Source organism: Alnus glutinosa, chromosome 5, assembly GCF_958979055.1.
Source record: "Alnus glutinosa chromosome 5, dhAlnGlut1.1, whole genome shotgun sequence".
Lineage (NCBI taxonomy): Eukaryota > Viridiplantae > Streptophyta > Magnoliopsida > Fagales > Betulaceae > Alnus > Alnus glutinosa.
Genome location: NC_084890.1, coordinates 28,655,164 through 28,799,342, shown reverse-complemented (window position 1 = coordinate 28,799,342; position 144,179 = coordinate 28,655,164). Strand labels below are relative to the sequence as shown.

Here is a 144,179-nt window from a genome sequence, read left to right as displayed (position 1 = left end):
ACAGTAATATCTCTTATGCCATCTTAAATTAAATATGAAAAATAAAATTGAAAAATAAGGCAGAAGATAAGTTGGAAAAATAGGAAGAAGATAAAAAGGAAATATGAGGTGGTATAACAATATATATATATAAGAATGATGAGAGAAAATATATTTTGCACCATGTTTAAGAGTTAATCAGAGGAGAGCTCTCCCCAATCTATGGCATATATGTTTTGTGTTGGCAATTCTCGTTGCAATAGTGTGGGTTTGGGCATGTAAACATGGACACTGATCATCACATCTTATAGCAGAAGAAGTCTTGTAGTAGTAAGATTCTCTTAATTTAAAATATGTATAATTTCATTAGGAGTTTAAGACTAGAATAACTAAAAGATAATAAGTTATCTTTATTGATAACATTAGAATTATGATTTAAATGTTATATATAATATTTTATCATTATTGATAACATTAGAAGTGGTTTATTCTAGTTAGACTTTTACTTATACTTTGCATTGTAAGTGTTTATTTAAAGACACCATAAATTCTTTAATATAAATTTAAACAATGATTAATATTATTCGGCTCTAAAGTTGATTTGGGAAGTGTTAGGTTTTCTAATTACCCTCATTCTATCCGTTATGTACTTTTGAAATTAAGCCCATAATAATCTTCATTTCATTTAAAATGGATAGTATTTATTTCATAGTCTAAATTTAAATTTGATACATGTAAGATTGTACATAACGTTAATGTTAATATGTCTTTTAAAAAATTTTAAAAATATTATAATATATTTTATATACCGTTAGATATATCAACTATAAATTCTTACCATAAAATAGATGTTATCAAACCATTTGAAATTAACAGGATCCTCTTTCCTCTTAACAGGTAATTTAGAAATTGTCAAAAAAAAAAAAAAAAAAAAAAAAAACAGGTAATTTAGAAGTATATATATAACCTTCTAGTCTTAATATTATTATTATTAATTTTTATTTTGATGGGTGGGTGCATAGAAGTACCATTCATCACACCCCCATGTTAGCATATCCTCCTACACTGTGAGCTATCTAACTAGATTTTGGAAAGTCACATCTGGCTTTAGAAAAGCACGGATTACGGCTTTTTGTGCTCCGGTTTGTCGGCGGTGCAGCAGCTTAAAACTATATATATCTAGATTAGTGGCGGCTCTACAAAGGTTAAAATGAGATATATTTAATTTTAAAATATTAATATAATAAACTTAACAACTTTTTTTTTTTGAAATTGCAAATTAAATGAACTTTAAGAAGAGGAAAGGAAAAATGACACTTATCTCTCTCAAATTACTATTTAATTTATAATGTCTATCATCAAACTTTCAAAAGTTGCAATGTACTATATTGTTAATTTAATTTAATTTATTTTTAAAAAACTTAGGCCACTAATGTATCTTGTGATATAAAATGTTCTTTATATCCCACAAAATTTTAAAAATACAACTATACCCTTAGATTAAAAAAAATCAATAATAAAAAAAAAAAGAAGAAAAAAAAAAAATCGTTGGCGTGACCCACGGCCAGGCTGAATTATAACTACTTTTGGCAGGGTGTTCTTTAGCCGGGCTGAACCATCTAGTGGTAATTTTTTTTTTTTTATTTTTTTTTTTTATTTTTTTTTTTATTTTTTTTTAATTTGTCTTTCGTAGTTTTGGAGAAAATACACTTTAACCATTGAATTATAACTACTTGGGCATTTATGCCATCAAACCTTAAAAAGTGACATATAGGCCCATCAAACTAGGGCTGAAAATGAGGTTGCGATTATTGGCCAAAATCGTTATCCGCAACCGTTGAGGCGATTATTCAAAGTTAAATAACCACCTCCGCGGTTAGTGGTTACTTAATAACCGCCAGTTAGTGGTTATTTTTAATCGCTAACAGCTTCTTTTTTTTTTTTTGTTATTTATTTATTATTTTTTAAAATGAGCTTGCTAGGGCGAAAAAAAAAAGAATATGAGAAGGTTGTAGAAGAAGTAGATGAGCTTCTGAAAATACTAGAAAATGAACTGAAGGAAACGATTAAGGTTCTTTGGAGGAGAGAATATTGAATGAAGTATTTATCTGACGGGATGGGAATCGATAAAAAGAATGGCAAAAATATATTTATTTTAGATGTTGAAAGATTCATTAAAAAAAAAAAATACTTTAGGGAATAGGGAATCTTTTGAGCGGGAAGGTAGAATCCCTCAACAGATAAGGACGACGAGAACATCATGAAGTTGCAGTTCTCGCATATGACTTCTACAATGGTTAAAGGTGCAGATCTTAAGGAACGAAGAAGATGACCATTGCATAGCATAGGAAAGGAAAGGCATGAAGGAAGCTATAGGAAGGATGAAGATGTGTGGTAGTAGTCTAGCAGATGAATCATAAGAGGATTAGTGTGAGAGAGCTGTGGGAAACGAGCAGTCCAGGCATGTGTGGGAAATGTGATTACAGTTGGCTCTAGCTAGAAGAGCTTGAAGATAGGAATGGGCTATGTGTTTTGTTAATTAATACTATGTCGTTTTATGTAAAAATATACAATATATATAAAGGAACGGCTAACCGCCCAAGCAGGGTGGTTTGCGATTGGCAGTTAGTGGTTTTTAAAGCGGTTCTAACGGTTTTACGATTGTACGGTTAGCGGTTATAAGCGGTTAGCGGACGGTTATTAGAGGACGGTTATTTCATCCCTACATCAAACTACCACCCATGTCAAATTGATATATAAAATTGAGTGGTAGTTTTAGAAGAATAAGTGCAGTTTTTCCAAGAGTAAAAATACCCACTCTTCTTCCTCTTTTTTAGAAAATTATATTAACCCCTCTCAAATTGTCACTCTATTTGTAAACACTCCCTAAACTTTAAAATTGATGTACTTAAATTCCATAATACATTTGAGTTATCCCATTTGATAGCATTTTCTGTTTAGTTGGACGGAAATCACCCCATGTGACCTACAAGTGACAATTTTGACATTTTCCGACTATTATAACCTCGCATAAGGTGTATGGAAAATACAATTGCAATTTTTAGATAAAATAAAAAATAAAAATTCCACCATAGTCTGGTCGTGATGGAGGGTATGAAGGACTCGCCTCAATGGCCAAAGACCCACAACCTTTCCTGGTCATGTAGGCCCATTACCTCCCTTGGCTACGGAGACCCGTGCCTTGGTCATGGGTGTCTTTAGCCATGGTACTGACCCACAATTTGGCTGTAGGCCTTTGGTGATAGAGATTGATGGCTTTTTCCTTTCATGACCGGTCACTCCATGGCTATGGAGGTTGATTTGTAATGGATGTATTTGTTTTTGTTTTGTTTTTTGGCCAAAATTGGTCACGTGTAAGTTACGTTGGGTGCATTCTCTTCAACTTAATAGAAAATGTGCTAACGAAGGGGGGTAACATGAAAATGATAGTGCACAATTTTTCTTCTAGACAATTGTGATAGTGCAATTTTTTTATTTTTGCAATCGCCTCTAGCACAGGGCCATATATATATATATATCCCTATGGATGTTGAGTTGAAACCCTAGGTCATGACTCTGACTGTAGTTTTAAATTAGTGTTGTTTGGCCTCTAACTTGTGGGTATATCGGCCGCTTGAGCATTTCATCAAACATGGACAAGATTTCTCTACCTAGCTTGAAATCGACATCGGTGCCTTTTGGGTTAGGCAAGCAATATTTGAGGAGGTTGCCAATGGTGGGTCCACTCCCCCTCAAGGGGTGAATGATTTCATCATTTCTTATCCATACCTTCTTGACCTTAGGAGCAAGGTTATATGCATTGTCCAATTTGTCTAATCTGCTTAGAACACTCTGCATTATGCTCAATAACCCTTTATAGAAATGGTTATTGTTGGGCTCATGTGGCTTCGTCTTGAAGTACTTGGATTTGTTGTATCCAGTCTTGCCATATTGTCTGCCTGCAAGAACAAATCTATGTTATTGCCGTTGATGCTGAGGAGCTTGATGTGCCCTAGGAGGTCGAATGCTTGATTTAGCTTTCTTGGACTCTTCCTTCTTGACCTTCGGCTTCTGAGCATGAAGTTGTGAACAATTGGGTCGGATGTGACCACTAATGCTACAATGATGGTATGTGGGTAGGCTTCTCTTGTTGGGAGGCTTTTTGACAAGTTCTTCAGAGATTTTAGCCTCTCTCCTAATTATACCCTACCCTCATCCATATAAGCAATTTGAGGCTCTGTAATTGTAGGCTTCACAAATACAGTTTTTGAAGTAGAGGTGATATAAGAACTAGAGGCTACATACCCGAGACCAGTTTTGTCAGATGAGCACTTCTGTACTAATAGCATCTGGGTTAGCTTGTTATTAGTGATTCTCTCTAACTTCAACTATGCTTCTATCAATTCATCCTCAAAGTTCTTGATTTTCTTGAGCAACATGTTTTTTTCAGTCTTCAAATCATCTAGCTCCAACATTTTTTGTTGACTTGTCTCTCTCAGTTTCATGAACTTGATGTATAAGATTTTGTAAGCCTCCTTGAGTTCTTCCTCATCACTAATCTCAGAGTAATAAGAATAAGACTCCTCAGGATCAGTATGGGGAGCAATAAATGCCAGAAATATTTGCTCTTTACCTGAAGTCTCTTCTTTCTTTGAATCATCGCTAAGAGTATTGTTGATAGCCTTCCCCTTTGCCTGCTTGAGATTCCCACAATCTGCCCATATGTGACCGAAGCCTGAACACTCATAGCATCTGGGACCTCTGGGATCCTTCTTGTCAACTTCATCTTGTTCAGCTTCCTTGGGGTCATTCTTGAATTTCTCATAGAACTTATTTTTGAATTTTTGATTCTTCATCAATTTTCTAAAATTGATTGCAAGCATGGCGATACCTTCATCTTCATCTGAAGAAACTCTGCTTTTCTCCTTAGCAGCCTTAAGTGCATGCAATTGACTTCGCCTTCTTGACGGAAGGCAGGGAAAACTCATAGGTTTGAAGAGATCCTATGAGCTCTTTAATCTTCATGGCATCAAGATCATTGCTTTCTTCAATAGTAGTTACTTTAATTCTAAAACGCTCAGACAAAGATCTTAGTATCTTTTTAATGAGCTTTGCATCCGAAATCTTTTTCCCGAGACTCACAATGGAATTTCTTAGGTCCCTGATCTTAGTGTAAAACTCATTAAAAGTTTCATCCTCTTGCATCTTAATTCCATCAAATTGGGAAACCAACATTTGAAGTTTGGCACATTTTACAATTTTTGTGCCTTCATATGTGGTTTCCAAAATTTGCTATGCTTCTTGAGCAAATTCACAGTGTGAAATTCGTGAGAATTTTGAAGGTGAAAGAGATTGACAAAGAGCATGTAAGGCTTTGTCATTGGAAAGACAAGCACTAGTTTCAACAATAGTCCATTCGGCAATTGCTATACTTGGGTGGGGACCACTCAGTCTCAACAATTTGCCAAACATTTATAGATTTTAAATAGAAGCACATCATTGCTTTTCAATAGCTATAATTCGTGCCATCTAAGGCAGGAACGAAATTAAGCGATTGTGACATGATATATATATATATATATAATACGGATCACACTCAGGAATTTAATCCAAAAAGAGTGTACCAAGCTTTGATACCAATTGAAAAATAAATATGAGTCCTAATATGCGAGTGTGTAATAACAACCAAACATGCAACAAAAATATATATAAAGCAGTAAAGAGATAGACACATATATTTTGGTTACGTAATGGAAACTCTTTAAACAAAGAGAAAAACCACTTCGGGGCAACCAAACCCAGGAAATCCACTATTTATAAGAGAAAGCTAGTTACAAGACAGTCGTACTCACAAATCCCATTGTAGTAGTCGTACCTTGAATTCTGACACCTACCTAGCCTATACGTAAACACCTCCCAACCAGACCGCCTGTCTAAAGGGTTTTTCAATGACTCATTTAACTTAGAACTCCTCCCTAAGTTAGACTTTAATGGTTGATCAAATCACACACAATAACTCTAAGAAAGCTAGCAAATATTACAATTTTTGCCTAAACAACCTCTCTTAGCACACTTAAAATTATACACTGAATTCCTTTCAAATAATCAGCCTAGAAGCCCCTTTAAATAGGGTTCAGAAAACCTAGTTTTACTCAAACTCGGATTTCATAGGCGGCGTCCGGACCTGCAACTTAAAACTTCAAGTAATCACTAAAGCACGTCTGGACTTCCAACCCTAGCATCCGGACGGTTGCATAAAGTACTTCCAACGTCTGCAGTCAACACATTTGCATCTGGACCTTCATGCAGACTTTTGCTCTCTATGGCTTGCGTTTGCTGGGCCGTCCGGACTTCTTTCGGACTTTTGCTTTTGGATTTCAGTGTCTGCTGAAATGTTCGGACCATCATAGGACTTTTGCTTTCGGTGTTGAGCGTCTGGACTCTAGCATTTGGGAGTCCGGACGGACTGTAAGGAAAACCGACTTTTTGAGCTGTAATGTCTCCAGAATATTTCCTTTAACAGGAAATTGTCTTCTTAGGGATATTCTGTACAAATATAATGTCTTGATCAGTCCATTCCATATTTGAATTAATATTCTGCAATATTATTTTGAAAGACTCTGAATTACGGTGTCCCTATTATAGCAATCTTTGAAATGGAAGCGTTTTTGCCAACCATAATATAGCCAATAAAAAGAAACCAACAACATTTTTAGAGAGACATAAATATGACGTCTAGAATATTACTCTAGTATATATATATATATATAGCCGCTATTATGTTTTCTACATATATATATATTTAGATTCAAATTAGGATACCAAGTTTTGGAATATGCCGTTAGGTCACATAATTAGTAAGAAAGGGATACTGGCCTTAAGAAAGATGGCCGCGTATCATATGGTTATAATATATATATATATATATATATATATATGTTTTTTTGAAAAAAAACTAACAGAAAGTTGCGATTTTTGTGAATATCATATGTTAATTTGGAAGCAATTCGTCGTTAAGTTAAACAATAATTCAATGTCAAGTTAAGCAATGTTATATATTCACAGGCTAGGATCGATAATAAAAAGGTAATGAAAAATAAATTAACTCGATCATATTTAATATTTTGATTAATTTATGGGTTCTTTCTGCTCCCTCTAAGGATGGTAGCCAGCTAGTGGGTATTTATTGACACCGGACTATTGATGGTTTTTCCAGGAAAATTTGCGATTATCTTTTGAAGTATAAAAAAAAATTTATTTGTTACCTCTAAGATCAATAAATTAGGGTCTTGATTAAACGACATGCCAAGATTGGTCGGCTACATAATCTCAATCTCTTCCTTCTCTTTGGTAGGACGTCGCAAACGTGCTGCATTTGTAGACGGTGCAGTTTCTGAGACAAGGCACTTCAATTCCTCTCGAGGACGTACAGCAAGAAAGTAAACATTCATGTCACAGAGCAATCACAATTTAGTTATTTATGCATGATTTATTTTTCATTTCTACAAAGCATTAATACAACACAACACAACATGACCTCAAACAAACCATTAAGCAAACCAATTTATTTATTTATTGCATCGCCACCTATAAGCTAGCTGGCTTTGCCCGGCCATAGTACTTTAGACTCATTCAAGCTGTAGCCAAATGGGAAACATGTACACTATAGTCATATGTAGGACTTAATTTATTGCCATACCACAACATAATATTGCACCAAATCTTTTCTGTCATCAGGCAGTAGTGCTATCTTTCTGATCACTTCTGATTCTCATTTTCTCCAAGTATGATTTCCCATTTAGGTTTTGGGAAAAGAAATCTTTCACATATTCTTCCATTCCAACCCTCTTAAACAATGGTGGGTTTTGTGGGTTTAAAATACTAGTTGCAGGCCCAATCTCTGCTTCAAATTTGGGGTTGAAGAACATAGCTATTGAGATCCTTTCTTTCTCCGAATTTACAGTTGCCCTGTGCTCGATGCTTTTATAGGCCCCATTGCTCAAGATCTGCAAAACCACACATTAATACCATGCATGCATGTTTTAATTTAGATCTTTGTTTATAGACTCAAGTTTATTTGTGCATGCATATATACGTTTAAGTTACGTTGCTGTTATGTATGAATCGTAGGTGGTGAATATGTACCCTAAGTATTACAAGTTATGTTCCGTTTGTCTCGACGTAAAATGATTTTTAAAAAATAATTTCGGCATTTTATAGTATTTGGTAAGGGCAAAAATAATGGTTAACGAAAATTATTTTCAGTTTGACTGTAATAGCCTCTTTAATTTTTAGAAAATGATTTACAGTTTTGAATCATAAATCATTTTCCGAATTTAAACTCTTTATCCTTGCACACACGTATGTGGGAATCTACTACCGCCGGGCATTAGAGTTTATTGGTTACTCGAATCTACTGCCGAAAGTCCCAAATTTTGATATTCGATTGCTGGAATCCGGCGAAATCCGGCCGCCGTCGCTGGATTCCAGTGGACTAGATGCCGCCGGATTTGGCCAAAGTGGACAGAAACTGGCTAGATTTGGCCAAAATGGTTGGAATCCGGCTGGATCTGACCGGATCCGGCCATTGATCTGGCCAAAATGGCAGGATATGGCCATTGATCCGGCCAGATCTGGCCAAAATGGCGGGAACCCGGCTAGATCTTACCGGATCCGGCCATTGATCTGGCGGAGCCAGGCCAGAATCTGGCCAAATTGGCTTGCCAGAATCCGGATGTTGCCGGATTCTATTTTTCGCAATTCGTATTTTTTTAGGATGAGCCAAAAGTCAAAAAATATTTTCGAAAAAATCATTTCTTTTGAAAAATGATTTCGCCGAAAATATTTTACGACAAAAATTATTTTACGTTGAAACAAACAGATCATTAATTAATTATGGTAGGATGATGTTTGTGATTTAGTTGGGATAGCTGGCTAGGCGAGGCATTAAAGCAAAAGAAATCAGGATATATTCCTAAATTTTCTGCTCCCAATATATATTGACTCTCCAGTACCTACTTGCCGGCCGCCAAGACACATCTAAGCTAACAATTAAGTGAAATTTTAGGATAAAAAAGATGAAGGTTCCACATAGAAGATGCATTTGGTTTTATCTAGGATAAAATACATTTTACTCTAAAAAAGTATCATCATTTTGGCATTTTTATCTTCAAGGTTTAAAAAGTGACATTGGACCTCACAAACTACTTAACCTGGACACTTAATACCCTCTGTTAGTATTTTCTATCCTTTTGGATGGAACTGACATTTTTGCCTCTAATTGCCCCAAAATGCCCCTAGGGTAAGGGTAAGTTTTATTTCCTCTAAACTTAATTTGTAGGGGTGCTAATGCAACTCAATTTTTACACTTACTAAAAAAAAATTAAAAAAAGCAAAAAAAAAAAAAAGAACCAAAATAGAAAAATCTCATAAACTTTGAAGACGTTTATAGAATGGCTGAACCACTCCAAAATATCTTGGGGGTGGCCCGACCACCCTCCAAAGGTTAGAGGTAGCTTGAGCCACCCCCGAAAACTCTTAAGGAGGTGGCCGAGCCAACCCCTAAAACATCTTTAGGGGTGGCTGGACCCCCACCCTTAGGTTAGGGGGCGGTCCAACCTCTCGTAGGTGGCAAGGAGGAGAGACTTTCTACTATTTTATTTATTTATTTATTTTAATTCTTTTTATAGTTTATATATATAGTTTTTTGGTTATTTTTTTTTTTTTTTAATTTTTTAGTATGGGTGTAAAAGTTGAGTTACATTAGTTTGTCCACAAAGTATAGGAGAAAAATACACTTAACCCCAATACATTTGGGGCGACTTGGAGCTAAAATGAAACATGCGACATGTGACGTAATTTCCGTCCAAAAAAATGAAAAAACTTAACAGAAGGTGCAAAGTGTCATATTTCATTTGGTAGTTTCTTATGTTCAAGTGTCATTTTTTTAACTTTGGAGATAAAAATAACATACCGGTGATAATTTGGGAAGCAAAGTGTATTTTTCTCATGTACCATGTCTGAAAATGATATTAGACCAATAAAAATTTGAGTTCGGTATCTAGGGCTAGCTTCAAAAAATCTAGACAGATTTAACACACCACTTGTTTACATCTATGAAGATTGGCTACTTTGTTAAAAATAAAAAATAGAGTAAAATTTCTTTCTAAAAATTTGGGGGAGAGAGAAAAGGATTAAGCATGACAGACCTCCATAACATCTCCTACATTCACAACAAAGGCATCTGGGAGGAAGTTCACTGGCATCCAAACCCCATCTTTCTTTATCTGGAGACCTCCCACTCCATTAACTTGGTGAAGGATGGTAATACCGGTAGCGTCCGAGTGAGGGGAAAGTCCCATAACAAGTTCTGGTTGAGGGCATGGAGGATAGTAACTCATCCTTATTGATCGGAACCCATCTTCAAATAACTCCATCTCTCTCCTGTCCATCTTCAGGGCTTTTCCCATCAACACCATAATTGTCATGGCAAGTTCTTGCAACTCCGACAAGTATAACTCTAAGGTATTCCTGCATGAGATAAAAAAATAGGAATACGTTCTTTTGAGAGAGAGAGAGAGAGAGAGAGAGAGAGAGAGAGAACCTTAAGGATGAAGGGAGCTCTGGGAATAAATATGGCTTTCTTCTGTGAATAGGGTTGATTATCGTGTAGAACCTGTCACCCCAATCAAGCTTCTGATTTTTGGATCGAACAACCGTTCCATAGCCTTCAAAATCACCTGGTCTTACCTTGTATTTCATTTTCTCTTCCGAGGGAAGCTTGAAGAATCCTTCAATCTCATGTTTCAGCTTCTCTAAAAGTGAAAAGCTAACTCCATGATTCACCAGCTGTAAAACAAGAAGATAACATTATTAACCCTTCATAGGATGTTGTTCAAGTTTTTATTTTGGTTAAGGAAATATATATATATATATATATATATATATATATATATATAATCGTGTTAAGAACCTGAAATATGCCCCAATCTTTACAAGTAAAGTGCAACTTCTCTAGTTCTAAGTCTGTGGCGTCACCCAAGACCAATTTTTTCATGTCAATCGTGGGGACAGTCGGCAAGGTCCCGCCATGAGAGAGAGCAATAGGTTCTTGATCAGGATGAATGTATTTTTGAGGGACTGCAGTCAATGGCTCTTTGGTGATGAGCTCAATAACGCTGGGAGTTGGGTACTTTAGTGATGCCATCGCTTTATTAACCTAGGTGTGCACCATACCAGCATGGTGCAGTGGGTATATATAGCCTGAAAATAGAATTTTTCACCGAAAAAACTATTTTCCTTGACAAGCAATTCATTACGGTGATGAATAGATATAACATAATGAGTAGTATTATATATATCATACATTTATTTCACTTAATTTATTGATGCGGCACTTTCAAATAATAATAGAACTTTTATTTTTTTTTTATAACAAGGACTGATTAGGGTGTATAACATTGCTGTAAAAAAATTAATTGGTTTACCCCTTCTTTCTGGTTATTAAGTTCATCTTACCTATCGGATTCACAAAATAGGCTTGCAGTGCTTTTCGGCATACTATAGCCGATAATGGTTATTAATGTGACAGAAAGTTCCTAGGTTTGTGTCGCTATATGCCAAGGAAATCGACTTTAAAATATCTTTTCACCTTGTAGACATATACATGCATGTGGCCGATTTTTGGCGACCCATTAGTCCCGGTTGATAAATAATTATTAGCGGCGATATTTTAAAAGTTGAGGGCATTAACATATTATGTATATGATATTGTTTTGTTACTTGCTGCTTTGGTTAAACCATGCGCAACACACTTTAAGCAATTCTACTTTTTTTTTTTTTTGGATTATATACGAAACCGAATCATTTATTTTAAAAAAAAAAAACACGAAAAGACACATGATCGATATTACTAGCATGTGTAACACATGCAAGTTATGGAATTCGGCGATTTACAGAAATGCTTTTAAAAGACATTTGTCATATGCATGTTTGTTTTTGGAGCACAGTAAATATTCATGAATTGGCCTCCTACTTTTATGACATCTCACATCGCCTGGGAATGGAGATGCACTTATATGTATAAACACATTCTTCTTGACATAACGCGTTTTAAAACGGTGATGGCGATGAAGCTATCAGAACTTCGCAGTTAAGCGTGCTTCTGCGAGAGTAGTACCAGGATGCGTAACCTCGTGGGAAGTTTGGTTTGGAGAAGCGAAAGCGAACAATATTGTGTTATTGGGGATGGGCCATTACAAATGGTATCAGAGCCTTTGCCCAGCCTAAAATGGTGGGAGTGTGCACAAGCCCATGAGGGTTGCCAGCGGGCACTCAGGGGGACGCCAAGAATGGGGTGATCCCATGAGGGTCGCCAGCGGGGACGCTGGGTCCCAAGATGGGGTGATTGTGATATCCCACATCGCCTGGGAATGTATATGTGCTTATATGTATAAACACATCATTCTTGACACAATGCGTTTTAAAGCCGTGATGGCGATGAACCTATTAGAACTTCGTAGTTAAGCGTGCTTCTGCGAGAGTAGTACCAGGATGGGTGACGTGAAGTCTGGTTTGGGAGAGCAAAAAACGAATAATATTGTGTTATTGGGGATGGGTCGTTACAACTTTGAGGAGGTAGATATATAAAATCGTTAATTACTAAGAATTGAAAAGCAAGAAAATTTAGAAATTAAAGCAAAGAATAGAGATTGGGAAGGAGAATATGGGAAGGTGCATGAAAAGTCATAAACACGTTTGGGTATAGCCGTATAAGAGTCTCTCCTACTTTAGAGTGTCGAGATAAAAACCATTAAACTATTATGATATTCTAAACAAGTTTAAAATTTCAGTTTAAACTATTATAGCTAGAAGACAGCACAAGGTGCATGCATGTGTGAATACACACACTACAAAAATTTTAAGAATTTTGGACGGTTTGAAACTGTCCAAAAAAAGGTCCAGATGGTTTTTTTTTGGACAGTTTCAAACCATCCAATAAAATGTGTCGCTAATCCGGGTTATGGATGGTTTGGGCCAAACCGTTTGGAATTGCGGATGGTTTGGCCCAAAACCGTCTAGAAATTTTTTTTTTTTTTTTTTTTTTTAAATTATAATCATTATTATTATTATTATTTGTCCAGCGGTCAAAGCTTCATTGCCTTTTCTTCCATAGCCATCTCATCGGCTAAAGGTTGTCACAATCGCTTATCTCCACCATGAAGCTATAATGATTGTGAAAGAATACCTGATCAACTTGGATCCTGCCTTCCTTTACCATCACCCGCACGTATGCGATCTCCATCTCCATTAGCTTCTTCTCCACCGCACCCATGCTCTTGCACTATCCATTAAACGTTAATTACAAACCCAAAACAAACACAAAATCTAAAACAAACACAATCTAAACCCAAAATAAAATAAAATAAAATAAAGATCCGCCCGGTGGTTTGGAAGAGAGTGGTGACGAGGAAGCCGGAGGGGGGAGAAAAAGAGAGAGGAAGAAAGAACTGGTTGTAAATCCACGTATTCTGGCTAGATCTCTCTTTGTATTCCAGCCACAGATCTGGTTAAGTGTGGGTTTCAGCTAGATTTGTCAAACCCACGCACGTACACCGGTGTAGGTTTGACAGATCCAACAGGATCCGGCAGAAAACCAACTCTCTACAGTTGTGAGACCCCATCGCTCGTCCCGTTCCCGCCGATCGCCTAGATCCCGTCGCCCGTCTTCAATCCTTGGCTGGAGAGAGGAAGAAGAACGAGAGAGAGAGAGAGAGAGAGAGAGAGAGAGAGAGAGAGAGAGAGAGAGAGAGAGAGAGAGAGAGAGAGAGAGAGAGAGAGCTCTAAGAGAGATAAAACCGTTTCTAAAAAATGTTACAGATTTCAAAAGAAACCATTTCTAAATTTATTTGAATATTAATTTCTAGACGGTTTTAATAAAACCGTCTGTAAAATTATAATTCTAGACGGTTTTTAAAACTGACTAGAAAAAAACCGTCAAGAAAATGTGATTTTTTTTTTTTTTTTTTTTTTTTTTTTTTTTTTTTGTAGTGAAAGACGGACAAAGTTTTCCTAATCCAAATGGGTTGGAGGGATTAGTATTAAATTGATTTTTAATAATTAATACATGTGAGAATTATATTTTCTTTTTTAATGAATGGAATTTTTTTTTTATGGAGTTGCTCCAGTGAAAACTAGATAGTGACTAGATACTAACCAAGAACTACAACCTCACTTATATATATAGAACAACATCTGCAGTAATTGTAAAAGTTTATGGGCCTTATTCATTTTGAAAAGATGCATTGAGAGAGGAGAGGACACTAAAACTTATAAAGTTCTCAGGTCATGTATCTATTGGCGATATGAGACACTTTAACAGACTCACTTACGTGTGACAACTTTTGGCCAAACACGTAAATTCAACATCGAGAAAGAAAAACCCATCATCGTCAAAGGAACTTGCTCTGATACTATGTAAAAGTCATGGGTTTTACTCACTAGCTCTCAAAAGACGCATTGAGAGAGGAGAGACGTCCATGACTTATAAAGTGGCCTGGTCATGTGTCTCTTGGCGATGTGGGACACTTCAACACACTTCCTCACGTGTGGCAACTTTTGGCCAAATACGTAAATTCAACATCGAGAAAGAAAAACTCATCATCGTCAAAGGAACTTGCTCTGATACCATGTAAAAGTTATGGGCTTTACTCATTAGCTCTCAAAAGACGTATTGAGATAGGAGAAGTGTTAATGACTTATAAAGTGCACAGGTCATGTATCTTTTGGTGATGTGGGACACTTTAACACGGTCCTTCACGTGTGTCGACTTTTGGCCAAACACGTGTTCAACATCGGGAGGGAAAAACCCATCATCGTCAAAGGAACTAGCTCTGATACTAAGTAAAAGTCCATGGGCCTTATTCTCAAAAGACGCGTTGAGAGAGGAGGTGTGTCTATGACTTATAAAGTGCCTAGGTCATATGTCTCTTAAAGATGTGGAACTCTTTAACACGCCTCCTCACGCGTGGCAACTTTGGCCAAACACATATTCAACATCGAGAGAGAAATGCTCATCATCGTCCAAGGAACCAACTCTGATACGTACCATATAAAAGTTCATGGGTCTTACTCACTCTCAAAAGACGCATTGAGAGAGGAGGGAACACCAATGCTTATAAAGTTCCTAAATTATGTATTTCTTGACGATGTGGTCTATGGGACACTTTAACAAACAACTTAAAATCTCTACAACTATTATTAGTAATCAACTTTACAAGCCTATGAACACAATTAGAAAAGAAAAAAAAAAAAAAAATCTATACTTTACAAGGCTAAAGCCTAAACCCTAATTTTTTTTTTAATTATAATAATCTGTGTCCTAACCTCCCACTGAATTCTTCGAATACAGTATGCAAGATTAGCTCGTGGAAGAGAAAGAAGAAAATAGGGTCTTATCAGCTTTTACATTTACGTTTTATTGGTCAAATGGTCTCTTTGTCACGCTAGCTAGCATGAATATTATTCATCATCGTGAATAAGTTGCAGCATTTGAAAACAATATTGGACTTCATAAAAACCCATGTGCCAGGTTTTTTTATACAAACTAATGAACCCATTAACTTCAAAGTCGTCATTCATGGAAATTATTTGGAAACATGGGCTTTAAGGCAAGGAATTAAGATAGTATAATATGTATAATAATTGGTGTACTTGCCTAGCTAGCTAAAGAAAGGTTGAGATTAACCACATTAATTTTGATTGCCTAACATGTCCAATCATGATTTTATTTTGTTATATTTAGTGATATTAACGAGGTTACATTATTTAAATTTTTTAAATAGAGTGATAACAAATTAATTTATTACACAACATTAATATTTATACAGTTAAATATAATAAAATAAAATTTTGATCATGAAATATATAACTCCTATATCCAATTCCATTTAATTGGCGATCAATTAAGTGGAGATCGAATTAATTACTTCAGCTTTTAGCAACAACTCTTTGGCGGCTATCAATCAGTATTGCCGCTAAAAAGTTTTATAGGTGGCCGGAGAAGGCGCAAAGCTTCGGTGAAATAACATCAATTTGTTAAATGCTATGAATCTATGGAAAGTTTCGCTAGACCTCCTTATTCCATTATTAAAAATAAAAAATAATAATAATAAAAAATCTTAGAAAAGATTTGTATCATTGATATTCTTTCAAATGCCCTTACAATCGTCTCATGCATCATTATTATAGTGTCCCTAGCTTGAACCCGTCTAAGCTGCGTCATGCCTGACGGTCGGCCACAACATGTCGTTTCTCATGATCAAAGTGATGTATTTTTCTAATGTATAACAATTAATTAAACGTGTTTCAATTCTGGATTTTCTTTTGTAAAGTTGATGCTTGAGCACCGCCTTAAATTTGTAGGACAAGTTCAATGTCGACGATCATTTGGATCATGCATTCGTCATCAGTGATGCATATGTTGTACATGCAAGTCAGGCCGAGACATGCCATGCTTGGGATAGTGTCCCTTGAACCCGTCTAAGCTGCGTCATGCCTGACGGTCGGCCACAACATGTTGTTTCTCATGATCAAAGTGATGTATTTTTCTAATGTATAACAATTAATTAAACGTGTTTCAATTCTGGATTTTCTTTTGTAAAGTTGATGCTTGAGCACCGCCTTAAATTTGTAGGACAAGTTCAATGTCGACGATCATTTGGATCATGCATTCGTCGTCAGTGATGCATATGTTGTACATGCAAGTCAGGCCGAGACATGCCATGCTTGGGATAGTGTCCCTTGAACCCGTCTAAGCTGCGTCATGCCTGACGGTCGGCCACAACATGTTGTTTCTCATGGTCAAAGTGATGTATTTTTCTAATGTATAACAATTAATTAAACGTGTTTCAATTCTGGATTTTCTTTTGTAAAGTTGATGCTTGAGCACCGCCTTAAATTTGTAGGACAAGTTCAATGTCGACGATCATTTGGATCATGCGCGCATTCGTCATCAGTGATGCATATGTTGTACATGCAAGTCAGGCCGAGACATGCCATGCTTGGGATATCGATAGCTCATGGAGGTTGATAAACAGCATATTCTGCTTTATCTTGATGCATTTGATTAATGCCATCATATCATTTTTCTATATATACATATATCCAACATATATAGGCACATGTCATGATTCAGTCGTTTTGAACATATTTAATTGGTTCATAGCTGCTTACGCGTAATTGTTCTTAAATTAATCTAATCCAAATAATTGGTTATAGGTTATGATTGATGTTTATGCTAGCTCCAAAAACGGGGTACATTGACTTGTCATGTCCCTATAATTACGTTATTTGTACATATAAAGAGATCGAAGAAGTTTTGACTGATGGATTTAGAATCTTTCTAAATGCTAATTAAGTGATGAATTCTTATTTCTATACAGTTGAATATCATATGATCATACGGTTAATTACTTAACAAATATTTTTCCTTACAAATACTAACAAGGATATTCTTCAGATCGACTATTCAAGGCATATATATATATATATAAGATTTGACTTCTGAATTCTTGTGTCCAGAACCAGAAGTATCGATATGGACTATATATCTATATACATAATTGCTCATTCATTCCGCACATGGGATTTGAGATAAAAAGATTAAATTTTCGATTTGAATATCGATCTGATTCATTTTTTAATTATATTTCATTGTTTTAACGTGAGAGTGCAATACAAGGACTTGGCAGCGTGTACAGGCAAGTAATGGCGAGGCGCAAACAATCGTAAAGTCTTCAGATGATCGATACTTGGCGAATTCAGAAGATGAAAAGCTAAAGAGTAAAAAAAAATTTGGGAGATAACATGAATCTTAACGAAGATAAAGACTCCGAAGCCAGTTTAACCGTGTACGTAAAAATGATAAGATAATTAAAGAAGAGTACAAGAAAACTAGAGCATGAGTAATTCTGCCTGCAGAAAGTTCACAATCAGGAAATTAAACTTGAGACTTAAGACTTCACTTTAGTTGCAGGCACTCCTGCATATAAAACTGCATTCATGCCATGCGCGCATGGTAAAAACAACTCCTTTACTGCGGTAATTAATGTGGGTCATATATGTTCTTAAAATTAAATCAACATTGTTTATTCACTTCAGGTCAATATCAAATCTGGTTATTAAAGTCTAATCATTAATTAATTAATTAACCATTGTAAAAATATAGTGGGAACCTTCTTTGAAGCTATAGAAGGCCAATCAGAAAAACTGATTCAAGAAATATTATTGGAGCACTAAGTATTACGTTTTATGTTGGCATATTCAGTGTCATAATTAGTTTTATATAAATCTAGATTTATTTGTTAAGTTGGGGACTTCAATTTGTGTTCAAATAGGCAAGTATTCAAGAATAACCAAGAATCTTGATTGCAAGCTCTGTTGATGGCCGATCGAATGCGATCTTCAAAGAATTTTAAGAACTGAGATTTGAGAGTTTCGGTCGCATAAAGTTTTTGAACAGATGTCTTCAAGATTGATATTGAAACTAAAGTTCTCGAGAGGCCTAGTCATAGTGGTGATTGCACTATCTTTGAATGAAGTTTAAGCTTTAATTGTATGGAAATAGTTACCATCGGGAGCCTAGCTAGGTTGTAGCAACGGCTGCAAAAAGATCGAACAGAGGTGTTTCACAAGAGCCATAGAGGCGTTCGGTCGCAAGCCCGTTCATAGAGGTTTCAAACTCGAAGGCAATTGAGCTAGGTCCTAGACGCTCGATCACAACGCAAGTTGTACCACGTTCGAATGCCACTAGTGAGAAAACAATGAAACCCTAACTTGCGTTTAAACGTACGTGTCACTAACCCGTTTAAAAAATATATATATATTTTTTTAAAAAAAAGAACTGAAGCCATTGTTTTGTGCTTTTGGAGTTACCTCTATTTTTGAAAAATAAAAAAGCAAAGAAAAATTTAAATGAAACTTGACACGTGGCCAAGGTGGCCATGGGTATCGCTAGACCCAAAGCTACGAGTTGTTTTTTTATTTTTATTTTTTTTGTACATTTTGTTTTTTTTAAAAAAATAATAATAATTTATGGATAATTTTTATATTTATTAGTTTTCTAGGAGTATAAGAGACATTTCACCATTTACTATTTTATTTAAACCTAAACCTTAACAATAGGAGTAACATTGCACTTTGCAACCCGATATTACAAAGTTTAAAAACTTTAAAAGTATGATTGTAGAAATGCAGAAACATAAGGGGGCAACAAAAAAATTTTCTACAGGAAAAAAAGAAAAAAGAAAAAGAAAACGAAAAACTTCAGATAAATGAAAAATGACAAAAAAGAAATCCACTACAAAAAAAATAGCATTTACGGACAGTTTTTTTTTTTTTTTTTTTTCCTATACGGTTTTAGAAACCGTCTAGAAGACAAAATTTGCATATGGGTTTTTCAAAACCATCTATAATTTTTTTTTTTTTTTTTTTTTTTTTTTTTTTTTAAATCGTATGTAAATGTTATTTCCAGAGAATTTTATAAACGGTTTTTACCAAATCATCGATAAAGTTTTAGTTCCAGACGGTTTCAAAAGAAACCGTTTGGAAATATTTTTTTCCACGCCATGTCACCAATCCGCATGATGCCCCCAGATTTCACCACATCCATCCCATTTTTTTCTTAGCCAAAATCACAACCGTCCGTTTCTTTTGAAAGCCAAAAAATTTTCTAGCCAAAATCACACCCCCAATATTCAGCACATTGTAAACAAACAAATACAAAACCCTAACCCTCCAGCCCCTGAATCGAGCCGATCTGATTCCCAAACAAACACAGACTGCCCGGAGGAAGTTGATGGGGGAACGACTTCTTCTTCATCGGTCTTCTCCCACTACGACAGCACCCTCCAGCTCCTCTACTTAGGCTCCCAAGTCGGTGTCATGTTCATCCCCATTGGAAAGATCGACCCCGGTCAGACCCAGTCCTTCTCCTTGACGGCCCTGAAAACCATCGAAGCCATGGGGCCCCAGCTTGCCAGCGGTGGGTTCCACGTGAACCTCTGGGGCTTTTTCTGCGTAAACCATGCCTCTAGGGTTTTGATTGGATTTGAGTGGCTGGATTTGATTTGGGTGTTGATCTTGCATGGTGTTGATTTGGGTGTTTTCGGATAGATTTGGTCGTCTTCTCCCTTGTCGATCGACCCGGCGGCATTTTTGGGCTTGATTTGGCCAGAAAAATAAATCCAGATAGATAAACAAATCCCGACAGAAAAAAAGAAAAAGAAAAAGAAATAAATAAATCCCTACAGAAAAAATAAATAAATCCAGACAAAAGGAAAAAAAAATACAAAATTTGGACAGTTTGGTCTTAAACCGTCTAGAAATAATTTTGGACGGTTTTCCCAAACTGTCCAAAATTAGTTCTGGATAGTTTGGGCCAAATCATCCATAACCTGGATTAGAGACCTATTTTTTTGGACAGTTTGAAACCGTCTAGAAAAAACAGCCTGAGTTTTTTTGCAGACGGTTTTTTGCAAAAGCAGAGAGAGCCAATTAAGAAAAAACCAGAAAAAATGAAAAATGAAAAATGAAAAATGAAAAATAAAAAAGAAAAAGTGCAAACAATTCAGGAAAAGAAACAAAAAGTGCAAAAGATTTTTTTAAAAAAAAAAGAAAAAAAAAAAAAAAGCAAAGCAAAAAAAATTGACAGCTGGGTCGCTGTAGACCATGCATGTCCAGGCCTTGGGTCGCAGCAAACCCACGCGCTAGCCGTGGGAGAAGGTTATTTTTTTAATTAAGGATTTTTTAAAAGCAAGGGTATATATATATATAGTTGTATTTTTATAAACTTTATGGGGGTATAATGGTCAATCAGCATAAAAAAAATAGTAGATGAAGCTGTGTAGGCACATATAATTAATGAACTTCTACTATGATTTAACAGAAAATCATAATGAAAAAAGACATTATAACCCTTTTGATAATTAATTAATGTTGCAAAAATAAAAGGAAAACATTATAATCGATCATTCAGAAGCTTGCATAATCGTGTATGGTCGGTCTGGTACAATATCAAGAGAAGCAATAAGGATATGGTTTGGCATGTATAATCGTTATTTCATTAAAAAAAAATAAAAAATAGCTTTTACTAAAAATTGAAGAAATTAGGATAAAATAGTCCCTTAAATTCAGATATAGTCATTTGATGAGAATAACTATTATAATTGATTTCTTCGTACTATACACGTATGATAGAGATTTTTGTTATATATTCTAACAATAATGTTTTTCTATTCACATTTTTTCATTCTTAATAAAAATTATTTATTTATTTTTAATTAAATAGTCATTTCAAGTACTAAATATTGTATCCTAAAGGTTGTCCCTACCTCCCTGGCCTATAACCATGCACGTATGCAACAGCAGCAACCACTCTTTTTGATGGGTTAGTGATAATTAATTAGTTGCTGTGATTGTCTATACTAAAAAGCAATGGTTCAAGGATGGTGACGAAAAGAGAAGATAGCAAGAGCCACAAACAGAATTGGACCGACAAATACAGCTTTGTACCTTTGCATTTGCCGTTATTAGTTTAGTTGCCGACACAGAAGTCCCTCCCGGCCCCCCATGAATGAGTTCTTTATACTTAAACTTTCGCATGCAACTTCCTCTCAGACTAAAGAAAAGCTTTGCATTAATGTGTAAACGTTTCTTTTTTAATAACTTTGCAAAAGCTAACTTTAAAGTTATGGATCTAGTCGGATAACACTTATAAACAAAAGAATAAATCAGAATGAGAGGAGGAAGATAGAAGCGGGAAATAGAAAGGAAAATGGAAAGGAAGAGGGACAGATTTATTTTCTAAGGAGTATTGAAGTTTAGGGCCGGCTTCTCACATTTCTTTTCTAGTAACTTTGCAAAAGCTAACTTTAAAGTTGTGATGCTACATATTTCAAAAGAGAAAACATGCACGACACCAATGATCTTTGAAATCATTCCATAACCCATTTTGAAAGCGTAATGGGATCATTTCAACTTTTGGCAATGATGCCTACCGTACGAACACATCATCATGGACATAATAAGACTTTAATTTATTGCCACACCACACCACACCATAATATTACATAATATTATACATCTGTTATGTTTTCAAGCAGTGTTGCCTTCCCCGATTTTAATCCTCAGTTGCTCCAGCGACTTTCCATTGATATTACGGGAGAAGTAATGTTTGACGTATTCTTCCATTCCGATCCTTTTAAACAACGGCGGGGTTTCTGTGGTTAACAGACTTGTTGCAGGCCCAATCTCTGCCTCCAATTTAGGGTTGAAGAACGTAGCGATAGATATCCTTTCTTTCTCTGAATTCACTGTTGCCCTGTGCTCGATGCTGGTATAGGCCCCATTGCTCAAGATCTGCAAAATGACACCATGATAGATATATTCATAATTGACATGATCCTAAGTGTTCATCCCAAATGGCTTATATATATATAAGTTCTTGAAAAACCTCTCTTTTGACGAGTTAGTTGATCAATGATGAATTCTACCTTAAGTTTTCTTTCGCTCTAAATATTTTTGCATGCTAATTACGTAAGAACATGTTGCACTTGAGAACGAAATTAGCTTAATAATCAAAAGTTTACAACTAAGTTATTGCATGTTCAATATTTAATGTTTGCTGTTCAGCCGAGATAACTTATCCACTTGAGAACGAAAGCTTAATAATCAAAAGTTGTTGCAGTCAAGTCAAGGGTATATATATATATATATATATATATAGCAGTCAGTGTGGATAATTTCCCCAAGTGATGTGTTTTTCACCCCACGCTTGACTTGACTGCTGTACATATAAAATTAGGGTTCAAGTTTTTAGAAAAGGAGAAAAACTTCACCTACACCCATAAAAATATAAGCAATTTTACAATTATTAATTCAAAGTTTTAAAATTTATAATGTCGGTATCCATGTTTTAATCTCTTTTAATTTCACCATTTTTTTTAAATACCCAAAAAGCCCATTTTTTTTTTAAATGAAAATTCAAAATTCTGGTGACCCATGGCCGTGGGTCAGTCCAATTTTTTTCTTTTTTCATTTTTGAATTTTCACTTGGTTTTCTTCTTTTAAAATAAAAAACTGTGTGGCCCTGGGTCAGTCTAGTCCCTTGTGCATAGAATTTAAATTCAGTGGGCATGTCTTCTGAGATAGAAGTGTTATATTCGAGATTCATGAACAACGCCGTCTTATCTTGTGGCACACGCACATACAAGAATGAAAAAGAAAGAAAAATGTACTAGATTTTTTATCAAGTGAGGTATACCAAAATAATGTGAAGCTTATTGATTAATGGAGACTAGCTAAAGAGGATCAAAACAATCAATCAAGAGAAATTAAATGCTATGAATACTAATGAATAAGCTAGCTTCACATAATTTTGATACCTATCTTTTAATAAAATATTTGTACCCCTAGCATTTCTCAAAATGAAAAAAAAAAAGAAAAAAAAAAGACTTTTTTAACATGGAATAGGGAATACGTAAAATATTTCTAGTGCATTCGAATCGGTAGTATGTTATATTGATTAGCAAAACAAAGAAAAAGGAGTTAGTTATGTTCATGATTTACAAAAAGCATGTCAGTATCACGTATCAACTTGTCTACCATCTTTGGATATGATTGCTAAAGTTTAATTAAAAAGTTAGAATATGATTAGTAAAGTTTGAAAAATTATAGACTAGATTCAATACATATATACCACGTGTTTTTCTTTAAAAAATGAATAATAATAAAAAAAAAAAGAGCGAGAGGAGATAGATATTAGAGTATATTTGAATTACTCTCTAAATAAAACATTTTGAATTATAAACTCATCAAGAGAAATAAGAGTATAATTTAGTCATTTAGGTTTTATCGTATGAACGTAGATCATAGATTAAACCACGTAAAATCTCTTGTCTATATTTTATTAGTCCACACTTTATCTTTAATTTCTTTTAGGATTTTGTTTACTGTCAATATATAGAGACAGAGAAGTCTGACAAACCTCCATAATGTCTCCTACGTTCACAACGAAGGCATCTGGGAGGAAGTTCACCGGAATCCAAACCCCATCTTTCTTTATCTGGAGACCATCTACTCCGTTAACTTGGTGGAGGATGGTGATTCCAGTGAGGTCCGAGTGAGGGCTCAGGCCGACAACAAGTTCTGGTTGTGAGCATGGAGGGTAGAAAGTCATCCTCATCGATTGCAACCCATCTTCAAATAACTCCATCTCTCTCATCTCCATCTTCACGGCTTTTCCCATCAACACCATAAGTGTCATGGCAAGTTTTTGCAACTCTGACAAGTATGACTCTAAGTTATGCCTACCAGATGTGAGAAAATATCATAAAAGTTATTGTTAAATCACAATTTATTTTAAAAGTTTAAGGTAATAAGAATAAATAAATTTAATCGTTTAATTAGTATGATAACCTTGCTTTCGTGTGGGCTCAAGCTTTACATTAATAGGTGAGGTGAACACGTAGAATATTTAATTGAAACGTGGGGTATTGAATTTGTGGAGTGAGGTTGCCTCTGATACCATATTAAATCATCACTTAGGGTTCATTTGTGTTTACGATTTAAAAAAATACGATTTTAAAAAGTGATTTTTAAAAACGCAGTTAAGCGTTTGGCAAAATCACAGTTTGGTCTTTAAAATCGCAGTTTAGCTTTTTAAAATACTGCGTTTTCAAAAAAGCACCACATTGCCTGCGATTTGAATAAACAATTTTTTGCGTTTTCAAATCGCAACTTTTTAAAAACCCAGTTTCCAAACGGTTCATTTTTTACGATTTGGTTTAAAATCGCATTTTTTCTCAACGAAATTGCAATCCCAAACACACCCTTATTTTACAAACTTAATCAGATAAGAAAAAGTAAATTTAATCAATATTCTAACCATTATATTAATTGATAGGATTGTGTACGTGTCAACTAAGGAATATCGAAGGAGAGAGAGAACCGTACCTCAAGGATGTGGGGAGCTCTGGGAATAAATATGGCTTTCTTCTGTGAGTAGGGTTGACTGTCATGTAGAACCTATCACCCCAGTCAAGTTTTTGACCTTTGGATCGGACAATTGTTCCATAGCCTTCAACATCACCTGGCCTTACCTTGTATTTTATTTTCTCTTCCAATGGAAGCTTGAAGAATTCTTCAATATCATGCTTCAACTTCTTTAGCAGTGAAGAACTAACCCCATGGTTCACCAACTGTACAAAACAATATATGTGATTAACTTTTGTCTAAACTAATCCTAATTATACATATTCAAGGGCAATCATATATATATAAATAAACGAAGGGTTAAAGAAAATTGAGAAGAGAACCTGAAAGAAGCCCCAGTCTTTGCAAGTTGAATGCAACTTGTCTAGTTCCAAGTCTGTGGCCTCCCCGAAGACCAATTTTTTCATGTCAATTGTGGTGATTGTTGGCAAGGTAGTGCAATCTGTAGAGAGAGCAAGAGGCTCTTGATCTGGACAAATATAGCTCTTTGGGATGGCTATCATTTGCTCTTTGGCAAGCTCCATGACGCTGAGAACTGAATTTGAACTCCAATAGTCAACTGGCTCCAGTGATGCCATTGCTTTGCCTCGATCGGTGCACCTCCAGCCTCCAGGCTACTATCATTTGCTTGCAATGAGTATATTATATAGCGTGCCTGAAAAAGCTTGGAAAAGCAAATTATTTTATGTATTAAAACAAAGAATGTAAGAAAGTAATAGTTTGTGGATATGAAAAATTGAACGGTTCAAGGCCATAAAAAGTTAACAGTAATGATTGCTGTACATTATAAAGTATATACACTTTGTATACAACTCCTTTGTATATTTTTCTTTTTTCTTTTTTTTTTTTTTTAAAGAAAAAAACACAAAGTGCACACACTTTGTGTACAACAAACATTTTATGACGAAGTATTTGTAGGGTTTTTTAAAAAAAATTATGAGACCAGTTGGTTCTGGGGCCCTATATACAAACGGAATCGGGGCCATCAATGGATCGAGCCTTGGTTTGAAATTTTTACTTAAATGTATTTATGTATGTGGACCTAAAAATTAAGTTTAGAGCCTGCTTGAAATTGCGTTAAGAAATTTAAAAAGTACTTTTTAGTATATAGAAAACTGTAGAAAGTAAAAATAGGCATGTTTGGTAAAATTTTCAAAAAAAAGGCCAACACACTTTTAGGAAAAGCTTTAAAATAAAGCTATTTTTTCAAAAGCTCTTTCTGGATATAAAAATTCTATTTTCCAACACAATTTCAAACAAACTCTTATTCCTTATCAAAATAAAAAATCATCTTCGTTTGGCCCAAACCTCATATAAAAAAAGAAATTAAGTCAATAGCCCAAAATTAAAATTCCTAATATATAGCCATTCCCAAGATATAAGAGAGTCAGAGAGTGAATGTTGCCACGTGGAGAAGAGTACCTTTAGGCGCCTTTTGGGTCCGATAGGGTGAGATTTAAAAATACTTATTTGAAAATGTGAGATTTAAAAATGTGATTTTTAAAAATGCAGTTATCATTTGACAAAATTAAAGTTTGGTCTTTAAAATCACAATTTAACTTTTAAATTTGTGTGTTTTTTAAAAAGCACACCCTTGCTTGCTATTTGAAATCGCAATCTCAAACGAGTTATTTTTTTTTATCTGATTTAAAATCACACATTTTATCTATGAAATCGTAATACCACATGCATCGCAAGAATATTAAGAGTAATGCTACACATCATCCCCTTGTCCTCCTTTTGTCCTCCCAAATTTGATGTGGCTCTTAAAATCACCATTGAATTTATGATAGATCATTATTGAATTTTGATCCAATGGTGATTTTAAGAGCTACATCAATTTTGGGAGGATGAAAGGTGGACAAAAGGATGATGTGTAGCATTACTCGAATATTAATGTTAATTCTGGTTTTGGTAGATGGAATAATGTCGTAGCTTGCAGCTACAAATCAATGTCTCGCACGCATACAAACTTGCTGAGGTAAAACAATAAACTTATACGATCGATCGGCCTCTTGTAGTTTATTGAATTTTATTTATTTATTTATTTTGCTTCCTTCAGATACTGACAGTGAGTGAAACTTGAGGAGGAATTTTATGATCGAGGGGGCTTATTTTATAATATATATATATATATATATATATAAAAGTGAAAAAAAGAAAAAAAAGAAAAAAAAGAGAATAAAAGTCAAGTCAAGACCATTTTTTGTATCCAAATTATTGGCCCTTGAATCCGTCCTAGTTGCGTGATAGTTTATATTATATTTTCGATCATCCACTACATTTTCTAAGCCGGCCTATGGATAACAAAACGTGCTTAAATTCGGGCTTTCTTTTGGAAAGTTGATGCACACATATCGTTTGCGATTGTTGAGTTGACCCTCTGAACGTACAAATTTATAAACAATTTACTTTTTTTAAAAAAAAAAAAGAAAAAAAGAAGAGAATATCTTTATTAACTGATTATACAATTAAAACTGTAGAAATTAATGACCATATATGTCATTAAATAAGTCATTACAATTATCCTCTAAAGATGCAATAGAAAAATATAAACAAAAATATTCATTTTAATTTACATATTGGACTTGTTCAATTGTAGCTAACTGTTAAGTTAAGCATTTAACAAATCAATGATTAAATAGATATTAGTGTTTTATTATAATTTTCAAGATTCGCTAATGCAAATGATTGAATCAAATTTCTATATATGAAGGATCAATTTACTTTAACGCGTACCAATCAGATTGTTTATCATTATTTGATCCAAATATTTTATATGCTCTATTATTAAATGTTAAAACAAATGGCTATAATATTATGCAATTAAGGATGTCAACCATTAACAACAGTTTACCGAATTTATTGTAAGTGGATGAAGACGTACTACATTAGAACTACGTGCATGAATTTTTCCAAATGATTTTAATTATTTAATTATTAAACTGATAGAAAATTGTGAATTTAATTATTTAATTAATATTCTAATAAAAAAATTAGGAATACTTCACCAAACTCCCCTGAACTTTCACAAAATTTGAACTAACACCCCAAAGTTAAAAAATTCTCAATTTAAACCATCGAATTTCTAAATTTTTACAATGCCCCCATTCTTTTAGGTTTTAATAGAAAAAATCCTAATGCATGCCTTTCCTCAATTTTTTTTTGTTCATTCAATAATAATAATAATAATAAAAAATGGTAGGTCTCTGGCTCGTGGGTTACTTTTTTTTTTTAAAAAAAAAATTAATTTAAAATTGATGGTAAATTTGAAATTTCATAAAAATTTCGAGGGCATAAAGGTCATTTCACCCCCTTTTGCCGTCTGATTTAATGCCAAAACTTAACGGAATGGAGACACTGCAAAAAGTTAAAAATTCGATAGTTTAAATTGAAATTTTTTGAATTTCTTAAATTCTATTTTAAAACATTATATTTTATATCTTAAAATATGAAGCGTTATAAACTTTGACAATTAGTTCAAATCAACTGGAAGTTAAGAAAGTTTTGTAAAGTTTCTCCAAAATAATTTGTACAAAAAGGATAAGTTGATATAAAATATGACGATACAAATCTACACAGGATCCATAGAGAGGAGCATCGTAATATATATATATATATATATATATATATATATATATATATATATATATATATATATATATATATATATGAGAGCCCCTTCTATAAGGATGGGCTGTAAAAGTGATGTTTTACGGCTTCCAATAAAGAGTTTACACATCATCTTACAAGACTAAATATAATAGATATGAGAACACCAAATCTTATAAAAAAAAAAACAATTTCCAGTTTTTACTTCCTAAGAGACCAAACGGCTCTAAAAAAACCATAACCTCATCTCACCCCACGCTACTGTGCCGCCGGCACCCAAACTCACCACCATGTCACAACCAATAACACAAAACAATGGATAGTCCTTCGCACGGCCTAAAGAACGACCACCCAAACACTCACACACCCAACTGATAACCACCACACAAATCCATCCCGAAGGCCTTCAACAACAATGTCGCCTACGAAGAAGACCACAACAAACACCATTTTAATTTTGACTAGTCCCACCCTGAGGCGTGACCATCATAGGGAGGTTGTACTCGTCTACCAAGCTGATAGTGAAGAAGTCGAACCCACCAGCGCCGTTGAGCATGAACTTGGGCAAGGTCGTTGGCAGCGCGCTGCTATTCCCTGAGCACTCGATTTTTCTGGAGCCGCAATCACCTGTGACGCAAGAGAACTTGCCCGTGAAGTCTTGGGAGCAGTGGGTTCGGCCCCAAATGCGACCGCCCCAGGATTGGAGGTCGGTGGGGTGATGGTCTTGGGCTCGCCCTTTTTGAGCGCGAAGCCGGTTGCGGACAGTGCCGGTACACCGGCGTTGCATGGAATGCCCGGCCATACTGTGTACTCGCTGAAACCCGGCGGATTCCGGCGGTGTGGGAGAGATGCGCTGGGGATGGGAATGCGAACGAGATTGGTGGGGATCCGAAGTGGCACAAGGTGATGGGGTTCGTGGGCATTCAAGATCGGGTTTGGATCCGCGGGTCGCCGGTGCTCCCTGTGCCAGACTTGGATGCCGTCTGATCGCCAAGGCCTTCAATGGTACCTGTTCTGCTTTTCCTGCATTCACTGATAGCAACCCCATCTGAAAAGGAAGGAAGGAAGGAAGGAGCTGAAGAACGAAGAAGAGGATACAGAGAGAGAGAGAGAGAGAGAGAGAGAGAGAAAGGGGCAAGATGGGTGTTTAATTTGTTTCATAGGATCTGATGTTTTGATGTTTGTTGTATTTTTTTAAGTTTTTATGATTTGTCTAATTCTAATTGGTTGTTGTAAATTATGGGATTTACAGACCATCCTTATTAAAGGTATTCTCTCTCTCTCTCTCTATATATATGGTCATCAGCGTCGATCAACCATAAGCCATCATCATCATCACAAATCTTCACATTTACGTTCACCCGGAAGTACATTAATGTAGACATACTCTAGGCATGGCTTGCATGAACACTAAATATGGGATCAAATCTTCTTCACATTAAGGAGTGAAGACTTAATTAGTAAGGGGGAGAGCTTCTCTTTGTCTAGATTTATACCAAAAAATAATGTACATATATCCTATATTTATGGCCGGATAATTAAATTTTGATTTTTTTCATTCCACGACTCATATTTCCTCTTCCAATTTTGTATTTCAAAAATATATATACTTTAAAAGTAATTTCAGGCTTTCACTATTAATTGCAATTTTGTCAGGAAACGACGTTTGAGCGTTCCACTGATATTGAATAAATGTTTTATTCCGTTTTCTTTTCTATTATTTTCCTCGATCATTGACAACAGAATTCATTTTTAATTATGATGATTAAATTTGAAGATGTGACATGTCATGAAATTATATAATTAGTTAATCCCTTATATATATATATATATATATAGAGAGAGAGAGAGAGAGAGAGAGAGAGAGACGAGGAGTGGAAATGGGGACTGATAGTTTTATTATTTGCTTTGTAATTAAACGGGATACAAAGGTTAATTATATGGTTTAAGACCAAACTGACCTTGCATCCGCGTTGGCATAACAGCCAGGAAATCAATGATGGTAACATATAGGTAGTAATTAATTATATTTGATATCAAGCAATTTTCCACGCAAAGGTCCTATGCTTGCGTTTCACACTACAAAAAAAGAAAGCAATTGGCTGCGTGATTACTGTAGACACGTGAGTAACTAGCCACGTGTTTCGATGATAACGTGACTAATAGTATAAGCAAAACAAGTGACCGTATGTATTTTTTATTATACGAGTATTTATTTCCTGATCAGGACGGAAATGCGTGCTTGTTCATATTTCCTCACACTTTTTCCCCACTTTCTAGCGACCCCATGCATGTTGAAGTGAAGAATGAGTCATAGGATCATTAATTGCCTTTCGCCGAAATCAACGTCAACAATATTGATCGTCAAAACCATCTCACTTTTTAATTCCCATTACGTACAGTACTACTCCTAATGCATGCCTTTTACACTCATAACTAAACTTCCTGATCTTTTGAACTTCTTGTTTTTTGTTTAATGGAAGTTGAACATAAAACATCATTTATATATAGGGCGTAAAACAATATTTACAGTCATCCTAGGCTGAGCATGGACAATGATCTTTAGAGTAAGGGCCAAAGGTTTATGGCACCGACACAAATAAAGGTGCCCGGAGTAAAGATATAGGTGCAAATTAAAGTGCGAGCTTGAACAAAAACCTCTGAAGTAAAGGGCAAAAGATTCATGCATGGAACTGACACAAACGATAGCTCGTAGATTACTAGGGGCAAATGTCACTTTTGGTTTTTCTATCCTGACAAACAGACTGAAATTACTCACTTCCCACTAGGTTTTGTCATGACCATCATCTTTATCCAGCAAAATATATATTCTTTCCTATCTCATTCGCACTTATAACAGGTGTCCAGTAATGTTTGATACTGTCCCTTGAATCCGTCCTAGTTGCGTGATGGTTTATATTTTCATCCACTACATGTTATTCAAAGTGATATTTTTCTAACCCTATGGATAACAAAACGTGCTTAAATTGGGACTTTCTTTTGTAAAGTTGATGTGCATGATTTGACGAATCTCCAAACTACTCAACAAATCAGGCACGTTTCTGATTAAGACAAACTCAAACTCATTTCTCCTTCATCGTCATGAATGATGCAAGATAAATCTCCCTGCAGCTGTTCAGGGCCGGCTCAATATATATATTGTGGGGCTTAAGACAACAATTTTAAACAAGGCCTTTTTTTTTATATTTAATTTATATATATATAATATTTATTTGATAATTATTTTCGTTGCCTTTTAGCTAAACAATCTATTTTTGTTATTTTGTCTATCACTTTTAAAAAGCTTCCTAAATCAAACTTTCTAAATATTTATCTATTTTAACTAGATATTATTTTTTATTGGTTTTAAGAGCAATCACTTTAACAATTTTAACTTAAAAAAAAAAAAAAAAAAATTGCACCAAGTGTTAAAACAAACAACCCATCGATCACACACACTAGATCAAGCACAATCATCCGTTTAAAAAAATAAAAATAAAAATCCAGCACAAACACAGTAAACATATTCCGGAGTTTCCTACCTTTCAGCATTCAAAAACAACCAAAAATTTTCAAATAACAATCAAAGAATAAGATAAGTAACTGAAAAATAATGAAATTCAGAGCTATTGAAGAAGAAAAAGAAGGCGTATGGAGGTCTTGGATTGGTGGAAGAAATTGGAGGCGAGAGAGCGGCGAGCGAGCCAGTAGACGAGCCTCACACCATTGGAGCGAACCATTTTGTATGTTAGAGATCGAGTAAAATGAGGGAGAGAACCAGAAGGATTAGAGCTTTGGGGATTTGGGTTTATTTTGACAAACTCCGGGTGGATTCAGACAGAGAGAGAGAGAGAGGGTATATTTTTTGTTTTCTTTTTGTTTTTAATTATTTATTCTATGTGGGAGTTTTAGAGTTTCCTTGTTTTTTTTTTTTTTTTTTGACACGAGTTCTAGAGTTTCCTAATAGGAGAGAAAATGTACTGTTATTTTGTTAGTATTTTTTTTTTTTTTTTGAATGGGTTATTTTGTTAGTATTAATTGTTGTTTTGGGGCCTCTAATTATTTATTTTTCTATTAAAATTAAAGAGTCATAAAAAAAAAGAGATCGTACTTCTTTTATTTTTTCAAAACCAATCCAAATTATAATTTGGCCTTTTTTTTTTTTAAAAAAAACAAACTTGTCTTTGGGAACTTATTGGAAAAAACTGTTTCAGATAATGATTAGGCTTTTTTTTTTTTTTTTTTAAACAAATTTGTCTTTGAAGGCCTTATTCCACTTTGGGGTTTTAGGCGACCACTTATCTTGCCTAAGGGATAAGCTAGCTAGCACTGCAGTTGTTTGCCAAGTGGATGTGTAGTGGAGGTTGGCGCTTGCCCAATATTCCATCCATCTAAATTTAAATATTTTGACTTCAAAATGAAAAAAAAATTAAAAATTAAAAATTAAAAATTTTCACAACTAATCACCTGTTTGTTTGTGTTTTCTAAACATAAGTACTTCTAAAAACTACTTTTTAGATAACAGGATGATTCTTCCAAATTAATATGATAAATTTAATGGTTTAGAATTTACGCACTACATCTTATATATCTTTCTGTCCCTTCTCTATCTGTTTATATCTGGCATTTTCTTTGTAAGAAATGCAATATATATATACAACCTACCTGCATCGAATGACTATGATCAGATTCTGACGAAATTCTCTGCTTAGCCTAATTAGTACCGAATTTTTCAAGGCAGAAATATATACTATATCGATCAACTTTGTTCTTAACTAATGAGATTATGTTCTGGATTAGGTTTATGCATGGTTAGTAGCCTTCACGGGATTCAGTCCTCTCGAGAGAACAGGCCATGGGTGACTTTGTAGCCAGCTAGGTCCTCTGAATGTCTTTTTCTTGCATGTGTGATGGCCTGATGGGTTGGGGGTGTCCTTGCAAGCCCCAATGGCTGCCCTAGTATTGATGTAATTCTTCCCATGGGTATGCCCTTGTTTTGTATTAATAAGGCAAGCTAATTTATATTAAGTCTTTGAGGCTAGCTAATTTATTCAATTTATTGTTTTGGATGTTTCAATTTGTTTTTAGCTTTTTAATTAGGGATAATTGCATCACTAGTTCTTGGGGTATGCCCTAGCTTGTTTTGTATTAAGTCTTTGAGGCTAGCTAATTTATTCAATTTATTGTTTTGGATGTTTCAATTTATTCTTAGCTTTTTAATTAGGGATAATTGCACCACTAGTTTCTGGGGTATGCCCTTGTTTTGTATTAAGTCTTTGAGGCTAGCTAATTTATTCAATTTATTGTTTTGGATGTTTCAATTTATTGTTAGCTTTTTAATTAGGGATAATTGCACTACTGGTCCTTGGGGTATGTCAAAATTACGAATCACTCCTTATGGTTTAAAAAGTTCATGAGAAGTCCTTGTGGTAAACTATAATTACAAATCAATCCCTGGAGTCAAATTCTGTTAAAAAATTTGACAGATTCTGTCAAATGTCATGTTAGCGCCACATCAAACCAATAAGATGGCGACACGTGTCCATCTGAATAAAAAAAATATAAATTTATTAAAAAATAAATAAATAAACTTATTATAATTTTTTTTTTTTTTTTAAAAAAAAAAAAAAAAAAAAAGGGAAAGGGTGGCTGGGCCACCCTTGGACCTTCTAGGGGTGGCCCAACCATCCATTCCTTTTTTGTTTATTTGTTTTTTTTTTTTTTTTATGTTTTTTTAAAAAATAAGTTTATTTATTTATTTTTTAATAAATTTATATTTTTTTTATTCAGATGGACACGTGTTGTCATCTTATGGGTTTGATGTAGCGTTGATGTGACATTTAAAAGAATTTGTCAAATTTTTTAACAGAATTTGACTCTTTGTAATTTTGGTTTACCACAATGACCTCCCATAAACTTTTTAAATCATAGAGAGTGATTCTTAATTATGGCATACCCTAGGAACAAGTGGTGCAATTATCCATTTTAATTAATATACTTGAAATGTACCATCTATGATTTAAGTATTTTAAGAACTTTCGATCCTTACTTTAATTTTTTGTGCTATGTGCTTATGCCTTTGTAACAATATTCCAACCTTAGCCCTAGATTACCTTAGGCAAGCCCAAGTTGATGGGCTCAGAAATAGTAATGCCTATGCTAACTTAGTTAAATGAATCAAAGCCCACTAAATTAGTTTTTTGGTATTTTTATTTAGAAAAATACTAGAAGTACTAAATCTTTTACCAGAAGATTAGTACCAAAATTATGTGAAACTTATTTATTGGTACCAATAGCATTTATATTGATTAATTGTTTTGATTCCATCCAATAGATAAATTCTACAATCACTTTGGTACCCATCTCTTAGTAAAAGATTTGGTACCCCTATCATTTCTTTTTTATTTAGTAAAAATTGTTGCAAAATAAACCCTAATACTAAAACCCCAGCTAGCAGCCTATATTGGAGCGTTTATATAGGGTTATGTTTCATTAAGTGTTTTCATTCAAAACAAGGACCATTGAGGAAAGGTGTTTGATATGGAATCAAATTTCTTAACTACCTTATCTTGAACTTAATCCTTATATATTGCATCTCTATTCAAAGAACAAAATCAAATAGGATTTCATTGAAACATATTATCATATTCTTCAACATAATTGCATGCTTGATAATTCGATTGGTTCAAGATATTCTTTTTTTTCAAAACCATACCCTAAAAGCCTAAAATTAAAACCTTGCGCGTATACAGCCATCCCATTCACTCTCTCACTTTTTTATTCAATTCACTCATTTTCTCTCAAGTATTTTTTCTCAAAAACACAAAAACCCTTGCATACAACCTATTCGACAACCCCATATTCTTCTAAAAATAAATAAATAAATAAAATCATATTTTTCTCTAAAACCATCATCGCACACCACAAGGAGGAGTTCTCAAATTCTCACATGGCATGTCTATGTTTCTTAACTCTCTTCATGTCTTCTTGCAAATAGTTCAATACTTTGCTGAAATCATGCATGCATGATGTCATTCATGTGTTTTTGCATGAGTTTATAGTATTTTAGTTTCGTATCATGCACATTAAAACAAGAAAAGCATGAAGCTAGTGGTGGAGCGAAATGTGGGGGCAAGATGGGGCGCCCACAACTACAATATATTTTCTTAAAAAAAAATTCTACAAGGTAGTTTTTTAGGCCCTAGCCCCTACTCCTCTTTCTTCGGTCTTCTTTCTTTTTCTTCTTCTTCCTTCCATTTATCGATTAATTTCCTCCTCTAGTCTTTGTCTTCTTCTTGGCTTGCCACTTTTTGAAGTGTTACTATGGTTTGTGGGATTTTAGGGTTTGTTCAGCATGAAGGTGCAAAGAAGAATTGATGCAGTGTGACGTAGTGGGATCACAAAGACAAACTGAAAAGCATATTTCCATACGGGTACAGCTCTTATTTGAACGAAGTGGCACAACAAATTCGCAACTCTTCCCAAAACTAAGAATTCCTCTTGTAACTCCTAAAAAAATCGTCAAAGCCTTCAAACATTCAAACAACTTTTTCACTGGTTACGATAACTCTCCCCTTGCTACTTTTTTACGCAACAACACAAACACCACTGTGGAGGATGGCATTTCTTTAACGAATTCCTTCATAGATAAGAGACTTTTAACTTCCCCTTTAAGGTTTTGGTTCCATCTCTTGGCTAGGTAGAAGAGTAATCTTCATGTTATCAAACATGAAGTTGTACGTGTTCTTCCTCCCATCAAGGACATCAGCTCTATCATATTATCATGGTTATCTCAAAAATAAATGACATGCATCCATGGCAACCACATCAGACCACACCATATCCTAATATTCAGCTCCAATTGAAAAATACTAGAGAACATTTAGAGATCATTACCTCGTTTCCTTTTTGGAGCCATTCTAACCGATAGGGAGTAGGATGATTTTCCGTCTCCAGATTCAACTTCCAACACTACGTTCTCGAAACTTCCCAAGCCGATGACAAGTTTGCATACCTTCCCACCCACGATACATGTAAAATGGTGGATGTTGTTGCGTCTCCAATCCTCACCCTGCGCCTTACGGGATGTAAAGCATACTCTTCTCACCACCAACAAAGGACCTTTAGTCCCTATGACAATCTCGTAATCAACTTCCTCACTGTCATCAAAGTCGGTGTCTTGCATGCTCAAACATACCCGTTGGATTGTCCATGGCTTCCCCGAACTCAATGAGTAAGATTTTACCATACTTGTCTCCCTTGCAGCAATCAACCATCTTATATATGCTCCGTCTCACCACATTTGAAACACAATGGAGCACTAGTTGAAGCCTCCTTATTAGGCTACACATTCGGCTATCCTCGAGCTTGTGTTGGAGGTTAATTAGAACTCTATGTAGAAGGTGTGACATTAGTACGATTTCTACTGCCACTCCCTCCTCCTCCAAACAACCCCAATGGTCTCTTAGAGAGTGTACCGCGACACCAATTGATCCTCGACTTTTGCCAAATCCATGCAAGTCACCAATTTATAGAATTCCGTTGTGTAATCATCCACGAATCTTTACCATTGCCTCTGAAGTTCTGTAGTTGTTGTTGCATGGTCCGCACGGACCACACATAGTTATGGGGCAGGAATGCGGAACTCACATATTTCAATAGTTTCTCTCAACTATTGATCAGCCCTTTGCCCTGTCGCACTCAAATCTACTTCAGTTGCTGCCACCACGCAACAACTTTTCCTCAATTGGTTGCTACTAATGGAAACCTTCAATCATCAGATACTTCCTTGAAGTCTAAGATCTCTCTAATAACAGCTACCTAATCAAGGAATTTTTCAGGCTGCAAGCAACCTTGAAACTCCAGGATGTTGAGCTTGAATCTCGCCTCCCACCGATTAGCATGAGCTTGAGCCGTAGTATACTCCTCCTGCTTCTTCTTACCTTGCAAAAGGGTTGACAGATTCACTCCCAATACTAGACTAGTCTTCCTCCTTTGCATGACACACATTTGGCTGTCAGCGATGACAATTTAGAACACCCGTATTGGTGAATTGATCGATGAGAGCTCTAACTTGGGCATTGATCTGGGCACCAATGTGTTCTCCAAATCACTCATCAAGTTCCTCATCCATGCGTTGCTACAAACCGCATCGTCGGTTGATCCTCATGTACTGTCTTTTCATGCTCGTACACATCATTCAAGTTTGGAAAATGATTTCCCCAATCAACCTGGACAAATTAAATATTCTATGATTTCTCCTGCGCGGTTGGATTTTTAGAGGGAATTGGGTTTGTTTGGTAAAAGTTTTTTTGGTGGATTTTTTTTTTCTTTTTAATAATAATAAGAAGTGATTGATGTGATATAGAATAGAAATAAATTTTGAATATTTTTGTTAGGAAATAAAATGAAAAAAAGTTGTTAAAAAGTAGTTAATGTGATATAAAAAGTGCAAAAAAAAAAAAAAAAAAAAAAGTTAAGAAGTGATTGACGTGAAATAAAAAGTGGAATGTTTTGAAGTTGAATTTTTTAAGGAAAAAATGAAAGTGTTTGCCAAATAGCCCAATAAATTTGGGTGGACGAAAAAAAGGGCAAGATTTAAACGATAAGCATCAAATAAATGATGGGCCATATATGCTTCATAAAGGGTAGATATTTTATATAGTGAAGACATATATTGTGTTAAAAAAATATTTTATTTTTGGGAAAAGTACACATATTCCTCTCAAACTACTAATTAAATTGTCAATATCTTCCAAAACTACCAATTGTGTCAATGTCTCCACTCAAACTACCAAAAAATGTCAATGTCCCCATACGACCAACAAAAAGACAAAAGTGATCCTAAAATTTTTTCAATCAGACAAAAATATCCTTATAAATTAAAAAATAACAAAACTTAAAAGAAAAAAACCAAAAAATAATTTTAAAAAGAAAAAAAAATTAAAAAAAAAAAGAAAAAAAACTGAAAATTATATAAAAAAAAAAACGAAAAAAAAAGAAAGAAGAAAAACCAGTTTTTATTTTTTATTTTTAATTTTTTTTATAACTTTTTGTTATTATAGAATTTTTTTTAATAATTTTTTAATAATTTTTTTAAAAAATTAATAATTTTATGAAGGGTATTTTTTTTTTTCATTATGTGGACATTGACATTTTTTGGTAATTTAGGGAAGGGGGGACATTGACACAATTTGTAGTTTAGGGGGACATTGACAATGAAATGACAATTTAAAGAGGTTATGTATACTTTTCTCTTTATTTTTAGTTTAAATTGAATTTCTTATATTTTTTTATATAATATATAAAAATATTATGTTTTATTATTTTAATTTCACCCCTACTAAAATCAATTCCTAGCTCCGTTACTGAATATCTCCACGTTACTGATCTTAAGCACATCTTAGTTTTCTCCCGTTTAAGTGTAAGAAAAAATTGAAAATGCTAGGTTTCTCAATTTGATCTATTGTTTTAGTAAATAGAGGCATAAGCCAATGAGATTGTGACACATAGAAACCAATTTGTTTTTTTTTTTTTTTTTCATTTTTTTTAGAAAACCTATCATTTCTCAAAGTTCTAAGATTCCATGCATGAGAGGATAGAGTTGGCAACTTGCAAAGCAAAGCACTCTTTATTTTTTTTCAAGAAATAATGCAGCTAGCTCACGTGTGTTCTCGTACTTCTATCCCTTTGCCCAACTCTCAAGTCATCTTGAATATTCCTTCTTTCTATAGCTTAATTAAATCAAAATTTTTCCTCTAATTAGGAAAATATAGCCAAAAAACAGCAATTATGTTGTTCATAACCTCACTTACAAAATACTTGGATATATATTGGATTAGATAAAATGATATACTATACGTACAGCTCATGCTAGCTCAGAGACATGCCAAGATTGCTATCGTTTACAAAGAGATGTCATCTTCCTTCTTTGTTGCAGGCTAAATTTTCTTTTCTTTCTTGTCCTGGTAACAGGATGTCCAAAAACTGTGTATTATATATACTAAGTTTCCATGAAACTACATGATAACTTAATACACAAAATAAATATTTCATGATAGACACTAAAATTATTGCACAAGATAATGGCATTTAATTAAATTTGTGTAACCTTGATTATGTTTGTACTCAAGCCTCTGTTAAGTTCCCGAATTTGAGGAATAAAACTCAGCATACTTATTATTAGTCTATTGGGGCTTCAATAAAATTAATACAACGGGGAGTATATAAACAGGAAATAAAAAATTAACAACTTACAAGAGATGAAACTCTTTATTTAATTCAACTTTCTAATGCACTAGAATTAGGGTTGACAATTTTTGACACGACTTGTGAACCCGACATAAACCCAACGCAAAATTAAAAGATTAGGGTTGAGTAATCTGACCGGCCCGTTTAATTAAATGTGTTGGGTTAAGGTTGGCCTATATAGTCTTATACACATGCTTATACACGATCCGAACCCAACACGCGATATAATGGTAGGTAATTTTTAAAATGACTTGCAAATCCGACACGAACCTAATACAAAATTAGAGGGTTAGGTTAGGTACGTTCAAGAATTTAACCCGTTTAATTAAACAAGTCAAATTAGAATTGACCTATATTTTTATACCTGTACCTTGATATGACCCGAACCCAACACCTGAATACCAATATCCACCCTTTTAGTCTATAATAATCCAAGGATCCTAAAAGATAACTCCAGAGGAGCTTCAATACTTCAAAAAATATATATTTTTTTATATAGATGAAGTATTAGCTTATGGGGATACTCACTAAAAGATGGCGTAGAAGATAGCGCCAGGTCATGTGGCCATGCAAAACGCAACCTCTTCAGCCACACCACTTCAGCCAAACCACTTTAGATGCCTGCACGTGTCTTGGTGGCGGAGTCCTCTTGCATGATGTCAATAGTTTATCCTCTATAAATATATCTAGAAAGCTTCAAACTGGGGAAGGTAATAACATATCAGGCACATTGGCCTATATGTTGCTCGGCTGGATATACATAATTACACCAGGCAAAGCATGCCAGCTCCATTCCCTCTGTATATTATTGGTATATGTACCCTTCAAGCCACCCTCTCTCTCTATCTCCATTACCTATAAATTCCTCCTAACACAAATATATATATATCCAGACTCCAGTCGTCATATTCCAATATTTCTGTGTCTCTAGAGATGGCAACATACATTTATCACAGAATGTCAGAGTTATTCTTGCTTTCACTATTTGTGAGTTCCTTCATGGTTGCTTCTGCTGGTACTTTTGATGAAGATTTTGACATGTCCTGGGGCGATCATCGTGGTAAGATGCTCGATAAAGGGAAGCTTCTCACACTTTCGCTTGACCGGATATCTGGCTCCGGTTTCCAATCCAAAAGAGAATATCTATTTGGGAGGATGGACATGCAGCTCAAGCTCGTCTCCGGTGACTCTGCCGGCACTGTCACGGCTTACTATGTAAATCTCTATCTCTATTTTCACATATCAAGCTTGTTAAATTACTATATTCTCTAAAAGCTTAAGCTATTAGGAAGAATTAAATTTAATTATTTAATTAATACTTTAATAATTTTTCGAACATGTAGAATATTTAATTACAATGGTAGTGTATAAATGACAGAGTCAAATTCAAACTCATAACTTTTTTTCTGATATCCTGAAAAACCACCACCTTTCTTAAAAATTTAAGTCGATAAGAAAATTAACATAAATTTAATTATTTAATCAATATTTTAACAAAACTCCCCTTTAGTAGTTTGCAATATTGGGCTTCATGGTCTTCTCCTACAGCTTGAATATTGAGAAATGAAAAATTGGTGCTGATCGAGTTTGTTATTTTCTACAGTTATCCTCAGAAGGGAATAACCACGACGAAATTGATTTTGAGTTCTTGGGGAACCTGAGCGGAGAGCCCTATATCGTCCACACAAACGTCTATACCCAAGGGAAAGGGGACAGAGAGCAACAATTCTACCTCTGGTTCGACCCAACAAAAGACTTCCACACCTATTCCTTCGTATGGAATCCACATCGAATCATGTAAGATATATATATACTTCTCTTATCAAGTAATCCATCTCACTTTGATAGTGAAGTCATATTATATGAAAAAAAATAATCATGTCCAAACTTATGGAAATATTTTTTTGCTACCCTAATATAACCTTAGGCCAATCACTGTAGCAAAATATTCCTTTATTTTATTCATTCTCAATAACATTTTTTTTGTTATTTTATTGTCTCTCTTTTCAGCAACATGGTACATTTTATTATTTTAATGTGACCGTTGAAAAAAAATGACACTGGAAAACAAAATATCATCGTTAACAAAATACGACCGTTAAAAAATATGACTACTAGAAAACTATGACAGGAAAAATTTATGATTCTTAAAAAAGATAAATATTAATGTTGACAATAGGAGTGCAGTAAAAATATAATAAAAAATAATGAGAAATAATATTTAAAGAAAAGAGATCAGAAACATAATAGAAATATCTTTTCATGTGTAAAGAGAAGGGAGTAACTAATTAAAGCTTAAGTATTTTAACCAACCTTTTTAGAGTCGCTTAAGCTAATTAAAGCAGAGAATTGTACTTTTTGATCAAGTATTTTAAGTTTTTAACCAACCTTTTTGGAGTCACTTAAGCAGTAATAAAAAGCTAAATCATGCTTTAATTAGCTGATAAAACAAACATATTTGAATGTTACCCATTGCAATTGCCAATTAATGTTTTGAATATTCTAGTACCATTAATTTGAGTAACATATTTGGCATAACTTGCTACATGTCTCTCTTAATTTGCAGTTTCTTGGTAGATAACACCCCGATAAGAGTATTCTACAACGAAGAATCCATTGGGGTTCCCTTCCCAAATAGCCAGCCAATGAAGCTTTACTCGAGCCTCTGGAACGCAGACCAATGGGCAACAAGAGGTGGGCTCGTAAAAACGGATTGGTCCAAGGCTCCTTTCACTGCCTGCTATCGTAACTTCAATGCCAATGCCTGCGTCTGGTCTCGTGGCTCATCTTCTTGTGCTTCAACGCCGTCAACGAGTGGCGTCAGTAGTACTCCTGGTAGTGGTGATTGGCAAACTCAAGGGCTCGATGCAAATGGTCGAAGAAGACTCAGATGGGTGCAAAAATACTTCATGATTTACAACTATTGCTCTGATTTTAAGCGATTTCCACAGGGTTGCCCGCGCGAGTGCCGGCGTGGTAGGTTCCTTTGAAACTGAAATGTTGCTTGTGTGAGTCTGTAAGGTATCTTTTTGTGAAGGGTTGTATAATTAATATTTTTCTTTTTTCTCTGGATACCAAAGGTTTGTATATAATATATATATATATATATATATGCTCATGCGTGTGGAAAAATCATATTTAGTTTATAATTTTTCATTTGATTTGAATTTAATCATTAGGTTTTCAATTTAGGCCTTTAAATTTTGCTCTCAAGTTTCAAATTTGTCATTCTATTAGTTTACCATCAAAGTTAATGGTTTTTTATTTGTCACATGTGTTTCATTTAACATGCTAAGGTCTATGTCAATACCCAATACAATGTCAATGTCCATATCAGCATCAAAGTTAACAGTTTTTTTTGTAATCGATCTTACAAATCTATAAGATTATGATGACGAAGAATATAGTTTTTATTTCTAGAGTTAAATCTTCTTTTTTCTGTGGATGATTTAGCGCCTAATAACGAGACACTGATATTAGGTGCTCATATGGACGCTGATGTATTAATTAAGACACATGAAATATGACAAATTATTAATTTTGAGTAAAAAAGTGACAAAATGACCTACTTAAAATTTGTGCAAAACGTAAGGACCATATTCTTAAAATTAGAAACTTAATGACTAAATTCAAATAAGATAAAAACATAAGGGCTAAATATAATTTTTCCATTATATATATTCACTTAGAGATTTTTGGGGTCGGTTAATAATAATCAAATTTATTATTCTTGGCTGCATTTTCTTACGAGGAATGTTAAAGTTCATTCTAGTGGCCTTATAGAGTTATTTTATGCTGATATGATATCATGTATTTTTTTAATAAAAATAGGGGAGAAAAATCAAGTTGTCGTTTTTCTTTATTAAAAATAAGGTATCATGTCAGCTTAGAAGAATCTTAAAAAGACATTAGAAAGAGGTCTAACATTTCTCTTTTACCTAGGTAACATGCCATAAAAGATAGTATTTTTATACTATGGACTTCAATAAAATTGTCCAAATCCGAATCACCCATTTTATTACAAATTTCTCTTCTAAATTGGGTTGAAAAAAATAATTTTCTCCAATCTCGACTATTAATCTTTAATAGTATTTAAAGACACATGTTAATTTAATACATTGAATTTCATTCAATTAGAATATCAGGGATAAAATGGTTGAAAAGTTTCTGTTACAAATTTGCAATGGTACAATGGAAGCTCATGGGCCTAAAACGACGGATCCATCTATACCGTAAATGGACTCGGGCCGAAGAAAAATACTTTAATGGGTCTGTACGCATAATAGTTTTGCTCGATTATCTCCAATTCTCGTTCCTGTTTTTGATTCATGAAATTCCAAACATTCATATATAATTCCAATAATCGATTAGCGAATCTCTCTCTCTCTCTCTCTCTCTCTCTCTCTATATATATATATATATAGATATATGAGAAATGCCATTTTGTATTGAGAAATATTATAAATATATCCTCATCTTTTTTTCTTTTTTTTTTTAAAAAAACCAATCACTTAATTTGGAGAAATTATATTGTAATAATTAACCCCAACCTTCTTACATGCAAAGGCAAAATGGTTAATTGGTGAGAATAGATAACGAATCTCATATTTTAAATATTTAACACTTGAGTCCATATAATATTTTATTATTCATATTAAATATCCGTTATTATATTTTACTGAATACATTCTTTTTTACATTTAAATTTTTTTATATTAATATTGAATGCCTCTTTTACACTTAATATTTTATATTATTGTCAAAATCTTAGCAGCAGCCACCATATATATATATATATATATATATATATACACCTTCTCCTCACCCCAAATACTTCTACAAGCCGTCTCTTCCACTGCAAACCAAGGTAACCTCTTAATTTATTCCTCTCCTATTTTCTTTTCTTCTGTACAGACATCACGTGAATTTCTTTTGTTTCAGTTCTTCTTCTTTTCTTTTGGTTTAGCGCAGGTCTTCGATCACCTGAAATTTCTTGGCTTTTTACTACTGTTCTGACTGAAAGCTTGTCTTCTTTTCTTTTTCTCTTCCTGTTTTTCCACATTAATGTTGTCCATTATTTTCTTTACCTTTTCTTTTTCAACCATAGCAGGTAGCCTTTGTCCTTTGATTATTATTATTTTTTTATCTCTGGTTCTCTCTTTTTGGGACAGCATTGTCCACACGTTTCTTTGTCTATTTCTTCCTCTTTTGTTTGTTTGTTTGTTTTTCCTTCTTCTGTTGGTACAAAAATAGCAGATGTAACACCCCCAAACTGCTAAGGGTTAGGTTCGTCTATTTTCATACACCAAACTGCAAAGACTCGTAAGGTCTACCAACAACCTAGCTAATATATATGTTGAATTTAATAACAAAAATAATAAAGATTTTAAAACTCAGAGCTTTAATAAATGCGGAAACAGTTATTTCGAAATGAACAATTATGTTTGATTCAATAATTGAAAATCTAAAGAAAAACTAAATTTATTGCGCAAGTGCGCTTCCATCCAAGCAACGGTATCGAGCTTAATCTAGCTCTGTGAATATCTCTGGGGCCAAAATAATAGTCTCCTCCACACACGTGCCTTATTTATAAAAATCTCATTCTCACAAATTATTCTTATTCCTTTGATAACTTTTGAGGCAACGTGTGAGAGGGTTTTTACTCTCATTTTCTCATTAATTTCAAAAAGCTGTAACTTCCCGTCTCAGGAACCAACTACACAATTTACGAATAACTAGAAAATCCTTTATAACCAAAGCTTCTTTTAAAACAGTGATTTCAAGATTAACATTTATACCGACAATTTTCATCTCAAAACTATTTTTAAAACAGTCCTTCATGCATCAATATAATTTGAAATATAGAACAAGAACAATTAATTGCAAATATGTTTAAAAAAAGGATAAAGTAATATGACATAAAACAATTTGAAAAGGGGTAGAGGATCCCTTACCTCTCTGATTGCAATAAGTCGCTGGACTATCTCGACTGCTAACTAATCACCTGGTACAGGTTTAAATAAATCAATACCTCGTGCTAGTCACTAAACTACACACTAACACCACTAGGATTTGTCTTGCTAACCTACTGAGAATGGATTCTCTAGATATGTTTAACGACATTAGTAAAGGTAATTGTCATCAGAAATATTGTCTTTTATAATTATAAGGTTTAAATAAATTCCGATATCACAAATTACATCTTTAATAAAAAAATGATTTAAAAATGATCCCTAATTTCTTTAAAAAATTTTACAAGAAGATTTGAATATTTACTTTAAACTACTTTGCATCAAAATAGAATTTTCAGGACTAAACATCCCTGGGAAGAATTTATGGCAACAGGTAAGTAAAAGAAATAAAATCAATTAAGCCAAAATTTGAAATTTCTCCAAAACAACATCCGGTTGCATTGAAAAGGGAGAGAATTTTATAATACAACAAATTTGAATTTGAGTTAGGCCAGGACAAGAAGAGAAAAGAGAAAAAAATAATATATATATACAATTCTCATGGTTTGCTACAGACAAGAAAAAAAAGCAAGAGAAAAGTAAGGCAATACAATAAGACAAAAAGACCATTTGACGTTGGTGTTTGGGGAAAGACAAAGGAGAGAGGAAAAAAGAAAAAAGAAAAAGAGAACAATGAAGGATAATAGGTGTGGGCCTCGGCTGCATCATGTGAAGGAGAAAAAGAAACAAATAGAAGAGAAAAGAAAAGAGACCAAAATATACCTGCAGTAGTCCTGCGTGCAACAATGAAGAGACGGCTGGTAGAAAAATATTTTGTGAGGTGAGGAAGGAGAGTGGCGGCTAAGAGGGGGTATTTATAGGAGTAGGGTTTTATTCTTTGGCTATTAGGGTTTTATATAATAAAACATGTGTTTTAATAAGAATAAAATTGCATAAAAATATAAAATCTGGTCCTCATATTTTTTTTTTATAAATATTAAATATAAAAGTGGAACTTAAATTGATATAAATTTATTAAATTTAAAATAGGTGTTTTAATAAAATATAAGAGTGGTTATTTAATATCAAGAAATATGAATTAATATCAAGAAATAAAAATTCATATGTAAAATCAGGTGTTTATTAATTCCGTCTAGTTATCCATTCTCATAGGTAGTAAAGACTATTTTACCCTTGAAAGGGGGTCGGAGTTATTACAGCAGACCTTTCTTTTCTCAACGGAATAACATTCTGAATTTACTGGGATGTGTTTTACTTCTTTAATTTCCTTCTCCTGTTGTAATGCAGTCGTAGCATATAGGAACTTGCTTTTATTTTCTCATTCTCTTTTGCTATTTCTTTTCAACAGCAGGTCTTCGATCGTTCCCTTCTTTAATATTTTTCTTCTTTTCCTGTCTGGCCGTGATAGCAGGCCACAGGGTGGATGGATAAATTAAATTTTGTTGATCTTTTCTTTCCTATTCCTCTTCCTTCCTATCCTTTTTGTATGTAATTGATAAGTCCTATTGTATATTTTTATTGTACTATTTTAACAACCAATTATATTTTAGTTTCTTAATTATAATATATCTTCTTGATTTTGACTTGAACAAATAATATTTTAAGAACATTTTTCATAGTGAGCTAATATCCTATTTTATGACCCAAGAGTTTTTATGAAACACAAAATATGCACACTCAAATACGGTTTAATAAATTCCTAGTAACAATAAAACACTTATAATTATGAGATAAGTAGAGATCGAAAATCCGGGATACGTTAGATTCGATTTTAATTAGGATTTGTATGATAACCGAGGGCTGACATAGTTAAGTTTATTAATTCAGGTGTGTAGTATTTCAGATCAGTCCTTTAGCAGTATTATCGAGGTAAGGAAATCCTCTACCCTTTCTTAGATTGTTTCGTGTTATACTATTTTATTTATTATTTCTAGCATACTTATGAATAAATGTTTTCATTATATGTTGCCAATTTTATTGCTTGCATGAGATATTTTAAATAGTTTTTTAAATGAAATTATAGTTGAGAACTGATATTCTTAAAATCAATATTGTTGAGAAAAGTCTTAATCATGAAATATTTTTTCAATTATAGTAAATTAGTATTTGTTTAAAGGTTTTCGAAAGAGGGAAGACACTATCTTTAGAAAGTGAAGAAAATGAGAATTGTATAAATGAAAAAGCCCTCACATATGTTACCTCAAGGTGTACTAAAAGAATTGAAAAGAATAAGAAGAGGTTTTATAAAAGGGACACGTGTGTAGAGGAAGTTATTCTGGCCCCAGAGATATTCACAGAAGTTAAGATTGGTACCATTACTTGGATGAAAGCGCAACCGCTGAAAGACTCGAGAAGGCGGTAAATCATCATTATGCCATGCTAAGTATACTTTGATTATTAGCTGACGAAGCAGACCTGCAGCCACAGTTCCCTGCCAGGGTCACAAGGACCACGCAACCCTAGTACATAGGGCGTAATAGTGTACATGAGCCATAAAAGAGGAAATTTGTTTATAAGCTAATATTTATGTGATTTATGAAAAATGATGGATTTGTACTTTATATTTTCCCGAGATTTGAAGAGTACGAGTATTACAAGCATAGTTTTAAAGAAAATGAATTTGACTCAACCGTTTTACGGTTGCGAATTACTGAGCATTTATCGCTCATCCTTACTTTGTTTTTGTTTTTAGGTTATGAGCAGAGAATCTTAGGTGGCCGGAATGAGGATTTGGGCTAGTGATCAGAGTATTGCATGGCATTTATCCTAACAAGTGCACTAGCACAAGAATTTAAGTTTTACTTTGGGTTTTAATTATTCTACCAAACATAAATGTTATTTAGAGATACTTATTTCCACATTTATTGAAAATTTGAATTTAAAACTATTTTTTGGTATTTTAATAATTCAAAATATTAGCTAGATTATCTGGCAGACCTTATTATTCTTTGCGACTATGTATAAGAAAATGGACGAACCTAACCCTAATGGTTTGGGAGCGTTACAAATATAAATATATTTCTTACACATCTCATTTTAAAATTTATCATTGGACTTATAGGACCCAAATTGGGTCCTTCAAATTCAACGGTAAATTTAAAACTTGGATATATAATGATGTGTAGGAGATGTATGTGTATCATTTCTCTTGGATTTGTAGGATCCACACCTTTACCCATATGGGTCCTATGCATCAAATGGTTTATTTAAAAAAATATGAATAGAAGATAGATGAAAGAATACAAAATATATAGAGTAATGCTATTTAGTAGACTATTATATGAATGTCATATAACTAAATAATATGAAAGTAAAAATTAACATTTATATCAGCAAAGGCTTGTTAAAATAAAAAATATAAAGTCTGATTTTACGTCACTCCAATCGTGTACCAGTACTCCACTAAAAAAAAATGAGTTAACTGGGACTAGATGAAAATTAATAAAAACTAAATGTAGGCTGAATTTAACATAATCTGCTCGCGCCTAGGCCTTAACCATTCTTTACGCCAACAAATTTAACGATGAATTTGCAAGAAATGGACAGCGTGGACAATGAGGATGAAAAAGAATTATTTCTCGAATTTAATATTTGTTTTGAATTTGAAAACTAAAAGAGATAGAGAGAGCCACACGGTTTGGAGAGAGATTGAGAGAAAATATAGGAGAGATTTTAGGGTACTTTTTAATGCAGAGTTTAAATTTAGGTTGTTTCCTTAAAAATCATTGAAAGAAAAAAAATCCCTTAAAATTAAAGGACCATAGTAATCAAACTCGTGGTTGTGGGGATTCAAAACACACCCACTAGATTCACTATTTGAGCTTTTGTATCCCTTTGGTTTGATTTTTCACCTCCATGCTCTTCCTGTGATGCAAATTGATGGATAACTCTGATCGAACATCCCCTTAATTAGCACATTGAAAAGATTAAAACTCATTTTGGTTGCCAAATCTAAAGCTTTCTATATGAAGATGGGCTGAAAACTGCAAAAATACAATCAATATATACATGAGAAATGTTCAATTTACAGCTTGATTTCTCTCTCCTTTTTGGAGCCGAAATGGTTCTAATACCCAAGAGAAGTAAGGAGTTTTTGTTCTTGTGCTCAAACCCTAGCTTAACCCTACCAATGGCTTTTCAATATATATGTACAGTTTTTAAGAAGACGAAGCCATATATGAATGAAAATGTCCACTCAAAGTTGTTGGTGGCGATGAGAAAAACCAAAGGACATGGGCATCGAATGGACATGTGCCGGCAACATCAATCAGTTCAGTGGAAATATTCAATTTGAAATGCTCTGCTTAAAAGAAGGAAAAAAGTAGCAAATTAAAGTAAGAAGGAAAAAGACATAATACTAATTAATTAAGCAGTATCGTGGCATTAACTTTTCTTAAGAGTCTCCACTGAAACTCGCCAAATTCATATCTCATCTAGATTACGTGATGAGATCGAGGTCTACCGTCTACCCGAACGAAAAAGACAAGGCAGGAGTAAAAAAAATATAATAAAATAAAATAAAAAATGTAAAGGGTCACGTATATACAATATCATATTCCGTCGTAAGTCATTCATATGTATAGAGTAATACTACGTATCATCCTTATATTCTCTTTTTATTCTTTAAAATTGATGTGATTCTTAAAATTACTATTGAATTTATGATAGACCACTATTAGATTTTGATCAAATGGTAATTTTAATAGTCACATCAATTTTGGGAGGACAAAAGAGAGACACAAGTGTGATATGTAGTATTACTCATATATATATATATATATATATGAGATTTACAACAAAAAGAACTTCTATTATGAGTTTTAATATTAAGGTTAAATTCTTAAGCGCTGTTTTAATCATAACATTCAGAATACATGACTGATAAACTATATATTACAAGGAACTATTGACTAGTGCTTTAACAGTTTTTAGACCAATCATTTTCATTTTCACAAATGACTAGCGAGAACACTTTGAGTAAAAGATAATCAAAAGTAAAAACTACCTTGTACGTATACATTGCTTCCTCGATCAACAAAACACAAGGGAAAGAGACAAGCTAAAAGATAATTATAATTATATATTGCTTCCTCATTATAATTATAAAAGCTAAAAGCTAAAAGCTAAAAGATAATTAAAAGATAAGCTGTTGGAAGTGGTCGCCGCTAATAATTTAGTGTATATTTGCGGTAGCTTTTTAGCGGCAGATGCGTTGCTGATAAGGTATCTTTAGCGGTAACTTTGGTGTCGCCGCTAAAAAGTTGGCCGCTAATGTGCAAATTTCTTGTATTGATTCAGATTATGTACGTCTTACCCTGGCTACTATCATAGTCAATTATAAGGGGTACTGGAAAACCACAAACAGTGGAACCAAAAGCGAAGTGAAAACGTAGAAGGTTTAATGCTCGTGTGGAATTTTTCGCCAACGATTCTTGCCACCTCTTCTTAAACAACGTTGTTTTCATATATTTATATTATTATTATTATTATATGTGTGTGTCAATTTATGGTATTTATTTTTCAAATTTTTTCAATTTCAACCCTTGTTAAATTTTTTCATTAAATCCTGTCAAAATTTTCAAAATACCCCATTCTTTTTTAGGGAAAAAAGATTAAAAAAAAATAAAATAAAAAAATGCAAAGATTTAGGTGTTGGTCAGAATTTAAAAGAATTTGTAAAAATACCTATACCCGAATTTTTGAGAATTTTTATAATTTTTTTTTTTTTAAAAAAAATAACACGGGTATTTTCTCTGTTTTCATAATTTACATACAGTAAAAACTAATAAGAAACAATAAAAAAAAATTGCACAATATATCTAATTCATGCAAATTAATCTACATTTGTGGGACTATATGGGTCCTACGAATTTATAATAATTTAACGACTCTCCTTTTATCTTATAACATTCATTCGTACGTAGTAGGTAGAATTGAAGCATTTTGCCTCTGGGTTTTGTTGGAGCTATGGAACCAGAACAATCGTTGGGGGGATCTCTCCCCGTTCCTTGTGTTCAGGAACTGGCGAAGGAGACGACGGCGACTGTCCCGCCGAGGTATGTGCGTCCCGATCAGGAACCTCCCAACATGTCCGACTCCACAGCTTCTTTACCCCAAGTCCCAGTCATCAACATGCAAAAGCTATTCTCCCCGGAATTTATGCACTCTGAGTTGGAGAAGATGCACTATGCAAGCAAAGAATGGGGCTTCTTCCAGGTCATCCTCTCTCTCTCTCTCTCTCTCTCTCTCTCTCTCTCTCTCTCTTATAAACAGTTCTATATTAAGACCTATTGAGATTACTAAATTTCTAATCATGTGAAAATACTTATTGAATTAATTTCTACAGGGCTGTAAGTATATTTTACCTCTTTTTTGTGTGGGTGCTATGGTCTTCACATGTTCCTTTTTATCCCTCAGTAGGAAATTAAGTTCTAAATGATTCCCGTAATTAAAAAGAAAACAAAAGTTCTAAATGAATCTACCCATTACTAATTGAATTTCACAAAATCGACAAATTTCCAGTACCCCATCTGACTTTCCGGATCTTGACGAACATATAACTAATATTCAAAACAATTTTGAGATTTCAAATCAACATGCCTTTGAACTAAATAGTATTCCTTTTGGTTAAAAAAAAATTAGTAAGTGTAATTTAACTACATACGTCTTGACAATACATTTTATTGAAAATTAGAAGACCATTATTATTCTCTCAACTAAAAAGTAATTAAGGTACATACGGATTTGCAGTTCATTGTATTATGATCTATAAACATTTTAATAATTGAGTAGGTATGTGCATCGGATGTATCGGAATCAGAGTCCATGATTCCGTATATATTCCACACTACAAAAAATTGGTATTTTCGCCACTTGGCAACAATAACCGATACTGTAGCCACGTGGTGATTTTGCTATGTGGTAGATTAACCCACATCGCAATTTCACGACATGGGGTAATCTGCCACATAGCAAAATACTTTGTGTAGGTAATTAGCTACGTGGCTAAAATATTCATATTTTTTTCAAATATTTTTGAAGATTTGAAATTTTAGCCACATGCTTTATTGGCCACGTAGCAAATAAAACACGTGGCTAATTTTTTTTTATTTTTTATTTTTTATTTTTTTTTAGAAATTAAAATTTTAGCCACCTGGCAAATAACCCACGTGGCCAATTAGTTACATGGCAAATAATCCACGTCTCCATTTGCCTATATAGATTAAAAAAATTAATTAAAAAACAATTGGCCGATATGGACGTGTGCGGGACACAACATTTGTGTCCCGCGCGCACCAATATTGGGATTTCAAATTTGACTTTCTTATTAATATTTTCAATTTTTTTTTCTTCCTAAAAGGCTGCCTCACATTTAATGTTATCTTTCTCTCAGCTCTCTTCACACGTTTCTTTTCCCCTAAATCAAAAAAGAAAAAACAAAACTCTCTTCTCCCCAAAACTCTCTTCTCTATCTTGTCGATCTCTCTGATCCGTCAATCTCTCACTCTCTTCTTATTTTCCACAAGACTATTGACCACTCACCCCCACCGACTCGACCGCACGACTCATCGCCACCACCCGGGGAGATCGGCCAACTCAGAGAAGTAGAGATCAAGCTCGGGAGAGGGAGGAGATCCGGATCGCGAGGTGGAGAAAAAGGCGACGGAGGAGGCCTCCTTTTGGGTTATTTCTAGTCCTTTCTTATGGTGATTTTTGGTCGCTGGAGTTGGTGTTTTTTGGGTGGTTTTTGATGGTTTTTGTTGGTGACGGAGATGAAGGGTTGAGGACTCGCCAGGGGTTGGATTTTGGTCGTTTTTAGGTTGGATCTTTTGGATTGGATTTCAAGGGAGGAGGAAGGGAAGATTTCGTTGGCCCTTGAAGAAGTTTTCGACGAGGGAGAAAAAAAAAAAAAAAAAAGTTTTTTGCGAGGGCCAAAAACCGAGCACACCGTGAGGGGAAAAAAAAAAAAAAACCAATAACACTGAGATCCCAGCGTTAGCCGACGAGGGAACAAAAAAAAAATCCCTGCAAGGGCCAAAAAGAAAACAGAACTTGCCGATTTTTTTTTTTTTTTTTTTTAAAAAAATGTTTTTAGAGACCTGGGTTAGGGGTACGTGGCTAATTGCATTTATTTTCCTTTTTTTTTTTTAATTTTTTTAAAAAATTAAAATTACATTTAGCCACATGTCAGTGGCATGTGCCTAAATCCCACGTCGCTAAAAAACCACGTTTTTGGAATGTCGCGAGGCTAAATTGCATTTTGTTACTACCTGATTTGCTACGCAGGCCCCACATAGCTAACGAATGTGGCGAACCGTTGGCCACGTGGTTCACACTCAGCCACGTCTCTAAATGTAGGTGGCTAAATGCCAACATTTTTGTAGTGCCACTTCAGTTAGCTTCGAAAAAGTCAGAAAATTTCTAACTCTTCAATCCTCTGATGGAGGCTATTTTTACCCTGCCTTCGCCTTCGAACAGTCGAAGCCAATCAAAATAGTCGAAGATAGCTCAGACAAACATATCTCTCCGTCTTCGTATGAGATGAAGTCGACGCTTCATCTTCGTGTGTCTTCGTCTCTGATGAAGATGCTTCCAGGTGCAAGTGATTGTCAGAAGAGAGACAAGACACAAGAATGATATAAGATGAGAACGAATTGATTCTTTTTCAGGGTAGGTCTGAAGAGAGATAAGACAAGGGACGATGATGGGGCTTTTTTATATTTATCCTCATTATTTTAATATATAAATTGAAATTATAAGAAAAGTGATAATTTGACAATTGACATGATGTATCAATGCAAAAGTTAATTGAGGATATTTCAGAGGAAAAAAATAGTTTGACACCGCTTAGAAAGTGGGGTCACGGCAAAAAGCCGAGTTGGCTTTCTCTCTCAAATAGAACTATTTTGATATTTCTTTTTAAGTAAAAACTTGAGATGGTTTTGCAGTTAATAGATCATGGGGTGAGTAATAGATTGTTGGATAACATGAAATTCGACATTCAAGAATTTTTTAAGCTGCCGATGGAAGAGAAGAAGAAGTATTGGCAAGAACCAGGAGATTTGGAAGGGTATGGGCAGGCCTTTGTCGTATCTGAGGAGCAAAAGCTTGACTGGGGAGACATGTTCTACATGGTAATGCTTCCAACCTATTTGAGGAAGCCCCACTTGTTCCCCAAGCTCCCCATACCGTTCAGGTCCCCTCTCTCTCTCTCTCTCTCACGATGAAAATGATGAGCATCTCGAAGAGAAATGCTACACATTTAGTCCAGTGTTCACTCTATGATATGTTAGTAAAAATCACCATTATATTCTACTTGTACTTTTATTTGTTATTTCATCCAATAGTGATTTTTATTATCAGGTCAGGAAGTAAAAACTTGGAAATGAATATTTGAGAGTATGTGTAGCACTCGTCCATCTTTTATCAATAGTGGTAACCAGGGCATGAGTAGCTAATGATGCTTTAGTAGTTATTAGGAAATGATACTAAAATATTTTTTTCTTTTCTTTTTCAAGATAAAGAGTTTAAACCACATACTCCACCACCGAAAAATGTACTGTAAACAAGTAAACGTATAAGCTATTAAAGATGAAGGAGTAGTCTTGATCTTTAAATTTTCACATGCAGAGATAACTTAGAAGCTTACTCAACAGAGCTTCAAAACCTTGCAATGAAAATCCTTGAACTTATGGAAAAAGCTCTAAAAATGGAAAATAATGACATGAAGAACCTCTTTGAAGATGGGATGCAGGGAGTTAGAATAAACTACTACCCCCCATGTCCGCAACCAGAGCTTGTGATTGGCCTCACTCCACACTCCGATTCTGTCGGCCTAACAATCCTCCTCCAACTCAATGAAATGGAAGGCCTCCAGATAAGAAAAGATGGGATGTGGATGCCTATTAAACCCCTCCCTAATGCTTTTATTGTCAACATCGGAGACATTTTGGAGGTAAATCATGGACTTTGTTTTGTGCTTTCTTCTTATTGTACAGATTTTCTAGAACCAAACATATGCTTGAGTTACCAAAATTGTCTTTTATGAGTTTTCCATGCATGTTTTGGCAGATTGTGACCAATGGAATATACCGTAGCATTGAGCATCGAGCTACTGTTAACTCAGTAAAGGAGAGGCTCTCTATGGCCACATTTTACAGCCCTAGACTGGAAGGAGATATGGGTCCAGCACCAAGCCTTATTACTCCAGAATCACCAGCATTGTTCAAAAGAATAGGGGTTGTAGATTACTTCAGGGGATATTTCTCTCGTAAACTCGATGGGAAGTCGTACATTGATGTCATGAGGGTCTAGAATGAGGAATAGAAAGGCTATTGAGAATTATCTTTCAGATTGAAAAACTCAATGACTACAGTATTACTACTCTATATATAAAGAAATAAATACCATGAAAGCTATTGTGTAAAATGAGTGCTACCTATTGGCGGATCCTATGTTCAATATCCTGTTTTGATTATATGTAAGCCATATTTAAATAAACACATATTCATGATAAAATTGTTTGTTTTGCCAATGCCCAATGAACTTATCATTCCTTCCAGAGTAAAAAATCAACCACCAGACTTTAGAGCTTAAACTTGATGGAGAAGCATGGAGTAATTAATTAAATTCATGGGGGGCACTAGTAGTCTCTTGTTTTGGGGAAAAAAGAAAAAAGAAAAGAAGAGAGAGAAGAAGCAGATGAAGTAGAAGAAATATCATAACTGTAAATTCAAGGGGGATAAGTTTTGATGTCCAAGCTAGCCCATGCAAGGACAAATTTAAAGATTTAATGAGTCACCCTATAAAGTGGAAATTTAATTTCAAGTATGAAGTTGAGCAATTTTAAAGAACTAACTTCTTATTTTGTCCATGCAAATTTAATGATAAACTTTTAAACTTCTAATTAAAGGTTTAAACATCTCCTCGAGTCCTCGTAAATTTAATCTCGTGATTCTCAACCTCCAAATCCTTATGCCAAAGGACTTCAAACCACTATAATATTTGAAAAATGTTAAAGATATTTAATATTATGAATCACCTCGGTAAGTAGAAAGTTAGTCCTGAGTGTAAGGTCGAGAAATTTTAGAGATCTTACTTTTTATTTGTCAACACAAGTTTAACCATATATAAACCTTTAAACTTTTATACTCAACATGAACATTAACCATTGACCTTCAATTCAGAATACTGTTATGCAAATAGATAGCATGTTATTGTGGTAAAGTCCTTGGGGTGGTTCGGCCACCCTTAGACTGGCCCTAGCCGGCTATTCTCATTGGCCAAAATGGGGGTGTGGGATATGACTCTAATTTACCTCAATGTTAACTTTTAAAAACATTGGATAAATATTTTGAAGGCTTTCATCCGAATTGTAGAACCTCATTTTAAGTTTCTATGACGTGAAGAAACAAGTTTTAAAACTTATTTTGCCGATTTATGTATATTTTTCTTTCTTGGAAATATATAGATCAAATTATCTATTTAAACCAAATTTATTGGTTGCTATGTATTTTTTAATAGTCTCAAGGCTCTCAACTTATGCCCTCATATCTTATAATTTCTTGTAATGCCCTCAGCCATAACCATGCCTATCTTCTAATGTGTCCAACAATGGTTTTGGTTTTTGTGCTATCCATGAAAAGCTGTCTCCATGTGTGCGTTCATATTGTTTTCAAAATTTTAGGTCCTTTTTAGTTTCATCAGTGCAGCTATTTATAAATTTTCCTTGCTTGCTTTACTGGTCATCCAATTCACCTTTGTTATTTCAGCTAAGCTTCTTTTATGGTCATCATTCATTAGTGGGTACCTTGGGTTTCAACTTTCTACCAAAAAGAAAAGAATATACAATCATAGGAAAAAGAGAAAAAAAGGGGTAGGGGAAAAGAGATAAAGATAGAAATAGAATGGGAGATTATGGAAGAAACGACAATTTTGGACAAGCAATAGCTGCTAGTGGTTTTTTTTTTTTTTTTTTTTCTCTACAGCACTTGTGGTTGTTAGATGTGATTTTGTTTTGCTTCTTTATTTGCAATTGTTTAGTGCTCTGTTCACAGTACTCTAGCTAGTACAGGTTTTGTTTGGCTTGTTGTGTTTTTTCTCTACTTGTGTGTAGTTGTTTAGTTTGATTTCCTTCTGAAGATTGTAATTTTTGGTTCTAGCATTTTATACGCTGGAGTATTTGTACAGGGTCACCTTGTAGACTAGTTGTTGTGGTTCTATTTTGTGCACTTTGTAGACTGATTTGGATGGGTTGCTAGCTTGTTGATTTTATCTATCAGGGACACTTAGAAGGTTTGAAGCTTATCTTTTTTCTTTTTCTTTTTCCTTTTTTTTTTTAAAGTGCATATGAATGAGGCAACAATTGATTCTCGCCCAACCAAAACAAAGCACTCGAAGATCAAGGAAACCGTTGAAACTATTGACGATAAGATCATGGAAGCTGCTGAAACGTTTAACAATAAGATCAAAGAAGCTGATGAAGATAAGGATGCAAGAGGAGTTAGAATAAAATGAACTTCATGTACTCAAGATACAGATTGTATTTTCAAACATTAGGTCATCTCTTTTTAAGTGTGTGTATGTACAACAGCTTTTTTTGTACAGGATGTGATTATCTAAAATTGTCTAATGTATTATTAAAAGGCTCAAACTTGACTGTTAAAGTGGTGTTGATGGATTTAGGTTTATGAAAAATTGTTTGATGTGATAGAAAATTGAGAAGTGTTTTATATGAGACGAATACAAATGGAGATAAATTGGCAAGTTGGATTTATAAAGATGACGTTTGTTGGTCCGCTCTGATGCTTAAGTTAGCTTCTGCTTTAAGAAAATCTGTTAATTCCAGAAATCAATCCCCCTTTCATACCTGGGGTAAGAGCCTATTTATAGGTTGAATGGTGTGCACCTTTACTGCTAGGGTTTCGCTCTGTTTTTGCTTGGAGGTGCCGTCAGAGTCTGACCTAGACTCCGACGCCTCCCGCTTTCAATATCGGGATTCTTTCCTTATAAAACTCTAGAGATATCCTGGGCGGCAAATCCGAGATTTACCTTCCATTTCCGGATTTTCCGGGAATGAATGTGATCCCACAAAATTTGGGTTGCTGCTCCTTCCTTAATTGGGCAAATAACTGAGTCTCAGTCTCAGGATGTCTGTATTCCTGAGACCTAAGCTGATTATAAAACATGCCTTGCATTCTCGAGAATGGCTGCTCGATGTCTACCTCTCAGGATTGGACTATCTTGAGAGTCCCGCTATCTTGGCTGCTTAGTACCTATCTCCCGGGATGGGACTTTCCAAGGAGTTCTGCTATTTCTCCTTTTCTGGGTCGGTATTGACCCGAAGGCTAGTCTAATTGGAATTATTTCCAACAGTTACCCTCCAATTCTCTTATTTTAGGCATATTTGGGTAATGAGAATTCTGTGCCTCAAAATGTCTGAGCCTTGTCTCCTTTTGAAAACTTGCAAACCTTAGAGTTAAATTCGACCCCTTATTACCTTCTTGCTTTTCCTTAGGGCTTTCTCTCTATCTTCTGGGATGGCTGATTCCTAAAAACCTGTAAACCTGAGGGTTAAATCCAACCCCCCATGCCTCCTTGTTTTTCCTTAGGATTTTCTCTCTATCTCCCTAGATAAAACTATCCGGGAGTCCTGCCGAGTAAAGACCTATAACCCGCAAAACCCGAGGGTTAACTCCGACCCCTATTCTTTCTCCTTTCTTTTTTTGCAGGGTTGTCCCCCTAGATTCCTGCTGAGAAACCTGCAAAATCCAAGGGTTTAATCAAACCCCCTATATCTTCTTCTCTGCAGGGTGGTTTCACTAGATTTTCCTCAGAGTTTTCTCCTTGCCTTACTTTTCCTCAGGGTTTTCTCCCTGGCTCACAGTTTAGGACTAACCGAGAGACTTTCCTTCTTGCTCTCGGTATAGGACTAACCAAGAGACTCTTTCTTCTTGCTCTCGGTATAGGACTAATCGAGAGACTCTTTCTTCTTGCTCTCGGTTAGCTCTGTATAGGACTAACGAAGAGTTTTACTTGCTGCCTTTCTCTTTCCTGTAAAAGAAGTGACATCAACAAGTTCCTGGTCCCTAGACCAGGAACGCTCCGATGATTAAGTCAGCTATATTATTTTATTCTGAAAAATACTCATCCCAAATCTTGGGAATTCTTCTTATCTTTATTATAACTGAGATAACAATCTTGTTCTTTAAAACATAACAGCTAATAAATATGAGTCTTTCCCAGGACTACCAGCCAACCTTACTACCTGATCTTGGTCATATCATGTTCTAGCCTCACCTCTCTAATCTGCGGGCTCCTGCTTCTTCGATTCTCTTTTCTTTCTTCATCCTCCTGGGGATCATCTTCCCGACCGATCCCTCTCGTCTGGCTGAGGTCGGCCTCGGGGCTGATAGTTGCCTGCTATTTCAAGGCCAATTCCTTTGTTATCCTAAGAATCGGACTAGCTTGCCGTTCTTTATGAGCTCTTCAATTAACAGCCTTAGGGTTATACACCCCTCGGTGTAATGGCCTCTCTGCTCATGGTAATCGCAATACTTGCCCTCATTCTTCTGTGGAAGGTTTCCTAGTATCTTCGGTGGATGGCGAAACTCCGGATCTCTCTTAATTTCCATGAGAACTTCCGATCTCTCGGCATTCAAAGGTGTAAAGTTGTAATCCTTAAATTTCTTGACCTGCCTCTGATCTCTCACTCTCTTCTTATTTTCCACAAGACGATCAACCACTCACCTCCACCGGCTCGGCCGCATGACTCATCGCTACCACCAAGGGAAATCGGCCAACTCAAAGAAGTAGAGATCAAGATCGAGAAAGGGAGGAGATCTGGATCGAGAGATGGAGAAAGAAGGCGACGGAGGAGGCCTCCTTTTTGGTTATTTCTAGTCCTTTTTCATGGTGATTTTTGCTCCTTTTTGGTCCTTTTTGTTGGTCGCCGGAGTTGGCTTTTTTTTTGTGTGTGATTTTTGGTGGTTTTTGTCGGTGACGGAGATGATGGGTTGAGAACTCGCCAGGGGTTGGATTTTGGTCGTTTTTGGGTTGGATTTCATGGGGTGAGGAAGTGGAAGATTTCGCTGGCCCTTGAAGAAGTTTCCAGGGAGGGAGAAAAAAAAAAAAAAAAACAAGTTTCCGGCGAGGGCAAAAAACCAAGCACACCGATGATGGGAAAAAAAAAATCAATAACGCTGGGATCCCGGCGTTATCCAACGAGGGAACAAAAAAAATAATAAAATAAAATAAAATAAAATAAAAATCTAGCGAGGGCCAAACAAAAAAAAAAAAGAACTCATCGGATTATTTTTATTTTTATTTTTTTTAAAAAAATGTTTTTAGTGACGTGGGTTAGGGGTATGTGGCTAATTGCATTTATTTTCATTTTTTATTTTTTTAAATTTTATTTAGCCACATGTTAGTGGCATGTGGCTAAATCCCACGTTGCTAAATAACCACATTTTTGGAATGTCGCGTGGCTAAATTGCATTTTGCGACTACCTGATTCGCTACGCGGGCCCCACGTAGCTAATGGCACTTGGCGAACCGTTAGCCACATGGTTCACACTTAGCCACGTCTCCAAATGTAGGTGGCTAAATGCCAACTGGTATAGCTCGGGACTCGCCGGCTACACGTGGATTTTAAATTTATATATGTTTTACCACTCGCAATAGTACGTATCGATTGTACTATAGTAAGGGTGATCGAATCACAGAGATTATTGGTTGTTTTGCGTAATGGAATATGGAAAGGAACGCATTTAACTTAACTTAAAAACAAAAAAATAAAAGTAAAGGTTGTAGAATTGAAGCTACAACGACAAGGTGAAGAAATAAAAGCGGGAAATGAAAACAAACGTAAAGAAAACTTAGGGTGTTGATCCTATCCAATCCTCCACCAATGCAATGCTTAAAGTCTATATGGATCTTCCTAACATGCTTGATATGAGCGCGTAATGGGCGTCAACCATTACAACGATCTCGACGTGAAAACACTCTAGTTAAAACGTAATCATAAAGCACCTAGGTTTACATTAATCTACTCCACGTAAAGACTAAACTATAATTGAAAAAACATTTACTCTACCAAAGGTGTGGAGTGACTAATGTTCCCTAGCTTACTACTCTATAACACATCCTAATGAGTATATACAATACATGAAAACCCTAATTAGGCTACAATGATAAGATATCTAGTTTCACACCAAAACATTCCACATAAAGTTAAACTACAATTGAAAAACGATTTAAACTACCAAAGGTGTGAAACGACCGATATTCCGTAGTATACCCTATAAGGTGACTCTAATGAGAAATCATACATCATGTCAAATAGCTTCATTGCAAAAGACATCATTCTTGTTTCCAAGAATGTTGGTTTTACTCAAGACTTCAAGAAAAACTCATAGACAAGTTAATCTATTTTTCATGAATAATTGGATTGGAATATTGATACCAAAACCTTTTAGCATGGGTTTTGATATCCTCAGCCCTCACAATCATCAAACATCTAAAGAAAATCCTAAGAACCTCAAGAACACTACATGGTTTTGGATAGGACTTGGATCAAACCCTAAGACTTAAATTAGCTAGACATGAATTTAAACTAATCTAGGCATGGAAATGAATGAAAACAGTAAAGGAACAAAGGAGGAATGAATTGAAATCAACTATATTAGACTTAAAGAAATTTGGATTACAAAAGAGGAAGAAGAAAACTAACTAGAATATGAAGAACAAAGGAAAAACAACAAGGAAACAAACTCTCTGGATTTCGGTCCAGAGAGTAGCATCTAAGTAAATGAAAATACAAGAAATTGAAGTGATACACCTGAGCAAATCCGAATAAACCCCAAAAGATGCATGTTCTAACCTAAATCCCTAATATCATATATATAGAGAATTGGATTTACAAAAGACCATCAAGAGCTAATCCTAGCCACACAAACAGAGCTGGTCGGCGTCCATTTCTGTCCACAAAATCCAACTTATGATTTGAATTGCATAAAGAATGCAAAGATCTGGAAATATCTGATTTTCTGGAAGATGCGAAGTCGATCGATCGAATTATTAGCTGTACAAATAGTAGATCGATCGAATTGCCTTGGACGATTCTTCAACTTGCAGGAAAATGACTAAAGTACTCTTGATGTATTTTCAGGTCTAATTCAAGTGTTTTGAATTAGATTTCAACTAAGACCTGAAAATAAGATAAAATACAAAAACTACGATAAAACGTTATATATACAATACGAACTAGGTCTAACAAATGCAAATAAAGGGGTCTTGAATCAAACAATTCAAGACTTATCACCAACTTTTTTGAAGTGCCACTTAAGTTTCGAGAAAGTCAGAAAATTTTGAACTCTTCAATCCTCTAATGGAGGCTATTTTTACCTTGCCTTCGCCTTCGAACAGTTGAAGCCAATCAAATTAGTCGAAGATAGCTCAGACAAACAGACCTCTCCGTCTTCGTATGAGATGAAGTCAATGCTTCATCTTCGTGTGTCTTCGTCTTTGATGAAGATGCTTCCAGGTGCAAGCGATTGTCAGAAGAGAGACAAGACACAAGAATGATATAAGATGAGAACGAATTGATTCTTTTTCGGGGTAGGTTTGAAGAGAGACAAGAGAAGGGAAGATGATGGGTCACTTTAGCACCTTGGAGATTCATGTCAATATTTTAATATTGACTGTTAGTTGATGGGGCTTTTTTATATTTATCCTCATTATTTAATATATAAATTGACATTATAAGAAAAATGATAATTTGACAATTGACATGACATATCAATGCAAAAGTTAATTGAGGAGATTTCAGAGAAAAAGAAAAGTTTGACGCCGCTTAGAAATAGGGGTCACAGCAGAAGGCCGAGTACGTTGGCTTTCTCTCCCAAATAGAACTATTTTGATATTTCTTTTTAAGTAAAATTTGAGATGTGTTTGCAGTTAATAGATCATGGGGTGAGTAATAGATTGTTGGAGAACATGAAATTTGACATTCAAGAATTTTTTAAGCTGCCGATGGAAGAGAAAAAGAAGTATTGGCAAGAACTAGGAGATTTGGAAGGGTATGGGCAGGCCTTTGTTGTATCCGATGAACAAAAGCTTGACTAGGGAGACATGTTCTACATGGTCATGCTTCCAACCTAATTGACGAAGTCCCACTTGTTCCCCAAGCTCCCCATACCGTTCAGGTTCGATCTCTCTCTCTCTCTCACGATGAAAAAGATGAGCATCTAGAAAAGAAATGCTACACATAGAGACCAGTATTCACTCTCTGATATGGTAGTAAAAATCACTATTATATTCTACTTGTACTTTTATTTGTTATTGCATCCAATAGTTATTTTCATTATCAGGTCAGGAAGTAAAAAATTGGAAATGAATATTTGAGAGTACGTGTAGCACTCGTCCATCTTGAAACATTAGTGGCAACCAAGGCATAAGTAGCTAATGATGCTTTAGTAGTTATTAGGAAATGATACTAAAATATTTTTTTTTTCTTTTCTTTTCCAAGATAAAGAGTTTAAATCACATACTCCACTGCCGAAAAATGTACTGTAAACAAGTAAACGTATAAGCTATTAAAGATGAAGGAGTAGTCTTGATCTTTAAATTTTCACATGCAGAGATAACTTAGAAGCTTACTCAACAGAGCTTCAAAACCTTGCAATGAAACTCCTTGAACTTATGGCAAAAGCTCTAAAAATGAAAAATAATGACATGAAGAACCTCTTTGAAGATGGGATGCAGGGAGTTAGAATAAACTACTACCCCCCATGTCCGCAACCAGAGCTTGTGATTGGCCTCAGTCCACACTCTGATGCTGTAGGCCTAGCAATGCTCCTCCAACTCAATGAAATGGAAGGCCTCCAGAAAAGGAAAGATGGGATGTGAATGTCTATTAAACCCTTCCCTAATGCTTTTATTGTCAACATCAGAGACATTTTGGAGGTAAATCATGGACTTTTTTTGTGCTTTCTTCTTATTGTACATATTTTTTAGAACCAAACATATGCTTGAGTTACCAAAACTTGTCTTTTATGCGTTTTCCATGCATGTTTTGGCAGATTGTGACCAATGGAATATACCGTAGCATTGAGCATCAGGCTACTGTTAACTCAATAAAGGAGAGGCTCTCTATGGCCACATTTTACAGCCCTAGACTAAAAGGAGATATGGGTCTAGCACCAAGCCTTATTACTCCAGAATCACCAACATTGTTCAAAAGAATAGGGGTTTCAGATTACTTCAGGGGACTTTTCTCTCGTAAACTCGATGGGAAGTCGTACATTGATATGATGTCATAAGGGTCCAAAATGAGGAATAGAAAGGCTATTGAGAATTATCTTTCAAATTGAAAAAATCAATGACTACAGTATTAATTACTACTATATATATAAAGAAATAAATACCATGAAAGCTATTGTGTAAAATGAGTGCTACCTATTGGCGGATCCTATGACCAATATCTTGTTTTGATTATATGTAAGCCATATTTAAATAAACACATATTCATGATAAAATTGTTTGTTTTGCCAATTCCCAATGAACTTATCATTCCTTCCAGAGTAAAAAAATCAACCACCAGACTTTAGAGCTTAAACTTGATGGCGAAGCATGGAGTAATTAATTAAATTCATGGGGGCACTGTAGTCTCTTGTTTTGGGGGGAAAAAATAAAGAAAAGGAGAGAGGGAAGAAGCAGACGAAGTAGAAGAAATATCATAGCTATAAATTCAAGGGGACTGAGTTTTGATGTCTAAGCTAGCCCATGCAAGGACACTTTATAGATTTAATGAGTCACCCTACAAAGTGGAAATTTAATTTTAAGTATGGGGTTGATCAATTTTAAAGAACTAACTTCTTATTTTGTCCATGCAAATTTAACGATAAACCTTTAAACTTGTAATTAAAGGTTTAAACATCTCCTCGAGTCCTCGTAAATTTAATTTCGTGATTCTCAACCTCCAAATCCTTAAGCCAAAGGACTTCAAACCACTATAATATTTGAAAAATGTTAAAGATATTTAATATTATGAATCACCTCGGTAAGTAGAAAGTTAGTCTTGAGTGTGAGGTCGAGAAATTTTAGAGAACTTACTTTTTATTTGTCAACTTAAGTTTAACCATATATAAACCTTTAAACTTTTTAAACTCAACATGAACATTAACCATTGACCTTCAATTCAAAATACTGTTGTGCAAATAAATAGCATGTTATTGTTGTAAGCTCCTTGAGGTAGTTCGGCCACTCCAAAAACCCTAGCCGGCTATTCTCATTGGCCAAAATGGGGGTGGATATGACTCTAATTTAGCTCAATGTTAACTTTTAAAAACATTGGAGAAATATTTTGAAGGCTTTCATCCAAATTGTAGAACCTCATTTTAAGTTTCTATGACGTGAAGAAACAAGTTTTAAAACTTATTTTGCCGATTTATGTATATTTTTCTTTCTTGGAAGTAAATCGATCAAATTATCTATTTAAACCAATTTAATTGGTTGCCATGTCTTTTTTTAATGTCTTTTTTAAACCAAACTTATGCCCTCATGTCTTATAATTTCTTGTAATGCCCTCAGCCATAACCATGCCCTTCTTCTAATGTGTCCAGCAATGGTTTTGGTTTTTGTGCTGTCTATGAAAAGCTGTCTCCATGTGTGCATTCATCTTGTTTTCAAAATTTTAAGTCCTTTTTAGTTTCATCAGTGCAGCTATTTATAAATTTTCCATGCCTGCTTTGCTAGTCGTCCAATTCACCTTTGTCATTTTAGCTAAGCTTCTTTTATGGTCATCATTCATTAGTGGGTGCCTTGAGTTTCAACTTTCTACCGAAAAGAAAAGAATATACAATCATAGGAAATAGAGAAGAAAAGGGGTAGGGAAAAAAGATAAAGATAGAAATAGAATGAGAGATTATGGAAGAAACGACAATTTTGGACAAGCAGTAGCTACTAGTGTTTTTTTTTTTTTTTCCTTTCTCTACGTACATCACTTGTGGTTGTTAGATGCGATTGTGTTTTGCTTCTTTATTTGCAATTGTTTAGTGCTCTGTTCACAGTACTCTAGCCAGTACAGGTTTTGTTTGGTTTGTTGTGTTTTTTCAACTCCGATGCTTAAGTCATCTCTATTATTTTATTCTGAAAAATACTCATCCCAAATCTTGGGAATTCTTCTTATCTTTATTATAACTACGATAACAATCTTGTTCTTTAAAACATAACTACTAATAAATATGAGTCTTTCCCAGGACTACCACCTAACCTTACTACCTGATCTCGGCCATAGCTTGTTCTGGCCTCAACTCTCTAATTCACGAGCTCCTGCTTCTCCGATTCTCTCTTCTTTCTTCATCCTCCTGCGGATCATCTTCCTGATCTCTCTCTTCTGGTTGAGCTCAGCCTCAGGCTGATAGTCTCAGTGATTTTGGGGCCTGTTATTTCAGGGCCAATCCCTGTGCTCTCCTAAGAACCGGGCTAGCTTGTCGTTCCCTATGAGCTCTTCAATTAACAGCCTCAGGGTTATGCACCCCTCGGTGTAATGTCCTCTCCGCTCATGGACATCGCAATACTTGCCCTCATTCTTCTGTGGAAGGTTTCCTGGTATCTTCGGTAGAGGGCGAAACTCCGTATCTCTCTTAATTTCCATGAGAACTTTCGATTTGTCGACATTCAAAGGTGTAAATTTGTAATCCTTAAATTTCTTTACCTACCTCTGATCTTCTCCTTTCAGCCTTCCTAGAATCTTTCTTTTTCCTTCCCGGGGACCTATCCCGGGATGGCCTTGAACTAGCCATTGCCTTCAATGTCTCTTCCTGATGGATATATTCCTCTACCTTATCCATCAAGCCTTGCAAGCTGCTCGATTGCTTCCGAGCCAACTTCCCCATTAGAGCCTTGGGTGAAATGCCTTGATAAAGGGCAGCATAAACCATGTCCTTGGTTGGATCTTCAACTGCCATTTTTCTCTGTTGAACCGAGCCACAAACTCTTTAAGAGTTTCCTTGGTGCGCTAGTGCAATCTTAACAAGTATCCAGACGGCTTCTTTCTTGTCTAGAAAGCTAGGAATTCCATCAAGAACATCTTGCTCAACTCCTTAAAGTTGTCTACCAAGTTTTGGGGGGGGGGGGGGGGGGGCAGTCTCCTGAACCAGTCTCGGGCATTCCTTGAAAGAGTCAAAGGGAAGGCCTGGCATACTACTTCATCGGATGTCCCGTAAAGGTCTAGGTGGGCTCGAAAATTCTCTAGATGATCAAGAGGATCTCCGTCTCCAGTGTAACTCATTATTTGAGGTACCTTGAACTTCTTGGGTAGTCGGTAGTTTGCTACCTGGTTGGTGAAGGGCGAGTTTGTGCCTGACAAGAGCCTGTCCACCACTAGGGACTTACTCTTGTCCTTCCTTTCCATCTCCATGTGCATGCATCTTCTATCCAACTTGGCTATTATTCTGCTTAGGTCTCTTACATCCTCTTCTCAGCCTCCTGGGCGGTGGGGCCTTCTATTTCTTAATTCCCAGGTATCACCTTCCCGAAAATTAATACGGTTGTTGCACTCTTCTTCCTCATGTCCATCCCAATTCACCTCAGGATGGGGCTGTTCCATATTTCTGAGTAGCAACTCTGCATTTTGTCGTGTTAGGGCTTCAATGTGAGCTTCCATCGCTGCTATGCGATCCTAATCTCAACCGCCCGGGGGAGGATACAGTAGAGGTAGTGGGTTATTCTGAATCCCTGGATTCGGGTTGGGCTCAAGGATCTGCTCCGGCTTCGATCTCCTTTGCGGATGTTTTTTGTATGAGAATAAATATCGTTCCCACAAAAGACGCCAAACTGTTGGTACAGTTTTCGGAATGGCATGAACATAGCTCTTCTTTCTTGCTTCTTCGGTCTTTCTCTAAGAACTCCGCAAAATGAGCTTTAAGGGACCCTTCCGGGGGTCCGCTCCGATGCTTAAGTTAGCTTCTGCTTTAAGAAAATATACTAATTCCAGAAATCAGTCCCCCTATCATACTTGGGGTAAAGGCCTATTTATAGGCTGAATGGTGTGCACTCTTATTGCTAGGGTTTCACTCTCTTTTTGCTTGGAGGCATCGTCAAAGTTTGACCTAGAATCTGACGCCTCCCACCTTCAATCTCGGGATTCTTTCCTTATAAACCTCCAAAGATATCCTGGGCAGCAAATCCGAGATTTACCTTCCATTTAGGATTTCCAAGGATTGAATGTGATCCCACGATGTCTGTATTGGGATAATAACTAAGTCTCAGTCTCGAGATGTTTGTATTCCCGGGACTTAAGCTGATTATACATCCTACCTTGCATTCTCGAGAATGGTTGCTCAGTGTTTGCCTCTTGGGATTGGACTAGCTCGAAAGTCCTGCTATCTTGGCTGCTTAGTACCTGCCTCCAAGGATGGGACTTTTTTGGGAGTTTTGCTGTTTCTCCTTTTCTGGATCGGTATTGACCCGAAGGCTATTCTGAATGGAATTATTCTCAACAAGGCTCAATGTGTTATTTATAGGGGTTGTATTGGGAGCATATATAGAACACTTGTTATTTGATTGTATGTGGGTTTAGCAAGAGACTTTGGCTTGTCTTGATGAGGAAAAACATGTTGTCTAGTGTCTAGCTAGCCCTCCTTATTCTTTTTATGGCACCAAGTCTTACCTATCCAAGTAAGGTATGGCATCCAAAATATAGTTCAAATAAGCAATTGTTTAGAAATTTTTTTGATTAGATTGTTTCAAGCTTTTGGTTCTTGCAGATAGACATGTACAATGGTTAAATTTCATCATTTTCCTCTTTTCCTTGTTGGATTTGCAATTTGCCAAATGGACTACTTTGCTGGTTGGAATTTCAATGTACATTCATAAATGGAAAATGTTAAAATTACAACAAGTGCACAACACCAAAGTACATTGGAGGAGGCCCACACATGTAGCCCCACCCCATTGTGCTTTGGTGTTGTACACTTGTGCATTTGTAGTTCATGTATCCACTTCCTTCATAAATTGGCATCCTTTGCATAAAGAGGCCTATAATTTGACAACCTTTAACAAAATGTCGGGAAATTAAAATACTAGCGTAAAAAAGGACAACTAAAAAAGACGGCACTAATGGCAAATTTTTTTTTATTGCAGTGGTCCTCTCTGTTTTCTTTGAAAAAAGACATTTACCTGGCAGGATGAAAGCCATTCGTTATGTGGATGAAAAGAGACTTCTTTATTGGGTGGCAGGATTAAAAGCCAGAGCCTCGCAAATTAAAACACAGCACTATCGTTAGAATTCAAGCATTTTTGCGTTGTGGGTTTTCTTGGTTGCAGCTATGGAACCAGCAAAATCATGGTTTGGGAGCTCTCTCCCCGTTCCTTGTGTTCAGGAGCTGGCGAAGTTGCATTTGGAACAGACGACGGCGACAATCCCGCCGAGATATGTGCGTCCCGATCAGGACCCTCCCGACGTCTCCGACTCCACTTCTTTACCCCAAGCCCCAGTCATCGACATGCAAAAGCTGTTCTCCCCAGAATTTATGGACTCTGAGTTGGACAACTTGCACAATGCAAGCAAACAATGGGGTTTCTTCCAGGTCATCTCTCTCTGAAGGGTTCCAAATGAATCTATCCATTACTTATTAAATTTCACAAATTCTTTTATTTTCTACCATATTTTTTCTTCTTTTATCTGAATTTCTGGATCTTATCAAACATATAATTTTATCCAAAACAACTTAAAGAATTTCAAATCAACATGCCATTGAAGGAAATCGATCGTATCTCTTCTGATTCAATAAAAATAAGTATAACATAAGAACTATGCATACGGCTTAAGAATACTTTTTATTTTATGGAAAATTAGAGAACACCTTTATTATTCAGAGAAATGAAGGTTTGTATTAGACAATAATTAACTGTTGATTGAGAAAAGATAGAATCAAAAGTTTAATTAGTGAAGAAATAGTAAAGCTTAGTGATTTTGGTTTTCTTTTCCTTTTGACTGTTTTAAACTTTCAAACCGGAGTTGAAGTTCTCCCACGTACGTGCTTCCACTTCAATGCATGTGCCAAACAGTCAACCCAAACTTCATAAAGCAGGGTCACTGGTCAGTGATTTGAGAGTCTAACAAACCCTCGTTTCGTGACCAACTTTTCAACAACTATATCATGTGGATCTGCTCTTTAATGTTGTGCTCGAATAAGCTAAGAAAAAATAGCCACCGCAATTAACTTGTCTAAGACGAATAGATTGGAATCGACTGCAATTTGCATATCAAATTATACTTCATCTCAACAGCTAATGGGAGAGAGTTTTGATAGATTCTACTTGTCCGAGTAAATAAACTTTACACCTCGGGCATATGGATCTCATTGAGCCTTTTTTATTAGCTACCATGGTTGGCTACAATTTGGTCAATTCCCATCATAAATTAATGGATAATCTTTGTTTTAATTATAAGAGTTGTCTTTCTACAATCCCTGATAAGAAAGTATTGTTATAATTATTTTCAAGCAAAAATTGGAAATGTTTTGCAGTTGATAAATCATGGGGTGAGCACTTCATTGTTGGAGAAGGTGAAATTCGACATTCAAGAATTTTTTAAGCTGCCTATGGATGAGAAGAAGAAGTATTGGCAACAACCAGGAGAGCTGGAAGGGTTTGGGCAGGCCTTTGTTGTATCTGAGGAGCAAAAGCTTAATTGGGGAGACATTTTCGTCCTGGTCATGCTTCCAATAATTATGAGGAAACCCCACTTGTTCCCCAAGCTCCCCCTCCCATTCAGGTCTCATATCTCTCTCTCTCTCATGATTTCCATGTAGCGTTTTCCTTCCATAAGTTTTTGGAACTGAGTTGCTATGTGTTAAAGTATTGATTAAATTTATTCATTTCTATCAACTTAAACTTTTGTGATAAGTTGTAATTTAACACGGTATTAGAGCAGAGGTCATTGAGTTCTAACTACATATCCTTCATCTACCTCACATTTCAATTAAATATTTAACGTGTTGGACTTCACTCATTAAAAGAGAGTTTGAGACCAAACACTTGTGAGACGCCTGTATTGATGGAGACCAATTTTTAGTGATTGAACCATCTTAAATCATCACATGCAGAGATAACTTAGAAGCCTACTCAGCTGAGCTTCAAGAACTTGCCATGAAAATCCTTGAACTTATGGCAAAAGCCCTTAAAATGGAATATAAGGACATGAAGAACCTGTTTGAAGATGGGCGGCAGGCAATGAGGATGAACTACTACCCCCCATGTCCACAACCAGATCTTGCGATTGGCCTCAACTCTCACTCTGATGGTGTCGGCCTAACAATCCTCCTCCAACTCAACGAAATGGAAGGCCTCCAAATAAGAAAAGATGAGATGTGGGTACCTGTTAAGCCCCTCCTTAATGCTTTTATTGTCAACATCGGAGACATTTTAGAGGTAATTTGTGGACTTGGACCCACCTCAAATCTATTTTTTATGTGCTTTCTTCTCATTGTACATACTTTCTAGAATTAATCAAACATATGCTTGAGTTACCAAGATTTGTCATAATGTGTTTTTCATGCATATATGTTTTGGCAGATTGTGACTAATGGAATATATCGTAGCATTGAGCATCGTGCGACTGTTAACTCAGTAAAAGAGAGGCTCTCTATAGCCACATTTTACAGCCCAAAATGGGAAGGTGTTATGGGTCCAGCACCAAGCCTTATTACTCCAGAATCGCCAGCGTTGTTCAAAAGAATAGGGGTTGCAGATTACTTCAGGGGATATTTCTCTCGTAAACTCGATGGGAAGTCGTACATTGATGTCATGAGGATCCAAAATGATGATCAAAAAGGCTCATGAGACTTACCCTTCAGATTGAAAAACTCAATGACAAGAATATATACTCTATAAGAAAATAAATACCATGAAAGCTATTGTGTAATATGAGTGGTAGCTAGTGAAAGCTATTTGATTATATGCAAGTCAGATTTAAATAAACACATATGCATGATAAAATTGACCACCAGACTTTAGAGCCTAAACTTGATGGAGATGTAGTAAATTCATGAGTGCAAAAGTAGTGCAATACCCGGCCTAGTTCCATATTGGGAAGATAAGTAGCCTACATATAGTGAAAGGTTTATATAGACACTTATAGGTAGTAAGTCTCACATTACTTACTTATTAAATGTGAAACTGAGCTTTACAAATGATTTTAGGGAAGCTTCAAATTGATCAATTCTTTTAAGGTGATAGCGCTAATATGGGTAACGTTTTTCATAAGTCATTACAAATAATATCAACGCCACCTAGCTAGTAACACCATGTGATACTAAAGCACTACAAGATGTGGCTCTAACAAGGACGTTAAGGGTTTAAAGAGGAAGATTATAACACTCTAGTCCTATATTGTAAAGAGTAGCTAGCAAGCTGAGCAGCCCACATAGAGTATGTAGTCTATAAAGACACTAATAGGTGTCAAGTCAAACATTGCTTGCTTACTATGTGCAATTAAGCTTTATAAGTGAGTCCTGCTATTTAGAGCCCTCTTTAAGCTTTTGTTTAATTAATTCTTAATGGTCTATCGTCAAAATTTACCACATTAGTGAAAGCATTACCCGGCCCCTTAGATAGTTTCACCCGTTGATCTCCTTTCGTTCTTTTTTTTTTTCTTTTCTTTTTTTTGTGTGTGTGTTTGTGTATCATTTGACCAGAAAAAATATAAATAAATAAAAATAATCGAATATCGGAAAATTATGAACCGAATATTATAAGAAACCTTATCTCGTTCTTAATTTGGCCAACGTATATATATAAGAGTGAGAAATTAAGATATTGGAGAGAGAGAGAGAGAGAGAGAGAGAGAGAGAGTTGTGCTTTTGCCTTCTCTTTGAGGTATGGATCAACAAGAACTGACTAAAATGGGGTGGTGTCTCCCGGTGCCTTGTGTTCAAGAGCTGGCAAAGGAGCCACTGGATACGGTTCCACCAAGATATGTGCGGCCGGATCAAGACCCCCCAATCATATCAACTACTTCCTCTTTGCCCCAACTGCCTGTCATCGACTTGCAGAGCTTACTTCCCAACGAATTCATGGACTCGGAGCTGGAGAAGTTGCACCATACTTGCAAAGAATGGGGTTTCTTCCAGGTACTTTTGTATTTATGTATGTATATATATATATATAGTTCTGCCAAGAAAAGTGTATCAAACCAACATCAAAGAAAGAGATAAGAGAAAGTATGGCAGTGAAACAAAAGTTTTCGTTAATCGTTTCGTTTCAGCTAATGTGCGGCTGGAGAAATTTTGTCCAAGGGAGAGGTTCTGTCTTTTTCTTTAGCTTTAAGGTGTAATGACTTATTTGCCCATCTCTCAACCTAAATCAAAGATATTTTATGGGTATTAATGGTAATCTACTTATATATTAAAAAAAATGAAAGTAATCTCTAATCAGACAATTTTTTGCCTCTTTTAATTTTTAATTTTTATTTGTTTTTAAAAAAAAGAAAAAAAAAATAGAGAAATGCAAGGTACTATAATTTTATCTAACATTTATTTAATAATACTGAGGTGTCACTCCTAATTAACTTTTGGATTAATTATTGTTAAATAATTAAAAAAAAAAATTGATCAAAGGTGATTAATCATCATTGTTGAATAGAATTATAATACATATCTAACATTTCTCTTTAAAAATATTTTTTTGTTCGGAGAAATTTCACTTAGGCCTCTAAACTACCACCACATTTGCATTTACACTCTAAAACTTTAAAAAATGATATTGCTCTCCGTACTAGATACTACCGCCGTGTGTCAAATTAGACACTTCGTTAGTATTTACCGTAATAAAAAAAAAATGAAAATTAAAGAGATCATGTGCACCTCTGCCCAAAATACACGGGATATTTATGATCTTAAATATTAATTAAATAATTAAATTTATTATTTTCTATCTACTTAAACTTTGAACCCAAGTGGTTTAACATATATATATGACATACTGATCAGTTATATATTATAAAAGACAACCTACGTACTGAAGATTGGAGGGGGAGGCTGGGAGGGAATTGAAATTGAAAATAAAAGAGTATTTTAATCTCTTAATTATTATTATTATAATAAATGTTATTTTTTTCTCCTAAATATTATATATTAAAAATGTGGATGAGTATTACAGTTGATAAACCATGGGGTGAGCACTTCATTGTTGGAGAATTTGAAGTCAGGCGTTCAAGAATTCTTTAATCTCCCAATGGAAGAGAAGAAGAAGTTTTGGCAACATGCAGGAGATCTTGAGGGATTTGGGCAGGCCTTTGTTGTGTCTGAAGAGCAGAAACTTGATTGGGCAGACATATTCTACATGATCAGTCTCCCAACCCATTTGAGGAAGCCCTATTTGTTCCCCAAGCTCCCTCAGCCACTCAGGTTCTCTCTCTTTCTCTCTACAAATTAAATATTATTTGATAAATTATAATTAATATACGTTTTATTATTTAAAATTTTGTATATATGTGTTCTTCTATGTATGAGAGAGGGAAATTTGAAAATGTACATAATTCCTATATTAATTGAAAAATAAATATAGATTCCTACGCAACCTCAACTAAACAGATAAATAAATATGTAAAGCAGTAAAGATAAATAACACAGATATTTGGTTACGAAGTGGAAACTCTTTGCACCAAAGAGAAAAACCACTCCGGAGCAGCCAAACTCAAAGAATTAATTATCAGAAGAAATAGCTAATTACAAGAAATTTGTACTCACAACCTTTTGCAGTAGTCATTCTTTTGAATTCTAACAAGCGTCTACTTGTCTGCCTCTCTCTCAGACCCTTTTGAAGATTTCTTCTATTGACTTCCTTAACTGGAGTTCATCTCCAATTAGACTTCAATGATTGAAAAGTTGAACAACAAAATACATCAAAGACTCTAAGAGAAATACATAAATTTGTTTAAGCCTAAATAATCTTCTCTTAGCACAATGAAATTCTCTACAAGAATTCTTAAACCCTAAAATAAGTCAGAAACGGATTTTTAGGCGGTTGTGTCCGGACATGTATCATAAAGTAAACTTTCTATGAAGCGCATCCGGACATGTTGCCCTAGTGTCCGGACATCTGTATGAAAAACTTTTATGTGTCCGCTGTCATGTCTTGAGTGTTCAGACATCTTGCAGAACAAGGGCTTTCTGGAACTTGCGTCCTCTGGACTATCTGGACATATGAGAGAATATGACCTTACTGTGACTTGCGTATGCTGGGCTGTCAGGACATGCTGAGAACACAGACTTTTTGCCAGATGTGTCCAAACATGGCTTGAGGCTATTCGGACATGTTGCGTGATTTGAGACTTTCTGTAACTTGTGTCCGGACACGGTTTCTGGCTGTCCGAACATTGCAGAAACAACATGTCTTCTAGAAGTCTTTTGAGTGTTTTCAACAATAAAGTAACCTTTTGGCATCAGAATGTAGCCAACATTTAAAAACCAACATTAATAATCGAACTTTAAATTTAATGTTCTTTACATACTTATTATGTTGGCCTAATAACAAATACATAAACTTACTTCCTCTTTTTCTCATTTCTATATAAAAAGAACGTACGCTATATCGTATATGGATAGAATGGTCGCCAATCTCGTATTAACTTATCGCAAGAATAACAATTATGAGAAGGACACAAGATCTAATTGTAGGTGGCTAATTTGATTGCTTAGCACTAGTTTCTTTTAATAGTTGTTACACTAATCATTTTCATTTTCATAAATCAACTAGTGTGAACACTTTGTGATGCAAGACTATCGGGGTTGTAGGACATTCTACTCAAAAAGCATATGAAGGAGCGGTCGAGCCTCAAACTCGATCGCTCGATGACCATTTAATGTAGCACTCAAGCGGTCAAGCCAGAGACTCGACCGCTCGACCCACATTTGACAAGCGCTTGAGCGCCTCCTCTAATGCAAACTGAATTTGGAAGATTTTCTTTCCTTTTGGAATATCTTTTGAACCTTGTTATAAGTTTGCAGATTTTGCATGAAGATAGGTTTTGAACATTAATAGTATTTTCATATCATCATTTTCAACGTGTGTTGATTTGTGAATTGCAAACACGACTCTTTCTTAACCCTTTCGCTATGTCAATTGGTATCAAAGTCTTCATTAGCCTAGTTTGATGGAAATGATGGACAAACAAACAACCAATCTGATGACGAAGAGCACGGAGTGCAAGCCCTTCGGACAGTCGTGGATGCTCAGAAATAGCAGTTTGATGGTGTCGAATGCATCTTGTGGGAGATGCAGCAAGCCATCACTGGACTTGGAATTGATAGAAATAAGAATAACTATCCCAACCGGAATCGTGTCAACGAGATGCCTCGTGGCCGTCCGAGTGTAGGTTGTGGTCCTATACAACAACGAAGACACCAAGAATCAGAAGATTTATACACTGATGAGGAGCTTGATGCTTACATGGGAGAAGATAACAGCGATAAGTGAGACCAGAAGAACTCCCACAACTTCTAGGTCAAGATTGATCTATTGTGCTTCAACAGTCATCTCCATGTCAAGAGCTTTCACCATTGGCTTCTCGAAGTGAAGAACTTCTTCGACTACATGCAAATATCCGAAGTATAACAAGTGAAGTTGGTGGCATACAAGTTGTGAGATGGTGCTTCAACTTGGTGGGAGCAAATTCAGAACAATTGGAGGCACAAGGGAAGGAACTAGTTAAAACTTGGCCCAAGATGAAGCGTTGGATGAGGGCTCAATTCTTACAACCGGATTATGAGCAAATACTATACTATCAATGCAAAGATTACAAACAAAGGGGCTGATATGTCAACGAGCATATGGAGAATTTATACAAGTTAAACTCCTGAAATAACTTGTCAGGGATGAAGGGGTAGCAGGTAGCATGGTACATTGGTGGACTGCGAGTAGTCATACAAGATCAAGTTACCCTTCATCTTGTCTGGACGTTGTTGAAGGCTGTCAATTTGGCCATGAAGATTGAGATGCAATTGGTGCGATAACCTTCTCGATCACAACCCTTTAGACAAACGACGAAAACGGTGGAAGCCCATCCACCACCGAACTAACAACAAGTGTAACCTACCACCCAAACCCTAGGAGCTAGCAGTAGCAACCTGTACCCATTAGTTACAACCACCCCATCTAAGAATAAAGGACCTGATAATAACAACCCTTATGCATGACCAAAACTGGGAAAGTGTTTTCGTTGCAACCAACCCGGTCACTATTTGAATGAGTACCTCAATCGCAAACAAGTCAACATAGAAGACATGACAGAATAAGAAGAGGATCCTTTTGAAGAAGGGGTTAGAGTCAACGATGAAGACAAACAAGATTATGCCGAGGAGAATTTGCAAAAGGTGACAAAGGGGAATATCTCAATTGTATTATTCAGCGGCTTTTACTAACACCAAAGCAAGACGCAACGACACAACGACACAACATCTTCAGAACTCTTCATACCATCAAACACAAGGTATATGCAACTTGATCACTGATAGTTGAAGTTGTGAGAATATTGTTTCAAAGCCCCTTGTTGCAGACGGAGAAGCCCCCAACTCCCTACAAAATTGGTTCGATCAAGAATGGAGCCAAGATACGGGTAAAGGAGGTTTGTCGAATTTATTTTTTGATTGGTAAATTTTATAAAGATGAAATGGTGTGTAATGTGGTGGAGATGGATGATTGTCATGTGTAATGCATTTGGGGAGACCTTGGCAACATGATGTAAATGCCACTCACAAGGGAGTCGGGACATGACAACACGTACCTATTTTGGTGGCATGCATGGTAGGAAGACTGTCTTGGAACCGACGCGTGAAAATGACTCATTCCCTAAAGCTACTAAAGTGGAGGGATTATACTTCCTCACTCTGGCTAAGGCTCAGCTTGAGAAGCATCTGAAGGAGGCAAAGGAGTTTGATCTTGACGTTGGTTGTAGTGGGAGAAGAAGTGGTGGAATCATTGGGAGTTCCGGAGAAGGTGCAGCAGTTGTTTGGAGTTTCAGGACCTCACACCTACTGAGTTGTTGGATGGCTCCCATGCAAGACATGTGACACCACATTAACTGCAATTGTCATCATATATTACTTTATTATTGCAGGATGCTTTTACTTGTGCTCATTGATTAAAAAAAAATATAGATATTTTTAATTGTAAAAATATAACACAAAAGAGAAAGTCATACCTAAAATAAAATTTCTAGGATATTATTCTTAGAGAATCAAATCAAGTAGCCAAAACGATAGATCGAGAATCAAATAAATCTCAAACATGTATCCAACTGCTAAACGATAGAGGTTGTCCAAGAAATCAAATCAAGTTTGTGTTGCCTTTCGACAAGTAGGGTTCATTTGGTCAAACTTATTAGATGTTGATTTTTGCATGCAGAGATACCTTAGAAGCTTACTCAGTTGAATTAAAAAGTCTTGCCTTGAAAATCCTCGACCTCATGGGAAAAGCTCTCAGAATGGAAGCTACGGATATGAAGGAGTTGTTCTATGAAGGGTGGCAAAGCATTAGGATGAATTATTATCCTCCATGTCCACAACCAGAGCTTGTCATTGGCCTCAATTCTCACTCTGATTCTGTTGGCCTAACAATCCTCCTACAAGTCAATGATATGGAGGGTCTCCAGATTAGAAAAAATGGGATGTGGATTCCTGTCAAACCCCTCCCTAATGCCTTTGTTGTCAACATTGGAGATATCCTCGAGGTAGGTGGCATAACATTTTCTAAAATCTTCTTGAGATATTTTGGATTCATTTTTGTTCTTGGTAGTGGTTTTTTGCATGAATTATGTGTAAAAGTGTTGATAGTGTCAACTTTTATAGATGCATATGCAAATGCATGAAATATCATTTACTTTTCATGTGCCATGTCTTTTGTCATCTTAATTACAAGCGAAAATGATGAGAAGGAAAGAAAATATATACATGAAATAATATCTTATTGCTTCCCTAATTGTGGCATTTATTGTAAGTATATATGGTTTAGCAGATGGTAACAAATGGTTTATATAAAAGCATTGAGCATCGAGCGACGGTTAACTCCGAGAAGGAGAGACTCTCTATTGCTGCATTTTACAGCCCAAAGTTGGATGGGGAGATAGGACCAGCATCAAGCCTTGTTACAGTACAGAGACCAGCATTGTTCAAAAGAATAGGTGTTGCTGAATACTTCAGGGGATTTTATTCACGCGAACTCCGTGGCAAATCATACATCGATGCCATGAGGATCCAAAATGAGGAAGATGAAAAAAGTCAATAAGTGCCATGTAATATGAATTAATATGAAGAAAAAAAAAATGTCAATAAGTGCCATTTAAGTACCTTAAAAGGAGGTAGATAAATGGATTGTCTATTCAAACATCATACTGATGTATGCAAATCAGATTGAGACGAATATGAATATGTACAAAACAACCATTTCCCTGCCTTAATTGTGACCAATTTAATTTAATGATTTGTTCTAGAGAAAAAGGAAAAAGAGAATTTGTTGGAGAAATAATAAGCTCCAAAGACACGAGGGCCAAGCCCATCGGGTCGGCCCAACAAGATCAGACCCAATTTATAAGACCATTCGTTATCTCCAAAAAGACGTATGTCCCGAGTATATCAAGATAGACTTTTATCTCATCAAATATGGGATAAGGTACCTAATAGTATGGCATCAGCTGAAGAGGTAGTGTCCTATCCAGTTTGAACTCTACTACCCAATTCAAATTCTATGAAGATAAGATTAAAGACTATGTGATCTAGGACTCAGACTCCTAATCAAATTATGCTCCAAGTATTCTAGCAGTTTTACAACTGTGAATTGTGAGCCTATAAATAAGACCACTACACCAGGTATTTTTTGACAGGAAGATTCTCTAAGCTCTGAGATTATTGATACTCTCCAGAAAATAAATAGTTTGAACTGACTTAGGCATCAGAGTGGGGGTATGGTCGGCACCCCCATGAGCCATTTATTATTTTGCAGATTACGAGGAGAGTTAATTACAAGGGAGGCAACGAATCACAAGACAACACATCACCGTACCGGAAACTGTACCAACAGTTTGGCGCCGTTTGTGGGAACGACATTGTTCCTTAAAAAATAAATCTGCAATGGTGACTTGCGATTAGATCTTGCCCTTTGTCAACAAAGGCAGATTTGGGTTCCTAGGCAACGGATCTGAATCTATAATCATCAATAGCTCATGCACGTTGGAGGATACCGAATCTGCACTCAGCAATACCATATCTGCGTTCATCCACAAACAAATCGTCGATCAGCGCTCCATTGTGCTGAAAAATTGCCCACATGTCTCCACACACGCAGAAGAACCCAAAGCTTCGCAAAATCCAGCTATTATCGGATTCAGTTCCTTTTTAGCGAGGGCAAAAGAGTCTGGCCCAGCCTTCTTTAGGCCTTATCAAAAGCCATGCGCCTTTCTCTCCTGTTTGGACAAACAGCTTGACTAAAAGTCAAAGACTTATCTCCAAGGGGTCTTCAATCCCAAGGGATCCGACGCCCAAGATTCACCACTGTAGATATGCAGGAAGGCATGTAGACCTGCCATCAACTAAGGCAGATCGGCACATGGAGACGAAGACCCAGAGCTGTGACATCTGCACCCGCCGAAGCCTGAACCCGATTTGGAACAGGGCACCATGGACAACATCCGACCCGACCCGTCCGAATCAGTTCTTGACAGGAAGGCCGAGAATTGAGATTGCTTGTAAGCAGGGAAGCCGAGATGGAGTGATTACACGAGTAGTGTGTTGTCCTATAATCGTTCCTATAGGAAAAATCAATGTCCTTAGATTTGATGTGTAGGAGAATTTGTGGGTCTCAATAACAGAAAATCGACGAAATCAAAGAGAACCAGAATCCCTTCTAATCAATTCTAGTGGGGCAGATGAAGAATTTAATGGAGGGACCAACCCAATTTGACAAGCTACGTGATGAGAGCTCGGGGTCTCTACCATGTGACCGAGGACTTCACTCTCACAGCCCATACTCAAAGTTTCATAGTTAACACCCAGTCATGAAGATAATCGGGCCTTGACTGTGACCCGCTGGACTGCCGGAGATGGAATTAGAACACCTCACCACACGGTTTTCCAGAGCTCATAGTGGAACCAGATTGCAGCCAGGACTTTCCTAGCTACCGAACCATGGTTGTCGAGGATGAAGAGATCGTAGCCCAGGCCTTTCTCGTAAAAGGTTTGCATGGTGTATCGGCAAGAGGCTCGGCTATAATCGGATTTGATGATTGAAGTTACTGGAATTGAATTCCTACCGAAGAATCTAGCGCACGAACCTGGCTGTGCTTCAAAGCAATCGTGAGGAAAGGCCCACACGTTCATCGCCCGATCTAAATCCAGGAGATACCGGTTCATTAACCAGAACCTCGCCATGATCAAATTTATAGTGCAACAGCGTGGCCGCCCAGTGCTGCCAATCCTGAGACAACGTCTCCTCGATCAGCACCGGGTAGGTCATTGCCGAAACTCCCAGAAGCTCTAGGCTCAGTCTTGAATCTTATGCCCGAGCCAAAATTCAGTGGATCCGAGAGACCATAAAAAGAAAAAAGAAAAAAAAAAAAAAAAAAAAAAAAAAAAAAAAAAAAAAAAAAAAACCCAGAGATGCATCCGGATACTTCAAGAAGTTCCAGAAGCCTCATCCTCGAAGCCCTCTCGTCTGCAGAGCACCACATCAAGTTCGGGTCTGGTAGGTGTGATGTCGAGGAGCGTGGTGTCGTCTCCGGTATCTAGGTCTTTACATGGGCTTCCGGTGACTAGTTCACCTCGGGGGAAGAAGATGGAGACACGGTGATGTGGACACAAGGCGCTGTGCAAGGAATGGTTTTGGCCAAAATCTTGAGCCAGAACATTGATGGGCCAGAACTTCAGCGAATTGCTGTTCAACCACATGCCGAGGCCCGACTCGGTCAAATTCTCCCTTGTCTACCAAGTCGTGGCTCAGAACCTCCGTGGCACCAAAGACAGTCAAAATTCGAAGGATGCCCGGATTGTTTGCATGGTCTCAGCAGTTGGGATGGTCTACTTGACCACCGAAGCCCAAAACAAGGTCCTAAAAATTTTGGCTTTTAAAAAAAGAAAAAGAGCACAATGTTTTGGTCAAGGAGATAAAAGGAAGAAAGTAAACTCCGAGGTGTTTAATCCCGAGGTGGCCACTCTCCGAAAAGTTAGATCCGAGATGTTTTACCAATGAGGAAAGTTAGATCCGAGAGTGTTCTACCGAGTACATAAGTTGGATCCGAGGAGTTTTACTGAGGAGGAAAGTTAGACCCGAGGGTGTTCTACCGAGGAGAAAGGATAGATCCGAGGGTGTTCTACCCAAGTGAAAAGATAGATCCGAGGGTGTTCTACCAAGGTGAAAAGATAGACCCGAGGGTGTCATACCGAGAAGAAAGTATAATCCGAGAAGTTTGATCCGAGGGCGTTCTAATGAGGAGAAAAGATAGACCCGAGGGTGTTCTACCGAGGCGAAAAGTATGTACCGAGATGACACATACCGAGAGTATTATTCCGAGGGTACTATCCCGAGGACCCTATGCCCAAGCTTCTAGTTCCAAATGGCACACTCCGAGGACCCCTCCAGATTTGCCATCCTCCGAAGTGCATAGTCACATGCCGAGGGACCAATCCGAATCGAGGGTCCAGTTTGAGGAACTCTCCCATAGAACCCCATATCGAGTGGTATGCAAGATAAGGAACTCCAAGTAAGACGGTTCATCTTCATCGAATTCACCAGATAAGTTCATACTCTTCTTTTACAAACATGATTCATGTTAAAGTAAGGATATATGTTGGTTTTTATTTTATCAACCAGAAAAAAATATATATATGCATGCACTTGTACGCTTTGCCGAAAAATATATATTTTTTTTGATAAAATAGACTCATGTGTTGAGGCCACCGTGAGTGAAAGGATCACAAAATCATCCCAACGGATGAAAAGAATATATGGTGCAACTGTGCATTCTGCTATTTTGTTTTAGTATATGCAGTGCTTTGTTAACCCTTTTCGCAGAAAAGATATGGGGAGACAACCCCTACAACAAATTATACAAGGAAAGTCTTTCGGTTAGTCCAACACCGAGAGCCAGGGAGACAACCCTGCAAAGAAAATAAGGAAAGTCTCTCGGTTAGTCCAACACCGAGAGCCAGGGAGACAACCCTGCAGAGAAAACAAGGAAAGTCTCTTAATTAGTCCAACACCGAGAGCAAGGAAGAACAGAGTCCCCAAGTATTGATTGATCTTTGCTAAGAATGCCCGATTCCTTTCCTCGAACAACCCGAAAGGGTTATGAGAAGGATATCAAGGCAAGGAACTTCTCAGTTAGTCCAACACCGAGAGCAAGGAAGAACAGATAGCCCCCAGGTATCAATTGATCTCTACTAAGAATAAAGCAGCAGTCCGAGACAAGATGAAAGCACTTCTTCATCAAACTTCTCCAAAGATGATCAAGCTACATCAACGTCCACCCGACTCCTCCCCTCGAACGACTCGAAAGAGTTATGGTGAGGATGCTCAGGGAAGAATCCGCCTGAATCCTTTCCTCAAACAACCCGAAAGGGTCATGGCAAGGATTCAATGGGAAGAAACCCCTCGGTTGGGGGTTTCCGAAGGGATGAGGACTAGAATCCGCCCGATTCCTTTCCTCGAACAACCCGAAAGGGTCAGGGAAAGGATACAAAGGGTTGAAACCTCCCGGTTGGGGGTTTCCGAACGATAAGACTAAGGATATCTAGAAAAGAATCCGCCCGAATCCTTTCCTCGGACAACCCGAAAGGGTCATGGAAATGATACAAATGGTTGAAACCTCCCTGTTGGGGGTTTCTGAAGGATAAGGTTAAGGATATCCTGATTAGAATCCTCCCGATTCATTTCCTCGAACAACCTGAAAGGGTCATGGAAAGGATACAAAGGGTTGAAACCTCCCGGTTGGGGGTTTCCAAAGGATAAGGTTAAGAATTGGCCCGAGTCCTTTCCTCGGACGACCCGAAAGGGTTATGGAAAGGATACCAAGGCGAGATTGGAGATTCAGAAGGATAAAAGTTCAGGAAAGATCCAGGAAGATAAAGATTCAGGAAGATAAAACTTCAGAAAAATAAAGCATTAGAAAGGTAAATCTTCAGAAAGGTAAACAGGAAGGTAAAGATTCAGGATGATAAAGCTTCAAGAAGATAAAGCTTTAGGGAGATAAGATTCAGGAAGGCAAAGATTTAGGAAGATAAAGCTGTTGCAAAGGAAGGTAAAGCTCAGCGACCTGACTACCCACCTCGAACAACTTAGCCTGCGGTTGCAGACTAAAGTTATGGGGGGTAGCCCAGAAGGTAAAGCTTCAGTATGACAAAGCTTCAAGAACGATTTAGAATGATAAAGCTTCAGGAAGATAAAGCTCAGAAAGGTAAAGCTTCAGAAAGGTAAACAAACAAGAAGGTAAGGGTTTAGGAAGACAGATCTTCAGGAAGATAAAGGTTCAGGGAGATAAGATTCAGGAAGCCAAAGATTTAGGGAGATAAAGCTGCTGCAAAGGAAGGTAAAGCTCATCGACTTGACTACCCACCTTGAACAACTTAGCCTGCGGTTGTAGACTAAAGTTATGGGGGGTAGCTCAGGAAGGTAAAGCTTCAGTATGACAGAGCTTAAGGAAAGATTCAGAATGATAAAGCTTCAGGAAGATAAAGCTCAGGAAGGTAAAGCTTCAGAAAGATAAAGCTTCAGAAAGGTAAAGCTTCAGAATGATAAAGCTTCAGGAAAGATCCAGGAAGATAAAGATTCAGGAAGACAGATCTTTACGAAGATAAAGGTTTAGGGAGATAAGGCTTCAGGATGATAAAGCTTCAGGAAAGTAAACAGGAAGGTAAAGCTTCAGAATGATAAAGCTTCAGGATGACAGAGTTCCAGGAAAGATTCAGGAAGATAAAGCTTCAGGATGACAAAGCTTCAGGATGACGAAGCTTCAGAAAGGAAGGTAAAGCTCAGCGACTTGACTACCCACCTTGAACGACTTAGCCTGCGGTCGCAGACTGAAGTTATAGGAGGTAGCTCAATAAGGTAAACAAACAGGAAGGTAAAGGTTTAGGAAGACAGATCTTCACGAAGGTAATGGTTCAGGGAGATAAAGATTCAGGAAGGCAAAGATTTAGGAAGATAAAGCTTCAGAATGATAAAAGCTTTAGGATGATAAGATTCAGGAAGGCAAAGATTCAGGAAGAAAAAGCTTCAGTATGACAGAGCTTCAGGAAAGATTCAGAATGATAAAGCTTCAGGAAAGATCCAGGAAGATAAAGATTCAGGAAGATAAAGCTTCAGAATGATAAAGCTTCAAGAAGGTAAAGCTTCAAGAAGGTATGAGGATAAAACCTCTTTAAAAAATCATCAAGTAAGACTCAACACTTTGACGCAAATAGTTTTTTCTATTCTCCTCTGTAAAATTTTTCAACAAACCGATTGTTTGTTCAAAATTTTTTGGCGTAGCTTAAATTTCAAAAAATTAGACCAGTTCTTCTCTCGGAAAAAACTAACACAAACCGATTGTTTGTTCAAGTTTTGGGGTAACTCTAGTATAAAACGTAAGATTTATAAGAAACCGAGATATGTCTCAGAAGAAGTTTTTGAGTGAGAAACTTTAAACTTTTTTCCAGGTAAAGATGTTCAATTCAGTTTGAAAAATTATGATGTTCTACGGCTAATAAGATAAGGAAAGTGAAAGTCAAAATGTCCAAGGCTTCCATTCATTAACATTGAAATTTTGTTCATTACAAAAAAAAAATTTTTGCATGAAAAAGAAAAGATACATTTGAAAAGGAAAGTTCAAGTATTTACAGGTTGAAGCCCCGAGACTCACTCCGAACTCCAAGATCTCTTTTACACCATCGTCCAGGATACCAAGAGGACTTGACTATCCGTCTCGAACGACTTAGCCTGCGGTCGAGGACTAAAGTTATGGGGGGTAGCTCAACAAAGTTAAAGCTTATGCAAAGAGAAAATCACCGAAGCTACACCAATCTCTCAGATTAAGATCTCTCAGGAGCAGTTCGGACAAAGATACGGGAAGACAACCCCTACAACAAAACCTTACGGGGAGACAACCCCTATAACAAACCATACGGGGATATCACCTCTACAAAAAATAACAAAGTAAGTTCATCGCTTCTAAAAGATTTTTTCCTATCCTCCTCGGTCATAACTCACACAAACCGATTGTTTGTTCAAGTTAAGGAGGATAACTCAAAGTAAGATTTTTTCCTCCTAGTCTCGGAAGCAGAAAAAAAAGATTTTTCCCTCCTAGTCCCGGAGGTCGAAACAAATAGATTTTTGAAAAAAAAGATTTTTCTTACCCTCCTCGGAGTTAACTTACGCAAACCGATTGTTTGTTCAAGTTATTAGAGGATAACTGAGAATTGATTTGTTATGGAAAGTTTTTCCATAACAAAGAATTCAAACATTACAAAGTTCAAAAATAAAGATATTCACAAGTGAGACCAAGCTAGATAGTGTTCAGATTAGAAAATTCGGTACGCCAAGCACAGAACCTCGGGCCACCAGAAGCCCCTAGCCGTTGTAAGTCTCGGACAACCAAAGCCTCAGCGCCAGTCTGAGCCTCCAAAGCCGCCAAGAGAGATTTTTGTGGAAGCAATATGCAAAGTACTACCGATGAAGAAGCTTCGGTGTTCTCTCAGAGTGGCATTTCACCACGATCTTGGTGAAATCAACTACATCAGTCCAATCCATCTCCTACCGAGAGTAGGAGATCATCTTCACAACTTTGGCCCGACCGACAATATTATGTAGAGGCACTTATGTAGAAGATATTTATGGGGAGTTGCTATTAGTACTTTGACAGATCATAAGTGCCCAAGATTTGAATTGGCATCCATCAGGTCAGACGCCACTCCAATCCCGAGATTCGAGGCCCTATTCACCATAATTACTTTGAAAGAGGCAACAATTGTCAGATACAGATTATGAAAGATCCAAATTCAGAAATTGAGGTACTTAATTCTCTTACATTCTAAATTCAAATAAGAGAATTATAGGGGTAACTGTTGGAGAAATAATCAGCTCCAAAAACACGTTGGCCGCGCCCATCGGGTCGGCCCAGCAAGATCAGACCCAATTTATAAGACCATTCGTTATCTCCAAAAAGACGTATATCTCGAGTATATCAAGATAGACTTTTATCTCATCAAATATGGGATAAGGTACCTAATAGTATGGCATCAGCTGAAGAGGTAGTGTCCTATCCAGTTTGAACTCTACTACCCAATTCAAATTTTATGAAGATAAGATTAAAGACTATGTGATCTAGGACTCAGACTCCTAATCAAATTATGCTCCAAGTATTCTAGCAGTTTTATAACTGTGAACTGTGAGCCTATAAATAAGACCACTACACCAGGCATTTTTTGACAGGAAGATTCTCTAAGCTCTGAGATTATTGATACTCTCCAGAAAATAAATAGTTTGAACTGACTTAGGCATCGGAGTGGGGGTATGGTCGGCACCCCCATGAGCCGACGAGCCGTTTATTATTTTGTAGATTACGATGAGAGTTAATTACAAGGGAGGCAACGAATCACAAGACAACACGTCACCGTACCGGAAACTGTACCAAAAGAATTGATGTTATATTTTGCTGGGCACAAACCGAGACTTTAAATTCTAAATTAAGGTGGTCTTTTAATACTTATGATATCAAAAGACTCTTGATAGGCCCTCCTAGAAACTCTCCCCCTAGTAGCTAGCATAGCATTATACACTTCAGTATAGTAAACATTAATTTCTACCACCATATTTACAACCTATAATGATTCAACATACTATAGTTTTAATACGAATTGATGGAGCGCAATATAGTCACTACAAAAAACAAGAAGCTTTTTTGCTTTTCTTGACCACCATAAATCTGTGTATATATAAACGACAAAACAAAAAAAAATAAATAAATAAATTTCTTCCTTTTTTTTTTTTTTTTTTTTATATATAAAAAAAATGGCATGAGATTATGAACAGAATTTTTTTGAAAAATAAAAAATAAAATTAAAACTAGATTGATAGAGCATTCAAATTTACATTCTCAAAAAATAAAAAATAAAAAAATCATATAACCAAACAAATCTCATCAAGTTCGCTCATTGTTTTAGCTTCATTCTAATGGCCTAACCTCGAACCCTTCCCCATGAAATAAACTCACGAGACTCTTATATTTTCCAGAAAAGAATACAAAAGTGGTTTCTTTGGCAACGCCGAAGTCGACCTTTTTGGAAGACTTCGGTCAAAAGATTCCCCTCACCTGGCAGATCCAAGAGGTATTGTTGAACTACCCAAAGTGGACCAAGGTCGCTCATTCAAAATGCTAACGATGCCGGGGCTAGGACTATTCGTCTCTTCGGGGACCGTCGTGTCCATTACTCTAAGTCACTCTTGTCTGGCACCTTGGCACAGTGGCAGGGCCTAGCTCTCTTGGCCTATAACGACGGTCAACATTACTCATTTTCTTTTCCTCATTTTTCCATAAAGCAAACAAAACTCTTATATAACTGAAAGCAAAAATTAATTTCCTCACTCTCACACTCCCAAATGTACATGATGTGCAAATTTTAAATTACTCGCAAGTAAACGAATCGTTTGCAATATAGTATATGTGCAAGTGCGAGGTCGAATCCAGAGGAAATTGTGTTACGAAAATTAATTTCTATCTAAACTAATTCTATTTTAACCTAGTTCCAATTTTTGGGGCTTTTATCATGCAAAATAATAAACTAAATTAAAACTTAAATAAAAACAAAAATTAACAAAAAAAATTCTAAAGTTTTAGAATCCACCTCGCCATATCAAACAACAAATATATTCTTGTATTTTATTCATACACCCGATAAACAATTATGCCTTATTGATTGTTCAAAGTTCCATAAAAATGCATATTAAATCATTCCGAATCCAACTCAATAACAAATCACAACAAATATTCAATTAAAATTAAATCATCCAATGTATCCGTTTCATAAACAAATCACAATGGATATCCTCTTTCAATCAAATCATTCGATGTATCCATCGGTTGAAACGTAACACATTGAATATTCAATTTTAAATCAATAATCCTTCAATTAAAAGACATCAATCAATTAATTAAATGTTGGACTTGAACAATATTTTGATAAACATCGGAATTGTATAAACTAAATAACAAGGAACGTAAATGTAATCAATGACAAGGTTTTATCTTCAACCTTAGTTGAAAAATTAGCCTCTCATAACTAAATTCAACATGCAAACTTTTTTTAAAAACATAAAATGATTGAAATACTTACAAAAAGACAAGAAAACACACAAAAAGAAATTAAGACCAGCTCTCGGACGTGCTGCTGCCTCCTACCCGTTGCACCTTTTTTTTTTTACATCTTGTTCGGTTCTCCCCTATGTACGCGGCTACCACACGTTCATAGGAAAAATGCAAGCTCTGTTGCACCTCCACACGTTCGTACTTTGTGTCTTCTGTTCAATGGTGCTGAATCTGGAGAGAACGCATATGTATATATATATAACACATGCACGGCTGCTTGTCATAAAGAATAACGTGTGTTCGGCTCATGCACACTAAAGAAAACTTGCGTCTGTGTTGGCAAGCCCTCCAGAATAACGTGTTTCGGTCACACAAATTATTGCTAACAACGTGTCTTGGTTCGGTCTTCCAATCCTGCAGAAAAGACGTGTATCCCTCATCTGTATTCCATTTGGGCCATTGGCAAATTACACATCTATCATGTCTCATCTCGTGACTGCTTTCTTGAGAATAAACCACACTTATACTTTGAGGTCCGACTCAACAAAGATCAATTTGATGTCGTCGTGGGCTTGTTTTCCGCTTCTTTGCAATTTCATACAAGGACTGCATTTTTTTTTTCTATTAATGACCTGCAAAACACTATAACACTAAAATTAACAAAAAAAAAAAAAAAAATTAGAAAACAACAAAGTTAAAGGTTTAACAAATGCAAATTAAGGGGTTCAAATATACAATATTTGACGCTCATCAATACACTTCATAACGTGGCACTAAAAACCACCATTAGACTTAGGATGAGTCATTATTAGATTTTGAATATAATGGTATTTTTAGTACCACAATAGGAAGTGCATTTGGGAGCGTGTGTAAAATTTCTCATATATATACTCCTAAGTCAACCACACACAAAAAAAATTAAATAAATAAAAGAAAAGAAAAAACCCGCCAACAATGAAAATCATTATTAGATTTTGGAGGAACTACTATTAGATTTTGAATTCAATAGTGATTTTTAGTGTCACGTGAGGGAATATGCACTTGAGAGTGGAAATAGGAGTGTGTGACATTTTTCTAATGTTAATTATATATTCGTGGGGTGCATGAAAGTTCATGAACTCCTCTTCTAAATTCAAGCCACCATATCAATAATAATTTTTATAATTTGCAAGTGATCTCTCAACTTGAGATTTAGACTATGCTAGGTGATCATTGGAGAATAATTAGTTTGGGAGTTATTCATTGGAACTCTAGTACCATATTGCTAGCAGATCTTTTAAGCCCTACCTTAGCAATCCTTGACTTCTGGAAACAACTCAACCAAGTTTTCATGAACCGGTTGACAGGCTAACTGTCCAAGGGAACTGGGGGACTACTGGAGGACCATATTACCAGCGGAGCTCTAAAGCTTGGCTGCCCAAACGAGGGAAGCCCTCAAAATATGCCCATACCAACATAGCCAAAACCAAACCCGACAATCTAGTCTAGGGGCCTTATACCTGGTCGGTATACACTCTCTTGAGTGCAACACTCTATAATCGACCCCCCCAATGGCCAGCTCAGTCAACTACATGTTCACACTGGTGGTCTCCACGTCAATAGCAAAATACAGTCGGTCGGGAGACCCTAAGCCCCTAGAGAGAGATGGCGGGGGCAACTAGTCTATAAAAGGAAAGAAGGTCTCACTAGGTACATACCCTGTTTTCCTATACTACCCCTTTCTATTCAGTTTCTATCTGGCCTCCTAGAGACTCTTACTAACTTGGGTGTTGAAGTACGTACTCTCATTCCTCTCTGGGACCGCTGGCTTCTGACAAGCTCTCCTTTTTTTTTAACAAGAAGAGTTCCTCCCTAAAAAGCGACCTTGAGGTCCCTGTAAACTTGGGGTCAAACTCTAATTGTGTATGGACCCAAATTCTTCTACGTACGTACGGGCAAGTAGCATCTCAAAGGATATCAGAAAATAAGTTGTAGTTGGCATTAAGAAGTATTTGTGTTTATTTAAGATTTAATTTATTGAAATTTTGTAGACTATTTTCTTTTCTTTTCTTTTCTTTTCTTTTCTTTTTTTTTTTTTTTTTTATGAAAATGGATTTTTAATGAAAACGTTTTCAGACAGGAATCCAATGATTAATTAGTGGTTTACAATAATCGCCCGCTCATCAAGACTAAGCCCACTTTTTTTTTTCTCATGAAAAATAGGGTTCTTTATCTATCGAGAAGTGATACAAAAACCTCCAATACACACCACTTATGCGCTCACTCTCTTATATGGGGTGGGGCTCATCATGTCCATGTAATGTGAGTCCCACACCATGTGAGAGGGTGAGTATGTAAGAAGTATGTATTGAGTGTTTTTTAAACTTTTCCCTTATATATATACAATAAAAGAACAATAATTGCTCAAGACTAGGTCCACTTTTATTTTTTTCTATGAAAAAGAGGGTTCTTTATATATATATATATATATATATATATATATATATATATATATATATATTAAGATGTTCTGTATTCATAACTGGTAGAATTCAAGCATTGCGCCTTCTGGGTTTTCTTGGTCGGAGCTATATATGGAACCAGAAGGGACAAGCATGGTTAGACTTAGGGACCTCTCTCCCCGTTCCTTGTGTTCAGGAGCTGGCAAAAGGAGACGACGGCGACCGTCCTGCCACGGTATATATGTGCGTCCCGATCAGGAACCTCCCAACATGTCCTACTCCACAGCTGCTTTACCCCAAGTCCCCAGTCATCGACATGCAAAAGCTATTCTCCCCGAAATTTATGGACTCTGAGTTGCACAAGATGCACCATGCAAGCAAAGAATGGGGCTTCTTCCAGGTGACCATGATCTACCTTGGACGCTTGAGTGGATAAGATATGAATTCTCTCTATTTTTTTTTTTTTTTTTAAAGAGTTCTATTGAAACCTATTGAGATTTTCTGACTTTCTAATCACACTCTAATTTTTTTTTCCCTAAATTACTTTATGTTTAAATCATTAAGAAAAATCGTTTATATGAAAATACTTGGATATACAGGGTGTACATGACTAGAAAGAGGTGATTGATTTAAAGAATAGAATACCACATGCATGGATGACTAAAAAAATTAAAAATAATAAACTACTAGGGTGCAAATTGATTTTTTTTACTCTTTTATAGGTGCTATGGTCCTCACATAGTTGAGTTCTAAATGAATTTCCTTAAAAAAAATAAAATAAATAATAAAAGATAAAAGATGAGAACTTCACTTATAATCAATCCCTGATCTTTCATTACTTTTGCAAAAAGATACCCAAACTTCTAAAAGTGTCAATTTAGGTATCTATCTTCCAATTATTTTCAATTTCAACCATCTGTTTGAATTTGTTAAATCCTGTCAAAATTTCTAGAGTACCCCTCCTTTTTAGGAAAGAAAAGAAAAAAAAAAAAAAAATTGTTATGATTTAGGCATTGGTCAATTTAACTGGATTTGCAAAAATACCTATGCTTGAATCTTTAAAAAAATTTATAAATTTTTTTAAAAAATAAAAAATAAACACATTGTATTTTGAGAATTTTGATAGAATTTAACGAAAAATTACAACATAAGGTTGAAATTAAAAAAGAAAAAAAGAAAAAAAAAAGAGGGTTAAATACAATTCACCCCACTCCCCAAAGTTGTCACCTGTTTTTAATTTAGCTACCAAAATTTAAAAATTTGCAATGTGTCCCCTCAAAATTTCCAGAATTTTCAATGTCGCCATTTTGTTAGCCTTTTCTGTTAAACCAGACATAATGTGCATCACATGCGTGGCACGTGACTTTTTTATGCAAATTTGTCAATTTTACCCTTATTTAGGCTTGGTCAATTACGGAATTGACCTTAAAGCTATCATCCCCTACCTTCATCCGGGTTCGGGTCAGGTCTTGCAGTAAATCCTCTAATCTCTCGCAGCTCAAAAATAGCTTTTATCATTTCAATTTATTTTTGACAACGCCGCAACACAACCAAACTTGAGTGATTTAAGATAGAAGTTATCAATTGAGGAAGAACCCCAACCCTCAGCAAAACCCTCAGGGTTATGGAAACTCTGAAACCAAAACTGTCAACATCACAACAAGAATTTCATCCCAACTCTAAAACCATAACGCTCAGAATAATTAAGCTTTCCACCACCACTACTTCAATTCATATCCATATGCAAATTCAACTCCATAACAAAAACCCAATTCACAGAGAAAGTATTTGACCAACACAATTTCTTCTTTAACCATAACACAGCAACATCATCAAAGCGACATTCTTTCAAACCCCTTGGGGATACAAGGTAAGAAATTAGAAATTATCGATTGGGGAAAGCCCAATTCAAGCCAACGATTCAGATTAAAATTGCACAAAACACAAATATTCAACAAAAAAATATTCCATTTCATTTCCAACATACACATAACCCGGATCGAGGAAATCCATCTTCTTCACAAACAAAACCAAAAAAAATAAATAAAATATAAAGTGCAAGAAATTGAAATTAAACCCTAACCCTAACCCAGACCACATCAATGACAACGAGACAACACCGGCAAACCAGACCACATCTGTTGCTTCGAGGTCTTTGACTTTGCTAAGCACCAAATCCAAAACCTCAGCCACTTGTTCCAAAACCTCGTCAGCTGAGATTAGCGACGATGGGTCTGATATGGCCGCCACATGGAACGGCGTCATCTGGTCGTGGTTGCGTAGACCCACATCGGCAATCGAGTGGTTCAGTACGTTCACCGCCTCCGGCGTTAGGGTTTACTGGATCGTGCTCAGTCCTGCTCTCATTTCCGAATCACCAACTTCACCAAAACCGAAAAACCCCACAAGCGGTCCCGATTCTATGAACTGGGTATTGCAGGAAAAGCTTTGAGTGTGCGAAATTCACAGTTGAAAACAAGAAGATCGGTTACGCGTGAAGATTCGGCGAGGAATAAATGGAAAACGACAGCGTTTGTGTAGGGTAAAATTGAGAAGTTGACATGGAAAATGAAGATGTTTTGGCCGGAGTGAGGGTAAAACAGACAAATTTACATTAAAAAAAAAAAAAAAAAAAAAAAAAAAAAAAAAAGTCACGTGACACGCAGGTGATGCAAATTTCGTCTGGTTTGACAAATAAGGCAAAAGGAATGGTGACATTGAAAATTCTGAAAACTTTGTGGGGGCACATTACCAATTTTTAAAATTTGGTAGTCAAATTGAAAACGGATGACAAATTGGGGCGTGAATTGTATTTAACCCAAAAAAAATAAAAGATGGATACCCTAAAATGACACTTTTCAAAGTTTGAATAGTCACCCAAAACTTCATAAAGCAAGTCAATGATTTGAGAGTCCAACAAACCCTCGTTTGGTGACCGACTTGTTCAACTCAAATATGCAGAGCTACTCTTTAATATTCTGCTCGTCTTTTCTCCAATTAATTTTCCCAACACATTACGTATAGAAAAGAAATTTCAGCCACAACAATTAATTTCACTAACCGCTCATTAAATGAATACATCGGCATTGGTTGCATTCCGAATTGCAATTAATCTGAGCAGCTAATGAGAGAGGGCCTTGATAGAGTTCACATGTCCGAATAAATAACCTTCACACCTCAAGCTACCTAAACACCAAATCGGGCTATATATACATATATATCTCATTGGGCCTTTCTTATTAGTTGCCCTGATTGGCTGCAATTCGGTCAATCGATGGATAAGTTTTATTTTAATTATAAGAGACAGTTTTCTACATGAATCTATTATTATAATTCCTTTCAAGTAAAAGTTGGAAATGTTTTGTAGTTAATAAATCATGGGGTGAGCACTTCATTGTTAGAGAATGTGAAATTAGACATTCAGGAATCTTTTAAGATGCCAATTGAAGAGAAGAAGAAGTACTAGCAACAAACAAGAGATTTGAAAGGGTTTGGGCAGGCCTTTGTCATGTCCGAGGAGCAAAAGCTTGACTGGGGAGACATGTTCTACATGGTCACACTTCCAACCTATTTGAAGAAGCCCCACTTGTTCCCCAAGTTCACCATACCATTGAGGTTCAATCTCTCTCTCTTTCTAGGAATGAAAAAGATGAGCATCTCGAACAGAAATACTACACATACAGTCAAGTGTTCAGTCTTTAACATGACAGTAAAATTTACTATTAGATTCTACTTATACTTTTATTTGTTATTTCATTTAATAGAGATTTTCATTATCATGTCAGAGAATATGAAAACATAGAAATGAAGCTATTAAAGGTGAAGGAGTAGTCTTTATATTTAAATTTTCACATGCAGAGATAAGTTAGAAGCTTACTCAACAGAGCTTTAAAACCTTGCAATGAAAATCCTTAAACTTATGGCGAAAGCTCTAAGAATGAAAAATAATGACATGAAGAACCAGTTTGAAGTTGGGTGGCAAGCAATTAGAATGAACTACTACCCTCCATGTCCGCAACCGGAACTTGTCATCGGCCTCAACCCTCACTCTGACACCATTGGCCTAACAATTCTCCTCCAACTCAATGAAATGGAAGGCCTCGAGATACAAAAAGATGGGATATGGATGCCTATTAAACCCCTCCCTAATGCTTTTATTGTCAACATTAGAGACATTTTGGAGGTAAATCAAGGACTTTGTTTTGTGTTTTCTTCTTATTGTGCATACTTTCTAGAACCAAACATATGCTTGAGTTACAGAAACTCGTCTTTTATGCGTTTTCCATGCATGTTTCGGCAGATTGTGACCATTGGAATATACTGTAGCATTGAGCATTGGGCTACTGTTAACTCAGTGAAGGAAAGGCTCTCTATGGCCACACTTTACAGGCTTAGACTAGAACGAGATATGGGTCCAGCACCAAGCCTTATTACTCCAGAATCACCAGCATTCTTCAAAAGAATAGGGGTTTCAGATTACTTCAAGGGCTTTTTCTCTTGTAAACTCAATGGGAAGTCGAACATTGATGTCATGAGGGTCCAGAATGACGAACAGAAAGGCTCTTAAGAATTATCTTTCAGATTGAAAAACTCAATGACTACAGTATATGTAGTACTACTCTATATATAAAAAAATAAATACGATGAAAGCTATTCTGTAATATGAGTGCTAGCTAGCTAGTGGCGGATCCTATGTTCAATATCCTGTTTTGATTATATGTAAGCCATATTTAAATAAACACATATTCATGATAAAATTATTTGTTTTGCCAATGCCCAATGAACTTATCATTCATTCTAGAGTAAAAAATTGACCACCAAACTTTAGAGCTTAAACTTGATGGAGATGCATGGAGTCAATTCATGGGGGCACTAGTAGCCTCTTGTTTTGGGGGAAAAAAAAAAAAAAAAGCAAAGAGAGAGAGAGAAGTAGAAGAAATATCATAGCTGTAAATTCAAGGGGGCTAAGTTTTGACGTCCAAGCCAGGCAAGGACAAATTTAAAGATTTAATGAGTCACTGACCTTATAAACTAGAAATTTAATTTCAAGTATGAGGATGAGCAATTTTAAAGAACTAACTTCTTATTTGTCCATGCAAATTTAACCATAAACCTTTAAACTTGTAATTAAAGGTTTATATTATTTTATTATTGCGGGATGCTTTTACTTGTGCTTTTTGATTCAAAAAAAAGACATTTTTAATTGTAAATATATAACACAAAAGAGAAAGTCATACCTAAAATAAAATTTACAGGATATTATTCTTAGAGAATCAAATAAAGTAGCCCAAACGATAGAGAATCAAATAAATCTCAAACATGTATCCAACTGCTAAACGATAGAGGTTGTCCAAGAAATCCAATCAAGTTTGTGTTGCCTTTCGACAATTAGGTTTTGTTTGATCAAAATTTTTAGATGCTGATTTTGCATGCAGAGATACCTTAGAAGCTTACTTAGTTGAATTAAAAAGTCCTGCCTTGAAAATCCTCAACCTCATGGGAAAAGCTCTCAAAATGGAAGCTACGGATATGAAAGAGTTGTTCGAAGAAGGGCGGCAAAGCATAAGAATGAATTATTATCCTCCATATTCGCAACCAGAGCTTGTCATCGGCCTAACAATCCTCCTACAGGTCAATGATATGGAGGGTCTCTAGATAAGCAAAAATGGGATGTGGATTCCTGTTAAACCCCTCCCTAATGCCTTTGTTGTCAACATTGGAGATATCCTCGAGGTAGGTGGCATAACATTTTCTAAAATATTCTTGAGATATTTCGGATTCATTTTTGTTCTGTAGTGGTTTTTTGCATGAATTATGTGTAAAAGTGTGGATACTGTCAACTTTTATATATATGCATATGCAAATGCATGAAATATCATTTTCTTTTCACGTGCTATGTCTTTTGTCATCTATCTTTTTTTTTCTTTTTTTTTTCAACAGAAACTATCATAATCTTCAATCAAAATAGAAAAATTGAAAACACTTGACCCTTAGAAAAGCAAGGATCTAGGGATGTACGACTTCCCTAAAAACAATACTGGAGATACTAGTAGGAGTATCCTCCAGCCAACACAAATCAATCATAGTTCAAGCAGCCTCTTTAGCAAGACAATGGGCTGCTAAGTTGGCTTCTCTATAAGCAAAAGTAAAATTACAAGTGCGTAAACTTTGCTTCTCAATATGAATACTTTCCAGAAGGTGACCAGATCTAGACAGATAAGGAGGATCTGAGTTAATTTCCAAAATAACCTGAGCTGCATCTGCTTCAAAAATGGCATAAAGAAATCCAACCTCTTTCGCGAACTGAACGGCCTCCGGTGCAACTATGGTTTTTGCAATCTTGGCATCCACCAGCAAAATTTTAGTGAGACTTTGGGCCCCCAAAAAAAGCCTCATGCAATCCCTAGCTATTATTCCCAAATCAATACAGCCCTTTGTTTTATTTATGGCAGCGTCCTAATTGATCTTTATAAAACTAGTCGGGGGAGGACTCCACATCACACGTTCTCGACGAGGACCAGTTTCTGTTACAGAGTGGTTCACAAGCAAGTCCAGCTGCTTACACTCCTTATATTCCCGTATGAATTTGACCTTTGCAGGATATACTTCATCTGGATGGGTAAAAACTCCTTCAAAAACGTATTTATTCCTTCTAAACCATATTCCACATGCCACCACTGCCAACAACTCTATATTCTCCTTGCTGAAACGTTGTAAACAATCTTCAAATCTCCCCTTAAAATTGAAACCTGTACCACTACACTTCTAGAATGGGGATGTTTTGCTACCCCACACGTCTTGGGCTGCTGGACAGAAAGAAAGAAAATATAATTAGAAGTGAAAATGATGAGAAGGAAAGAAAATATATACATGGAATAATATCTTATCCCTAACTATGGCATTTATTGTACGTATATATGGTTTAGCAGATGGTAAAGAATGGTTTATACAGAAGCATTTGAGCATTGAGAAATGGTTAACTCCGAGAAGGAAAGACTCTCTATAGCCGCATTTTACAGCCCAAAGCTGGATGGGAAGATGGGATTGGCACCGAGCCTTGTTACAATAAAGAGACCAACATTGTTCAAAAGAATAGGTGTTGATGAATACTTCAGGGGATTTTATTCACGCGAACTACGTGACAAATCATACATCGATGCCATGAGGATCCAAAATGAGGAAGATGAAAAAAGTCAATAAGTACCATTTAATATGAATTATTATGAAAGAAAATGTCAATAAGTCCCATTTAAGTACTTTAAAATGAGGTATATAAATGGATTGTCTAATCAAACTATCATACTATTGCATGCAAATTAGACTGAGACGAATATGAATGTGCACATAACGACTATTCTGCTACCCTAATTGTGACCAATTTAATTTAACGATTTGTTCTAGAGAAAAAGAAAAAAAGAGTAGATGTTATATTTTGTTGGACACAAACCAAGGCTTTAAATTCTAAATTAAGGTGGCCTTTTAATACTTATGATATCAAAAGACTCTTGATAAGCCCTCTTTCAACCTCTCCCCCTAGTAGCATAACATAATACATTTCAGTATAGTAAACATTTCTACCACCATGTTTACAACCTATAATGATGCAGCATAGTACTATAGCTTTGATACGAATTGATGCAGCACAATATAGTTAGTACAAAAAACATTGAGCTTTTTGGCTTTTCTCGAATACCATAAATCCGTGTATAAACGACAAAAGAAAAAAAAAATCTTGGTTTTTTTTTTAAAAAAATGGCACTAGATTATGAACATAATTAAAGAAAATTAAATTAAAACTAGATTGATAGAACATTCAAATTTACATTCTCAAAAACCAAACAAAAATATTATATAACCAAACAAATCTCATCGGGTTCACTCGTGGTTTTAGCTTCATTCTGATGGCCTAACCTCAAACCCTTCCCAAGGAAATAAACTCACGAGATTCTCATATTTTCCTGAAAAAAATACAGAAGTGGCTTCTTTGGCAATGCCGAAATCGACCTTTCTGGAAGACTTCAATCAAAAGATTGCCATCACCTGGCAAATCCGAGAGGTGTTGTTGAACTACAAAATGCTAACGATGCCGGCGCCACGACTATTTGTCTCTTCCTGGACCGTCGTGTCCATGGCTCTAAGTCACTCTTGTCTAACACCTTGGCGCAGTGGCAACACGTAGCTCTCTTGTCCTATAACGATGGTCAAGATTACTCATTTTCTTTTCCTCATTTTCCCAAAAATCAAACAAAACTCTTATTTAAACGAAAGCGAAAATTTTAAAACTAATAAAACCGAAACGAAATCTGTTTGCAAAAAAAAAAAAAGGGAAAAAACCAATTGTCAAATACTCAAGGAGAGAGAGGAAGTGAGCGTAAATGACTGAGTCAAAGCACAAACGAGGCCAGCTCTTCGGGCACTATAATATTTGCAGATCTCATCTAATCCTTGTGTGTTGGTTCAATTTTTCGGCTTTTGGTTATCCAAGTGGTGAAATGGGAATGTAGAGCTGAAAGGATTTTACACATTAACGTCAAGGGGTTTGAATAAGAAAGAGAATTAGTTGCGAACATGTGGTTTTTTCGGGAGGGGTTGGAAGAGAGATGGGCATAGCCTAGGAGCTTAGTGGTGTTTAGTTAATGCTAGTATTTTTTGCATAATTATTCCTAGAGTTTAGTTAACACCAGGAATTCTAGAAAGTTTACCCAGAAATTATTTCTCGCGTTTAATACATAAACTCTTCATGAATTATAACTTTGTATTCTTTGAATAAAACTTTGAACGCCATCAAAATTGTCTTCATTCGATATCAGAATCACAAGATAAGGTACGTTGTTTTAGTAGACATGGTCTCCTCGTAAACTGACATGCATCATCCTCCTCAGGTGTGAGAGAATTCGTTCTCGAATTCTAATCGTATTTGCCTCAATCTTTCGAATGGCCAATTAATCCCTCACATCCCTTCCATCACAGATTTTGCATATTACATAGCTCTTTTCACTTTTGTTTTCTCCTTTGTGAAGAATATCTTGTGTGAGAGTGAGATTTGAATATATAAGAGCTTTCAGTTTTGCTTCATTATTTTTTGTACTCCATCTTTGGTTAATGAATTTCTTTGTGATCGCATCCGCCTATAGATGTACCTCACATCAAACTCCCATTCTCATTCTCACGCTCCCAAATGCACACTTCCTAATGTAGCACTAAAAATCACCATTAGATTTTGAATGAGTCATTATTGGATTTTCGATATAATGGTGATTTTTAGTACCACAATAGGGAGTGCATTTGGAAGTGTGTGTAAAATTTCTCATATATATACTCCTAAGTCAGCCACACACACCCGGGAAAAAAAAACAAAAACAAAAACAAAAACAAAAAAACAAAACAAAAACAAACAAACAAACAAACCCCACCAACAATGAAAACTTCATAAATTTTGCTTGAAAGAGTCAAATTTTGGTGGGACAAGACTTTTAGAATGTGATGCACTCCTCTTTTAGAAAGGAAAGAACTTAACGTGAAAGGCTAATTTTTCAACCAACAGTAGGAGTAGGCTAATGTTAAAAGACATGTTATACACACTCTCATTCCCACACTTCAAAATACACTCTCTAACATGGCACTAAAAATCACCATTAAATTTTGGATGGACCACTATTAGATTTTGAATTCAATAGTGATTTTTAGTGCCACATGAAGGAATGTGCACTTGAGAGTGTGGAAATAAGAGTGTGCATAGCATTTCTCTAATGTTAATATATATGTGGGGTGCATGAAACTTCATGAACTCCTCTTCTAAATTCAAGCCACCATATCAACAATAATTTTTATAATTAGCAGGTGATCCCTCAAATTGAGATTTATACTATGCTAGCTGGTAATTGGAGAATAATTAGTTTGGGAATTATTCATTGGAACTCGAGGACCATATTGCTAGCGGATCTTTTGGGCCCCACCTTAGCAATCCATCGACCGCTAGAAATAACTCAACCAAGTTCCCATGGACCAGTTGATAGGCTAACTGTCCAAGGGAACTAGGGGTAGGGGTGGGCAAAACCCGCCCAAACCCGCCCCGCCCCGTGAAAACTGGTTTTCAAGTTGAAAATCGTGAGTATGGGTCCAGATTTTGCAAACCTGTGTGGGGCGGGGCAGGTTGTGGGTATACAAATTTTAAAACCCCGGATACCCGCCCCGCCCCACATAAACCTAAAAGACCTAAAAATAAAAAACCCTAACCCCCCCTTGCCCCTCGCAAGTCACGGATTCACGCCTCACTTCTTAGTTCTTTCTTCATCTTCGTTACTCGTTAGTCCCTGTCATGTGTATTTCAGAAGGTTATGTTTGAGCAGGACTGTAGGAGGACGGCGGATGAGATATGTACAGGTAGGGTTGTGATTTGAGAAAAGAAGATGCTAAAACCTGAAAGGAAAAGAAAAGATGACGCGTTGAAGGCCCTTGGCAGATGAAGATTGAATGGTGGAAGGTTGGAAGGATGGAAGCATCTAGAATGCACGTGGCGAAAGATTGGGCAGTGGGTAGTATCTCGAGGTCCACATGGCAAATGAAGATTGAATGGGAAGCTAATGTTTTACAACTGTTAGTCACACTATTCCAAACGATGTGTTTGGTTTGATAAATCATGCACATCCATAAGGTGCATTTAGGCATTTTAGCTGTTATCACACGATTCACTCACATTTCTCTTGCATCAGGTACCACCTCACGAAATCTCCAACAATGAAGATGAACCATCTCTGGGCCGTTCTGCTCCGTCCGATGAAGATCAAAAAATCGAAGAACGTCGATGCTCTCGTGAGGTACCATCTGATTTTGTGAATCAAAGATTTTAGCCCTAAGATGTGATCATACGCGATTCACGCACGTCCTATGGTCCAAATTTTTTGAATCAAAGATTGTCTAGTTCCGAATATATCTGGTCTGCTCCCAATTTTTTACTTGTTTGTTATTTTTTTCTGTATCTTTTTTACTTTTGTTTGTGTTGGTGGTGTCGTGGTGGTGTTTGTGTTGTAGCTAGCTAGTAGCTGGTTAGGGAAAGAGTGGGTTCTACAGAATACCCGCCCCTACCCGAGACCCGTGGATTGAGCACAATTTTGTCAGGCCACGGGTAGGAATGTTGGAACCCGCAAGGTGCAAGTTTGGGGGCAACAAGGATGAAATCCGCCCCGTACCCACCCATAATTTGGGGGCTACTGGAGGACCATATTACCAGCGGGCCTCTAGGGTTCGGCTGCCCAAACAAGGGAAGCCCTCAAAATATGCCCATACCAACAGAGCCAAAACCAAACCTGACAGTCTAGCCCAAGGGCCTCAAACCCGAGAATACACACTCTCGAGTGCAACACTCTGTAATCAACCCCCCCCCCCCCCCCCCCAATGGCCAACTCACTCAACTTCCCACTCACACTGGTGGTCTCCACGTCAGTAGCAAAATACAGGTGTCTGGGAGGCCCTAAAATCGTAGAGAGAGATGGCGGGGGCAACGAGTCTATAAAAGGAAAGAAGGTCTCCCTAAGTACACACATTGTTTTCCTATACTACCCCTTTCTATTCAATTTCTCTTCGACATCCTACAGACTCTTACTAACTTGGGTGTTGGAGTGCTCACATTCCTCTCGAACCACGGGCTTCTGACGACCTCTCTTATTTTACAAGAAGAGTTCCTCCCTAAAAAGCAAACTTGAGGTCACCGTAAATTTGGGGTCAAACTGTAATTGTGTATGGACCCAGATTTTTCTCCGGGCAAGTAGCATCTCAAAGGATATTTGAAAATAAGTTGTAGTTGGCATTAAGAAGTATTTGTGTTTATTTAAGATTTATTGACATTTTGTAGACTATTTAATTATGGTTTACTTTTTTGAAGAAAATGGATTTTTAATGAAAACGTTTCCGGACAGGAATCCAATGATTAGTGGTTAGCATATATATACCATTCCTTAGACTTACATGGATAAGAACAATAATTGCCCGCTCATCAAGAGTAAGTCCACTTTTTTTTTTCTTTGAAAAAGAGGGTTCTTTATATATATATATATATATATATATATATATATATATATATATATATATATATTAAGATGTTCTGTATTCATAATAGGTAGAATTCAAGCATTGTGCCTTCTGGGTTTTCTTGGTTGGAGATATATATATATATATATATATGGAACCACGGGCTTCTGACGACCTCTCTTATTTTACAAGAAGAGTTCCTCCCTAAAAAGCAAACTTGAGGTCACTGTAAATTTGGGGTCAAACTGTAATTGTGTATGGACCCAGATTTTTCTCCGGGCAAGTAGCATCTCAAAGGATATTTGAAAATAAGTTGTAGTTGGCATTAAGAAGTATTTGTGTTTATTTAAGATTTATTGACATTTTGTAGACTATTTAATTATGGTTTACTTTTTTGAAGAAAATGGATTTTTAATGAAAACGTTTTCGGACAGGAATCCAATGATTATTGGTTAGCATGCACCATGCCTTAGACTTACATGGATAAGAACAATAATTGCCCGCTCATCAAGACTAAGTCCACTGTTTTTTTTCTTTGAAAAAGAGGGTTCTTTATATATATATATATATTAAGATGTTCTGTATTCATAATAGGTAGAATTCAAGCATTGTGCCTTCTGGGTTTTCTTGGTTGGAGCTATATATATATATATGGAACCAGAAGTAACATGGTTAGATTTAGGGAGCTCTCTCCCCGTTCCTTGTGTTCAGGAGCTGGCGAAGGAGACAAAGGCGATAGTGCCACCGAGGTATGTGCGTCCCGATCAGGAACCTCCCAACCTGTCCGACTCCACAGCTTCTTTACCCCAAGTCCCAGTCATCGACATGCAAAAACTATTCTCCCCGAAATTTATGGACTCTGAGTTGGAGAAGATGCACCATGCAAGCAAAGAATGGGGCTTCTTCCAGGTGACTACGTTCTATATATCTTGGATACTTGAGTGGATAAGACATGAATTCCCTCTAATTTTTATATTTTTTTGAAAGAGTTCTATTGAAACTTAATGAGATTTCTGACTTTCTAATCACACTCTAATTATTTTTTCCCTAAATTATTTTATGTTCAAATCTTTAAGAAAAATCGTTTATATGAAAATACTTGGATATACTGACAGTGTGTGACTAGAAAAAGGTGAATGAGTATTTGTGGTCGTTGCATCTCATATGACTAATTTTTGCAATAGTTTTACTAAAGCAAATCAATAATTAAAAAAAAAAAAAAAAAATGATTGATTTAAAGAATAGAATACCACATGGATGATTAGAAAATTTAAAAATAATAAACTACTGGGGTGTAAATTGATTTTACTCTTTTATAGGTGCTATGGTCCTCACATATTTCTCTCCATCCCCTAGTAGGTGGGTTCTAAATGAATTTTCTTTAAAAAGAAAAAATAGGAAGAACTTTACTTATAATTCTTGATCTTTTATCACTTTAGCAAAAATGTACCCAAACTTTAAAAATTGTAAATTTAGGGTATTCATCTTTCAACTGTTTTCAATTTCAACCCTATGTTAGAATTTTCAATTAATTCCTATCAAAATTTTCAAAATACCCCTCCCTTTTAGGAAATAAAGAAAAAAAATTGCTAGGATTTAAGCGTTGGTCAGAATATAACGGAATTTGCAAAAATACCCCTGCCCGAATCTTTGAAAATTTTTATAATTTTTTTTTTGAAAAAATAAACACATGGGTATTTTGAGAATTTTGATAGAATTTAACAGAAAATTATAACAAATAGTCGAAATTTCAACAAAAAAAAAATTAAAAGATAGATACACTAAATTGACACTTTTTAAAGTTTTGATACCTTTTTTACAAAAGTGATGAAAGATCAATGGGGTGGTTCAGTCACCTCAGTCCAGCCATAGGAAGTGGTCAAGAATCCTCTTTTTTTTTTTTTGAAGGACAATTTGGAAAAAAAATTTGAGGTAGGGTCTTTTTTTTTCCACTGTTAGATACATTATGGGGTTCAATAGTCACTTTCAAACATTTGACGCCAAAATGAAAAATGGTGTATACTTCGATATGAAAAGTGTATTTTTCTCAAAAAGAAAAAAAAAATTAATAATTGATTATCACTATTATATCAATCCAATTATAGAAAAATCTTATAACAATTAATTAAATAACATTTCTCGTACTTTTAACATCATCGATTTTGGTTTTCATTTTTTCATCTGATCACTATTCTAGACTTTCATACCGGAAGTTCTCACATATGCTTCCACTTGAATGGGCCAAATAGTCTACCCAAACTTCATAAAGCAAGTCAACGATTTGAAAGTCAACAAACCCTCGTTTGGTGACCAACTTGTTCAACTCCAATATGTGGATCTGCTCTTTAATATTCTGGTCTTGTCTTTTCTTCAAGCAATTTTCAGAACACTCATTAGAATGAATACATCAGAATTGATTGTAATTTGCATACCGAATTGGAGTTAGTGAGAGAGGGTCAAGATCTAACTATCCGAATAAGTGAACCCCAGACTTCGGGCATATGGATCCCATTGGGGCCTTTCTTCTTAGCTACCTTGGTTGCCTACAATTCAGTCAATTCCCATCCTAAATGAATGGAAAAGTTTTGTTTTAATTATAAGAGATGACTTTCTACTCGAATCTCTCATATGAAACTATTGTTATAATTCCTTTCAAGTAAAAATTGAAAATGTTTTGCAGTTAATAAATCATGGGGTGAGCACTTTATTGTTGGAGAACGTGAAATTAGACATTCAAGAATTTTTTAAGCTGCCGATGGAAGAGAAGAAGAAGTATTGGCAACTACCAGGAGATTTGGAGGGGTTTGGGCAGGCCTTTGTTGTGTCCGATGAGCAAAAACTTGATTGGGGAGACATGTTCTCTCTCATCACGCTTCCAACCCATTTGAGGAAGCCTCACTTGTTCCCTAAGCTTCCCCTCCCATTTAGAGATAACTTAGAAGCCTACTCAGCAGATCTTCAAAACCTTGCAATAAAAATCCTTGAACTTATGGCAAAAGCTCTAAGAATGGAAAATAATGACATGAAGAATCAGTTTGAAGATGGGTGGCAGGCAATTAGAATGAACTACTACCCTCCATGTCCGCAACCAGAGCTTGTCATCGGCCTCAACGCTCACTCTGATGCTGTCGGCCTAACAATTCTCCTCCAACTCAATGAAATGGAAGGCCTCCAAATAAAAAAAGATGGGATGTGGATTCCTGTCATACCCCTCCCTAATGCTTTTGTTGTCAACATTGGAGACATTTTAGAGGTAAATATCATGGACTTGAAACCAGCTCGAACCGCTTTGTTATATGCTTTATTCTCATTGTTTTTTCATGCATGCATGGTTAATTTGGCAGATTGTGACCAATGGATTATACCGTAGCATCGAGCATCGTGCGACTGTAAATTCAGTAAAGGAGAGGCTCTCTATGGCCACATTTTACAACCCAAAAATGGAAGGAGATCTAGGTCCAGCCCCAAGCTTTATTACTCCAGAATCACCAGCATTATTCCAAAGAATTGGTGTTGCAGAATACTTCAAGAGACATTCCACACGCAAACTCGATGGGAAGGCGTACATTGATGCATTGAGGATCCAGGATGAGTAACAGAAAGGCTCTTAAGACCAACCAGCCTTCCATTTTAAAAAAAAACTCAATGACTACAATACTCTTCATAAGGAAATAAATGTCATGAAAACTATTGTGTAAAGAGTGCCTGTGGCTTCAGTGCTCAATCTGGTTTGATTTTAGGCATGCAAGATTTAAACAAACACATATTCATGACAAAAATGTTTGTTTTGCTGATCATAGAACTTATGATTCGACAGTAAAAAATATAATCGACCACCAGATCGACTTCACAGGCTAAACTTGAATGTGGTTTGATATGGCATGCCAATATCATATCACTATCAGTATTAGGTATGCCTTGGACGGATATTATTTTAAACCCACTCACTTTAGATAATAATAATAATAATAATAAAATAATAAAAAAAAAATCTCATGCAGTCGAGAACATCTCATCTGATCAGTAAAATGAAACTGTAATTGTGGATGGTTGAATAAAGCTTTAGCCATAACCATTGATTTCTTAGGAGAATGGCAACGTGTATGCTATATATTCCTCTGCCAGGAGCATGTGGCCAGCTAACAGAAAAGAGCACCCGGCAAAAAAAAAAGAAAAAAAATCATAGAAAATGAAGAATGGCAACATCGCATAGCTAGTGATAACATAACAAAACATGGTAAGTGTCGTTTTAGTGTTCAAAATCCAATGTCTTCTCCCTTTGAATCAGCGTTTTCTCACGAATTTTATCATTATTGTACTTAGATTTATTTATTTTAATTTATGTTTTTGAAGTGAGGTGGTACAATTGAAACAAGATTTGAAAGATAAAAAGAATTAGAACAATTCTACATATTTATTTAGTGTTGCCAACGAGTATAATGACAATGAGGTGAGCACAGAACTTCTCTTAGTTTCTTCATGTACATACTTTCTTATAGATTTTTGGATTTCAGATTATGCATCCTGATATCATGCACTGTCCGAATTAACAAGCAAAGGTTTGAGACATTTAACACTACAAAAAAAATCAGGAATTCTGGACTGTTTGAAACCGTCCATAAATTGGGAAAAACCGTCTGTAAAACGGTCCAAACAGTTTTTTCTGAACAGTTTCAAACCGTCCAGCATAATGGGTCGCTAAACTAGGTTACAGACTATTTGGGTCAAACCGTTTGCAATTCGAGATGGTTTGGCCCAAACTGTCCAAATTTTTTTTTTTTTAATAATTATAATAATTATTTTTTTTAATATAATTATTATTCTTATTTTTTTTGTCCAGCGGCCAGTTCTTCTTCCTTATACTTGAAATATCCACCGTAAATCAGCTCTAGTTCTATCGGAAATCCATAAGAGAATCGAGCTTCTTCGGTTCTTCTTGGCCGAGTTCGACATGTCACTGCCGGTCTCCTTCAGGTTCCATCGGAAATCAACAGTAAATCCGGTCACTGGGATTCAAAAAATCATTCACAAATCAAACCCAAGAATCACAATCCAAACCCAAAACAGAGAAAAAATGTAAATCATCACAATACAAACCCAAAACAAACACAAAATGTAAATCAAACCTAAGAATTTCACTTACCCAAAAAAAAAAAAATCAAAGATCCGTCCGGTGGTTTGGAAGAGTGGTGTCGAGGAAGCCGGAGGGGGGGAGAGAAAGAGAGAGGAAGAGAGAACTAGCCAGAAATCCACGTATTCCGGCCAGATCTGGCTCTGTATCCGGCCAGAGATCTGGCCGGGCGTGGGTTTCGGCCAGATCCTGCTGGATATCTGACCTTTCGCTTCAAATCCGACCTCAGCGACGTCACCGACTCCGTGTCCAGATCTCGTCGTCCCGTTCTCGTCGCCCGTCTCAGTCACCGGCCAGAGATAGAAGAAGAAGAACGAGAGGGAGAGGGAGAGATGAGGTCGAGACGAGAGAGAGAGAGAGAGAGAGAGAGAGAGAGAGAGAGATTTTTTTATGAAGGGAGAGAAATCGATCTAGAGAGAGATTTTTTTTATGAAGGGAGAGAGATCGATCTAGGCCTTTCTTTTAAAAAGAAGAAAACAGAAAAAATAAATAAAAAGAGGAGAAAAAAGAAGTTCAAACGATTTCATTAAATTTCCAGACAGTTTTTCCTAAAACCATCTAGAAAAAAACAAGGAAAAAAAAAATTCAAACGGTTTTTTTTAAACCGTCTATAAATTTACAGACAACCGTCTGGAAATATAAATTTCCAAACTATTTTTCCAAACGGTTTAATTGAAACCCGTTGTAATTTATTATTTTATAGACGGTTTTCAAAAACCCGTCAGTAAAAAAAAATTTCTAGACAGTTTTAAAAACCGTCAATAAATGAGAGTTTTTTTGTAGTGTAAATCCTATAATGTTGATACATTCTAATTGGAAATAATGATTCTATTTGTAAGGCTATTTGGAATACATACGTACTATAAAAGTCAAGATGTTTGATAGGATTGCGATGACACCTATACTACCGTTAGATATGTTTCAAACCTTGAGAAGAGAATGATATCTCTAGGAAAATTGGATTCTTTGAGCTATAGTTATTCAGCTAGAGATGGGGTGTTATAAAAATAACTAAAGGTACTTTGATGGTAATGAAATGTCAGAAAATTGACAATTTGTATAAGTTACTTGGTAACACTGTTATAAGTGGCCGGAGTTGCAAGATCCACTTCGGTAAAATCGGATATTAAAAATATTTGTTTTATGAGATATATATATAGGGCTTGGCCTTTTAGGGGAGCGTCGTTATATGTTTGAACTTCACAAGCAAAAATTTTTCAAATGTGTAAAATCATGCAAATTGGGTTTCTGCAAATATTGTGTGTATGGCCAGCAATGAAGAGTTAGTTTTAAGGTAGAGTCTCAATGAGCAAAGGTGATCGACTGTATTCATTCAGATGTTTGGGGACTAATGGCATTATCTTCAAATAGACGTGCATATTATTTTCTCAGCTTTATTAAAGATTTTTCAAAAAGCATATGGGTTTATTATATGAAGCACAAGGCCAGGTAAGAAGTTGTCACCATCTTCAAGCATATATTGAAAAATACAAATAGAAAATCAGACAGGAAGAAAAGTGAAGTATTTTAAATTTGATAATGAATTGGAATATAGGGACATTGAATAGAAGGCATTACTTATCACTTCATGGTTAAAGTGACTAGTACTCCACAAAAGAATGGATTTGCTGAAATGATGAATGAAACATTGTTAGAAAAGGCAAGATGCATGAGGTTAAATATCAGGATTGCCCAAACAACAAAACTTGGGTTGAGGCATTTAATTATGCATGTTTCATCACAAATCAATCTTCATTTGAAACGATTCATATATTTTAAGGTTTCAAATAAAGTATTGATAGGCAAATCGGTTGATTATTAAGTTTTAAAAATATTTGGTTGTCCCAAATTCGTTCACGGGCAAAGTGAAAAACTGTCTGAAATTAGACCCAAAATCAAGGAAGTGTATATTTTTTGGTTTCAAGACTAGTGTTAAGGGCTATGGGCTATGCATGTGATCCAGTTCTAAAGAAAAAAAAAATTGTTATGAGATCTGTGGTATTTGATTATGCCTAGCTATATGCTAAGAAAATTAATATGAAGATCGATATATGAAGCATAAATAACATCTAGAAAAGTAAACAAGTCATGCATGGAAGTGGAGTTTGATAATAAAAGTTTATCCATGGATAATATGAATAATAGTGTGAAGATGAACAGTTCCTAATTACTCGCAGCACCAAGAAAAACCTATTTCTTTAGTAAAAGATGGTGAAAAACGTGATAGAAAAGCAGATAAACTGATAAAAGCATGACTACTGGCTCTTAAGTCAGCTGAAAAAAACAAGCCAAGACGTCGGACAAAGAAAACTTTGATAATTTTGCTTGAAAATGTAAAATTCTGACCTGATGGGACAAGACTTCTCTTCTAGAAGGGAAAGAAGTTAACGTGAAGGCTAATTTTTCAACCAACGGTAGGAGTAGGCTATGTTAATATGTAAGTGCAGTGCATGAAGATCAAGCCTCCCCTATCAACAATAATTTTTAAAATTAGCAGGTGTCCCTTGAGTTTAGATTAATTAATTATATTAGATTAATTACTCTGGGATGGAGTTATTGACGCCGGAACAGAATAGTGATTATTCTGTAGGCTAACCAATAAGTACTTTGCAAGGAAGAAACACGAAAATTCACCCAAAACAGAGAGAAAACTCTGAAATTTGATAATTGATCAGTAATAATAAGCTGTCGAAAAAACACCCACAAGCCGAGCTTAAATAGCTGAAAATTAGGTTTAGGAGAATTTTTGCCAAAAATAGCAAAATCCCGAAAACCCTAATAAAACGAAATACATAATAAAATAATTATTCTGTCGAAAATCTAGTCCAAATCGGGCTCAGAATCACCTCCAAAACAATAAGCGAAAAGTTACCATAAATGGCAAAAAATATCTAAAATTAAGGTTTTGACAAGGAAAACAGCGGATTTTGGGGCTCGAAACGAGGCGCACCGAGCGAAGCTAGGTGGCCACGACGTGCGCGCCGAAGAGAGCTTTCCGAATTGGGGTCATATGCGCGAAACGGATACACGTAGCCAAAGTTATGGCCAAATTACTGCGGCGCACTCGGAAATTGCCCCAATTAGGTCAGATTACGATTTCTTGCTAATTTTGCGCTGATCCGCCTGCTCCAAGTAATTCAGCGCCTTTATTGTGCAATCTGACAAATCAGCGTCATCAGACTCGGACCCTCCTGCATCAGTCACCCCGGGTTGGAAAGAATTCGTCCTCGAGTTCACAGCAATATCATCAGAATCCGCAAAATAAGGACTTAAGTGCTTCACATTAAAGACATCAGAGGTCTTCAAATGACTGGGGAGACGCAACCGGTAGGCGTTGTCATTGATCTTCTGCAATATTTCACAGGGCCCGATCTTCCGCTCCTTAAGCTTATTATACTCGCCAACAGGGAACCGATCACGAGTTAACACTGCCCAAACAAAATCACCAACATCAAAAAGTACCTGACGACGATGGTGGTCCGCTCGAGCCTTGTACTTGTCATTGCTCTCCTGAATGGCCAGTTTTACCTGCTCATGGATGCCCCGAAGATGGTCGGCCAGCTCATCTGCCTTAGGATTCAAGCGACCGACACGTGGAACAGGAGCCAAGTCCAATACTCCGGATGGATTCTGACCATAGACAATCTCGAATGGGCTCATCCCTGTGGTCCTGCTCCTCGACCTGTTGTAGGCAAACTCTGCCTGAGGTAGGGCCAAATCCCACTGCTTTGGCTTAGTCCCTGCCAAACACCGCAAGAGGTTGCCCAAACTCCGGTTCACCACTTCTGTCTGGCCATCTGTCTGGGGGTGGTAGGCACTACTGAAGTTCAACTTTGTCCCCAGTTTTCCCCATAAGCTCCTCCAAAAACTACTAATAAATTTGGTATCCCGATCTGAAGTGATGGATCGAGGGACACCATGAAGACGCACAATCTCCCTAAAGTAGAGATGGGCGATCCTAACAGCATCCATGGTCTTCCTGCAAGCTACGAAATGGGCCATCTTGGAAAACCTATCAACCACAACCAAAATGGAATCGCAGGCCCGTTGGGTACGGGGCAAGCCCAACACAAAGTCCATGCTGACATCGAGCCACGGAGCGTCAGGAACTGGTAATGGGGTGTACAAGCCCGCATTGGTGAGGACACCCTTGGACTTCTGACACACATAACAACGCTCCACAAAGTGAGCCACGTCACTAGTCAACTTGGGCCAATAGTAGTCAGAAGAGATAAGAGCCAACGTCTTGTCCCGCCCGAAGTGGCCCTCATTATGAAGTTCACTAATAATCTGTTGCCTCAGTGAACAATCTGGAATGCACAATTGTAACCCACGAAACAAATAACCATTATGCAAAATGAAATCAGAACGATGACCATCTGTTACCTCCTGAATGATCTTCCCAAAGGAAGGGTCTGCTGCATACATGTCAGTGAAAGCTTCAAACCCTGCGACTCTAGTACTCATGGTGGTGAGAAGCATCGTACGACGACTCAGGGCATCTGCGACTCGGTTCAGACTTCCCGCTTGGTGCCTTAGTGCAAAGGTAAATTCCTGTAAGTATGCCACCCACTTGGCGTGTCGCCTACTCAGCTTGTGTTGACCATTGATGTACTTCAGAGCCTCATGATCGGTAATAAGGATAAACTCCTTGTGGACTAGATAGTGACGCCAATGCTTCAGAGACTGAACGATGGCATAAAACTCCAGGTCGTAGGTGGAGTAATTCTTCTTTGATCCTGATAGCTTCTCACTGAAAAAAGCTATGGGACGCCCCTCCTGACTGAGGACGCCTCCAATGCCAACTCCAGATGCGTCGCAGTTTAATTCGAACACCTTCTCAAAGTCAGGGAGTGCCAAAACTGGTGCCTCGGTCATCTTCTGCTTGACCAGTTGGAAACTGATCTCTGCCTCCTCAGACCACTGGAACTCACGACCCTTGAGGCACTCTGTGATGGGAGCAATCAGGGTGCTGAAATTCCTGATGAATCGGCGGTAAAAGGACGCCAACCCATGGAAACTCCTCACGTCGTGTAGGGTCTTTGGCTGGGGCCACTCCAAAACGGCATCTATCTTGGATTGATCTGCATGGACACCATCAGTAGATACAACAAAACCAAGAAAGGTTACCGAAGTAGTGAAGAAAGAACACTTCTTCCGATTAACGAAGAGGCGTTCTGTTCTCAACGTACTGAAAACAGCACGGAGGTGCTCAAAATGTGATGTCCAAGTGGGACTATAGATGAGGATATCGTCGAAGTACACCACGACGAACTTCCCCATAAAAGGCCGCAGAACCTGATGCATGAACCTCATAAAAGTACTGGGTGCATTGGACAACCCAAAAGGCATCACCAACCACTCGTACAATCCATGCTGCGTCTTGAACGCCGTCTTCCACTCATCCCCAGGCCTTATTCTAATCTGGTGGTAGCCGCTTTTAAGATCAATTTTGGAGAAGACCCGAGAACCGGCTAATTGATCCAACATATCATCCAAGCGAGGAATTGGGAACCGGTATTTTACGGTGATCCGGTTGATGGCTCTGCTATCAACGCACATGCGCCATGAACCATCTTTCTTTGGTACCAACAGGGCAGGAACGGCACATGGACTCATACTCTCACGGATGTAGCCCCGCTCCAGCAACTCTACCACTTGCCGTTGCAACTCTTCCGCTTCCTTGGGACTGAGGCGATAGGCTGGCCTATTCGGCAAAATCGACCCAGGAATCAGGTCAATCTGATGCTGGATGTCTCGCATCGGTGGTAGTCCGGGAGGAAAATCTTCTGGCATGAGGTCAGAAAATTCTGATAGCAGCCGCTGCACTTCTGGTGGTAATTCTGAAGCCTCGTCCACTGCACTATTCCCACAAGGCAGTAACGCATAAATTCTGTCTTCACGCTCAACTTCGACTAAGAACCTGGACAAAGAAAGCAGGTTAGTATTATCGGCTACCTGGGTAGGATTGGCTCCATCCCGACGAGGTGCTAACACAATCTTCTTCCCTTTGATGCTAAGGGAATAGGTATTCTTCCTGCCATCATGCACCACATTGCGATCGTACTGCCAAGGCCTGCCTAATAGTATATGACAAGCATCCATAGCTACTACATCACACCAAGCATTGTCAAAATACTTCTTGCCTACAGAAAAAGATACTAGGCATCGTCTATCTACTTTTACCTCACTTCCTTTACTGAGCCACGACAGCTTGTATGGCTTAGGATGATGTTCGGTCTTCAATTGCAATTTCTGGACAGCCTCATCAGACACTACGTTCTCGCAACTGCCACTATCAATGATCATCTTACATACCTTGTCGGCCACCGTGCAAGTGGTATGGAAAATATTGGTTCTCAACCAATCATCTCCAGTGTCCCCCTTGGGAGTCAGCAGACTCTTACGAATGACGAGAGTCTCTTGGCCGTCTCCATACAACACCTCTTCATCCCCATCTTCGTCATACACTGGATCTCCAGTCTCCTCATACGTGTAATCTACCATGTCTTCCTCAAGCAGGAGGTTTTTGCCCTTCTGGCTGGCAGGTTTCCTGCATTCACTTGCCCTATGCCCTTGTTCCCCACATCGATAACATTTAATATTAGGGTTAGGATTACCCTGTGTTGGCGGCTGGACAGGACGGGATTCTTGGGGCCGAACTGGGCGGTTGCCTTGATCGCTTCTGACCACAGGCCGCTTGTTCTGCTGCTTCTCTGCAACAAGTGCACGCTGATAGGCCTCCGAAACAGTCCACAGCGAGTGTAGGCTGAGGGCATCTTGTAGGGGCTGTCGCAATCCTCCCAAATACCGCGCCACCATCTGCTCTTCTGTCTCCGATAAATCATTCCGCGCGATCAGCTGATAGAACTCCTCGGTGTAATCATCCACTGATCTCATACCTTGCCTCAACGAGTGAAGTCGCTGAAACAGGGTTTGAGTGTAGCCGAACGGAAGGAAGTTACTCTTCATCTTGATCTTCATCTTCTCCCAATCGGTGATCTTGGCTTTGCCCTGCCTCTCTCTTGACCGCTTCAACTGCTCCCACCACGCAGATGCTCGACCCTTTAATTTGATGGCGACCAGTTTCACCTTGTCGCGATCAGGGACTTCCTTATACTCAAAAATCCGCTCTATCTCGTTCAACCAATCGACGAAACCTTCGGCTTGTAACGTGCCAGAAAACTCGGGCAGGTCTACCTTGAAACCGAGGGCTCCATGATGACGTTCCCGACCACGGTGGTCCCGGTTTGGAACGGGATTGTGATACGGGTTGTCGAAGGTGGAATCGGAATCGGAGTTCTCCATCTCACGATTGCCGAATTCCTGCACCGCAAGGCGCTGGGTTAATTCTGCAACTTGCCTCTGCAAATCTTCAATCATCACGTCCTGAACGCTACGATCACGGTGCGGAGCTTCCTCATTCGGAACCTGCCCACGACGACCACCACGACCACGACCACCAGCCATCGGAACTGATGAAGACCACGTCTCAGGAAGGTGCTGAAGCTCTGATACCAATTGACGCCGGAACAGAATAGTGATTATTCTGTAGGCTAACCAATAAGTACTTTGCAAGGAAGAAACACGAAAATTCACCCAAAACAGAGAGAAAACTCTGAAATTTGATAATTGATCAGTAATAATAAGCTGTCGAAAAAACACCCACAAGCCGGGCTTAAATAGCTGAAAATTAGGTTTAGGAGAATTTTTGCCAAAAATAGCAAAATCCCGAAAACCCTAATAAAACGAAATACATAATAAAATAATTATTCTGTCGAAAATCTAGTCCAAATCGGGCTCAGAATCACCTCCAAAACAATAAGCGAAAAGTTACCATAAATGGCAAAAAATATCTAAAATTAAGGTTTTGACAAGGAAAACAGCGGATTTTGGGGCTCGAAACGAGGCGCACCGAGCGAAGCTAGGTGGCCACGACGTGCGCGCCGAAGAGAGCTTTCCGAATTGGGGTCATATGCGCGAAACGGATACACGTAGCCAAAGTTATGGCCAAATTACTGCGGCGCACTCGGAAATTGCCCCAATTAGGTCAGATTACGATTTCTTGCTAATTTTGCGCTGATCCGCCTGCTCCAAGTAATTCAGCGCCTTTATTGTGCAATCTGACAAATCAGCGTCATCAGACTCGGACCCTCCTGCATCAGTTATACATTGGATCTGGTTAGTAGCATCTGGACTTTAAAGGTTTCTTTATATATATTATTCATTTGTTTTCTAGAGATTAAATTTAGGGTCAAACTCTAAATTGTGTTTACACACACATTCTACTCCTGGCAAATAGCATATTAAATTATATCTGAAAAATAAGTTGTTAATCTGTCATTGTTTCAAAGAAAAAAAAAATTAAGAGCCAATTCGCAGGGTTACATCAATGAAATGTGGTGGTATATAGCATCTACATACCACACAGATATCTCACAAAACTTATGAGGCAATATCCAATAGTCATTAGATTTTTTTTATCAACGGCTAATCCAAAGGTTACTAGACCTTGCTATGTCAACTTTGCGAGATATATATTTGTGTTGTATGTAGTACTACTTATAAAGCTCTTATTGAAAGAGTAATATTATATACTATATTTTTATCTCACAACTATCTTACAATACTAACGTGACAGTCTCAACTAACTACCGAATAAAAATATAATTCTTAGTGTTACTCCAACTTTTTATGATTTATTTATCGAACAAAATAGGTTTGTAACGAAAAAGTTTTCAGGCAGGAATCCAAATGATTACTGGTTAGCATGCACCATCATTCTTAGGCATGGGATGCGACAAGAACGTACAAATAAATATGGAAAAACTTTATTTATAACTCTTGATCTTTCGTTATTTTTGCAATTAAGTACTCAGACTTTATTAGGAAAATTTGACTTATAAGTACTCCTCATGACTTTTCATCACTTTTGCAATTAAGTACTAAAATTTTTAAAAGTGTCAATTTAGGATATTCATCTTTCATTTTTTTTTTTTTTCAATTTCAACTCTCCGTTAGAATTTTTCGTTAAATCTTATCAAAATTCTCAAAACATCCTTATGTTTTTTTTAAAAAAAAAAAATATATATATATATATATATATATATATATATATATATATATATATATATATATATATATATATATTTCTAAAAAATTTCAAAAATTCAGGCATCGGTATTTTTTCAAATTCTGTTAAATTCTTACTAACACCTTAATCCTTGCAATTTTTTTCTTTTTCCTCCTTTAAAAACTGATGAGTATTTTGAAAATTTTAACATAATTTAACAGATAGTTAAAATTGGAAAAAATAAAAATAAATTAAAATATAGATACTCTAAATTAATACTTTTAAAAATTTAAGTACTTAATTGAAAAAGTGATGAAAAATCAGAAAAAGTTATAAGTCAAATTTTCCCAATAAATATATATTATTATTTTTTTCTTCTTTTGAAGGGCAATAAATATTCTCAAAACTAAATAATGCACTGATTAGACTTTTCACGGATAAGAACAATAATTGGGCCCAACTCTCTGCTGACTTAGTTTTCTTTGAAAAGAGACTTCTTTTACATGGCAGGGCCTCACAAAACCCGTTTCCATATATATATATATATATATATATATATATAGATATAAAAGCTGTTCTGTATTCATAATAGGTAGAATTGAAGCATTTTTGTCTTCTGGTTTTTATTGGTTGGAGGAATGGAACCAGAAAAAACGTGGTTAGGGAGCTCTCTCCCCGTTCCTTGTGTTCAGGAGCTGGCGAAGGAGATGACGGGGACAGTGCCGCCGAGGTATGTGCGTCCCGATCAGGAACCTCCCAACGTGTCCGACTCCACAGTTGCTTTACCCCAAGTCCCAGTCATCGACATGCAAAAGCTATTCTCCACGGAATTTATGGACTCTGAGTTGGACAAGATGCACCATGCAAGCAAAGAATGGGGCTTCTTTCAGGTCATCCTCTCTCTCTCTCTCTCTCTCTCTCTCAATTTGAAAAACTGAGTGTATGATCTATCTTTAGAGACTCAAGTGGAGTGGAAGAGACATGAATTAATATTCTCTCTATTTTTTTTTTTTAAAAAAAATTATATGTTAATTCTTTCCTGATCTAGTTTAAACTGACGACGTGTCAGTCAATAAATAGTTGAATAATGAAAAAGAAAAAAAAAATTTGATTTATCAATTTCTTTTAATTATTTTATCAATTATAAACTGCTTCATCATGAACTATCTCCTTTGTTGACTTTTAAAGACAACAATTCTCTTATCTTGAGATAAGATTTCTGACTTTCTAATCACACTCTCATGGAAAATAATTGTTTTAATGAATTATTTCGTGTTAAAATCATTAAAAAAATATTGTTCATATGAAAATACTTGGATATTAGTATATTACAGGGTGTGACCAGAAAGAGACAAGAATGAGTGAGTATTATTGGTGGTCCCTGCATCTCATGTCACTATCTTTTAGTAATAATTTTTTTTATAGAAAAATCAATAAAAATGATTGATTTAAATAACAAAATACCCCATAGGTGAGCAGGAGAGTTCTAAATGAATTTCCTAAAAAAAAAAAAAAAAATCCAATTGAAATCTACACACCAATAGAGATTCTCCCACTTCTTCTTTTTTTTCTTTTTTTTTTGAAAATAGAGATTCTCATTCAAGATAACAAAACTTGTTCAGCAAGAATAACATCCGAAATTGGAGGAGGGCATTCCCCCAACCAAACACAATCACATAATTGTTTCACAGCCAGTTTGGCCAAATAATCTTCCCTTCGAACATGTTGGAGCTGGAACTGAAGAAAGGCATTGAGTCGCGACCGGGTATCATGAGCTGTCCCCAAGGGGACCAACACGGCTGACTCTGCTGAAGAGCCTTGATAACGTTCAGGGCATCACCCTCAAAAACCATTTGTGAGCAGCCCCTATCCAAACACAAAGATACAGCCTCCCAGACACCCATCGCCTCATCCATTTCCGAATCCGTTATGCAAGAAAAAAGTCTTTGCAAGGGCCGCCACCACCTTACCTTGATCATCCCCAATCACCACTCCCACCCCCATCCGTTTCCCCGGCTTATGAATAGCTGCATCCCAGTTGCATTTAAGCCAACCTGCAGACAGTGGTGACCATCTGCATGGTGCTGACTCCCGCCCACCGCCAGAGTCACTTGGGTTTTTGGTAGCCATAGCAAAGCCACGGACGGATTCCTCAGCCTGTCGAAACAAAACTAAGGGCGGGGTAAACTGGTTTCTGAAGATAAAGTCATTCTGTCTCATCCAAATGAACCGGGCCATAGTAATAGCCAGAGACAACTCGTCCTCTCCCATTTTAGCCCTTAGCTGAGAAAGGAAATCCAGCCCATCACATTCGTCCATACAAAGCTTTTGGATACGCCTGCTGCCTTCCTACCAGACCGCTACCGACGAGGGGCATTGCTAGAGGATATGGAAAATAGCTTCAGTGGACTGACAGGAAATGGGTCATAGGGGGTCCGAGCTGATATGTCTTCGAGCCAACTTCTCCTTTGTAGGCAGCACATCACTGCACACTTTCCATGCAAAAATTTCAGCACTGCTGGTCCCAGTAACTTCCATATGGAACCCCAGAGCTCATCCGCCTACCCTGCATTGGAAAGTTCCCCCACTGTTTGAGCCTGATCCTGTAACCCCAATTGATATGCATCCTGACCGAGAACAAGCCGGACTTTGTACCACTCCATATCAGTTTGTCCGGTTGTGACAAAGGGCTAAGAAACATGCTACCAATCTGCTCGGCCTCCTCACGGTTGAAACAGGTATGAAGCAGGGGAAAATTCCACCGACCTGTACGTCTGTCAATAAGAGAACTAACTCTGGCTATAATATCAAGCCCTCGTGGGATAGACTGAACATGGTGAGGGGATGGGGACAAGATCCACTTATCACTCCAAATTCTACTACTCTCCCCATTTCCAACTCTCCAAGCCAGACCCTTCTCCAACAAAGCTCTGGAATTTGCTATGCTTCGCCGTGCATATGAGGGATTGTGTCCCACCTGAGCCTGCATAAAATCACCACTAGGGAAGTACTTCTCTTGCATGATTCTGGCCACTAGGGAGTCCAAGTGCTGCAACAGGCGCCACCCCTGCTTAGCAAGCAGGGCTGAGTTGAACATAGCAAGGTCCCAAAAGCCCATGCCCCCTTTTTTCTTCGATAGGCTCAGGTTGTCCCAGCTTTTCCAGTGAATTCCCCTCACCTGAGACTGTCTCCCCCACCAGAATTTGGTCATCACCAAGTTCAGTTCACTGCAAAGCGTTCTGGGGAGCTTGAACAACTGCCTTAATCAATATTTCCTTACTCGCTTGGGAAAGAAACTTTTCTTTCCACCCCGCTAACTTCTTTTGCACACGCCCTTTTGCAGCAGCAAAAGTTTTGGTCTTTGATCGACCAATAAAGACTGGTAAACCCAAATACTTCTCGAACTGTTCTTGATATGATCAATAAAATCCCTTCGAGTACTGTTGCAACTGAAGTAGATTGAGGTCTTGCAGTTATTGAGTTTTTGGCCTGAGGCCAACTCATAAGACTTGAGAAGTTTCATCACATTCTCCCATTCCGGGAATGTGGCCCGGCAGAAGAGCATGCTATCATCAGCAAAGGACAAATGTGACAATTTATAACCTCGAGCAGCTATAGGAACCCTCGAAATGTGACCATCCACCTCAGCTTTGTGGAGTAAAGCACTCAACCCCTCAGCACAAAGGAGGAAAAGGTAAGGGGATAAAGGATCCCCTTGCCTTAAACCCCTTGTTGGATGTATATCGCCAAAGGGTGTCCCATTAATCAGAATTCCATAGGTGACCGATTGCACACACTGCATAATATGGCCAATCCACCGCTCTCCAAAACCCAACTTTCTCATGATTTCTTCAAGGAATCCCCACTTAGTTCGATCATAAGCTTTACTCATGTCCAGTTTGAGTGCCACGTAGCCCTTCTTCCCTTTCATTCTGATTGGCATGGTGTGAAGTGCTTCAAAAGCCACCAGAACATTGTCTGTTATCAGCCTTCCAGGGACAAAAGCACTTTGGTTTTGGGAGATGTTCTTCGGTAGCACCTGCTTCAGTCTTGGACCACCTCCTTGCAATCTGTATTAATATCCCAAGAAGCCTCATATCTAAAAATTCTAGGCCCCCTCCTGGAATAATTGCTACTATCGACCTTAATCCATAAAGGTTTGTGATCAGATGAGCGAGCAGCCAGAATCTCCACCGAAGCATCCAAGTATGTGCTACACCATCTAGGGGTAGCCAATGCTCAGTCTACCTGGCTTTTATAAACTCAGGAGAGCTCCGTTTATTGCTCCATGTATATTTGGAGCCTTTGTAGCCGAGATCACCCAGGTTGCATGCATCAAGAGTGCTACTGAAATTGCCCATCTGGGACTGATTTCACTAGCATCCCCCATACCTCTTGGATGCATGAACAATTTCGTTGAAATCACCTGTGCAAAGCCAGTCTTGTGAGGATAAGGAGCTTAGATGGGACAGCAAATGCCACGACTTCTCTCTCTGAGCCCGATCAGGGTTTCCATAGAACCTGGTAAAGGTCCATGGGTAGCCAGAATCAGTCAGACGAACAAGAGACCTAATACAGCGCTAAATTACATTTTGTGACTACTTGATTCGCTACGCGAACCCCACTTAGCTAACGGCATGTGGCGAACCGTTAGTCACATGGTTCACACTCAACCATGTCTCTAAATATAGGTGGCTAAATGCTTTTTGTAGTGCCACTTCAGCTAGCTTTAAAAAAGTTGAAAAATTTCTAACTCTTCAATCATCTGATGGAGAATATTCTTACCTTGCCTTCGCCTTTGAATAGTCAAAGCCAATCAAAATAGTTGAAGATAGCTCAGACGAACTGATCTCTTCGAATTCGTAAGAGATGAAGTCAACGCTTCATCTTTGTGTGTCTTCATCTCTAATGAAGATGCTTCTAGGTGCAAGCGATTATCAGAAGAGAGGCAAGACACATAAATGATATAAGATGAGAACGAATTGATTCTCTTTCGGGGTAGGTCTAAAGAGAGACAAGAGAAGGGAAGATGATGGGTCACTTTAGCACCTTGGAAATTCATGTCAATATTTTAACATCGACTGTTAGTTGAAGGGGTTTTTAATATTTATCCTCATTATTTAATATATAAATTGAAATTATAAGAAAAGTGATAATTTGACGATTAACATGATATATCAATGCAAAAGATAATTGAGGATATTTCAAAGGAAAAAAAGTTTGGCGTTGCTTAGAAAGTGGGGTCACGGCAAAAAGCCGAGTATGTTAGCTTTCTCTCTTAAATAGAACTATTTTGATATTTCTTTTTAAGTAAAAATTTGAGATTTTTTGTAGTTAATAAATCATGGGGTGAGTAATAGATTGTTGGAGAACATGAAATTCGACATTCAAGAATTTTTTAAGCTGCCGATGGAAGAGAAGAAGAAGTATTGGCAAGAACCAGAAGATTTGGAAGGGTATGGGCAGGTCTTTGTCGTATCCGAAGACCAAAAGCTTGATTGGGGAGACATGTTCTACATGGTCACGCTTCCAACCTATTTGAGGAAGCCCCACTTGTTCCCCAAGCTCCCCATACCGTTCAGGTCCGATCTCTCTCTCTCTCTCTCTCTCTCTCTCTCTCTCTCACACGATGAAAAAGATAGCACCTCGAATAGAAATGCTACACATACAGTCCAGTGTTCACTCTATGATATGATAGTAAAAATCACTATTATATTCTACTTATATTTTTATTCATTATTTCATTCAATAGTGATTTTCATTATCAGGTCAGAAAGTAAAAACTAGGAAATGAATATTTGAGAGTATGTGTAGCACTCGTCTATCTTGAAACATTAGTGGCAACCAGGGCATGCACAGGTAATGATGATTTAGTAGTTATTAGGAAATGATACTAAAATATTTTTTTTCTATTCTTTTCCAAGATAAAGAGTTTAAATCACATACTCCACTGCTGAAAAATGTACTATAAACAAGTAAACATATAAGCTATTAAAGATGAAGAAGTAGTCTTGATCTTTAAATTTTCACATGCAGAGATAACTTAGAAGCTTATTCAACAGAGCTTCAAAACCTTGCAATGAAAATCCTTGAACTTATGGCAAAAGCTCTAAAAATGGAAAATAATGACATGAAGAACCTCTTTGAAGATGGGATGCAGGGAGTTAGAATAAACTACTACCCCCCATGTCCGCAACCAGAGCTTGTGATTGGCCTCAATCCACACTCTGATGCTGTCGGCCTAACAATCCTCCTCCAACTCAATGAAATGGAAGGCCTCCAAATAAGAAAAGATGGGATGTGGATGCCTATTAAACCCCTCCCTAATGCTTTTATTGTCAACATCGGAGACATTTTGGAGGTAAATCATGGACTTTGTTTTGTGCTTTCCTCTTATTGTATAGATTTTCTAGAACCAAACATATGCTTGAGTTACCAAAACTTGTTTTTTATGAGTTTTCCATGCATGTTTTGGCAGATTGTGACCAACGGAATATACCGTAGCATTGAGCATCGGGCTACTGTTAACTCAGTTAAGGAGAGGCTCTCTATGGCCACATTTTACAACCCTAGACTGGACGGAGATATGGGTCCAGCACCAAGCCTTATTACTCCAGAATCACCAGCATTGTTTAAAAGAATAGGGGTTTCAGATTACTTCAGGGGACTTTTCTCTCGGAAACTCGATGGAAAGTCGTACATTGATGTCATGAGGGTCCAGAGTGAGGAATAGAAAGGCTATTGAGACTTATCTTTCAAATTGAAAAACTCAATGACTACAGTATTACTACTCTATGTATAAAGAAATAAATACCATAAAAGCTATTGTGTAAAATGAGTGCTACCTATTGGTGGATCCTATGTTCAATATCCTGTTTTGATTATATGTAAGCCATATTTAAATAAACACATATTCATGATAAAATTGTTTGTTTTGCCAATGCCCAATGAACTTATCATTCCTTCCAAAGTAAAAAATCGACCACCACACCTTAGAGCTTAAACTTAATGGAGAAGCATGGAGTAATTAATTAAATTCATGGGGGCACTAGTAGTCTCTTGTTTTGTGAGAAAAAAAAAAATAAAGAAAAGGAGAGAGAGAAGAAGTAGATGAAGTATAAGAAATATCATAGCTATAAATTCAAGGGGGCTGAGCTTTGATGTCCAAGCTAGCCCATGCAAGGACAAATTTAAAGATTTAATGAGTCACCCTATAAAGTGGAAATTTAATTTCAAGTATGAGGTTGAGCAATTTTAAAGAAGTAACTTCTTACTTTGTCCATGCAAATTTAACGATAAACCTTTAAACTTGTAATTAAAGGTTTAAACATCTCCTCGAGTCATTGTAAATTTAATCTCGTGATTCTCAACCTCCAAATCCTTATGCCAAAGGACTTCAAACAACTATAATATTTGAAAAATGTTAAAGATGTTTAATATTATGAATCACCTCGGTAAGTAGAAAGTTAGTCCTGAGTGTGAGGTCAAGAAATTTTAGAGAACTTACTTTTTATTTGTCAACACAAGTTTAACCATATATAAACCTTTAAACTTTTATACTCAACATGAACATTAACCATCGACCTTCAATTCAAAATACTATTATGCAAATAGATAGCATGTTATTGTTGTAAGGTCCTTGGGTTGGTTCGGCCACCCCTAGACCAGCCCTGGCCAGCTATTCTCATTAGCCAAAATGGGGGTCGATATGACTCTAATTTACCTCAATGTTAACTTTTAAAAACATTGCAGAAATATTTTGAAGGCTTTCATCCAAATTGTAGAACCTCATTTTAAGTTTCTTTGACGTGAAGAAACAAGTTTTAAAACTTATTTTGCCGATTTATGTATATTTTTCTTTCTTGGAAATAAATAGATCAAATTATCTATTTAAACCAAATTTATTGGTTGCCATGTCTTTTTTAATGTCTTTTTTAAACTAAACTTATGCTCTCATGTCTTATAATTTCTTATAATGCCCTCAGCCATAACCATGCCCTTCTTCTAATGTGTCTAGCACTGGTAATGGTTTTTGTGTTGTCCATGAAAAGCTGTCTCCATGTGTGCGACCATCTTGTTTTCAAAATTTTAAGTCCTTGTTAGTTTCATCAGTGCAACTATTTATAAATTTTCCTTGCTTGCTTTACAGGTCGTCCAATTTACCTTTGTCATTTCAGCTAAGCTTCTTTTATGGTCATCATTCATTAGTGGGTGCCTTGGGTTTCAACTTTCTACCAAGAAGAAAAGAATATACAATCATATGAAAAAGAGAAGAAAAGGGGTAGGGGAAAAGAGATAAAGATAGAAATAGAATGAGAGATTATGGAAGAAACGACAATTTTGGACAAGCAGTAGCAACTAGTGGTCTTTCTCTCTCTCTCTCTCTCTCTCTCTCTCTCTCTCTCTCTCTCTCTCTCTCTCTCTCTCTCTCTGTGCAACACTTGTGGTTGTTAGATGCGATTTTGTTTTGCTTCTTTATTTGCAATTGTTTAGTGCTCTGTTCACAGTACTCTAGCTAGTACAGGTTTTGTTTGGTTTGTTGTGTTTTTTCAGTTCCGATGCTTAAGTCAACTCTATTATTTTATTCTGAAAAATACTCATCCCAAATCTTGGGAATTCTTCTTATCTTTATTATAATTGAGATAACAATCTTGTTCTTTAAAACATAACTGCTAATAAATATGAGTCTTTCCCGAGGCTACCAGGTAACCTTACTACCTGATCTCGGCCATAACCTGTTCTAGCCTCAGCTCTCTAATCCGTAGGCTCCTGCTTCTCCGATTCTCTCTTCTTTCTTCATCCTCCTTGGGATCATCTTCCTGAGCCCTCTCGTCTGGCTGAGGTCAGCCTTGGGGCTGATAGTCTTGGCGATTCTGGGGATTGTTATTTCAAGCTTGCCGTTCTTTATGAGCTCTTCAATTAATAGCCTCAGGGTTATGCACCCCTCGGTGTAATGGCCTCTCTGCTCATGGAAATCACAATACTTGCCCTTATTCTTCTGTGGAAGGTTTCCTGGTATCTTCGGTAGAGGGCGAAACTCCGGATCTCTCTTAATTTCCATGAGAACTTCTGATTTCTCGGCATTCAAAGGTGTAAAGTTGTAATCCTTACATTTCTTTACCTCCCTCTAATCTTCTCCTTCAGCCTTCCTGAAATCTTTCTTTTTCCTTCCCGGGGATCGACCTATCTCGGGATGGCTTTGAACTGGACATTGCCTTTAATGTCTCTTTCTGATGGATATATTCCTCTACCTTATCCATCAAGCCTTGCAAGTAGTTCGGTTGCTTCCAAGCCACCTTCCTCAGTAGAGGCTCGGGTGAAATGCCTTGATAAAGGGCGGCATAAATCATGTCCTTGGTTGGATCTTCAACTGCCATTTTTCTCTGTTGAGCCGAGCCACGAACTCCTTAAGAGTTTCCCTAGTGCGCTGGTGCAGTCTTAACAAGTATCCATGAGGCTTCTTTCTTGTCCAGAAAGCTAGGAATTCCATCAGGAACATCTTGCTTAACTCCTTAAAGTTGTCCACCAAGTCGGAGGGCAGTCTCCTGAACCAGTCTCGGGCATTCCCTGAAAGAGTCAAAGGGAAGGCCCGGCATGCTACTTCTTGGATGTCCCGCAAAGGTCTAGGTGGGCTCAAAAATTCTTCAGATGATCAAGAGGATCTCCGTCTCCAGCGTAACTCATTATCTAAGGTACCTTGAACTTCTTGGGTAGTCGGTAGTTTGCTACCTAGCTGGTGAAGGGTGAGTTTGTGCCTGACAAGAGCCTGTCCACCACTAGGGACTTCCTCTTGTCCTTCATTTCCATCTCCATGTTCTTGCATCTTCTATCCAACTTGTCTATTATTCTGCTTAGGTCTCCTACATCCTCTTCTAGGCCTCCGGGGCAGTGGGGCCTTCTGTTTCTTAATTCCCGGGGATCACCTTCCCGAAAATTAATACGGCAGTAGCACTATTCTTCCTCATGTCCATCCCGGTTCACCTCGGGATGCGGCTGTTCCATATTTCTGAGTAGGAACTCTGCATTTTTATCGCGTTAGGGCTTCAATGTGAGCTTTCATCGTTGCTATGCATCCTGATCTCCACCGGTCGGGGGAGGATACAGTAGAGGCAGTGGGTTATTCTGAATCCTTGGATTCGGGTTGGGATAGAGGATCTGCTCCGGCTCCAATCTCCTTTGCGGATGTTTTTTGTATGAGAATGAATATCGTTCCCACAGACGGTAGTTTCTGGTATGGCGTGAACACAGCTCTTCCTTTTTACTTCTTCGGGCTTTCTCTAAAAACTCTGCAAAATGAGCAAACCTAAAGGACCCTTCCGGGGGTCCACTCTGATGCTTAAGTTAGCTTATGCTCTAAGAAAATATACTAATTCCAGAAATCAGTTCCCCTATCATACCTCGGGTAAGGGCTTATTTATAGGCTGAATGGTGTGCACTCTTACTGCTAGGGTTTCACACTCTTTTTGCTTGGAGGTGTCGTCAAATTCTGACCTAGACTCTGATGCCTCCCACCTTCAATCTCGGGATTCTTTCCTTATAAACCTCCAAAGATATCCTGGGCGAATTCGAGATTTACCTTCCATTTAGGATTTCCAGGGATTGAATGTGATCCCATGATGTCTGTATTGGGCTAATAACTGAGTCTCGATCTCAGGATGTTTGTATTCCTGGGACCTAAGCTGATTATACATCCTACCTTGCATTCTTGGGAATGGCTGCTCAGTGTCTACCTCTTGGGATTGGACTATCCCAAAATTTCTACTATCTTGGCTGCTTAGTACCTGCCTCCAAGGATGGGACTTTCCCGGGAGTTCAGCTGTTTCTCCTTTTCTGGGTCGGTATTGTCCCGAAGGCTATATTCTGAATGGAATTATTCCCAACAAGGTTCAATGTGTTCTTATTGGGGTTGAATGGGGAGCATATATAGGACACTTGTTATTTGATTGTATGTGGGTTTAGAAAGAGACTTTGGCTTGTCTTGATGAGGAAAAACATGTTGTCTAGTGTCTAGCTAGCCCTCCTTATTCTTTTTATGGCACTAAGTCTTACCTATCCAAGTAAGGTATATGGCGTCCAAAATATGGTTCAAAATAAGCAATTGTTTAGAAATTCTTTTGATTAGATTATTTCAAGGTTTGGGTTTTTGTGGATAGACATATACAATGGTTAAATTTCATCATTTTCCTCTTTTCCTTGTTGGGTTTGCAATTTGCCAAATGGACTACTTTGCTGGTTGGAATTTCAATGTACATTCATAAATTGGCATCCTTTGCATAAAGAGGACGATAATTTTACAACCTTTAACAAAAATATTGGGGGTAGTTACCTTTTCCCCCCATGAACTACCGGCATGTGTCATTTTGCTCCCACAAATTACCACTTCGACAAAAAATAGCATCAAACTACCATCTTTACATGCTTTGGCCCCTTCCGTCAGGGAATCCCGTTAACTTGGATGGAATATGCCATTTTTTACCGTTAATTTTGATTTAAAGACCAAAATGCCCTCTACAATAATTAATAAAAAATATTAAAATTAATATTTTTTTTTTAAAAAAAAAAAAAAACCTAAGCCACCCCCTTTGGTGGAGGGGTGGCGCACAAACTCCAGCCACCCCAGAGGTGGCCGAAGCCACCTTTAGGGGTGGCTTTCAGGCCACCCATGGCCTCTAGGGTGGCCGCACGACCACCCTAGAGATAAGATGGGGTGGCCGCGTGGCCACCCCTAGTTCCGAGGTAGCCGCGAGCCACCCCAAAGGTGGCGAAAGCCACCTCTAGGGGTTGCTTGCAGGCCACCTAGCCACCTCAGGCCGCCACCCCCTTTTCCTTTAGTTTTTTTTTTTAAGATGAGGATATTTAGGTCATTTTTGAAATTGAGTTAGGGCATTTAAGTCTTTGCATAAATTAGACTGACGAAAGGGGCCAAAGTATGTAAAGATGGTAGTTTGATGTTCTTTTTTGGTCGAAGTGGTAGTTCATGGGGGCAAAATGACACAGGCCGATAGTTCATGGGGGGAAAAGGTAATTACCCCAAAATGTTGGGAAATGAAAATATTAGGGTAAAAAAGGACATAACTAAAAAAGACAACACTAATGGCACCTTTTTTTTTTTACTGCAGTGGTCCTCTCTGTTTTCTTTGAAAAAAGACATATTTACATGAGTAATTCTACACGGCGCTCATCCTTCCCTCAAGTGTCCCTCCCCATCTGACGTGGCATAATCCACGTTAGGCCTTTTTTAAAAAAAAAAATTAAAAAATTAAAACCTGCGTTTATACGAACCCACCTTCATTTCAATTTCTCCCAAAAAGGTTTTGCCCCCAAAAGCTCTCCATCTTTCCCTCTCCCTCCATCTCCTCCCTCCCACCCACCAGCTGAGCACTGCCACCAACTACCATCGCCACCGGTTTGTCCATCTCCGGGCTCCATCCACTGTACAGCTCCGTCCCTCCCCAACGACCCATCGACTGTTCCGCCACGAAGAGCCTAGCCGAGCCACCACCACCGCCGACGAGCCAAGCCGAATCAACACCACCACCGTCGACGACTCCGACGACCCATCCACCAACAGAGATAACTACTGGCTTCATGTTGGTGAATTATTTATGTCCCCCCCAGTAATAACAAACTAATCCATTTGCAGGCGAATTCAAATACTTATATGCATGTAATCTCTTGCTTTGGCTAGGATTGAATTTGGAGTTTTTTAGCTTCAAGTTATAGGTGTCTTAGCTTCAAGTTATAATTTTTTTTTTTCAGGGTTTAATATTTCAAATTAGGGCTTTAGACTCAGCAATTGATTTTTTTTCCTAAGCAACTCATGTTTTTTTGTTGGGGAAAAGACACTTTACCACCCTGATTTATCTACGTTGTGGCAATATAGCCCCCAATATATCAAAATTCAGATATGACCCCCCCAAACTTGCCAACGTGTGGCAAAAAATACAATCCGTCCATTCGCCCGTCTGTTTGGACGGAAAATCGGTCACATGCGTTGCACGTGACCATTTTAGACATTTCTCCTACCCAAAATACCCCCGCCTCTTTATCCCATGCATGCATGTCTTTTTCCCTTTGTCATGCGTGCATTTGGTCCCCACTTAGCACTGTCGAACGTTCTACACGAAGGCTGACCCACCCACCGAGACTTTGTCGCCGAACTCCACACCGACAACGGGGGATCTTTCGAAACCTATCAACTCCAAATGGCGTTCAATAAAGGTCAATGCCTTTTTTGAAATGGTTAAGTATTTTTTTTTTTTGTAGGCGATTTGGGGGGTTTTGTTAATCTAGGCTTTCGGATTTGGGGGTTTTTGTTAGTTAATGGTTGTCGAATTTGGTGTTTTTGTTAATGTTGTTTGTTAAGTCTCATGTTTTTATATAAAAATTGACTGCGATTTGGGTATAAAAAATGTTAGGGTTTGTCAGAATTTGTGGGTTTTGGTCTATGGGTTTTATATTCATTCATAGTGGTCCCGATATGTCATTTTTTCAATATTTTGGTATGCTTGGACTGAGACAGTGATCGGAATAAAGTGGTCTTGATATGTCATTTTTCAATATTTTGGTATGCTTGGACTGAGACAGTAATCGGAATAAAGTGGTCCCAATCTGTAATTTTTTCACTAAGAGTGCTTTGCACTATGGTTTGTCAGGATTTTGGGGTTTATATGTAATGATGTATATGCTACTTTATATGGAGATATGCACTGATGTTAGAGCATTATGAGGACCATTATTTTGATGTTGTACTGTACATTGGGCCTTGATGCTATTGACATGTGTTGTGTATATTAGTTGCAATGACTTATTTATTATAGTGGTCCCCTTGTCCCATTAATAATGTATTTTGTTGTGTGCATGTGTAGGATGAAGTTGGTGTTTGAGATAAACTACGGGGGTAGGTTTGACAAAAAATGTGGATGTATTTATGTGGGGGGTCAAGTGGATGTTCATCCAGAACATGTGGATCCGGATAATATGACATTTGTCTTGATTGAGTCTATTTTGGGACAATATGGGTACAATCCAGGTGATTTGATTTACGTTAGGACCCTACCAAAAATCTAGTGGATGGTTTACAACTACTTTCCTCAGATTATGATGTGGCTTATTTGGTTGCCAAACATGTAGATACTCCTGTTGTAGAGCTTTATATTATTTCTTTCCAAAGTAATGTAGGTGAGGATGGGGAAGATTGGGAAAACGATGAAGAGGGAGATGATGGAGATGATGGAAGTAAGGTTGATTATAACGACACATGCTGGGATGATAAAATAAGTGATGATGAAGATGTTTTTGATTGTCCGGTGGATAGTGCTGGCCCCTCAACAATGCCAGAAATGGATGAGGGTGTGGAGGGTGATCGGGAGGATGGGGATGAGGATGGGGATGGGAATGGGAATGGGGATGGGGATGGGGATGGGGATGGTGATGATAGTGCTGATATAGAGGGTGAGAGTGGGGATATTTTGGATGATGGTAATGGCGAGAGTGGGCCATCTAGTAACATCAAAATGACATCATTTGAAGATGTTGAGGTTGATGAAAGAGACTCTGACATTGGTAGAAGTGACATTCTATTGTCATCAACTGTTAGTGAAGATGAGGATGGTGGGATTTCATCTCACCATGGTGTGGAGTTCCAGGAAATTGACCTAGGCAATCCAGAATTGAAGCTTAAAATGAAGTTCTCTAGCATACAACTTTTTAGAGAAGCTATTAAGCAGTACAATGTTAGAAGGGGAAAGGACATAAAGTTTGTGAAAAATGAAAGAGCAAAGTGTGTAGCAGTATGTAGAGATTCATCTTGTCAGTATAGAGTTTACGGTAGACAGATGGCGACTGAGGCATCATTTGAATTGAGGTCCTTAAGACCTAAACATACTTGTTCTCGAGTATACAAGAGCTCAATTGTCAATTCGAGGTGGATATCAGATAAACTATATGATAAGTTTAAAATTCAGCCGAACATGCCACTGCAAGTGATACAAGATGAAGTGAAGAGGAAATGGAATGTTGAAGTAAGTAGGAGTCAAATGTATAGAGGTAGGAAGAAGGCAGGGAAGAGGTTGTACGGTTGTTTGGGTGAGCAGTATGGCAGGCTGTGGGAATACTGTGAGACTTTAAGGCGTACTAACCCGGGCAGCTGTGTAATGCTTAAGGTTGAAAAAACAAACCCTAATTTGCCTGCTAAGTTTCATAGACTCTACATGTCCCTTGCAGCCATGAAGAAAGGGTTCTTGGAAGGTTGTAGGCCTGTCATAGGCCTAGACGAGTGCTTTTTGAAAGGACCCTACAAGGGAATATTATTGGCTGCGGTTGGTTGAGATGCCAACAACAACATGTACTCGATTGCAATTGCCGTTGTAGAATCTGAGACAAAAGATAGTTGGACTTGGTTCTTGGAGTGCCTAGTTTCAGATCTTGGTTCACATGAGAGGCACACTTTTCCTACATTCATTTCTGATCGGCAAAAGGTTAGTTAAATTAATTACTTACATAGTTTTATATATTATGATTTCCTGATTTTTTTTTTCTACATGTAAACTTACCCTTTTGTACATTGGAATGATGCAGGGTCTTATTCCAAGTTTTGATACTGTTATTCCAATGGCAAATCACCGAATATGTGTTCGACATTTATATGCCAACTTTCGAGATAATGGGTTTCGAGGGGTGGCCTTGAAGGAATTGTTGTGGAAGACAGCATCGTCTTACACTGAGGTTGACTTCAGAATACATATGGAAGAAATTAAGAGAATCAGTCCTGATGCATTTGACTACCTAGACAAGGTTGACCCCAGTGGATGGTCACGAGCATGGTTCAACGAATCTCCAAAATGTGACCTCCTTGTCAACAATATCTCCGAATGCTTCAATTCATATATCTTGAAGGCTCGGGACAAGCCTATTCTGACAATGCTTGAGATGATTAGGAAGCAGCTCATGAGAAGGTACCAACTGAAAAGAGATGGCATCAACAAATTGGAAGGTAAGTTATGCCCTAGAATTGTTGAAAAGCTTAAGGCCGTTGGTGAAGCGGCATCGAACTGCCTTTCCCGTTATTCTGGCGATGGTATGTTTGAAGTGGAGGAAGGAAGAAGGCAATATGTTGTTGATATCCGAAATAGGAAATGTGGGTGCAGGAGGTGGCAGATGACTGGGATCCCATGTGGACATGCACATTCTGCCATAACCTTTCATGGACATCACCCTGAGGATTATGTGGATACATGCTATACCATTGAGACGTACAAAAAGGCCTATGATCCACTCATATATCCAATGCCTAGTGACGAACAATGGATTCGGACTGAGCATGATGTTTTGGATCTGCCAAGATCAAGATTGATGCCAGGCAGACCTCGGAAGGCTAGGGTAAGAGGTCCTGATGAGTCGAGAGTTCCTAAGAATCCTTATAGGATGAGAAAGTTCGGATTGAAGGGTAGGTGTGGGCTTTGCAAGGTGGTTGGACACAACACCGGGACTTGTCCAAAGAAGAAGGAGCAAGCATCTAATTATATGCAACCCGCAACAGAAGTTTATTTGCCTACTCCACCCGGAGCAAGTTTGCCTACTCCACCCACACCAAGTGTATGTTTATATTCTATTTGATGTGTTATTTGATTTGTAACTTCATTATTTAATGTGTTATTTGATGTGTTATTGATGTTGGCCTTTAGACCCAAAGCATTGGAGGTGCACAAACAGCAACCAATAGTCGAAAGGGTGGTGCACAACCATCAACCAAAAAAGTACGTGGGATTCAATTTTTGACCTAAAATTCACTTTAATTACTTGGAGATGATAGTGATTAATCACATGTGTTTTGGTACTTATAAGAGTTTAAGGACAATTACTTGTGATACACAGCAACCCACTGCCCCACCTACTGCAACAATTGAGAGAAATTTGGTACTTATCTTACTTTAGTATTTAAAATGCATCTTACTTACCTACCAACTTATTTATCAATCTTCTTTGGACTAAACTTATGGCAGGAAAGTGACCTTGTTGGACTTAGATTGCCAAGTTGGAACAGGCAACCGGCAGCACCCAGACCACCACCACCACCACCCAGGAGAGAGTCGGGCAGAATCAAGAACATGTTTCGGACAGTTCCAATTAATCCTCAACCTCCTGTTTTGATTGACCTGACTGCTAGGTCTATTGCTGCTAGAGACACAGGAGGGAAAGTAGTTGGATTGACTCCAAGAACCCCACAAGTTGCTGACAGTGGTGTAGTGGCAACATCATTAACAGCGGCCAAAGGAAAAAGGATGGTACACTCCATTGAAAAAGGATTACAAATTATGGAGTCAAAGCAGAAAAAGAAAAGGCCAGAATGGAGGCATTGATTTTTTATTTTTTTTTTACATGCTTTTTATTTTTTGGGAAACATTGATTGGTATATGACCGGTATTGTAATGGTTTGTTTTTGGATTGTAATGTTTTTTGGGAGGTTTGTTTTTCGGATTGTATAGTTTTTTGGGAAGTTTGTATGTGACCGATGTTGGACTTTTGGTTTGTGTGAAGTAGTTTATAGACATATTTAGACAGATTTGGATCATGTAAGTTTGACTTGCAAATGTTGAAATGTTGTTTATGTAAATGGTCATGTATGTTTGGTAATGATAGTGGTTTTGGATGTATGTTGGACAGATTTTTGGACAAGTTTTGGTATGCAAGTTTGGACACTTTTGGTGCAATTTTTGATACCAAAAAAAACTTTCAACCATTTTGGGTAGGTGTTGACAGATTTGTTTATACATGTTTGAACAGATTTGGACAAGTTTTGGTATGCATGTCTTAAAACACTTTTGTGGACACATTTGTTTATGCATTTTTTGTGAAATTTATGATACAAAAAATTGCAACTACAAGTGAATATATGTTGACAAATTTGGTTATTTGCTTCCTAATTTAAGCCATTGCTGCATTCGGGTTGTCCATTTTAGCTCCCATCATGCATTCCATACAAATTTGTCTACGCAAACATCATAAACACATAAAAAAAGAAAGAAAAAAAAACGGATGATGTTTACAAAACAAAACCACCCTAAACAGTAGCATAAACACATACAAAAAATGGATTATGTGTACTAAACAAAGCCACCCTAAACATCACCATAAACACAACACCCTAAACCTTAAACAAAAGCATCATTGTCTTCATGGTAACAACATACGATAACGTCCGGAATTGAACACATCTCGATTCTGATCCAGCCATAAACAAATATACAATTATCAATATCCATGTACATACAATTACTGTCTTATAAATCTTCTTCGATGCTTTGTATTTGATCTCCTAAATCTCGATTTCTTTACGAAGGGCGGCTATTTCACACTCCATATTTGCCCTCGACTTTGCAACTTCTGCTTCAACTACAAATTGACACCGTTCGGCTTCTTCTGTCTCCATCTTCGCTTTCAACTTTTCAACTTCAGTTTCCACCATTGCACGACATCGTGCAGCTTCTTGAATCAAACTTATATGCCATTCCCGCAAACGATGTACCACCCTCTCTCCATGTGAACACATTTTGGGATCAACCCACTCCCAAAATTGACAAGCCCGATTAATCTGCAACACCAAAACAAAAGGCCCGATTAGCCTATAGTTCTTGTTCATAAGAGCTTTTGACTCTGTTTTTGCAATCTTTTTACCAAACTGAAGGAAACAGCAAATTGATCTAATTATTCATTGTCACAAGTGTATTTTTGTCCTGAAACAACAAATTGTAAGCAGATTTGACAGTGAAATTATATTGTCTTCTGCCCAATTATGGGAAACATGGATGCTAAGGATAGCCACAATAATCAGCTTAAAATCTATTTGGGCACTGATATGGATATTACAGCTTTTATTATAAATTCTTTTATAAATTGATGTGTCAATCCATAAGCAGTAAAATAATTAAACAAAAAATATGACTTGTCAATTAAATGAGTTAGTGGCTGAGGTATTAACCATACAATACTTTCAATCATTTTATCAATTATGAATTAATACATCAATTTGTAGGAAAATTGTAGTAAATACTATACGACCATAAACATTTTTCTTTTTGTTTCAAAAGTAAGAAAAGAAAAGTATTTTCTAAATGTTCATTCAGTGACCTAATTATAGTAATCTGCCTAATCATTTTGAGCAGACTTTACTCGATCTGCCTAGTCACTCTCCTGAATCCTGACTTTAAATTAACCAATTTTTATTTATTTATTTTTATATACATTAACCAATTTGTTACATTAACAAATTTGAATATGTATTTCGGCTAAAATTATGATGGAGAAAGGTGTCCTTAATTAATAGGTTGTTATTCTACTTTATTTTTCCTAAGCGTGTCCTCAAATTTCAACCCACATACCCGAGCTTATATAATCAACCCACGCATAAATTTCCTCGAATGTATTCAAATTTCATTAACTCTTAATTTTTTTTTTTCATCATTAAACAAAAAAAAAAAATTAACTAAAAAGATACTCAAATTTCAACCCACACAAACTGTACTTTTACTGGACTATCATTATATAATCAACTCATACCCGAGCTTACAACACAGAAAGGTTCAAACATTATTTCCTCAAATGTCAGGCTCCAGATTTTTTTTTCAAATTAATATGCAATAGACGACATACCCAGCATTAAAATACCTAAATGCACCATATATGTGACATACCCAGCATAAAATATACACTTAAAAATCTAAACCCTAAATTACCTTGTACTTCTCGCATTTTATAAATCTTCTACCGAAATTTTGTTCGGTGTAGGAGGTTAACGTACAGGCCGGTGCCCCGCAATAACATAGCCGCTTTGCATTCGAAGTTGCCCCACTCCTTGAAGACTCCAAGTCCGTTGAAGCAGTGCCCGATGGTTGCATCTTCGAGGAAAGGTGCGAAAACATGTTAGCAATGTCGAAAACCAGAAGCCCACTTGGAAAACCCTAGTTCTTGCAGAGCTGTTGCTGAAGGAGATGAGAAAAATGGTTGCCAAAACTGGGGAGTGGCCGAGTGGGGACCAAATGCACACTCGGGAAATAAAAAACAAAGGGAAAAATACACGCACGCACGGGATAAAGAGGCGGGGGTATTTTGGGTAGGAGAAATGTCTAAAACGGTCAAGTGCAGACGGGCGAATGGACGGATTGTATTTTTTGCCACACGTTGGCAAGTTTGGGGCAGTCATATCTGAATTTTGGTATATTGGAGGCTATATTGCCACAACGTGGATAAATCAGGGGGGTAAAGTGTTTTTTCCCCTTTTTTGTTTTGCTTGTATTTTAAAATCCATTGTTTCTTTTGCCCTGCACTTTTTGAGAATTATGCTTACAATCTTTGGTTGTTTTCTGTATTTAATGGATATCTAACTCAATATCAATATGCTTGGTCTTTTTGTTTTGTTTCTTCATAGTTAGGAAGGCATTTGTTGTTGGTACTGTAATTGTATTTGGAGGAAAAATGACCCTGTCTCCAAACAATATTCTCATCTTTTTCTCTTTTGCCCCTCTTTTTCACTTTGTTCTATTCTACAATGACACTAAAAGCTAGAAGTTAAAGAAAATCTGTTTATTAGGAATCAATAGACCATGAAATATCTACTGCTGATCACGTGAAACACAAGTACTGATTATTTTCATGAGCTTCATGATAATGTAAATTGACTTTCATGGAAAAGAACGCCAATTGACTCAAAACATTGTAGTCGTCTTCCATCATATTGTCTCGACTCAATCTTTCTCTGATGTTGTGTTATTGCAACTTTCACCTGTGTCTTTGCATTTTCATTTCAAGTCAGAAAATACTTTCTACCAACTCTTGTTTGAAAGCTAGGTATAGTAAGTCTTGAGGACTTGGCTTTCACTTATTCAATTGGCATGTGCGGTGGGCTGACCTCTTTTCAGGATTACATTTCTTTCTCTGCAGTAGCTAATCCTCATTTAAATATATTAGAGTTTTCAGTTTGCTAATGTGTTTTGAACTAATTTTTACAGGACCCTAGATCTTTCTACTATGCAGCAGGACAACTCGGATGATCTTAAAGCTGTTGGATCAATCCTCTATGATATAGCGAGGTTAAACTCCTTACATTGCCCCACCCTTTTGACATTCAACCTCTATAATGTGATGATAAATCAGAGGTTTTCTTTCCGAATCTTGAGAAATAGCCAATTCCCCTACTTTTGTTTTCTTTCCGAATCTTGAGATTAGGTCGAGAGCAATTCAAGTGCAAGGAAGATTGTTTTAGAGGTATGTGATACCATTGTAAAGCGAGGTGGCTGCTTAGCTAGTGCAGGAATTGTGGGGATTTTGCATAAGATGGAGGAGGATTCACAAGGTCTCATCTTTGGGAAGAGGACAGTGGTGGCTATGGATGGAGGCTTGTATGAGCATTATCCCCAGTACATAAGATACTTACAAGATGTGATTACAGAGCTTTTAGGGTTGGAAATATCAAAGAACGTGATTATAGAACACTCAAAAGACGAGTCTGGTATAGGAGCTGCTCTCTTGGCTGCAGCAAACTCTAAATATGAGCACGACTTCTAGGGCATGACAGCATCTTGCTGATCATAGACACGGTGATATATTGCCTTGTAATTTGTCTTCAAGCTATAAAGTAGAGAACTTGGTTTTGTATTGTTATTTGATTTGGCATTGGGTTAAGAATAAGAGTGAAAAACAATGTGTTGAAAATTCTCTTCAAAATTGTAATTTAGGAGTGCTTTGTAGAAGAAATGCACCATCATTAATGGTGCAGTTGTGTTGTTTTATGCAGTAAGATTAGTTATTAAAGAATTCTAGTTTACAAATTGTATTCAATCACACATTGAATTATTTTGATCTATTCCAATCCTCCCCTTATATGTGCACCATGCGAGTCTCTTAAAACCTCCCTTAACAAATGAAAGTGAATTTCTACAAGTGGCAATATCAACCTCATGCTTAGTTTGGCTATGATCCCGTTTGGTGCTGCAATTTTGCAAAATTGCAGGCAGTATTTTGTTTGGAAATGTGTTTGACTCAATATCAATTTGCTTGGTCTTTTTGTTTTGTTTCTTCATAGTTAGGAAGGCATTTGTTGTTGGTACTATAATTGTAATTGTATTTGTACTCATCTTATATTCAAAATGAAATTTTATTCTTATATTCAAAATGAAACATTATATATAAGAATAGCAAAATCTGAATTAAACATACATTCGTCCATATCCATTTCCAGCTTGTAATGATACAATTCTAAATCTATAGAATTCCACAGACGACGATATATTATAGTGCCATAACTTCAATTCCCTTCGGTCTCCTCCTTATACTTAAAATTGTCATAACATCACAACCTCAAGCTCTCTTGGTTGCTGAAAAAATGTGGCAAATGATAGACATCAAATCCCCAAAAAAAAAAATTGAAGAACCCACAAAAATGAGATTCCACAACTATCCCACAAGCTCGTAAAGATCGTTATATAGTGAGAATTACAAGATCATGAGATGAAAATCCCTGTTGAGTTGTTTGTTGTACCACAATAACTTCTTGCTTGCTTTGTTTGCCTATGACAAGCATTGTCATTGATGTCACAACCATGATATAGTAGAAAAATAAGATAACCATACATGTATAGATACATACAAATACACATTTCATAATATAGCAGCACTAACAAACATCTCTCTTATTCATGCTCACATTTTGCTTCTTTACTATAGTGAATTTATTGTTTTTGCCATCACAACTAAAAAGAAGACGTCGGAGAACAAGTGACTATCATGTCCTATAAGCTAAGGAAAAAAAAAAAAAAGAACAACTCTGTAAATATCACTAATTCCATTCCACTCACTGAAAAGCAGGCACATTTCCAAATACATTTGAATGAATCAACATAAGCTTCTTCAAAACGGAAAGTAAGCGAAATAGCAAATTAGAAAGTCTCCTATAACATCTCTCAACAACAAAAATGTACTCCAAATTAAACAAAACCAACAACCCGAAACCACCATCTGTAGAAGAAAGCCAGAAACCCAAAAGCAAAAAATACAAGCAAATCATCAAATACATCAGCTACACAAACAAACATGTAAAACAACCACAAATCCAATAGCCAAACGAGGGGAAACAATGGGAAGAGATAGAGAAAACCTTACAACAACCACAGAGAAAATCTTACCTCCTCTTTTGATCGCTGGTGGCGATGGTCGACGGTGCTTGTGGGTGGCAGATCAAGCAACTCAAAAAACCAGATCCAAAAAAAAAACTAAACAAACCAGATCTATATGAAGAAGAGAAAATCGAAAGGAAAGGAAAATCAAAACAAAACAGAGAAGAGCTTACGGTGGATGGGTCGTCGGAGTCGTCTGCGGTGGTGGTGGCTCGGCTGGGCTCGTCGTGGCGGAATGGTTGATGGGTCGTTGGAGTCGTCGGGGTTGTACGGTGGATGGGTCTTCGGAGCTTGACGGTGGATGGAGGCCGGAGATGGACAAACTGGTGGCGGTGGCAGCTGGTGGTCGGCAGTGCATAGCTGGTGGGTGGGTGGCTGTCGGTAGGGTGGAGGGAGGGAGGAGATAGAGGGAGAGGGAAAGACGGAGAGCTTTTGGGGGCAAATTTTTTTTGGGAGAAATTGAAATGAAGGTGGGTTCATATAAACGCAGGTTTTAATTTTTAATTTTTTTTAAAAAAAAAAAAAAAAAAGGTCTGACGTGGACTATGCCACTTCAGATGGGAGGGATACTCGAGGGACGGATGAGCGCCGTGTAGAATTACTCCATGCGATCAATTGTATCATCAAAATATATTCCTAAAACTCTACACTTCAATTTTGCACCTATATATATATCAACATTTGAGAGAAACCCAGCATAACACTAAAATTTTTCATCAAGTGAAGAGTGTCCTCAAATCGCTCTTAACCAACCATTCAGATGAAGAGTGCTCAAATCAAACTTATAGGGGTAATTACCTTTTCCCCTCATAAACTACCAGTTATTGTCAACATGCCCCCATGAACTAACACCTCGACCAAAATAGAGCATCCAACTACCATCTTTACATATTTTGCCCCCTTCCGTTAGTCAGATCCGTTATGTTGGACAGTCAATGGGTCACATACGCCTCACGTGCCACTTTAATGATTTGTCTCCCACGTTTGCCCTCATCAGCTCATAGGGGCATGTTGGAAGAGAATGGTAGTTCATGGGGGAAAGGTAATTACCAAAAAAAAAAAACAGTGATTTTCCTTCTCTTCCAACAATCGCATGATTGAATCATCAACCACCACCGTGATCTGATCTTTTCCTCTCATGGATGACAACCAAACCAAGAAAATGATTCAACTCCATCAAGAAAACGTTCGGAACCTACTCTTTGCTTCCAACAATCCCACAACAAGCCAAAGATTTCCCATCCCCTCAAACAAGCCAGTATCTCCTTCCCTTGCCACAAATGCCGGTTCCACCTCTCACCCGCTCTTCCAATACCCGGAACCCACTCCTGACTGGGCCAGATATCGTCGCTGAGCAGTCCAATTGTGTGGGAGAAGCTGCTTCGCTGGTCCCATTCTTGGCTCTCCAAGGCCAAGAACGATGTTCTTGAGCATACAAACAAGGAGAAGTACGTAGACAGAGATATTCATTCAACTAGGATCTTGAGCTCTGGGAGCTCATTCAAAAACTATCCATGAATAATCTCATTTGTAATCATTCAGGCATTCACTTTCATTCCCCTCCTCTGTTTGCCTCTGTTTTTACGTTATAAAACAGAGTCCACTTCATTTCCCTCTATTTTTGTTCTGCATTGATTTGCAGTTCACCAAAGAATATACTATCACTGATACTATCAAACCAGTAAACAAAAAAGTTTGAAATCAAGGTAGAAAATGATTGAAAGAAAAGATAAAAGGAAAAAAGAAATGTACTTAGATTCTCAATATTGTTTTTTATTTATCCTTTTAATGATCATGATATTAGAGAGGCAGAAGAAGTAGACAAGAAAAATGCGTCATTGTGTGTGTCCGAAAGAGTACAATATATATAACGAATATCTTCCATATTCCGATCCTCAGATGAAGTAATCATTGCTTTTGCTCATGTGAGCTATATAGTCAACTCAAAGAGTATATATATATATATATATATATATACAAATAATATATTTGGTAGACCAAGGATACCGGCCACTACAAATTATATTGAAGAACACGAACGACGAACGACTGACTGCAGTGTAGGGGAATAAACGGAACGACCCACTGCAACGTAGTTTGTGTTTAAGCATATATTGTATAAGCTTCTAATCTTTATTAATATTAAA

General features: G+C 36.9%; 8 protein-coding genes and 2 pseudogenes across 8 annotated transcripts; 8 read left to right on the top strand and 2 right to left on the bottom strand.

Moving 5' to 3' along the window:
• Positions 1 to 7,582: 7,582 nt before the first annotated feature.
• On the bottom strand, positions 7,583 to 11,282 carry LOC133869846 (protein SRG1-like). Its single transcript, XM_062306936.1, has 4 exons — positions 10,952 to 11,282; positions 10,583 to 10,827; positions 10,188 to 10,509; positions 7,583 to 7,985 (listed from the first exon to the last, which is right to left on the bottom strand). Exons 1-4 carry the CDS (start codon positions 11,183 to 11,185, stop codon positions 7,713 to 7,715), a joined length of 1,074 nt encoding a protein of 357 aa, XP_062162920.1. The 5' UTR covers positions 11,186 to 11,282; the 3' UTR covers positions 7,583 to 7,712.
• Positions 11,283 to 21,946: 10,664 nt separating this feature from the next.
• LOC133869624 (protein SRG1-like) lies at positions 21,947 to 25,675 on the bottom strand. Its single transcript, XM_062306665.1, has 4 exons — positions 25,353 to 25,675; positions 24,991 to 25,235; positions 24,023 to 24,344; positions 21,947 to 22,395 (listed from the first exon to the last, which is right to left on the bottom strand). Exons 1-4 carry the CDS (start codon positions 25,605 to 25,607, stop codon positions 22,132 to 22,134), a joined length of 1,086 nt encoding a protein of 361 aa, XP_062162649.1. The 5' UTR covers positions 25,608 to 25,675; the 3' UTR covers positions 21,947 to 22,131.
• Positions 25,676 to 40,665: 14,990 nt separating this feature from the next.
• Positions 40,666 to 42,999, top strand: LOC133868535 (xyloglucan endotransglucosylase protein 1-like). Its single transcript, XM_062305454.1, has 3 exons — positions 40,666 to 41,106; positions 41,495 to 41,688; positions 42,458 to 42,999. Exons 1-3 carry the CDS (start codon positions 40,825 to 40,827, stop codon positions 42,879 to 42,881), a joined length of 900 nt encoding a protein of 299 aa, XP_062161438.1. The 5' UTR covers positions 40,666 to 40,824; the 3' UTR covers positions 42,882 to 42,999.
• An 8,802-nt stretch (positions 43,000 to 51,801) lies between these two features.
• Positions 51,802 to 56,397, top strand: LOC133868410 (protein SRG1-like). The gene is made up of 4 exons (XM_062305298.1): positions 51,802 to 52,079; positions 54,812 to 55,059; positions 55,494 to 55,818; positions 55,935 to 56,397. Exons 1-4 carry the CDS (start codon positions 51,831 to 51,833, stop codon positions 56,175 to 56,177), a joined length of 1,065 nt encoding a protein of 354 aa, XP_062161282.1. The 5' UTR covers positions 51,802 to 51,830; the 3' UTR covers positions 56,178 to 56,397.
• A 13,741-nt stretch (positions 56,398 to 70,138) lies between these two features.
• On the top strand, positions 70,139 to 72,794 carry LOC133868404 (protein SRG1-like). The gene is made up of 4 exons (XM_062305292.1): positions 70,139 to 70,453; positions 71,396 to 71,643; positions 71,975 to 72,299; positions 72,444 to 72,794. The coding sequence occupies exons 1-4, from the start codon at positions 70,193 to 70,195 to the stop codon at positions 72,708 to 72,710; spliced, it is 1,101 nt and encodes a 366-aa protein (XP_062161276.1). The 5' UTR covers positions 70,139 to 70,192; the 3' UTR covers positions 72,711 to 72,794.
• An 868-nt stretch (positions 72,795 to 73,662) lies between these two features.
• On the top strand, positions 73,663 to 80,306 carry LOC133868406 (oxoglutarate-dependent flavonoid 7-O-demethylase 1-like). The gene is made up of 4 exons (XM_062305293.1): positions 73,663 to 73,999; positions 75,027 to 75,274; positions 79,272 to 79,596; positions 79,881 to 80,306. The coding sequence occupies exons 1-4, from the start codon at positions 73,748 to 73,750 to the stop codon at positions 80,148 to 80,150; spliced, it is 1,095 nt and encodes a 364-aa protein (XP_062161277.1). The 5' UTR covers positions 73,663 to 73,747; the 3' UTR covers positions 80,151 to 80,306.
• A 12,420-nt stretch (positions 80,307 to 92,726) lies between these two features.
• On the top strand, positions 92,727 to 97,200 carry LOC133868411 (oxoglutarate-dependent flavonoid 7-O-demethylase 1-like; annotated as a pseudogene).
• A 283-nt stretch (positions 97,201 to 97,483) lies between these two features.
• LOC133869214 (oxoglutarate-dependent flavonoid 7-O-demethylase 1-like) lies at positions 97,484 to 99,833 on the top strand (annotated as a pseudogene).
• A 5,410-nt stretch (positions 99,834 to 105,243) lies between these two features.
• LOC133868408 (oxoglutarate-dependent flavonoid 7-O-demethylase 1-like) lies at positions 105,244 to 108,439 on the top strand. Its single transcript, XM_062305295.1, has 3 exons — positions 105,244 to 105,569; positions 107,341 to 107,913; positions 108,005 to 108,439. Exons 1-3 carry the CDS (start codon positions 105,312 to 105,314, stop codon positions 108,254 to 108,256), a joined length of 1,083 nt encoding a protein of 360 aa, XP_062161279.1. The 5' UTR covers positions 105,244 to 105,311; the 3' UTR covers positions 108,257 to 108,439.
• Positions 108,440 to 119,412: 10,973 nt separating this feature from the next.
• On the top strand, positions 119,413 to 125,805 carry LOC133868409 (protein SRG1-like). Its single transcript, XM_062305297.1, has 4 exons — positions 119,413 to 119,754; positions 124,199 to 124,446; positions 124,901 to 125,225; positions 125,343 to 125,805. Exons 1-4 carry the CDS (start codon positions 119,503 to 119,505, stop codon positions 125,595 to 125,597), a joined length of 1,080 nt encoding a protein of 359 aa, XP_062161281.1. The 5' UTR covers positions 119,413 to 119,502; the 3' UTR covers positions 125,598 to 125,805.
• Positions 125,806 to 144,179: the final 18,374 nt, after the last annotated feature.

Excerpts from the sequence above, each read along its gene's own strand:
- LOC133868406 (XM_062305293.1), top strand. The coding sequence starts at position 73,748 with ATGGATCAACAAGAACTGACTAAAATGGGGTGGTGTCTCCCGGTGCCT. Across the intron at positions 74,000-75,026 it reads AAGAATGGGGTTTCTTCCAG|TTGATAAACCATGGGGTGAG; the intron begins GTACTTTTGTAT and ends TGAGTATTACAG. Across the intron at positions 75,275-79,271 it reads AAGCTCCCTCAGCCACTCAG|AGATACCTTAGAAGCTTACT; the intron begins GTTCTCTCTCTT and ends TTTTGCATGCAG.
- LOC133868535 (XM_062305454.1), top strand. The coding sequence starts at position 40,825 with ATGGCAACATACATTTATCACAGAATGTCAGAGTTATTCTTGCTTTCA. Across the intron at positions 41,107-41,494 it reads GCACTGTCACGGCTTACTAT|TTATCCTCAGAAGGGAATAA; the intron begins GTAAATCTCTAT and ends TATTTTCTACAG. Across the intron at positions 41,689-42,457 it reads TGGAATCCACATCGAATCAT|TTTCTTGGTAGATAACACCC; the intron begins GTAAGATATATA and ends CTTAATTTGCAG.
- LOC133869846 (XM_062306936.1), bottom strand. The coding sequence starts at position 11,185 with ATGGCATCACTAAAGTACCCAACTCCCAGCGTTATTGAGCTCATCACC. Across the intron at positions 10,828-10,951 it reads AAGATTGGGGCATATTTCAG|CTGGTGAATCATGGAGTTAG; the intron begins GTTCTTAACACG and ends CTTGTTTTACAG. Across the intron at positions 10,510-10,582 it reads GAGCTCCCTTCATCCTTAAG|GAATACCTTAGAGTTATACT; the intron begins GTTCTCTCTCTC and ends TATCTCATGCAG.
- LOC133868408 (XM_062305295.1), top strand. The coding sequence starts at position 105,312 with ATGGAACCAGAAGTAACATGGTTAGATTTAGGGAGCTCTCTCCCCGTT. Across the intron at positions 105,570-107,340 it reads AAGAATGGGGCTTCTTCCAG|TTAATAAATCATGGGGTGAG; the intron begins GTGACTACGTTC and ends AATGTTTTGCAG. Across the intron at positions 107,914-108,004 it reads ACATTGGAGACATTTTAGAG|ATTGTGACCAATGGATTATA; the intron begins GTAAATATCATG and ends TTAATTTGGCAG.
- LOC133868409 (XM_062305297.1), top strand. The coding sequence starts at position 119,503 with ATGGAACCAGAAAAAACGTGGTTAGGGAGCTCTCTCCCCGTTCCTTGT. Across the intron at positions 119,755-124,198 it reads AAGAATGGGGCTTCTTTCAG|TTAATAAATCATGGGGTGAG; the intron begins GTCATCCTCTCT and ends GATTTTTTGTAG. Across the intron at positions 124,447-124,900 it reads AAGCTCCCCATACCGTTCAG|AGATAACTTAGAAGCTTATT; the intron begins GTCCGATCTCTC and ends TTTCACATGCAG.
- LOC133868404 (XM_062305292.1), top strand. The coding sequence starts at position 70,193 with ATGGAACCAGCAAAATCATGGTTTGGGAGCTCTCTCCCCGTTCCTTGT. Across the intron at positions 70,454-71,395 it reads AACAATGGGGTTTCTTCCAG|TTGATAAATCATGGGGTGAG; the intron begins GTCATCTCTCTC and ends AATGTTTTGCAG. Across the intron at positions 72,300-72,443 it reads ACATCGGAGACATTTTAGAG|ATTGTGACTAATGGAATATA; the intron begins GTAATTTGTGGA and ends ATGTTTTGGCAG.
- LOC133868410 (XM_062305298.1), top strand. The coding sequence starts at position 51,831 with ATGGAACCAGAACAATCGTTGGGGGGATCTCTCCCCGTTCCTTGTGTT. Across the intron at positions 55,060-55,493 it reads AAGCTCCCCATACCGTTCAG|AGATAACTTAGAAGCTTACT; the intron begins GTCCCCTCTCTC and ends TTTCACATGCAG. Across the intron at positions 55,819-55,934 it reads ACATCGGAGACATTTTGGAG|ATTGTGACCAATGGAATATA; the intron begins GTAAATCATGGA and ends ATGTTTTGGCAG.
- LOC133869624 (XM_062306665.1), bottom strand. The coding sequence starts at position 25,607 with ATGGCATCACTGGAGCCAGTTGACTATTGGAGTTCAAATTCAGTTCTC. Across the intron at positions 24,345-24,990 it reads GAGCTCCCCACATCCTTGAG|GCATAACTTAGAGTCATACT; the intron begins GTACGGTTCTCT and ends CACATCTGGTAG. Across the intron at positions 22,396-24,022 it reads ACGTAGGAGACATTATGGAG|ATCTTGAGCAATGGGGCCTA; the intron begins GTTTGTCAGACT and ends GTCATTTTGCAG.